The following is a 144179-nucleotide window of genomic DNA, read 5'->3' as shown; positions in this document are numbered from 1 at the left end:
AATAACCCCTCGGCACTCAGCCGCGCCGCAACACACAGCCCATCCACCGACAAAAAGCATACAAGCAAAGAGGGAGGGAAGGAAGGAAGGAGCTCACACAACGCAAGGGCACGCTTCCTTCCCTCCCAACCGCACCGCACCGCACACCACGTCAAAAAACTCCAAACAAAACTAAAAGGCCAAGTAGACTAAAAAAGAAAAAAAAACCAGCAACACAGACTCTTTCGCACTTTTCAACTTCCGAACACTGTGGTGGCCCTGAAAACGGCCGTTTTTCAATCTCTCTTTCTTTCGTTTCCTTCCTTCGGTCTCACACCGCCTAACCGCCGAAACCGTACAGGGTGCGCCCCTGCCTCTTCAGGGCGTACACCACGTCCATGGCCGTCACAGTCTTGCGCTTGGCGTGCTCAGTGTACGTCACCGCGTCGCGGATCACGTTCTTCAGGAACACCTTCAGCACTCCGCGCGTCTCCTCGTAGATCAGACCAGAGATGCGCTTCACGCCGCCCCTGCGCGCCAGGCGGCGGATCGCGGGCTTCGTGATGCCCTGGATGTTGTCGCGCAACACCTTGCGGTGCCGCTTGGCGCCACCCTTGCCGAGCCCCTTTCCTCCCTTGCCGCGGCCTGTCATTCTTCTTCTTCAAGCGTCTCAACCACAATAATATACAAAAAAAGCAAGGCAAGCTCCTCACCCGGCGCTAGCGAGTCGGCTACGGTTGTGGCGCCCAGCGCGCGCGCCGCCCCCTCTATAGACTCTGGGGCCCCGCGGCCCGCCCTCCCCTCCCCCCACCACGCGCACCGCGGGCATATAAGCGCAGCACCGGGGCGCGCGGGCCCGTTGTCAAGGCAGCACCGGACGCCGTCGCGCACGCATATCCACGCCGCATCCGCATCCGCAGTAGCCATGGCCCGGACAAAGCAAACGGCCCGCAAGTCCACCAGCGGAAAGGCGCCACGCAAACAGCTCGCCACCAAGGCGGCGAGGAAGAGCGCGCCCGCCACCGGCGGCGTCAAGAAGCCCCACCGCTACAGGCCGGGCACCGTCGCCCTGCGAGAAATCAGGCGCTACCAGAAGAGCACAGAGCTGCTCATCCGCAAGCTGCCATTCCAGCGCCTAGTGCGCGAGATCGCCCAGGACTTCAAGACCGACCTGCGCTTCCAGAGCTCCGCAGTCATGGCCCTGCAGGAGGCCAGCGAGGCCTACCTCGTCGGCCTCTTCGAAGACACCAACCTGTGCGCAATCCACGCCAAGCGAGTCACCATCATGCCCAAGGACATCCAGCTCGCGCGCCGCATCCGCGGCGAGCGCGCCTAAACCGCACACCGCCAAAAAAACAAACAAAACGGCCCTTTTCAGGGCCACTAACGTCTCTCCGTCGCGAGCAAAACTTTGTCGGTCGCAACGACTAGTTCCCCACTCACTCCAGTCCAGTCGTCCCACCCCTGGCCCGGCCCGGCCCGGCGCCGCCGTTTCCAAAAAAAAAAAAAAGCACCACACCGCACCGCACCGGCCGAGGCAAGTCGCAAGCGTCAATAGCGCCACCCACACAGACCACGAGACAAAACGTGACGCCCGGAAAGCAAAGCAAAAAAGAGTATTCCAAAACCACCACCAAGACAAACAAACAAACGCGGCGCAAAATAAATAGGTAAAAATAAAAAATAAAATACACTTTAACACCAACCACAGCCGCGCGCCGCCGCCCACGCCCACGCCCGCCAACGACCCCACAATCCAACCACCGCGGCACGCAAACACCATCCACACATGAAACAAACAAACGCCAGCTAGCAAGACAGACAGACAGACAACAACAACAACAACAACAACAAGGCAACCGACCGACCACGACAATCAACACCTTCCCGACGTGCTTTGATGGCCCTGAGAAGGGCCGTTTTTGTTTTTGTCCGGGACCGCGCGACAGCCTCTGGTTGCGCGCCGGCCACCAGGCGACGGTGTCAAGCGCCAAGCGCCAACCGCCAAACCCTTCCCTGCCCTTTTTACTTCTTCTTCTTGGGCGAAGCCTTCGCCTGAGACGGCGTCGCCGTCGCCTTCTTCGGGCGCGGCGCCTTCGGCTTCTTCGTCGGAACCTTGGCGGCCTTCTTCGCCTTCGACGGCGACTTGGCCTTGGCCGGCTTGGCCGCAGCCGCCTTCTTCGCACCCGCTGGAGCGGCCGACGCCGCAGACGCCTTCTTGGCGGCGCCCGCCTTCCGACCGGTCGCCGCCTTCACGCCGCCAGCCTTCTTTGCGCCGGCCGCACGGGCCCCCTTCTTCTCCTTGCTGGCCGGAGCGGCGCGCTTCTTCTTCGCACCACCGCCACCACGAGCCTTGCCGCCCTCGGCCGCCCCGCCGCCGGCGCCGGCAAGCTTGAAAGAGCCCGACGCGCCCTTCCCCTTTGTCTGCACCAGCTCGCCAGCCACGACGGCCGACTTGAGGTACTTCTTGATAATGGGCGCCAGCTTCTCCGCGTCCAGCTTGTAGTGCGCGGCAATGTACTTCTTGATCGCCTGCAGCGACGACCCGCCGCGCTCCTTCAGACTCTTGATGGCGGCCGTCACCATCTCAGAGGTGCGCGGGTGCGCAGGCTTGGCGCGCGGCTTCTTCGCAGACGACGCAGACTTGGCCTTCTTCGTAGTGCCGGTGGCGGCGGGTGCCGCGGCAGTCTCGTTCGTAGCCGCCTGGTCTGCCATCTTTTGCTTGTTCTCTTTTTTTTTTGTTTCGCTTCCTTCTCTCCTTCGACGACGCACAACAGCTCCAGTCCACGATCATCGAACTTCGTCAAGTGTTGGCATGTAGTATTTACCCGAAGGCATTGACTACACCGGCTGAGGGTCGGAAAAGAGGAACATCAGGAGTTTCTGTATTGGCTTCTAATTACGTGGTATTCGGAATATACAATCTGTGGGAACTGATGTGTCTGTTAGTTGCAACTGCCGGCATTATCGCAGCAGCAGTGCAACGGTCCTCTGATAGAGGTCACGTTCATCTATAGGCGCCCCAAGGTTCCTGATTAGGGGATTATCTGATGCAGCAGCTTTGTTGTACATCTTCCGTGCGATGGCCTGAAAGCGATAAGGCACTTCCTGTTCGTGGGCGGCTTCATGTAGATATCGCGCTAGAAACTGCGAATGCACGTGAAAGATCCGGCGAAGCGCCTTATTCTGCTGCGCCTGTAATCGGTGAAGGTGGCGATGCGCCGCATTGCCCCAGGCAGCGCAGGCATAATCCATAACAGGACGCACGAACATCCTATAGATGAGGAGCCCATTGGTGACAGAGAGCGCCGAATGCTCGTTCAGCAGGGGATAAAGCGCCCCCAGCCGCTGCTCAACCTTCCGTCGAACTGCGAGCACCTGCTGCTGCCAGATGAGTTTGCGATCCAAGACGACCCCGAGATAAGTGGCCGTCGGCGTCCAGGGGATGACCTCGCCGAATAACTGTAGGTGCTGATCATGTGGCGGCGTCCTCTTGCGCGTGAAGATCACAGCTTGGCTCTTCTGGGCGTTGAACCTTACACGCCAAAGAGTCGACTACTCTTCGAGGGCGGCGCACGCATCCTGGACACGGCGATACATGGCTTGGGGCCACCGGCTGCGTGTGAAGATCGCCGTGTCATCGGCGTACATCGCGCGCTCCACCCGGGGAGAGGTTGGAATATCAGCGGTATATAGTGAATACAGTGTCGGACCGAGGACCGAACCCTGCGGGACGCCGGCGGCAATAGGACGGATCGTCGAGGTAGAGTCGTCAACGCGGACGACAAAGGTGCGCCCCCGCAGATAGCTTGCCATCAGGTGGACGAGGGACCGAGGAAATCCATGCATACGGAGCTTCCACAGCAGCCCGGAGTGCCACACACTGTCGAAGGCCCTGGTGGCATCAAGAAATATGGCGCCACAGTACTCCTGGTAGTTGAAGGCCGTTGTAATAGCCTCAACAACGCGGACGATTTGCTGCGTAGAGGAGTGGCCACCCCGGAATCCGAACTGCTCCGGAGGCAACAGGCGACGACGGTCCATAAGAATCTTGAGCCGGTGAAGGAGGAGCCGCTCGAAGATTTTGCTGAGCTGCGGAAGCAAGCTGATGGGCCGGTAGTTGTTAGGGTTCTTCCTGTCCTTACCCGGCTTGGGTATGGCGACTACGACAGAGTGCTTCCAGGCAGCCGGATATTTATGCATCACCAGAATTGCACTGAAAAGGCGGGCAAGGTACGCATGTGCTGCAGGAGGCAATTCCCGGAGCGCCCTCCCAGGGACGTCGTCGGCGCCAGGAGCCTTGTTAGCGGCCATCGCCCGGATGCAGGTGGTCACTTCATCGGTGGTGAAGATGGGAAGATGATCGTCGTCAGGGCGGTCGACAGAGAGGTAGGCCTCGAGGCCATGGTCCACATCATGAACGAACTGTTGGTCCACAGGACCGTCGAGTGGGACGAAGTTCGCCTGAAATACATCGGCAAGGGCGTTAGCCTTATCCACGGGTGTATAGGCAACACCAGTCGGCGAGTCCAGAGGGGGCAGAGGGTGTTTCCACTTGGTAAAGAAGCGCACCGCGTCCCACGCCTTGGGATCCGGGGTGAACGATGCCAGCTTCTGAGCCCACTGGTCGTTCTTGTGGGAGTTGATGGCGGCCTTGATGTTACGGCGGAGAAGATTGACGCGCCGCTTCAGAAGGGGGTCGCGGGTAAGGCGCCATTCCTTACTGAGACGGTTCCTGATCCGGATTTGATCTAAGATGTCAGCCGGCAGTCCCGGGCGCCGGGACAGCGAACCTCGGGACACAGGCGTGGATCTGAGCAGCGCTGAGTGCACGACAGCGTCGAAGGCAGTGACGTCAGCGTCGACGTCGTCGATGTCGGCGTCAAGACGTGGCTGCATGCGGGCGGAGACGACGGCACGATAGGCAATCCAGTCGGTACGCCGAAGATTAAGCCGAGGCGAGCTGACGGCGGGATCAACAGCAAGATTGAAGAGCACCGGCAGATGGTTGGAATTCAACTCATGGACGACATCAGCCGTCATGAATTGATGCAGGCCTTTTGTGATGGCGAAATCAAGGACGTCCGGCGTGCCACGGGACGGGTAGCAGGTCGGCTCGTCAGGCCCGCAAGCGTAGGCACCAACCCTGTCGATGACTCGATGGAACTGGCGGCCGCTGTGGGTGGTATGCAGAGAATTCCACGCCGCATGTTTGGCGTTGAAGTCGCCGGCCAAAAAGAGCTTCCCCGGGAGACGGAGCAGCGCATAGGCATCGTCGACGTCCAGCAGGTAGCGAGGAGGACGGTAAACGGAGACGAAGGTGACGACCCCCGCTGACGTCACCACAGCCACAGCCGTCGCCTCCATCTGTCGTAAGGGTGGAGTGGGCACGACATAGTGGCGGATATTCCGCTTGAAGTAGATCGCGGTGCCACCGCCGCGGGTGGGGCGATCGTAGCGATAGCACTTGTAGTTGGAGATGTTGGCCCGTAGACCCGCCTTCAGGTGCGTCTCCGTCACGAGAAAGATGTCGATGTTGTGGACTTCAAGGAAGTGCTTAACTTCCAGAAGATCGCGGAAAAGTCCGTCGGCATTGTATGTTGAAATACGAAGTTCCTCGAAACGTCGCACCCTATCCATGACGTTGGGGAGCGTCGTTGGTGGTGGGAAGAACGCTTCGGATCGTCGATTCGACGGTGGCAGCGAGTGTGGCGGGTAACGCCTGGATGGCGCGGCTCATCTCGGTGACCGCCGTCATCATGGTCTGGAGTAAGGTGAAGAGGTCGTGGGAGTCGACACTCGGTTGCTGGCCGGGCTGCGGAGTGTGGTCGACGGGATGGCGGCGGCGCAACGGCGGAAAGGCGGCGGGGCCGTCTGGAACGTCCGTCGGAGCGGCATATGACGCAGGGGCGTCTCTGCGGATGACAGATGGTGCAGCAAGTGGACGCTGCCAGGCGTTAGGAGGACGGGACTGCAAGCGTGAGCCCTGTCCCTGCTGCGGGGCCCCCACGTGGCGGAAGCTGGCAGGAGTGCTGCTGACGACGGTGGTCCTTCGGCGGCGATCCCTGGCGGTGAGCGGGGGAAGCCCTCGTTGCCGTCGGCTGGCCTCCTTATGTTTGGGACACGACCTGAAGTTGGCGGGGTGTCGTATACCACACAGGCCACACTTCGCTGGTTCTTCCCTCGGTACTGGACATTGCCGGCTGTCATGGGCGCCGCCGCACTTGACGCAAACAAAGGGCATCGTACAACCACGAGCCACATGGTTGAAGCCCTGGCACTGGTAACATTGCGTCACCCCACGTGACTTGCGGAGTGTTTCTGCAGACATAACAAGTCCGCAAAGGCGGGTGACGTTGAAAATCTTGCGATGGTCCGGCGTGTCAGGAAGGATTACAATTCTGAGGCCTGACCGACGGTTAGTGCCCGGAATTTTGTGGTAGTCCACGATCGTGGCGGCGAAGCCGAGGTCTTCTAGTTCTTCTTTGACCCAGTCGTTAGGGAGTGAATCCAGAATCCCACGAAGAACCACCTTCAGCGTCGGCGGCCGAACGACCGGGTAAGTGTAATTTGGAATCCCTTGCGCACCCAGGAAGTCCATAACGGTGGTGTAATCGTCGAGGGTGGAGACCGAAAGCTTCAGTTTGTCACCGCCCGTCTGCCGAGCGGTCAAAGGCTGCTTTAAGTGCTGCTTTAACCACTCGTAAAATTCCTTATACGACGAGGGAAGCTGCAGCACGATAGGCGGAATGCGCTTCTGCTGTTGCGGTTGCTGCTGCTGCGCCTGGTGCTGGAGACTAGGCTGAGCTGCATCGTCGGTGTCTTCAGGGATGTCATCAAACCGGTTGTGTACCGGAATATCCGCCGCCTGCAGCTGTACTTGCGCCGTCCGAGCTTGGCGCTTCTTCGGCGGCTTGCGGAATCCATCGTCGGGAACGTCGGCCGCGTGTGAACCACCGTCAGTGCCCCTCTTCTTCCGAGAAGCCGCCGTCGATGGTGTCTGCCTTAGGACGACGTCATCGTCGATGGAAGTGAAGGAGAAATCGGCCAAATCGAGGTCCATGGTCGAAGCCGGGTCTGTCATACTCTTGTTCCTCTCCTCCATAGCCCTGGTCGTCATAGATGGGGGGCCGGATGAGGCCGCCGACGGGGCAAGCCCCACCGGACGGCGATCCGCCACACCCTTCGCTCCGCGCACGTCTGTCTTCTGCGACATCTGGCACTCGAATGACGCACAACAGCGAGGGGCGCGCAGCAGAGAATAGCCGCGCACGCGCCTGGCCCAGCCAGTGTCGCGGGCGAGCGCGGACGGCCGAGAGAGCGGCCGCCACTCGGCGCGCCGCCGCGCCGCCGCGCCGCGCCTCCCGCGCTTGCTACCAGTCGCTACGGGGATGTCGACGCGTACAGACCACGTTAGCTGCGCTCAGGAGGGGACTGACCGCCGTACGGTGGGGCTTGCCCCGCCGCCGGCCCCGTCAGTCACTCCACCGGTGACGACCAGGCAAAGGAGGACGGGAAACGATCTATTGACGACCACGGCACGTGAACTGGACTTCGCAGCGGAATATTCCACGGACGCGTCGGTCGAGGACGACGCTGAACAGCAGTTTATTTCCAACCTCCGTCGGAGTGACAGACGCTTGAGAGGAAAATTGCGCCAACGTCCTTCAACATCGCAAATCGACGAGAAAGGGTTTGTCCGCCCTCCCAAGAAGAAAGTGGCACGAAATCGGCAGGAAGTTTCTGATGACGCGATCGCCCTGCAAAATCGTTTTGAGGCTATGGAAGAAGGCGACGAGGGAACGAGTGCGGCAGCGCCGCCGGAGCCACCGCCACAGCAGCAATGTCCTGCACCGCCGCCACAGCAGAGGATACCGCCCATCGTCTTACAGTATCCTGCAGATTATCGCACGTTGTACGAGTGGCTTAAGCAGCACTGCAAACAGCCGTTCACCGCTAGGCAGGCCGGCGGGGACAAGCTGAAGCTGACGCTGACTCACACGGACGACTACATGACAGTCATGGATATGGTTGGCGCCCAGGGCATCGCCTGTTATACTTTCCCGATGGTGCGCCCACCGGTTCTGACAGTTGTCATTCGAGGGATTCTCAACTCCCTTCAAAATGACTATGTGAAGGAGTCGCTTGAAGAGCTCGGTTTCGTGGCCACCGTCGTGGACTACCACAAGATTCCTGGCACGAATAAGAAGTCGGGCTTGCGGGTCGTCGTGCTGCCTGACACGGACCGCCATCGTGAAATTTTTCAACTGACCAGGCTCTGTGCCCTGGCTGTGACGGTGGAGAAACTTCGGAAATCACGTGGAGTCCTGCAGTGTTATCGCTGCCAGGGCTTCAACCACGTCGCTCGCCATTGCACCATGCCGGCTATGTGTGTCCGTTGCGGCGGGGGTCACGAGAGTAAGATCTGCACTCACCCTCGGCAGGAGCCTGCGAAGTGTGGCCTTTGTGGTGGGAACCACCCGGCCAACTATCGTGCTTGTCCGAAGCACAAGGAGGCCAGTCGGCGCCAGCGCGGGTTACCACCGTTGCACGCCAAGCGCCGCTCACCGCGAGGCGCCACTAGGAACACCGTAACGTCTACACGGGCGGCAGCAGACTCTCGCGCGCATCCGCCTACCTTGATGGAGCGGCGCCGAGCCTACGTCCTGCAGCGCCCTACGGCTGCCGATGTCGCCAGGGGTGGGGTTCAGAACCCCGCTCTTGCTCCTGGTTTGGACCTGTCGCAGACTTCTTTTCCGGCGTTACCACCGCGTCGCCTTCCGGATGCTGGCCGTCAGCACCCCTCCGGGAGTCAACCCCTCGATGCCGACTGTGACGTGAAGACTCTTCTTCACACGATGCTTGCTGCTCTTGCGGAGATGACCAAGGCCATTCACGCACTCCCAGCTACTATTGCAGCCGCGGTCGAGGCGACCGTTCGAGGAGCACTACGTGCAACCAGCGAAGCACCCTCTACCCAGCATGGCCAGAATTAGACGCCTGGAGGATCTCTGCATTGTTACTTACAATGCCAACGGACTCTATCACGACCTCCTGGACCTGCGGCAGTTCCTTCTTGACCATGACGTGGATCTCTGCCTTGTCACGGAGACCCATCTAAAGCCTGCACTCCGGGCCAACATTGCTAACTACCGGTGCTACCGTACTGACCGCCTGACGGCTGGGGGCGGCACTGCTATCTGTGTCAAAGCCAGTATTCGTCACTATGCTGCACCCACGCCCCCACTCCAGTACTTTGAGACGACGGCGGTCGCGGTTGAGACCTCTGCCGGCCTCGTGACTTTCATCGCGGCCTATCGTCCGCCACGTGGACCTCTCAACATGGATGAAGCCCGAGCGCTGCTCCAAGTTCGTGGCCGGCTCTTCGTCGCAGGCGATCTCAATGCAAAGCACGCCGCGTGGAACTCTATCACCACGACGCATAATGGCCGGCGACTTCTTCGCGTCCTGGACCAGGTGGACGCCTATGCCTGTGGGCCAGACACTCCCACCTGTTTTCCATCCAGGGGCGCTCTGGATGTCCTGGACTTTGCGATCACCAAAGGGCTGCGGCAGTTTCTCACAGCGGAGTCAATCCATGCGCTGAATTCGGATCACGTCCCTGTCCTCTTCAGGCTTGCTGTTACCCCATCGTCACAGCCTGCTCGTCGGGACCTCAAGAGGACGGACTGGGACCGTTTCCGTGCCCGCCTCACGAATTCTGTTCATCTTCACCCTGAGGACGACGCTCGCGACGTGGACTGGGCGGTTGATGAATTCACCGCCGCTGTGGGGAATGCTTTGGATTCTTCCACGCCGCGCCCTCGACGATCTCCACCGCCGCGGCCTGGTCTTCCGCCGGACATCCTCGATCTCATCCGTGAGCGAAATCGGCTGTTCAAGGACTGGCGGCTTATACGGGACCCTCACCTGAAGCGGCATGTCAACTTTCTCCGCCGGACCATCAAGTCCGCCATCATTGAACATAAGAATCGTCAATGGGCGTCGCAGCTATCCTCCTTCACACCGGATGCCCACTCCTGGGACGCTGTGAGGTTTTTCACCAAACGGAAGGCCTGCGTTCCTCCTCTGGACGTTCCTACCGGCGTCGCTTATGCACCTTTAGACAAGGCCAACGCGTTGGCCGACGTCTTTGAGGCGAACTTTCGCCCCATCGATGACCCCATCGATCTGCAGCATGTTCACCACGTGGAGGGGGCTATGGCCACGTACTTGGCGGAAGACACTGGCGAGGAGGACGATCTGCTCGTTCCCATCACTCCGGCGGAAATCAAGTCCACCGTTGCTGCCTTATCGTCGACCAAGGCGCCGGGTGCTGACGACGTTCCTGTGAGGGTCCTGAAGGAATTGCCGCACATCGCTTTCGTGATACTGGCCACTATCTTCACCAGCATCATCCGGACGTCCACTTACCCAACAGCTTGGCGGCGTGCGATTGTTGTGGCTGTTCCTAAACCGGGTAAACCCCGTCAGGATCCTCGCAACTACAGGCCTATCAGCCTGCTGCCTCACCTCAGCAAAGTCTTCGAGAGGCTTCTGCTGCGCCGCTTACGGGACTTCCTGGACCACCGACGCATTCTTCCGTCTGAACAGTTTGGCTTTCGGAAGGGGCATTCCACCTGCCACCAGTTGATCCGTGTGGTGGAGGAAATTACCCTCGGCTTCAACAATAGGGAGTTCTGTGGCGCCATCTTCTTGGATGTCTCGAAGGCGTTTGATAGTGTGTGGCATTGCGGGCTGCTGTATAAACTCAAGGACTTGGGCTTCCCGAAGAAGATCGTCCATCTCCTCGCCTCGTACTTGCAGGGACGCCGCTTTCAGGTGCGGATAGGCGACGCCCTGTCCTCGACTCGGCTGATAACGGCTGGCGTTCTGCAGGGCTCTGTCCTGGGCCCCACGTTGTATTCCACCTACACGTCGGACCTCCCTCGGTCTCCCCACGTCGAGAGCGCCCTGTACGCTGATGACACCCTTCTCTACACACGTAGCCGCTGGCCAGCAGCTCTCCGCCGTCGGTTGCAGGACGCATGCTCTGACCTCGAGACGTGGGCGACGAGATGGCGAGTCTCCTTTAATGCCCTCAAGAGCCAGGCCGTCATTTTCACCAGACGACGCTCGCCGCAAGTCCAGCCGATCCGCCTGTTTGGTGTGGACATTGAGTGGACCGACGCCGCCACCTACCTGGGGGTCATTATGGACCGTCAACTGACGTGGCAACGGCAGGCAGCGGCTGTCCGCCTTAAAGTGCACCAACGTCTGGGGGCCTTGTACCCCCTCCTCAATGAACGTTCTGCTCTCTCCGTGAGGAACGGGCTTCTCGTCTACCGCCTCTTTATCCGCCCTGTGATGGATTACGCCAGCGCTGTCTGGGGCAACGCCGCGACTAAGCATATTCATCGCCTTCAACAGCTACAAAACAAGGCCCTCCGCCGTATCTTTCACGTTCCTGCCACGTTCCCATCTCGCTTTCTCCACGAGGCAGCTCAAGAGGAATATGTTCTGGCTCGTTTTCAACGCCAGGCCAGACTTCTTTATCGTTCTGCTGGGGACTCTGCAAATCCACTCATCCGGAGCCTCGGTGCCCAGTCTGATGACAGAGACCGCTATAAGCGGCACAGTGCTATACTTACTCGCTAAGGTGCAGAGTATAGCCCTCTTCTTGTAATTCCGATTTCTCCACCGCCTGCATGCTGACATATGAATGAAAGTGATGTCCCTTCTTTCCTTATATAAATCTGCTGTTAGTAGTAAATGCCTAATTGGTAAACACTACATTTCCTAAGTTGAAGACACTCTGATGATGCGGACCGGCGCTTGCTACCGCCCAACGTCCGACAGCCTGCGCGGAGCAGCCCCCAACCTGCGCCGTAACCACCCGCGCCATTCAAACCACCGAAGATGGGGCTACACACACCGACACCACGGTCGCCAACCAGTCGCCGCGGCGGCGCCGCAAACCACGGCCAAACTGCAGCTACCGCGCGCCACAGCCTGGGTCGGATCGCCGAGAATCGCCGCCCCCGCCCAAAAGCCGCCCCCACAGCCCCAGCCGACGACCCTGCCACAATGGCCAAACCTTCGTCAAAACACCCACACCGTCGCCGCGGCAGCCCGGCCACCGCGGCCGGCGCCACAGCCACACGAGCCGAGTCGTGCGGCGATGACGGCCGTGCACAAACGCACCTCCGCCGCCCCATCGCCTTCCGCCGTTTTCCCGATCGGCCCGCAGCCGTCGGGCCACGTCCGCCGGCCGTCCTCCTCCTCTCGCCTCGCCCGCCAACACCCACAGCCCTTCCAACACTTTTTTTCTTTTTTCTTTTTTTTTACGATCGCCGCCACAGGCTAAAACAAAACAAAACAACGATAAACAAACAAACAAACAAACAAAATAAATTACCAGCCAGCCCCAACTACAGACACACCGAATCTGCCCTCACAGCCGACCTTACATGCCTCAACGTCAAACAAAGGTGGTTTCTTTCTTTCACGGTTACCTTACCTTAGGTTATGTTAGGTTAGGCTAAGAAGGCGTCAGGGTTAGGTTAAGCTTTGACGTGACGTCACGTCACGTGTTAACGTAGGCGTTAAGCTAAGGTTGCGGTCACGTACGTTAGGTTAAGGCGACTTGGGGGTTGGCTTAAGAGCTTAGGTTAGGTTACGTGAGGTTACGTTAGGTTAGGTTAGGTGGCTGCGTTAAGGGCTTAAAGAAGTTTGGTTAAGGCGTCGGAGGCGGCCGCACCCCCTTAGCTGCTGCGGCTCGGCCACGCCACGCTTTGGGGTTTCATAAGGTCGCGCGGCGGGTCGTCGGCACGCCGCAAAGGACAAAACTACAAGACGACGTCGAAAAACAAACAACAAGTAAAAAATAAATGAGTAAAATAAACGACGCCGACAGGCGGGGATCAGCAGAACGAGCAGATTCCGGAGAGCGAACGAGACACGCACGCACGCACGCACGCACACGCACACACACACACACACACACACACACACACACACACACACAAACAAACCCCCCCCCCGAGCTGAGAGAGCACAGCACCAGGTGTCGGCCGCCGCTCACCCGACTCGGCTGGGCTGGGCTGGGCTGGGCTGGGCTGGCGGCCGGGCCGGATTGCACGTACGGCTACAGCCACTACCCGTACACAGCCGCTCTTCACGCAACACCAACCAAATGGCGCGCCCGCTGCTCGTCGCGGTCGCAGCCGCAACGCCACGCCGGCACACTTTCGGCACCACCGTTTTCGCGCGCACCGCAAACAAAACGCAGCCGACACACACAGGAAAAAAAAACAGAGCGCGACACGGGCTGCTGCGCACCTTTCGCCAGCCGGCAGGCAATCGACTCGCCCAGTACGACAAACGCGCACGCCACCCCACCCACCAACCAACCAACCAGTCGTCGTCGTCGTCCCGAAAATCAAACAAACTCTCAAAAGCACAGCCCCTGCTGCCAACGACGCAGGCGCCACGCAGCTCCCTTCCCGCCACACTCGATTCGCAGCGCAACTCACCCGGCACACCGTCAAACGACGGGCTCGCCGCATCGCCGCAACCTACACACCTTTCCCGCCACGACGCACAGCCCCACCAGACGCCCGTGCCGCAACGACACTACCGCACTACTCCTCTCGCGCCCTTGCCATACACAACACAACACGCCAAAAAATGAAAATCAAAATACAAACAAAAACACCGCCCCCACGACCCAAACACATGCACGGCACGCCAACACACGTGCACACCCCACACGCGAGGCAAGGCACGCACCAAACGGCGTCCCCTCCGCGTCGCGCCATCAACCTACACACACAAGGCAACCAACAACAGCCAGCCAGCCCCACTCTCACGCCGCAAAAACAGAAAACACACCGAAACCGCCAAACGCCGCACATTCGCGCTTCGCACTTACCACACACCTCTCGGCAGCCGTTTCGCACACAACGACGCGACGCACATACACATCATCACGGGCTACGCACGCACACCGCGACCCACTTTTCTACGACGCCCTCGGCAGAGCACACGTGCCCACAACAACGCCGCCCACACACAGTCGACACAACGACGCAGCGCGCAGCAGACGCGGCCGCAACACATACCTCCCCGACGACGCGCCAACATCGCCAGCCACTGCTCACTCGCCCAAGCAACCCGTGCACACAACTGCCACACGCGTCCACCACGCCGCCGCCAACCACCCGCCCGCCAGGGGACGGTCACGTCCGCGACAACAGCGCGGCACCGCCGGACCGGGCCGGGCTGAGCAGAGCCGAGCCGCCGCCTCTCCACTCGGCACGCCACGTCCTGCTTGCAAAACACATGGCTCGTCCCTCTGTACACACAACGCGCCTGCCTGCGGTCGCCGCCGGCATCTATCTACCTGCGCATCGAGCCAGGCCGGCAAGCCCAGACTTAAATAATGCACTTCACCAGCCAAACAAACCCACTCTTCCTTTCTTGCACAGCGCATGCAACAGCCCCAGGAGCCGGGCCCGCCGCCAGCGTCTCCTCCTCCTCCTCTGGGCACAGATGCGGTGCGGTGGCCGCCCGTCCAGCCAGCCAGCCAGCCAGCCAGCCAGCCAGCCAGCCAGCCGTTCCCACTGCCGCGCCCCTGCTCTGCAGAACAAGAAAAAACGAAAAAGTACCAACACACGCACCCAAAGCGTAGCCATACAGACCAGCCTCTCCAAGGCCACACACACGCAAAAAAAAACCACCACCAACAACAACAACAACAAAATAAAATAAAATAAAAAAGAAAAAGCAAGCTGTCGCCTCGCCCCCGCACGTCCCCCCACCACATGCCCACAAACACAACCGCCACCACGTTTGCCCCCTCCGCTTGTTTTCCTTTCTACAATTTCCCTCTTTTCCACCCAATATCCCGCCGCGGTTTACGGGCACCGGCCGATTTTGCGCCCGCCCACATGTGCCTACTCCCCACCACCATTCCCTCCGCAGCCCGCAGCCCACTTTTCCCCCCTCCCTGCCCACACCACACCACACCGACGTGCTGACGTCGACACGCACCCAAGACAGGGGCCACGACCGTCTTTTTTCCTGGGCCCATCCCCGCACCGCACCGCACCGCACCTCCTTCCAATCAACGCTGTGGCGCCTGTGTCCGCGCGAGACGCGTGCGCGCCGCCTCTCTCAACATCCGTCCGCCGTCCGCCGGCCGGCCGGCCCGTTTTTCGGCCCCCAGGCCATCCGTCAACCACCACTGCCCCTGCCCCTGCCCGCCCCGCACCACACCACACACCGCTGCTTGCCCTGGCCGTTGCCACCAAAGGCGCCAACCGCAGCCCGCGCGCGCCAGAAAGAGATGGCAAAACTACAGGGACCCAGCCGACCGACGAAAATCAGAGCAATTGGCCGGGAGGATCAAAAAGAGAGCTCCAAAAACCACCGTAGCGAGGCGTGGGAGGAAACGTTACGAGAAGCAGAAAGGAACCAGGAAAAATTCTGGAAAATTCTTAACACTCGTAAACTAAACACGAAACATCTATACAGCCGCTCCATGGGGAAGGAACGTGGAATAGTCAACGACCCCACAGACCGAGCTGAAGCACTGGCGGATTCACTAGAAAGGCAATTCCAAGCACCAGAAGCGGTAGATGACGAAACTGATGACCACCAGGAAATGGTACTCAGAAGGGTAAAACCGCATCCTAAGTGCCCCGATCAGAACATCTTTCAATCCAATAAACGCAGAAACCCCATATCTTATCACATCACAAACATACATCCTAAGAAGGCATCAGGCCCAGATTCCATCAAACCGCAACTACTACATCATCTACCTCCAGCAACTATCAATTATCTATCTAACATCAATATATAATGCTTTCTTCAGACTAAACTACTTGGAAACAGGCCCGAATCATCACATTACCAAAGCCAAACAAGGACTTATTATTTCCGCAAAACTATAGGCCAATTTCCTTGTTAGACTTCCTTGGAAAGGTTCTCGGAAAGCTCATTCAAACTGAACTGAAGAAATTCATTCTTAAAGGATAACAACATAATCATCCCAGAACAATTCCGATTCCGCGAAGAACACAGCACCACCCACCAGGTGACCAGACTAGTCGAGCACATATGTCAGGCCAGAAACATTAGACACAGTACTGGAGCAGTCCTGCTTGACATTGGAAAAGCATTCGGATAACGCCTTATCTACAAGCTCCACCAGTACAACTGCCCCATCCACATTATTGCTTCTTTTCTCCGCAACAGAGCATTCTATGTCCATGTACCAGGAGCGGCAAGTAACACTAGATCCATAGAGGCTGGAGTCCCGCAAGGCTCAGTGCTGGGGCCCATTCTCTACTCAATATACACAAACACCTGGGAGGACACTTGTCACTATTTGCAGACGACACTGCAGTCTACCGCAGCAGTTCTAACCTGCAATATAGAGTCACAAAAATAGAGCAACACCTACAATCCATCCAGAAATGGGCTAACCAAAGGAAAAAAAAAAATAACAATAAACGCGGAGAAAACCGGAGCAATACAATACGATTCATATTCAAAAGAATACCTCCTAACCTGCATATACGCTTCAGAAATAACAATCTTCCATGGTCAGGCACAATAAAGTATCTAGGCATCAAGCTAGACAAGAGGTTGACATTTAGAGACCATGTTACACACATTTGTAACAAGGCTGCAGGAGCAATATTCAGACTGTACCCAATCATCAAAGGAAACAGAATAAATATGCGCGCCAAAAAGAAAATCTTCAAAACCGTCATAGGAACCAGCCATCACTTACGGCTCTGAAATCTGGTCAATGGCCGCAGACACCAACATAACAAAAGTAAAAAAGGGTGCAGAACAAATACTTCAGAATTGCTGCTGATGCCGGCCGGTACCAGACAAACCGAGACATATACACAAACCATAACATACTCAAAATCCCGGAAATCATCCAAAGAAAATCCATAAAGTTTTTTCCACCAAACCACGGATTCGAACCACCCACTCATCAGAAATCTGGGACAAAATCCACCCGACCCAAGAACGACATTTCCCATCACGACAAAACACCACAAACTACAACATGATAAACAAAAATAAAATAAAAACACCATAACACTCACTTAAACAACAAACATCTACACACACCCAAGAGACCCTATCATCCCATCATTTTGTTACCCAACATAATCAGACAGAAGGAAGGGATCAAGGACAGATCCGGTCCTTCGAGTACAGGGGTTAAAAAATACCCATCAGACCAGCTCTCTCTCTCTCTCTCTCCCTCTCTCTCTCTCTCCTCCTCGCTTCTCCGTGCCGACGCTGCCCCGCACACGCGTTCGAGTTCGGCCGACACCACACGACAGGTCTTTGGGGCCCCGCCACTGCGCACACGCACGCCTCCTCCTCTTCCTTAGTTCTTTTTCGCTTTTCTTTTCTCCCCCGCCCCCCGCTCTTACCGCCACATCCCGCAACCCTTGGGGGATGTTTCCCAACATCAACGCGCCCCAATTCCACTCTCTGCCCGTGCCGCACTCTCCACTTTGCTTCTCCCCGTCCCCTACACACACGACTACCGAAACCCCGGTTGACACACTTTCTCGTAGGACAGGGGTGCGTGCGTGCGTTGTCTTGACGGTGACAGCAACAGCAACAGCAACGGCAACGGATCCGTCGATCCCATTCCCCCCCCACTCGGTAAAGAACCATGTTCAACCCACACTACACAACAAGGGGGGCACACACGAACGCGAAAGAAAGGGCAGGGCAGGGCAGGGCAACTATCTCGTACACATTCTTCCTCAGAACCCACATATCACATCAACGAACGGGAGGCCAATTGCGGACTCAGCCGTGTCAGGCAAATCCAACCAACACCTCCCACGGAAACCCTGACACTGATCCAGCAGTACGTCCACATACATCGCCACACCAAATACGGGTGACGAGTGAGCAACAAATGGAACAATACACAACAAGGCTGACCTAATAAAAACTGCACGTCACGTCATACCTTCCAGACAGACGCAGTTCCGACGGGACGGCGGAACCGTATACGTACCTTTCAGCCACAACAACCGACCGACTGGACACGCCCGCGTCTCCAGCCAGCCAACCACCAGGGCCACACAGCCCGCAAGTTTCAGCGTCAACACTTCTTAACGTACGTTGCAAACTTTTCAAAACATAGCCACACACACACACACCGGCCACACAGTTTCCCTTTGAAAATTGCAGTGAGGGAGACGCGGCATTACGAGAGGGTTGTTTCCGAGAGCGCGAGCTGGACGGAGCTGCGGCGCCGCCGCCGCCGAGGGGTAATGAACGCACGCGATGCCGCATGACAGCCCATCACCAAAGTTTCACCCACAACTGCACAGGTCGCACCCCCTTTTCGCGCCATACTAGTGTCGATCGTCAATTACAGCTCACGGTGTTCGCATTTGCCACTTGACGGGGGGGAAAAGAAAACAAACATCTGACACGCCATGTGTTTCTCTCTCTGTTATATCTAGGTCATTGGGCAGCCACTGTAAAAAAAAAAAAAATAAAAAAAAAATAAAAAAAAATTTTTACGACATGGTTGGGTAAGTGATTTAAAGACAACAATTGTGGGTCACACACCATAGACCATTTCGATAGTGTTCTTGTTTTTCTCTTTTTTCTTTTTTTATCGCTCAATTGAAATAAAACCTGGGGATGATGCAATGCTGCGATATGGCACAACGTCGTCCATTGTACAACTCGGGAACAAAAAGAAACCAATTCAGGGAACGTTCGTTCCTTCACAACGTTTCTTTCAACGCACTTGGTCTTTACCATCCTGTATTCAAACACATTTCCTTTCATCAACTAGGGCATTTCCATAACAGTTTGTTTCCGTTTCTGTGAGCACAATACTGCTTCTTCGACGTCATTTCACCATCTTAACTAGACAAACAACAAATAGGAAAACAGCCTTGAGGACCCCGTCCACCAAATTTCAGTTAGCATGGCATCAAGATTCTTTTCCGGGGAGTGCAGTGCAGCTGACGCTGCTCAGACCATATACCGTCGCCAGTCTCACTGAACTCTTGCGCATTCCATTCTACGCTACGTGACAATGCGTGGTCCCACGTCCAAAAATGAATGAATCAAACCCGCCCAGAGAGCGTCTTGTGCGAGGGGACACACGATATAGAGAACAACAAAACACACAGGGGACACCACCAAAGTTAGAGAGAACGTTTCCACCACGGCAGACACTTACAGCAGCCGCGCCGTTACGCGCTTTCCCCCCCCCCCCCCCCCCCCCCCACTGCACACTTCCGACACCACGGGAACGTTCACCGTCCTGTTGCCCTACACCGGCGTTTCTCTTTTCAACCCCCCACCCTATTCCTCGCTCCCCGGACATTCGACCGATCACAAAGTGCAACCTCTCGTTACCGTCGGGTGCCCCTCTTCATCCCCGGGGCGCCAACAACAAACAAAAACAAAACAAAAAAAACACCACCACCACCACCGACGCCGTCGTCTCGCGTCACCTCACTCAACTGAACGGAAAGTACACGTACATCCAGAATGACGACACCGCCTCCACAAACAAAAACAAAAACAAAAACAAAAACCAGACGTCAGACGTCAGACGTCAGGTCGAAAGAGGGTACCGTACGTCGTGGCGCGTGTCTCCTAACTCACCTCGCGCGTACAAATACAATACAATGCGTGTCTCCTCACGTTCACACACACCTCCACGCTCCACTTTTACGTCGCCCAACCAACCAACTAACTTAACCCACCCGCTCGGCGTAGAGCAGTAGTAGGCGGCAACGTGTTTCTCACCCTCGCCACCAACGGTGTGACATCCGACAATCGCGGTTTGCTTTCCTTCCTTTCTTTCTTTCCGTTCCACACCTCCGGCCATACCATACAAAGGGGACAAAAAATATATCAAACAAGCCAACTCCAGCGATCCGCCCCCCTAACACCAACACGTCTCGAAACACCCACGACCCGGCTGTGGCTAAAGTGCGTATCCCAATGTCACACCAAAACCAAAGGCGCCGGCGCCGCACCACAGCTACAGCTGTGCCGCCGTCCACCCGCTCACAACAACAACAATTCCGCCCTTCCCGCAAAGGCATTTTGGTGGCCCTGAAAAGGGCCGTTTTTTTTTTCTTCCTTTTGCCGCTCTCGCCGCGCCGCGGACGAGCCTCCTATTTTCAAGAGCCACCTCCTTACTTGGAGCTCGTGTACTTGGTCACCGCCTTCGTGCCCTCGCTCACCGCGTGCTTGGCCAGCTCGCCAGGCAGCAAGAGCCGCACAGCGGTCTGGATCTCGCGGGACGTGATGGTCGAGCGCTTGTTGTAGTGCGCCAGGCGAGAAGCCTCGGCCGCAATGCGCTCGAAAATGTCGTTCACGAAGCTGTTCATGATGCTCATCGCCTTCGACGAGATGCCCGTGTCAGGGTGCACCTGCTTCAGCACCTTGTAGATGTAGATGGCATAGCTCTCCTTCCTCTTGCGCTTCTTCTTCTTGTCGCCCTTCGAAATGTTCTTCTGCGCCTTGCCAGCCTTCTTGGCGGCTTTCCCGCTAGTCTTGGGCGGCATCACGAACAAACAGGCAGGCAGGCACGCGCAGTCAGTCAGTCAAGCGCTCCGCTCTAGTCAGCGTCTCCCCACACAGTGGCACCCGCCGCACGCCGCCGCCGCACCTTTACCAGCTCGCCCTGCTGCGGCCGCCGACCAATGGGGCGCGCGCGCAACCGGCCGCCGCACCCGAGCCCATAAAGGACTCCCACCCCGCCGAGCGGCAGTCGGGCGTTGAGCAAGTCTCCGTCAGTCTGTGACATGAAGCCATAGGCCCCCGCTTGTACGGGTGACTAACCAGGGGTGTTTTCGGATGCGTCTTTATTAAGACGTAGACGAGCACTCGCAGCATATTGCCGAATACGAGCGAATCTTCTGTTGCTATGTCGAGTTACGGCGACGCCTTGGGGCCCCAGCAGCCTGCTGCTGGCGGCAAGGACGCCGTCTCTTTGTTTCCGCCGGCCGCTTTTCCGGCTGGCTCGAGCGCCTCAGCTGCCGCAGAGAATAGCTCTGCTCCCCCGAGTGCTAGGGCATTTACAGGTCAGGGCCTGGTCTCTGGCCAGTGTCCCGCGCCTGGTAGAGTACTAGGACCAAGTTCTGCCGCCGGAAACCTAACGGTGACGGCAACTAAGGCGGCGACTGGTAGTCCCACGGCAGCCATTGACTTTGCCTCCCTTACCTGCGTGCGCCATGCAAACGGGGAGTATACAACACATAGGAGCTCGTCTCTCCCACCTACCAGCGGTAGGATGTCCATGGCCACGCTGATGATCACCACAGGGCAGGCGCAAGCGCTGGCGCAGCACCTTACCCCTGCCCAGAGAAAACACCTTCCAGTCAGCATCCTGCCCAAGCCCAACCCAATAGCCCAACCCAAAAAGACCACTCCTGCTCCTAAACCCTCCCCTCCAGAACAAACGAAGACGCTACCTCCATCCCTCCCATCCAAGCGTATTAAAGACGTAGTTAAAAGTGCAAGGAAGCACAAAACTACCTTTAAGCGCAAACAACCCAAGAAAGCGGCTTCAATCCAACCGCCCACCGCCCAGTCAAGTACTCCCTCCCCCTCAGGGAGTGGAGACGAGGCAGACTGCCCCCTCGTCATCGACGAACTCAGGGACACCACTGAGCGCCATACACCCAGCACCGACGGTGATGGCTTTCAAAAAGCGCGGAAAACCGCTCGCCTACCCGCCTCTCAGCCGGCTAGAGGTATTGCTTCCACAAGCAATAAGTTCTTGCCGCTATCAGACGAGGACGAAGCGGCACCCGCGAATTGTGATGCGCCACAGCACACACCAAAACACAGACTCCCCCCGATAATCGCCGAATTCAATAACAATTATGAGGAGCTTCACTCCATCATCAGCGACTGCTTAGGCGAGAAGCAGTTCACAGCAAAGTCCGCCGGAGGGGACAAAATCAAACTTATGTTCAGGGAGCTGGACGATTACACCGCTGTGAAGGCCCTGCTCTCTGAACACAAAGTCCCCCATTACACCTTCCCCACTGCCAAACAACGTATAGAAAAGTTGGTAATCAGGGACCTGCCTCGTAAAGTTGGCACTGACGCTATCAAGAAGGACCTGCAGAGACAGGGCTTCGAAGTCAACAGTGTCACCCACATGAGGGAAGTGTACAGTGGTAACAAATGGCCACTGTACCAGGTCAACTTACCTGATACCTCACGAAACAGAGAGAAACGAATATCTCACGTCCTGTCAGTGCCTGTCACACTCGAACCACTTCGCAGGAAAAGTGGCAACGTGCAGTGCTACAACTGCCAAGGACTAGGGCACGTTGCCAAGCACTGCGACATGCCTACTCGGTGCATGAAATGCGCTGAAGGGCACCCCACCTCCGAGTGCTCACTACAGAGGGGCGACCCAAAGAGCAAGTGTGCCCTATGCGGCGAATCCGGACACGGCGCCTTCTACCAAGGTTGCCGAGTTCAAAAAGAGTATCGCCTACGCGCACAAGGCACGAAGACCCCCGCCACACAACGCACCAACCGCAGCGCCCACCCTACGAACACTAGGGCGCCGAGCAACACGCAACCGCGTCAAACTCGACCGACCATCCGATCGAGAACTCGAGGTGGCGCAAGCTACACGAGTGTAACAGGCACTGACAGGAGTCAACAAACGACTCCCACTTTACACTTAGCCCAGCGGCCGTCCCCCGCTAACGGAGAAACGTCCAGGGAAGCCCTCTCCCCCTCCCCTCAAACTCCCAAGTCCAGTCTGCAGCCAGTAGCGGCAGCTGAGTGCACGTCACAAGGCCCTCAGCCCAGCACTTCTGAAGAGAGTGCAAATGCCCTACGACCCCCAGGAGTCGTGGAGCAAACGTTAGGTCTCCTAACACAACTGCTCCACGAAATCAGGCAACAGAATGCCCAGATTCTAACAGCCATAAATTTGGTACTCCAAGGGTCGCATAATAATGCGTCTACCGCACAGAAATCCTTCCTCCAGTGATGGACAGACGACCCCACATTCAAGGACTTAGAATGTGCGTCTTCAACGCAAACGGCATCGTCGGACAAAACAACGAGTTCCGCGAGTTCCTACGCGACGAAAACATAGACGTATGTATGGTGGCCGAGACACACCTAAAACCAGGTGTAAGGGCGTCGGTACCCAATTACAACTGCTACAGGACCGACCGGCCCACCGCAGGAGGCGGGGTAGCAACATACGTCAAACGCGGAATCCCCCATCATCAGGTACACCCACCAGCAACTAGGCAAATAGAAACAGTGGCATTAGAGATTGCCACTGTCACAGGGCCCCTCACCATCGTTGCAGCATATCGCCCTCCCTCCTACACTTTAGAAGAGGACGACATAGCAGCCCTAGGCCAAATCAGAGGAAAACTCTTCATCGGCGGTGACCTGAACGCCAAACATGCAGACTGGCACTCGCGAAACTCAAACAGAGCTGGTCGTCAACTGCAACGACTCGCGCGCACCCACCACTTTCACATATGGGGTCCAGAGGAGCCTACCCACTTCCCCAGAAACGGGGGGAGGGCGGACGTCCTCGATATTGCGCTCACCAAAAGAATAACAGGATTTGTGACCGCGCAATCGGTCAACCGAATGTCTTCCGATCACAATCCTGTGATTCTCGAGGTCGACGTAGGAGATTGGGTACCTCTCCAACAACAACGCTTCTCATACAAGCGCACCAACTGGGAGCAATTCAAAGCTGACGTAACTGCAGCAATTGCCCAGGCCCCGCCTCCTACTGCAGACTCTGCAGAACAGGCGCTCAAAGACCTCACCAGCACGATCCTGCAAGCAGCTAAGGAGGCCACACCACAGCCACCGGACGGCACTCCCCCAGTTAAGCAACTCCCGCCGCACCTGCTTGCCCAAATCAGAAACAAAAACAGGATCGCTAAAGAGTGGAAGCTCACTAGAAACCCCGCAACTAGGAGGCTACTGAACCGCCTACAAAGAGAGCTCAAGGTCGCGCTCACTGAGCACCGCAACCAGCAATGGTCGGCGCGACTTTCCGCCCTCCGAGTGGACGACAATAGCCTCTGGCAGGCGACCAAACAGATCACCAAAAGACGCGCCAGACTGCCACCTCTGCACGGCGAGCGCGGACTTGTCTTTAGCACCACAGACAAGGCAAATGCACTAGCAGATGCCTTTGAAAAACAATTCCGCCCTGCAGAGGCGCAGGACAGGGACCACGAAGCCGTCGTTCGACGTCAGCTCGCCACATTCCTTGCGGCGGACGACGCCGACGACGACGAAGAAAACACACCGCTCTTCACACCCGACGACGTGAATCGAGTAATCAGATCGCTACCCAACAAAAGAGCCCCAGGCCACGACCAGCTCAACAACGTAGTAGTGAAACACCTCCCTCCCCCAGCCATAGCCCGCATCGTAAATATCTTCAATGAGATCACGCGTTCCCGCAAGTTTCCAAGGTGCTGGAAACACGCAGAAGTCGTCGCAATCGCGAAACCCGGTAAAGACCCGGTTATCCCGCAGAACCACCGACCGATCAGCCTTTTGCCAACCCTTAGCAAAATTTACGAACGCCTGCTACTCATTCCCATTCTTGACCACGTCAAAACCCAACAAATCCTGCCCGACTTTCAGTTCGGTTTTCGGCAGGAACACTCCGCGCCCCAGCAAATAATGAGGGTCGTTGAAGCAGCTACCGAAAGCTTCAATCGCAAAAGTTACTGCGGGGTAGTGCTACTCGACGTAGCCGCTGCCTTTGACTCTGTCTGGCACACCGGGCTCCTCTATAAACTATTCTCCCAAGGCTTCCCAGGTCCGATAGTGAAGCTACTTGCGAGCTATCTCTCCCAAAGGACTTTCTCCGTTAGGATCGAGTCGTCGCTTTCCACTAAGAGGCGTATCAGGGCAGGCGTGCCCCAGGGGTCGGTACTGGGCCCGGTACTGTATAACCTGTACACTGCCGATCTCCCGACCGTACCGCTGGTGCGCACTGCCCAGTACGCCGACGACACAGCGTTCTTCACACGTAACCCCAACAGAGACAGGGTTACGCGAAGATTGCAAACAGCGCTGGACGAGACCGGCCGCTGGGCTAAAAAATGGCGCATCACAATCAACGAGACCAAAACCCAAGCTATAATGGTCACCCGGAAACTGGGCAAGCGGGCTCCCGCCCGTCAGCCGCTACGGCTTAAGCTGAACGGCCAAGAACTTCCGTGGCGACGTACCGCCAGGTACCTTGGAGTCACTCTCGACACCAGGCTCACCTGGAGGGCTCACATCGAGGACTTGCGCCGCAAAGCTAGTGGTAGGATGCAAATGTTGTATCCTATCCTTAACACCCACAGCACCCTAGCGGCTGACATAGGAGTCAGGACGTACTGCTCTCTTATACGGCCAATAATGGAGTACGCTTGCCCTGTCTGGGGATATGCAGCTCACTGGCATCTCCGCAAACTCCAGTCGGTACAAAACCGGGCGCTCAAAAGGGCATTACACCTTCCCTTCCGTTTCCCCACTGCTGACCTACACGAAGCAGCTGGCATACTTCCGCTCGACGAGCGGTTCAAAGAACTGGCCGAAAGCTTCTATGATAACTCCGCCAGATCAGACAACCGACTAATCAAAAACTTGGGACTGTACGACACAACACTGGACAGACACAGACGACCAAAACATATGTTAACCGACTAAGACAGCCTACAAGGCAGCACTGAAATACAAACTCACTGCAACAATAAAAAAAAACGACATACCAAACAACACCGACAATAACAACAAAAAGCATAGAGGAGGAAATGTCCCGAAGGACAACACCCTCCATCACATACGCTTTCCTCGAAAGTGAGGAAAGCGCAGATGCAGTAGTCGCCAGCAGACACCGACACCCCCTGGCAGCCATCCCACCGAGTCTGGACATGGACACCCCAGTGAAACTGACGGTCACGGAGAAAGAAAACGCCCCTGGTTGCTACGAGGTCAACAGGACGGACCTAACGGGCAGCCAGGGCGGGATCAGTCCGAGCTCGCGATTGCTGTTGCTTAACGCAATCGCGGGCCTCACCGGCAAGGATAAGGTCAAATATCAAAAGAAGCTCGAAAGAGCTTGGAAAGAGCCGAGGATACTGCCCAAGGGTGACAAAACACCATCGAATGCCCGCCTAATTAAGGCGAAAACAAATAAATCACCCAAAAGAAACAAAAAGGTCAAAACTGGGTCACCGGCAAAGAAGCAAAAGACCACCTCGCGTAAACCCGCCGCCGAGCGGCGGCCGGATGTGGCGGACGCGGTCGGGTCAGCCGCGCCTGGGCCGTCCGTGCCTGCCAACACAAAGGCCGACCTGGCCACGTGTAGCGGCGGCCGGCAGGGGCAGGTAGCAGAACAAAGCGCCGGCGCTGCGGCGGCTAGCGCGCGCCCCGAGGCGGCCACGCGGCTGCGCGCCGAGGTGAATGCGCAAAAGCAGGAATGCGCGGAGGCGGGTGCGCGCGTTCGGCGGAAGCAATCTGATACCGCCGGCGCGGGCTCGCCGCCGCGAGAGAATGCCGTAGCGGGGGAACCTCGGAGCGTTGCCGAGGGGAGCGAGCGATGCGCAAGTGACGTAGGGACCGCCGCGCAAGAAACAGACGACGAGGTATTCCAGCTGGCACGAAAAACCGCCAGTCGATCTCCCACCGTAGTGACACCAGCCCCAATCATCACCGCCAACAGATTCGATGTTATGGGAGAATCTGAACGAGACGAGTCACAACGTACAAACGACACTGAGGAAAATGACCAAAAAAGCCTCAGAATCCCACCGATAGTCGTACAGTTTGAAAACAACTATAAAGCGCTGTACGACGTCATATCGAACTCGATAGGGGAAAGCAGGTTCACCGCCAAAACAACAGGCGCTGACAAAGTTAAAATCACGCTAAAGAACGTTGACGACTATAAGGCAGTGAGGAAGGTGCTCGAGGAGTGGAAGTTTCATTTCTACACCTTCCCACTAGCAGCGAGAAGGTCAATTAGACTGGTCTTCCGCGGAGTGCCACACACCACCGACACAGCTGACATCAAAAAGTTTCTACAGGAGGAAGGTTTTGAGGTCAGCTCGGTGGTGTTGACGCGACCGAATCGACCCTGGCCCCTCCATACGGTCACCCTCCCAGATTCTGCCCAAAATCGAAAGATCTGGGAGGTCAAAAGGATACTGGCCCTAAAGGTCACTCCTGAGAAACTTAAGAAGAAATCGGGCCCAGGGCGATATTACAACTGCCAGGCCCTTGGGCACATCGCGCGAGATTGCACGATGCCAGTGGTGTGCGTCAGATGCACGGAGCAGCACACGTACGACCAGTGTAAATTGCCAAAGGGGGGAGGGAAAAGAAAAGTGCGCTAATTGTAAAGGAGCGCACCCCGCCAGTTACCTAGGATGCCCTGAATACAGAGCTCTGAGGGACAGGCAGAGGGGCAAAAACATCAGTAAAGCCCCGAATCACACCAAAAACATACCAGCGCCCAGGCCACCTCCCCAGAGAAGACAACACGATACCGTAAAAACGCAGGTCTTCGCATCCACCGCATATTCCCGCGCGCTTGCCGGTGACCCACCTGACCCGCCGAACCACCCACTACCACCACAACACAGCAGCAACCAGGTTCCCCAAGCTGACGAAAGTCCTAGGGAAGCCAGTCCTCCATGCCACCCACAAACCAGTCCGCGAGAAGCAGTCGAGTCTGCTACAATCCAGCAACTCGCGTCGTCCATCCAGCTGCTACAGGCACAGATGACCCAGCTAGTAGGTATACTAGCAACATTGACGCAACTCCCCGCCGACCTCAGATCGGCAGCACAGCAGTCGCCTGTAGCAGCGACCGCCCCAGGGAAAACTGTCCCCCACCATGGATAGGAGACCTAATATACAAGGTCTCAAAATATGCGCGTTTAACGCAGACAACCTCACTCGCCAACCCATGGAGTTTAGAGAATTCATACAGGACGAAAACGTTGACATATGCCTAGTGGGAGAAACATTCCTCAAACCAGGACTAAGAGTTTCTGTACCAAACTACATTTGTTACAGAAACGACCGACCCACTCACGGAGGCGGGGTCGCGGTATATGTCAAAAAAGGAATCAGACACCACCAAGTATACCCCCAAATACAACAGAAATAGAAACGGCGGCAATCGAAGTGGCCACAGTAACTGGCCCCCTAACAGTCGTTGCAGTGTATCGCCCCCCTTCCCAAAGACTAGAAGAGGACGACATAGCTGCACTTAGCCGTATTAGAGGCAAACTGCTAATAGCAGGGGACCTAAACGCCAAGCACGCGGACTGGAACTCGAGACACCGAAACCAAGCTGGTCAACAGCTGCAACGACTCGCGCGCACACACCAGTTACAAATATGGGGCCCAGAGGAACCGACACACTTCCCAAAGAACGGAGGAAGACCGGACGTCCTCGACATAGCCATCACAAAGAATCTGGTGGGCTTTGTATCCGCGACATCGGTAAACAGAATGTCGTCGGACCACAATCCCGTGATTTTTGAGGTCGATATGGGAGAATGGCTCTCTATCCCACAACGACATGCGACGTACAAGCGCATCAATAAAGAGCAATTCAGTAACGCAATAGCAACTGAACTTGCCCAGACCCCGCCTCCAACTGCAGAGACAGTAGAACAGGCACTAGACGACCTCACAAGAGCGATCCTGCAAGCTGCTGAGGGAGCCACAACGCCTCAAGTGGGCCCCCCCCCCCCCCCCGCTCCAGGCAACTCCCCCCGCACTTGCTTGCGCAAATACGGCACAAAAACAGGATCGCCAAAGAGTGGAAGCTCACCAGAAACAAGGTCACGCGGAGGCTACTCAATAGGCTACAGAGAGAGCTGAAAGCAGATCTCAATGAATACCGCAACCAACAATGGTCAGCAAGGCTCTCAGCTCTCAAACTAGAAGACAATAGCTTATGGCAAGCCACCAAACAGTACACAAAAAGACGCGCGAAAATGCCACCACTGCATGGCGAACGCGGACTGCAGTTCAGCCCCATTGACAAAGCTAACGCACTAGCCGACGTGTTCGAAAAACAGTTCAGACCAGCAGAAGTACAGGACAGAGAACACGTTGCAACAGTCCGCCGAGAACTGGCCGTGTTCCTGGAAGCAGACGACGAAGATGACTACACGCCACTCTTCAGTACTGAAGACGTGGCGCACTGCATCAAGTCGCTGCCCACCAGGAAGACCCCGGGTCACGACCAGGTCACAAATGAATTGCTGAAACTCCTCCCGCCTCTGGCAATCACCCACCTGACCGACATAGTTAACGAACTGACGCGATCACAAAAATTCCCGGCGCAGTGGAAGCACGCAGAAGTCATTGCGATCGCAAAACCAGGAAAAGACCCGGTGTTCCCGCAACACTATAGACCAATTAGTCTACTGCCTACCATCAGTAAACTTTATGAGCGCCTCCTACTAACCCCCATACAGGACCATATCACAAGAGAGCAGATTCTGCCGAAATTCCAATTCGGATTCAGGCAAAGACACTCCGCCCCCCAGCAAATTATGAGGGTGGTTGAAGCAGCTACGGACAGCTTCAACCGAAAGGGCTACTGCGGGCTTGTCTTGCTAGACGTGGCAAAAGCCTCCGACTCAGTCTGGCACACCGGGATACTACACAAGATGTACACCCTAGGCTTCCCCGGAAAGATCGTCAAAATAGTTAAAAACTATCTCTCCGGTAGGACTTTCTCAGTTAAGATCGATGGATCCCTGTCGACCAGGAGAAGAATCGGTGCAGGTGTGCCCCAGGGCTCGGTCCTGGGACCCATCCTCTACAGTGTCTACACTGCTGACATCCCTATGACTCAGCATGTACACACTGCACAATATGCAGATGACACTGCATTCTTCTCCTGCTCGACAAACAGGAACCTGGCTACAAGGCGTCTGCAAACCGCCCTAAACAGGACGGAAAACTGGGCCAAGCAGTGGCGAATAACAATAAACTCGGAAAAAACACAAGCCATGCTGCTCACCAGACGATACGGGAAACGCCGACCCCCAAGAAGACCATACCAACTGCTGCGATTACAGGGGCAGAACTTGCCATGGAGAAATTCTGCGAAGTACCTCGGTGTCACACTTGACAGACGCCTGACATGGAAGTGTCACATAGAGGAACTTCGCAGAAAGACTCACGCCAGGATGCAGATCCTGTACCCTGTATTAAACAGCACCAGTTCCCTCGACCCCGCAACAGGAGTAGCTATCTATCGAAGTCTAATTCGACCGATACTGGAATATGCGTGCCCTGTATGGCACTGTGCAGCCAGATCGACGATAGATCGCTTACAGAAGGTCCAAAACAGAGCGCTAAGACGGGCCTTACACGTCCCCACGCGCTTCCCCGCGGCGGACCTGCACGAAGCTGCAGGCATAGAGCCGCTAACAACACGGTTTCGTGCCATGGCAGAAGTTTTCTACGCCACGGCACGAAATTCACAAAATGACCTAATAAACACCCTTGGGCAATACGAACAGAATGGGAACAGATACAAAAGACCTAAGTCGCTACTCCTGCAGTAGCAAAATTAGTTAAATGACATCTCTCAAAAAACAGCAAAACACAAAAGACCAGTATTAAAAACAACAAAAAAGAAAGGAGGAGGAAATGTCTAAAATCGACAACAACCTCCACCAACACCCCCCTCTAACAGTAGAGGAAAAAAAGAGAGGAGAGAGAACCGGCGCCGGCACGGGAAAGTCTTCATTGCGGGTGACTTGAATGCCAGGCACACGCAGTGGAACTCCCGCGTTACCAATGCCAGCGGCCGCCGACTCCTCCGCGCCACACAGCGGCATGGCGCAATAGTACTGGGGCCTTATGATCACACTGTCTTCCCCCATCGAGGCCAGTCAGATGTGCTCGACATCGCCGTGCTCAAAGGTGTTGGGCACTTCACTTCGGCCACCGTTCGATGTGCCATGTCGTCCGATCACCTCCCGGTGGTCTTCGACATGGACGTCATCGGTGCATCTCTGCCGTCCGTCCGCCGCAACTTCCGTGGCATCGACGAGACGCGCTTCCGTGACGAGGTCCTTGCCCGACTCGAGGGCGCGCCAGATCCCGCTGTGCATGGGGCTGAAGAAGCGTTAGCCTTCTTCACGCGGCACACACTAGCTGCGGCGGAGGCGGCCACCCCCAGGCGGCCGGACCGGCCGCGAGACATGTCGTGCCAACTCCTGCCGCCTATCCTGGAGGCGATAACAAACAAGAATCGCCTCTTCCGGGAGTGGCAGCTCACACGGCAGCCAGAAACGAAGCGCCGCCTCAACAGGGCGCGACGCGAGATTCGGGCAGCCATCGAAGAACATCGGAATCGGGACTGGGCGGGCTTGGTGGCCACCCTAACTACGACGGATGGTAGTGCTTGGCGGACCGCCAAGCGCTTCCTTCGTCGTCGCCAGCGAGTCCCGCCTCTCCATGCGGGCGCGGACGTTGTCTGCGGGCCGGATGCTAAAGCCAGCATCCTCGCGGACACGTTCGCGGAAAATTTTCGTCCTGTTGATGGTGTGCTCGATCCCGATCATGTTCGTCTGGTGGAGGATCGCCTGCCGGTCTTCCTCGCTGCAAGGGAGGCTGACGATGTGATCGAGGAGATAACACCCGAGGAAGTGGACCTGCAGCTCCGTCGCCTCAATCCGAGGAAGGCAGGTGGCACCGATGGTGTCACCAACCACCTGTTGAGGATGATACCGCCGGAGGTACACCAATCTCTGGCGGACATCTTTAACAGTATCCTCCGCACTGGGACCTTCCCTTCCGCATGGAAACATGCGGAAGTGGTTGCCATCCCCAAGAGCGGCAAGGATCCGCGACAGGCAGCGCACTATAGGCCGATCAGTCTGCTCCCGTCCCTCTCAAAAGTGTTTGAGAGGTTGTATGTGGAGCGGCTGCTGCGCATCGTGACAGAGCAGCAACTCCTTCCCGAGGAGCAGTTTGGTTTCCGGCGGGGCCACTCTACCACACAGCAGCTGTTGCGCCTCGTGGAGCAGGCGATGCGTGCGCTGGAGACGCGAGAGTACCTAGGGGCGGTACTTCTCGACGTCTCCAAAGCCTTCGACTGCGTGTGGCACGACGGCCTCGTGTACAAACTTTTTGTGCACGGGGTACCGACGTCGCACGTGGTCCTGCTGCGCTCGTATCTCTCGGGGCGCACTTTCCACGTCCGAGCTGATGAGGGCACATCCACCGACCGGCAGATTCGGGCGGGAGTGCCGCAGGGGTCGGTCCTCGGTCCCCTGCTGTACTCCCTGTACACCGCCGACGCCCCGCGGGTGGCACGCGTGGAGTTGGCGCTTTATGCTGACGACACGGCGCTGTTCACCCGCAGCATGAACGCGGCCGAGATGCGCCGCCGCCTCCAGCTCGGATGTGACGTCCTGGGTGCCTGGTCCACGAAATGGCGCCTTAAGTTTAACGCTGCGAAGAGCCAGGCTGTCATCTTTAGCAGAAGGATGATGCCACCGGACCTACCGCCGGTCACGATCATGGGGGGCCCCATTCCATGGTTGCGGACCGGCAAATATCTCGGGGTGACATTGGACAGACACCTGACGTGGCTGCCACACATCCGCGACGTCAGAGGGCGGGCAGTGGGGCGCCTTCGTGCGCTTTACCCATTCCTCAATCCCTCATCGACGCTTCCTCCACGCCACGGCCTCACCATGTATCTGTCCCTCGTCTGACCGGTACTGGAATATGCGGCCGTGGTGTGGGGTAACGCGGCAGCGACGCACATTGCGACGCTTCAACGCGTGCAAAATAGGGCGTTGCGACTTGCGCCCCACAAGCCGCCTCGCTACCCAGCAAGGCTGCTCCATGAGGAAGCGGGCATCCCTTTCCTACGGGATCGCTTCCGGCAAATCGCCAGGGTGTTATACAGCGATGCAGAACACTCTGCCAGTCGCCTGATTCGTGGTCTGGGCCGTCAGGTCCACCACAGGCCAACGACTCGATGGCCAGATCTACTGCGAGAGTAATTTCTCTCGCAGCACGATGTTGGTAACAAATATGGCGTCGCAATGACTGACGCCTAGTGAGGACAGCTCACTCTGTTAGGAACAAAAGCACCCTGAAGATGTCACTGCAGGAACAGCAGCACCGCTGCTTAACCTGCCCCTACACCTGGCATATGAAGCCAGCTTTTTACAGCGAGCGAGCGAGCGAGGGCGCCGGCACGCACACACACGACGCACGCACTCCGCTGCTCGACTCGCTGCGGCTCGCACCGTTTGCGTTGTGCTTTTCTCGCTTCTTTCGAATCTAGCCCATCGCCATGTCCGGACGCGGGAAGGGAGGCAAACTTGCTGCTGTGGCAAAGCTTCTGCTCACGCTGGCAGGAGACGGCCGCGGCAGCAACAAGAAGAAGAAGCGCAGCCGACCGCAGCACAAGAGGCAGTGCTACCGCTGCCAGAAGATGGGACACGTCGCCAGGTCGTGCAGGGAAGCAGTTGCGTGTTTGAAATGTGCAAAGGCACACGATACACGTGACTGTGACAAGCCTTCAGACGTCGCGCCAACGTGCGTAAACTGCGGCGGCTCGCACGCCGCAAACGCACGCAGGTGCGCATATCTGAAGCAGCGGAGACCACCAACAACAACCGCCAAGAAAGCGGTACACGAAGAAGAGGCGGCCGTTCCGCCACCCCCGCCCAAGGGGGACAACGGGGCGGCCGCAATCTCGCCCAGCGCCGCTACCGACGACGCCGTGGCAGCCCTCAAAACCGCGATGGCGGCAGAGAGAGCGGCCATGCAGAAGGAGATCGTCGGTCTCCACCGGCAGCTGCAAGAGTTGCGAGAGGAGCTGCGACTTTTCAAGAAGGCGCGGCCTGTCCCTGCGCCCGCCGCCCCCGTGAGGCGGCCAGTGGGGGTAGACGCCGCCACACAGACGTCCACTGACTCGCCTCCTGCAACGATGCAGGCGGCTTCGAGCATGGAAGTCGACGTCTGGACGCCTGCGCTGTCCACTCCCTCGGAGACAGACGTGGAAGAAGCAGCACAATCCGAGGAAGAGATGCCGCCGGCTTCTTCGCAAGTCGAAGAAGAGGAAACCGTCGAAGAACTGCCCCTTCCGCTTCCGGACGAGCGGAGCGTGCAGCCCTTCCTGAAAAAGATCGTGGCGTCGCTGAAGGACGGGTCGTATCCTCATGGGGACAACCCGTACCCCTTCACGCCGGCACATGCAAAACCATCACTGCCTCACCAACCGTGCGATCTTCGCCACACGCGAGGCATGTTGCGTGAGGTGGTAACGAGGAAGGAGCTAATACTGCTCAACAGCCGCCCCATCTTCACCCCCTCCGACTGGGAACACATCTACCAGGTCGCAGAGAAGTGGGTGAAAGAGGAGTGGCGCTCCGGTAGGCGTAAGCCTGCCCCAGAGGACATGCCAGCGACCAACTACTTCGCTGCTTTAAACTCAGCGGGGTAGCCAGAGGCCCATTCAAATCGTGAGGCCATCCACACCACAACACAGAGGAGAAAGGAGGAACAGCAGCACCGCTGCTTAGCCTCCATCATCTCCGGACAGAGGATGTCCGTGAATTAAGCGAGACGAGACGAGACGGCGCCGGCACGCACTCCGCTGCTCGACTCGCTGCGGCTCGCACCGTTTGCGTTGTGCTTTTCTTTCTCGCTTCTTTCGAAACTAGCCCATCGCCATGTCCGGACGCGGAAAGGGAGGCAAAGTCAAGGGCAAGTCAAAGTCCCGCTCAAGCAGGGCTGGGCTCCAGTTCCCGGTCGGCAGAATCCACCGCCTCCTGCGCAAGGGAAACTACGCCGAGCGCGGCGGCGCCGGGGCGCCCGTCTACCTCGCCGCCGTCATGGAGTACCTCGCGGCTGAGGTGCTCGAGCTGGCCGGAAACGCGGCCCGCGACAACAAGAAGACGCGCATCATCCCGCGCCACCTGCAGCTCGCCATACGCAACGACGAGGAGCTCAACAAGCTCTTGTCGGGCGTCACCATCGCACAGGGAGGTGTCCTGTCCAACATCCAGGCCGTCCTGCTGCCAAAGAAGACCGAGAAGAAGGCCTAAAAGAGAGACAGCGCAATCGGCACCGCCGCGTGCTCCCTTGGCACGCAGCGCGCCATTTGCCGCCTCGGCTCGGCTCAAAAACAAAACAATCGGCCCTTTTCAGGGCCACCACACAAACCTACACCGATATTGTCTAGATCCCTTTTCCCATACCGCCAGCGCGCGGACTGGCCGACTTCACATCACAGTTGGGATCCGCCGCGCGCAGGATTAGGGGGAGGAGGGGTTAATCTCACCGACTTAGAGATGCACCAGATTTGACTTAGGATAAGTTAGCTCCGTAGGACTTAGAATAGGATATTATGTTAGGTTATGGAACTGCAGCGAGTTAACATCTTGGCCAGCCCAGTGCCGGGGGCAAGCTCTTTGGGGTTAGCCCGAAGAGCAAGGCTTGCAAAGTAGGTTTATATATTCTACTGGCACATATGTGACGCTGCAGGTGTAGAAATTAGAAATTAGTGATAGTAATAGTTTCTTAAGTAGTAGGGATATATAGTATAATGCCCATTGTTGTAGTAACCTGTAGCACATCATATTTTGTAGCATGCTGCATGAAACAATAATAAATGTATTAATATTACGACCCACTAATGCTATTAAGGAAGTGGGTTAATATTGTATAATTATTATTATTAATGATGAATAAAGGTTTTTTTTTTTTTAAAAACCTACGTCCAAAGCAGAATTCCAGTCGTTCGTCGCACCACTTTTTTTCTCTCTCTCTCTCTCTCTCTCTCTCTCTCTCTCTCTCTCTCTCTCTCTCTGTGTACGGTTTTTCCTTCTTACACACACAGGCGCCGCCATCTTGTACACACGTACTTGGCCACCTCCTCCACTCCACGCACGCACAGTCTCGCGACCATAACCAGCACACATGGCGCACAACAACACACCTCAAAAATAACCCCTCGGCACTCAGCCGCGCCGCAACACACAGCCCATCCACCGACAAAAAGCATACAAGCAAAGAGGGAGGGAGGGAAGGAAGGAAGGAAGGAAGGAGCTCACACAACGCAAGGGCACGCTTCCTTCCCTCCCAACCGCACCGCACCGCACACCACGTCAAAAAACTCCAAACAAAACTAAAAGGCCAAGTAGACTAAAAAAGAAAAAAAAAACAACCAGCAACACAGACTCTTTCGCACTTTTCCACTTCCGAACACTGTGGTGGCCCTGAAAACGGCCGTTTTTCAATCTCTCTTTCTTTCCTTTCCTTCCTTCGGTCTCACACCGCCTAACCGCCGAAACCGTACAGGGTGCGCCCCTGCCTCTTCAGGGCGTACACCACGTCCATAGCCGTCACAGTCTTGCGCTTGGCGTGCTCAGTGTACGTCACCGCATCGCGGATCACGTTCTCCAGGAACACCTTCAGCACTCCGCGCGTCTCCTCGAAGATCAGACCAGAGATGCGCTTCACGCCGCCCCTGCGCGCCAGGCGGCGGATCGCGGGCTTCGTGATGCCCTGGATGTTGTCGCGCAACACCTTGCGGTGCCGCTTGGCGCCACCCTTGCCGAGCCCCTTTCCTCCCTTGCCGCGGCCTGTCATTCTTCTTCTTCAAGCGTCTCAACCACAATAATATAAAAACAGAAAGCAAGGCAAGCTCCTCACCCGGCGCTAGCGAGTCGGCTACGGTTGTGGCGCCCAGCTCTCGCTCGCTCGCTGTAAAACGCTGGCTTCATATGCCAGGTGTAGGGGCAGGTTAAGCAGCGGTGCTGCTGTTCCTGCAGTGACATCTTCAGGGTGCTTTTATTCCTAACAGAGTGAGCTGTCCTCACTAGGCGTCAGTCATTGCGACGCCATATTTGTTACCAACATCGTGCTGCGAGAGAAATTACTCTCGCAGTAGATCTGGCCATCGAGTCGTTGGCCTGTGGTGGACCTGGCGGCCCAGACCACGAATCAGGCGACTGGCAGAGTGTTCTGCATCGCTGTAGAACACCCTGGCGATTTGCCGGAAGCGATCCCGTAGGAAAGGGATGCCCGCTTCCTCATGGAGCAGCCTTGCTGGGTAGCGAGGCGGCTTGTGGAGCGCAAGTCGCAGCGCCCTATTTTGCACGCGTTGAAGCGTCGCAATGTGCGTCACTGCCGCGTTACCCCACACCACGGCCGCATATTCCAGTGCCGGTCGGACGAGGGACAGATACATGGTGAGGCCGTGGCGTGGAGGAAGCGTCGATGAGGGATTGAGGAATGGGTAAAGCGCACGAAGGCGCCCCACTGCCCGCCCTCTGACGTCACGGATGTGTGGCAGCCACGTCAGGTGTCTGTCCAATGTCACCCCGAGATATTTGCCGGTCCGCAACCATGGAATGGGGCCCCCCATGATCGTGACCGGCGGTAGGTCCGGTGGCATCATCCTTCTGCTAAAGATGACAGCCTGGCTCTTCGCAGCGTTAAACTTAAGGCGCCATTTCGTGGACCAGGCACCCAGGACGTCACATCCGAGCTGGAGGCGGCGGCGCATCTCGGCCGCGTTCATGCTGCGGGTGAACAGCGCCGTGTCGTCAGCATAAAGCGCCAACTCCACGCGTGCCACCTGCAGGGCGTCGGCGGTGTACAGGGAGTACAGCAGGGGACCGAGGACCGACCCCTACCGCACTCCCGCCCGAATCTGCCAGTCGGTGGATGTGCCCTCATCAGCTCGGACGTGAAAAGTGCGCCCCGAGAGATACGAGCGCAGCAGGACCACGTGCGACGTCGGTACCCCCGTGCACAAAAAGTTTGTACACGAGGCCGTCGTGCCACACGCAGTCGAAGGCTTTGGAGACGTCGAGAAGTACCGCCCCTAGGTACTCTCGCGTCTCCAGCGCACGCATCGCCTGCTCCACGAGGCGCAACAGCTGCTGTGTGGTAGAGTGGCCCCGCCGAAAACCAAACTGCTCCTCGGGAAGGAGTTGCTGCTCTGTCACGATACGCAGCAGCCGCTCCACGTACAACCTCTCAAACACTTTTGAGAGGGACGGGAGCAGACTGATCGGCCTATAGTGCGCTGCCTGTCGCGGATCCTTGCCGCTCTTGGGGATGGCAACCACTTCCGCATGTTTCCATGCGGAAGGGAAGGTCCCAGTGCGGAGGATACTGTTAAAGATGTCCGCCAGAGATTGGTGTACCTCCGGCGGTATCATCCTCAACAGGTGGTTGGTGACACCATCGGTGCCACCCGCCTTCCTCGGATTGAGGCGACGGAGCTGCAGGTCCACTTCCTCGGGTGTTATCTCCTCGATCACATCGTCAGCCTCCCTTGCAGCGAGGAAGACCGGCAGGCGATCCTCCACCAGACGAACAAGATCGGGATCGAGCACACCATCAACAGGACGAAAATTTTCCGCGAACGTGTCCGCGAGGATGCTGGCTTTAGCATCCGGCTCGCAGACAACGTCCGCGCCCGCATGGAGAGGCGGGACTCGCTGGCGACGACGAAGGAAGCGCTTGGCGGTCCGCCAAGCACTACCATCCGTCGTAGTTAGGGTGGCCACCAAGCCCGCCCAGTCCCGATTCCGATGTTCATCGATGGCTGCCCGAATCTCGCGTCGCGCCCTGTTGAGGCGGCGCTTCGTTTCTGGCTGCCGTGTGAGCTGCCACTCCCGGAAGAGGCGATTCTTGTTTGTTATCGCCTTCAGGATAGGCGGCGGGAGTTGGCGCGACATGTCTCGCGGCCGGTCCGGCCGCCTGGGGGTGGCCGCCTCCGCCGCAGCTAGTGTGTGCCGCGTGAAGAGGGCTAACGCTTCTTCAGCCCCATGCACAGCGGGATCTGGCGCGCCCTCGAGTCGGGCAAGGACCTCGTCACGGAAGCGCGTCTCGTCGATGCCACGGAAGTTGCGGCGGACGGACGGCAGAGATGCACCGATGACGTCCATGTCGAAGACCACCGGGAGGTGATCGGACGACATGGCACATCGAACGGTGGCCGAAGTGAAGTGCCCAACACCTTTGAGCACGGCGATGTCGAGCACATCTGACTGGCCTCGATGGGGGAAGACAGTGTGATCATAAGGCCCCAGTACTATCGCGCCATGCCGCTGTGTGGCGCGGAGGAGTCGGCGGCCGCTGGCATTGGTAACGCGGGAGTTCCACTGCGTGTGCTTGGCATTCAAGTCACCCGCAATGAAGACTTTCCCGCGCAGAGCCAGCAGGGCGTCGATGTCGGCCTCCTGAAGCAGTCCCCTCGGCGGCCTGTAGGCCGCAACGAAGGTGATCACCCCTGCCGTCGTGGTGACAGCCACCCCAGTGGCCTCCACTGCAGAGAGGGGCGGAAGCGGGACGTCATGGTGCTTGAGGGACGCCTTGATATAAATAGCCGTCCCCCCGCCATGCGTCAACCTGTCGGTGCGGTAGCACCGATAGTTGGCCACCTTTACATGTGCCCCGGCTTCAGAAAGTTCTCGCACACGAGGCAGATGTCAATTGCCTCGTCGCGCAAGAACTCCCTGAATTCCCCTTGTTGGGGGACCAAACTGTTTGCGTTGAAAGCGCAAACGGTGAGGCCATGGATGTGGCGATTATCTATGACGCGGCGGGGTTGCAACGCCGGCCTGAAGGGCCGACGTGACCGCGGTGACGAGCACCGGTAGCTGCTCTAGCAGCTGGCTCAACGACCGCAAGAGCGAACGGAGCTCGGCTGCATCGGTGGCCGAGGGGGCGGCGTTGGCCGCTGGGGCGGCCTCCGCCACTGGGGAGGCCGGTTGCGGCAACTCCGTAGTAGACGACTGCCGCGGAGCGTCGGCAGCCGGTTGCGGCGTAGCACGAGGTGCTGTCGTCTGTTGCGGCAGTGTGTCATCGGCAGTCCGGCGTGCAGCGGCATGGGTGGCCCGGCCCGCGCGCCGGCGACGCCTGCGCGGGCCGGCAACCCGCTCGCTCTGCGTGGGTGTTGGGTTGGCCTCCCCCCCGGGCGAAGCCGGGGACGGCGCGGCCGGTTGCCTCGTCTCGCCCGCCGCCAGGTCCGAACGTCGGGCGGTGGCGGCTGATGGTCCGCCCTTGGTGGCGGCAGCAAAGCTGGTGGACGGGTGCACCTTACGAGAGGGAGCAGCCCCTCCGCTCCGGTGGTTTCGGCCCGTTTTAAAGGCCGAACAGCCTCTGTAGCTGGCAACGTGCGCGCCGCCGCAGTTGCAGCACGTCGGCTTCTCTTCCTTGGCAAGCCCGCAAGACTTGCTCTCGTGCTGTCCCGCGCATTTGACGCAGCGGGGCAACATAGAGCAGTAGCGGGAGACATGGTCGAGCCTCTGGCAGGAAAAGCACTGGGCCCTCTTGCCTTTGGCTCGGAGTGGTTCCACCGCGACCCTGACCCGGCCGACTCGCTGCACCTGGAAAATCTTCCGATTTTCCAGGTTGTCGACGAGGACAACCTGGTACAGTGGCATGTCGCGGTGCGTGCGCGGGGACTTCATCAGTCCGGTGGACCGGACGCCGAAGCCCATGTCTTCGAGTTCTTCTCTAAGATAGTCCGCCCCAAACTTGAGTGGAAGGTGGCGGAACACCACCTTCAGAAGTTTGAGCGGCTCAGAGGGGTGCGTGTAGCACGGGAGGCCATCTCTGGAGATGGTGTCCATCACCGCGCGGTACTCCTCGTTGGAGGACACCGTGACCTTGTAGAGGTCACGGCCAGCAGTCTTGACAGTGGCGGACGTGGCCGCCCTGTCTAGTTTTTGCTGGAACTCCTTGTACCCGCCCGCCCATTGGATGACGATGGGCGGGGGCTTCTTTTGGGCCGACACAGGAGGCGCGGCGCCATCTTCAGTCGCGTCCACACTGGCTCCCGCGAACGCGTTGGCGGTCGGCAGCGGTGTCGGTTGCTGCAGCGCAGCAGCCCTGGCAGTGCGCCGCCTGGGAGGGGCGACAAAACCATCCTCATCCGGCTGCCGGGAGGTGGCAGGTGGACGAGTGGGCCGCCGCGTCTTCGTCGGTCTCGGCGAGGCGGCGCTCGCGGAGGAGCCCGCGATAGTCGTCCCAGACTCCGTGGTGGAAGGGCGGGAAGCCCTCGAGGCCTTCTTCCGCGGCCTCGCTGTGTCGGACGTCTGAGAGGGAGTGTCGGAGTCGTCATGCGTCATAGCCCGGCGCTTTCTGGGCGCACGGGCAGCGTCAGAGTCAGTGTCACGGCGCTCTGACTCGGCAATGGCCTCAGCCAAGTTTGCGTCAGGCAGGTCGATATCCTGCTTCTCGGCGGCCGCAGCTAGCGTAGCCACGGGCTCTTCTCGTGTCTTGGGGACCAGGGGTGCAGCCGGGGGCACATCGACCTCTTCAGTGGTCGAGGCCAGCGGCGCAACTCCCGCCGAGGCCGCCACCGCCGGGACCGCAGACTCGCGCGATTCAACCGGCGGGGCTCTCGGTGGCACACCCGACACTTGCTGCCTCGTGTACGGCAGAGTGGCACCCTTCCGAATGTGACAGAAGGCGAGTATAGTCGCCTCGTCGTCCTGTCGACCCGGGTAGGTACCCCCGTGAGCGAGTTTGTTCATAAGAATGAACACTCGATCACGAGAGAGCACATCAGAATCCGAAGAGTCATTCCTGTCGTGGTCAGTTGTCGTAAGCCGGTTCGTCATAAGTGTGGGGGCCGGATGGGGCCGCCACCGGGATCAGCTCAGTCGCCTGAGCTGGCCCCGACGGGTGGCGATCCGCCACACCCTTCGCAGGTAAAGCAACCTCTCTCAACGACATCTCGAACAGCACTCGCGTGCGTGTACGTGTGGCGCCCAGCGCGCGCGCCGCCCCCCTATATAGACTCTGGGGCCCCGCGGCCCGCCCTCCCCTCCCCCCACCACGCGCACCGAGGGCATATAAGCGCAGCACCGGTGCAGAGAAACCGCCTCCAACGCGGGTGTGACGCCTTGGGCTCATGGGCAACAAAGTGGCGGTTGAAATTCAACGCCACAAAGAGCCAGGCAGTCGTCTTCACTCGAAGACTTCTGCCGCCAGGGCTTACGCCGCTCGAAATCCTGGGAGAACCCATCCCATGGAGTGGGACGGCAAAATACCTAGGGGTTACCCTAGACCGCAGGCTCACCTGGAAGCATCACATCCGTGATGTGAAAGGGAGAGCAGTTGGACGCCTCCGCGCCCTGTATCCACTGCTAAACCCGCAGTCAACTTTGCCACCGCAACACGGCATCACGCTTTACCTAACATTGGTTCGCCCACTGTTAGAGTATGCGGCCGTGGTCTGGGGGAAAGCCGCAGATGCTCACATTGTGACTCTGCAACGGATACAGAACCGCGCCCTGAAGACTGCTATGCATCTTCCAAGGCGCTTTTCGACGCGCCAACTCCACGAGGACACCGGAATCCTGCCTCTTCGAGAAAAGTTCCGCGCCATCGCCAGGAAATTCTACGAGAGGACAGAACACTCCCGTAACCGGCTCATCCGTGGACTGGGCCAACAACCACATCACAGGCCAAGCACGCGCTGGCCTGACCTGCTGAGGGATTAAGTTTTACTAATCCCCCCAGCAGAGTGTGTTACTTTTTCTCTTACAGGTCACACCAGCATGGAAAAATCAACAAGTGTGTTAATATATTTTTCTTCTCTCTTCCACAGGAACCGCAGGAATGACAAATCTGTCTAGACTGCACCATTCTCGAGCCAAGGATCGGCTCGTCTTTACAGCGTCAGCGTCAGCGTCAGCGCGCGGGCCCGTTGTCAAGGCAGCACCGGACGCCGTCGCGCACGCATATCCTCCACGCCGCATCCGCATCCGCAGTAGCCATGGCCCGGACAAAGCAAACGGCCCGCAAGTCCACCGGCGGAAAGGCGCCGCGCAAACAGCTCGCCACCAAGGCGGCGAGGAAGAGCGCGCCCGCCACCGGCGGCGTCAAGAAGCCCCACCGCTACAGGCCGGGCACCGTCGCCCTGCGAGAAATCAGGCGCTACCAGAAGAGCACAGAGCTGCTCATCCGCAAGCTGCCATTCCAGCGCCTAGTGCGCGAGATCGCCCAGGACTTCAAGACCGACCTGCGCTTCCAGAGCTCCACAGTCATGGCCCTGCAGGAGGCCAGCGAGGCCTACCTCGTCGGCCTCTTCGAAGACACCAACCTGTGCGCAATCCACGCCAAGCGAGTCACCATCATGCCCAAGGACATCCAGCTCGTGCGCCGCATCCGCGGCGAGCGCGCCTAAACCCGCACACCGCCAAAAAAAACAAACAAAACGGCCCTTTTCAGGGCCACTAACGTCTCTCCGTCGCGAGCAAAACTTTGTCGGTCGCAACGACTAGTTCCCCACTCACTCCAGTCCAGTCGTCCCACCCCCGGCCCGGCCCGGCCCGGCGCCGCCGTTTCCAAAAAAAAGCACCGCACCGGCCGAGGCAAGTCGCAAGCGTCAATAGCGCCACCCACACAGACCACGAGACAAAACGTGACGCCCGGAAAGCAAAGCAAAAAAGACTATTCCAAAACCACCACCAAGACAAACAAACAAACGCGGCGCAAAATAAATAGGTAAAAATAGAAAATAAAATACACTTTAACACCAACCACACAACCGCGCGCCGCCGCCCACGCCCGCCAACGACCCCACAATCCAACCACCGCGGCACGCAAACACCATCCACACATGAAACAAACAAACGCCAGCAAGCAAGACAGACAACAACAAGGCAACCGACCGACCACGACAATCAACACCTTCCCGACGTGCTTTGATGGCCCTGAGAAGGGCCGTTTTTGTTTTTGTCCGGGACCGCGCGACAGCCTCTGGTTGCGCGCCGGCCACCAGGCGACGGTGTCAAGCGCCAACCGCCAACCCTTCCCTGCCCCTTTTACTTCTTCTTCTTGGGCGAAGCCTTCGCCTTAGACGGCGTCGCCGTCGCCTTCTTCGGGCGCGGCGCCTTCGGCTTCTTTGTCGGAACCTTGGCGGCCTTCTTCGCCTTCGACTGCGACTTGGCCTTGGCCGGCTTGGCCGCAGCCGCCTTCTTCGCACCCGCGGGAGCGGCCGACGCCTTCCGACCGGTCGCCGCCTTCACGCCGCCAGCCTTCTTTGCGCCGGCCGCACGGGCCCCCTTCTTCTCCTTGCTGGCCGGAGCGGCGCGCTTCTTCTTCGCACCACCGCCACCACGAGCCTTGCCGCCCTCGGCCGCCCCGCCGCCGGCGCGGGCAAGCTTGAAAGAGCCCGACGCGCCCTTCCCCTTCGTCTGCACCAGCTCGCCAGCCACGACGGCCGACTTGAGGTACTTCTTGATAAAGGGCGCCAGCTTCTCCGCGTCCAGCTTGTAGTGCGCGGCAATGTACTTCTTGATCGCCTGCAGCGACGACCCGCCGCGCTCCTTCAGACTCTTGATGGCGGCCGTCACCATCTCAGAGGTGCGCGGGTGCGCAGGCTTGGCGCGCGGCTTCTTCGCAGACGACGCAGACTTGGCCTTCTTCGTAGTGCCGGTGGCGGCGGGTGCCGCGGCAGTCTCGTTCGTAGCCGCCTGGTCTGCCATCTTTTGCTTGTTCTCTTTTTTTTTTTTTTTGTTTCGCTTCCTTCTCTCCTTCGACGGCGCACAACAGCGAGGGGCGCGCAGCAGAGAATAGCCGCGCACGCGCCTGGCCCAGCCAGTGTCGCGGGCGGGCGCGGACGGCCGAGATAGCGGCCGCCACTCGGCGCGCCGCCGCGCCGCCGCGCCGCGCCTCCCGCGCTTGCTACCCAGTTCGAGTTAGTATTCCGTTGTGAGCAGACGTATGACGCTTGCGCTGCGATGATAACGGGCGATAACTCCGCGAAGGGTGTGGCAGATCGCCGTCCGGCGGAGCATGCTTCATCGGCGGCCTCATCTGACCCCCCACTGATGACGAACCGGCAATGGAGGCAGGGTAATGAGACTATGACGACCCGGCAATCGAGAACGGCCAGAGCTAGGCAAGCATATCCGGAACTGTTTGCACCCGCGCCGACTGCACCTCAACTGCAGAACGCACAGACGGCATATCAGCCACCTGAAGAAAGCATGGAGTTGGAAAATGTACCCAGTACTCCGAACACGGCGCACTCGGACGGCGGTATGATATCACAGTCGGCTTATGAAGCTATGCAATTCGACAATGCAACTGGGAGCAGTACTGATGCAAATGGCGGCAGCTCTTTAAGCCGCAAACGAAGCGAAGACGGCCGCACATCACAACACCAAACTCAGTTGGACGACGGATTTCGAAACCCGCCAAGAAAACGGCAAGCTAAGATACAAGCATCGCAACCACCGCAAGGGCAAGGGCTTGAAACACGAAATAGATACAACGCTATCGAGGAAGAAACTTCGGCTGCGGACGAAAGCGAGGCGTCACAACAGCAAAGGCATTCACAACCGGCGGAGAGAATGCCACCTATAGTAATGCAATATCCAGACACATATAAGGAATTGTACGACTGGCTCAAACAAAACTTGAAGCAACCGTTTTCTGCTAAACAAGCGGGAGGAGACAAACTGAAGCTTACTGTCTCCTCTAATGAAGACTATGTACGCGTGATGGACCTTGTTGGAGCCAGAGGTATACCCATGTATACCTTCCCAACTGTACGGGCACCTATGCTGAAAGTGGTACTGCGAGGAGTAGTCGCTTCCCTCACAAATGAAGATGTAAAGGAAGAACTGCAACGGATGGGCTACACGGTGCACGTTGTAGACTTCCACCGAATGCCTGGCACCAACCAGAAGTCTGGACTGAGAGTTGTCATCCTTCCTGACTCCCTGGACTGTAGGAAGATTCTACAGATCCACAGGCTCTTTGCCCTGGAAGTCACAGCAGAAATATTACGCAAACAACGCGGAATCACGCAGTGCTTCCGCTGTCAAGGATTTAATCATGTTGCCAGACACTGCACGATGGCTTGGGTGTGTGTCAAATGCGGCGGACCCCATGACAGCCGGCAGTGCCCGGTTCCAAAGGAACAACCAGCGAAATGTGGGCTTTGTGGGGGCAATCACCCCGCAAATTACAAGACTTGCCCAAAACATAAAGATGCCAGTCGACGGATGAGAGGACTGCCACCGCTGACATCCAGGGAAAGTAACCGCATTAGAAGAAACACTGTCGTCAGAAGCACCCCGGCCAGCCAGCGCTACGCAGAAGGACAACAAACTGGACAACCACCGCTGATGGAGAGACGCATCGCATATCTGCAGCAACAACAGTCTCGACCTGCAGCATGGGCGCAGCAAGAAAATTCCACAAGGGCGCGACATGAGGACGACTACAACCCCGATCCGTCTACCTTCCCACCACTACGTGGGCGAAGACCTGAGGCAACAACCACACCACAACCATCGCAGCAGCAAACATCACAACCATCACAGCAGCCGACAACACCATCGTATGCTGACATAGTACAGCTCATGACCGGCATGATGACAGCTGTCACAGAGATGAGTCGGGCTATTCAAGCTCTACCAGCGACCCTGGCAGCAACAGTTGAAGCCACGATTAGAAACGTGCTTCGACCCACTGGCAACCCAACACTCAGCGCATAATGGCTCGAGTTCGCAGAATTGAAGATCTTTGCGTGGCTACCTACAATGCCAACAGCATATATCATGACCTACTCGACGTACGACAGTTCCTGATCGACGAAAACATCGACATCTGCCTTATTTCTGAGACACATCTGAAACCGAGACTCCGAGCAAATATTGCGAATTACAGCTGCTACAGAACGGATCGACTTACAGCGGGCGGTGGCACAGCAATTTACATCAAACGATCCATTAAACACTACCCTGTGCCGGTACCAGACATGGGATCAACTGAAGCCACAGCAATAGCAGTGGACACATCAGTGGGAATGGTGACTTTTGTTGCAGTATATCGACCACCGAAACCAGTTTTAAATGTAGAGGATGCGACAGCGCTCCTACAAATGCGAGGAAAGCTCTTCATTGCTGGCGATATGAATGCGAAGCATGCAGCCTGGAATTCGCGGACCACTACCTACAGCGGACGGCGCCTCCTGCAAGTACTGGAACAGGCAAATGCCTTTGCGTGCGGCCCGGATGAACCTACCTGCTACCCGTCTCATGGCAATCCGGACGTAATTGATATAGCCATAACGAAGGGGCTCAATCAATTCCTGACAGCAGAGGTGCGGCACGCACTAAACTCAAATCATCTGCCGGTCATTTTTCGCCTGGCTGCAGAAGCGACTCATCAGCCACCCAAATGGAATTTCAGAAGGACGAACTGGGATCGGTATAAAGAAGTTATCAATCAAGAATTACCACTTCATCCGGACGCTGAAGACATCGAGGCTGAGCTAGCGACACTTGACGACGTCCTGCAAACGGCCATTACCACCTCGACACCGATGACTAGAAGACAGCAGACAACAAGACCAGGACTTCCGCAGGAAATACTTGACCTGATACGTGAGAGGAACAGGCTCTGTAAGGACTGGCGACTGACAAGGGACCAGGCCCTGAAACGACGAATCAACTTACTGAGAAGAAGCATCAAGGCTGCCATCATAAACTTCAGGAACAGGCAATGGGCAGACAAACTGCAGGAGTTTACACCCGATCCGGAAGCCTGGGACACTGTCAGATTCTTCACGAAGCGGAAGGCAACGATACCACCACTTGAAACGCCCAATGGTATCGTCTACACTCCTGCAGACAAAGCGAATGCCATTGCAGACGTTTTTGAAAACAACTTCACACCAGTGGACGACCCGGTGGATGGGAATCATGTACATCGGATTGAACATGAAATTGAAGAATACCTACAAGCACCTGACAGAGTGGAAGAAGAGGACATACCACCAATTACTCCAGAAGAAGTCGACGTCTGCATTCGTGGACTAAACAACCAGAAAGCGCCGGGACTTGATAACATCAACGGGAAGATGCTGAAAGAACTACCACCAAACGCATACATCTACATTGCCGCTCTGTTCAACATCATCCTGCGTCTGAAGAATTATCCAACTGCCTGGAAACAAGCCATAGTTGTGCCGGTTCCCAAACCAGGCAAATCCAGAAAGGACCCTCGAAGTTACCGACCGATCAGCCTACTCTCTCATCTCAGCAAGGTTTTTGAGAGGCTTCTGCTGAAGCGTATCAAGACTCTCATAGATCGCCATCACATGCTGCCTGATGAGCAATTTGGATTCAGATGCCAACATTCAACCACACATCAACTGCTGAGAGTTGTAGAAGAAATCACTCAAGCTTTCAACCAGCGAGAATTCTGTGGGGCCATCTTTTTGGACGTCTCTCGTGCCTTTGACAGTGTTTGGCACACAGGACTACTGTGGAAACTTCAACACCTACAGTTTCCCAAACCTTATGTAGTCCTGCTCGCTTCCTACCTTCAAGGACGATCCTTCCGAGTCAGAATCAGCGACGCCACCTCGACGCTACGACCTGTCGCTGCTGGAGTCCAGCAGGGGTCAGTGCTTGGGCCAACCCTGTACTCTTTGTACACAGCGGACCTACCTCGGACACTGCGTGTAGAAGTGGCTCTATACGCGGACGACACAGCGGTCTACACCCGGAGCAGATGGGCCATAATCATGCATCATCGACTACGCGACGCCTGCCGAAACATCGAGAACTGGTCCCGCAAATGGAGAATGAAATTTAATGCACAGAAGAGTCAAGCAATCATCTTCACACGGAAGAGACCCACACATATACCTGCGCTTCAGCTGTTTGGAGTGGAGATGGACTGGCAACCTATGGCCACATACCTAGGAGTCATAATGGATGCAAAACTTACCTGGCAACAGCACATCACCGCCGTCCGAAGAAAAGTTGACCAGCGCCTGGGGGCTCTCTACCCCCTCCTCAACGAGAACTCAACTCTCTCCAGCGACCATGGGCTGCTCATATACCGTATGTTTATTCGCCCCATCATGGAATATGCCTGCACCGTGTGGGGAAATGCTGCCACCAAACATCTATCTAGACTGCAAGCCTTACAAAACAAGGCCCTCAGAAGAATTCTACACGTAAACTCGCAGTTCCCGACGAGATTCCTGCGAGAACTCACGCCTGAACCAGAAGTCCTACAACGCATTAAAGAAGTTACAAGAAGATTCTACGACAGCAAGGAAGAGGCAGGAAATCCATTGATCAGAAACCTTGGAGCCCCTGATGATGACAGGGCCACATATAAACGCCCTGTAGCTCTGCTGCAAAGATGAAAGCCGCAGCAGAACTACATGATGACAAACAAATCCCACACTAGATGACAGATACACGCCACTAATAAAGATGACACACATCCAAACCCGATGTTCCTCTCCCGTAAGAACTCAAAGATGAAGTAGGAAATGCCTACCAGTAAAACCTACATTACCCTCAACTGAAGATAAGTTAAGAAGAAGTGGGTAGGTGCGCTTGCTACCGCCCAACGTCCGACAGCCTGCGCGGAGCAGCCCCCAACCTGCGCCGCAACCACCCGCGCCATTCAAACCACCGAGGATGGGGCTACACACACCGACACCACGGTCGCCAACCAGTCGCCGCGGCGGCGCCGCAAACCACGGCCAAACTGCAGCCACCGCGCGCCACAGCCTGGGTCGGCCCGCCGAGAATCGCCGCCCCCGCCCAAATGCCGCCCCCACAGCCCCAGCCGACGACCCGCCACAATGGCCAAACCTTCGTCAAAACTCCCACACCGTCGCCGCGGCAGCCCGGCCACCGCGGCCGGCGCCACAGCCACACGAGCCGAGTCGTGCGGCGATGACGGCCGTGCACAAACGCACCTCCGCCGCCCCATCGCCTTCCGCCGTTTTCCCGATCGGCCCGCAGCCGTCGGGCCACGGCCGCGGGCCGTCCTCCTCCTCTCGCCTCGCCCGCCAACACCCACAGCCCTTCCAACACATTTTTTTTCTTTTTTCTTTTTTTTTTACGATCGCCGCCTGCGCAACTTGGCACCGGCCGACGCAGCGCCAACCCCCCCGCCACAGGCGAAAACAAAACAAAACAACGATAAACAAACAAACAAACAAAATAAATTACCAGACACACCGAATCTGCCCTCACAGCCGACCTTACACGCCTCAACGTCAAACAAAGGTGGTTTCTTTCTTTCACGGTTACCTTACCTTAGGTTACGTCAGGTTAGGCTAAGAAGGCGTCAGGGTTAGGTTAAGCGTTGACGTGACGTCACGTCACGTCTTAACGTAGGCGTTAAGCTAAGGTTGCGGTCACGTACGTTAGGTTAAGGCGACTTGGGGGTTGCCTTAAGAGCTTAGGTTAGGTTACGTGAGGTTACGTTAGGTTAGGTTAGGTGGCTGCGTTAAGGGCTTAAAGAAGTTAGGTTAAGGCGTCGGAGGCGGCCGCACCCCCTTAGCTGCTGCGGCTCGGCCACGCCACGCTTTGGGGTTTCATAAGGTCGCGCGGCGGGTCGTCGGCACGCCGCAAAGGACAAAACTACAAGACGACGTCGAAAAACAAACAACAAGTAAAAAATAAATAAGTAAAATAAACGACGCCGACAGGCGGGGATAAGCAAAACGAGCAGATTCCGGAGAGCGAACGAGACACGCACGCACGCACGCACACACACACAAACCCCCCCGAGCCGAGAGAGCACAGCACCACGTGTCGGCCGCCGCTCACCCGACTCGGCTGGGCTGGGCTGGGCTGGGCTGGCGGCCGGGCCGGATGCACGTACACGTACGGCTACAGCCACTACCCGTACACAGCCGCTCTTCACGCAACACCAACCAAATGGCGCGCCCGCGGCTCGTCGCGGTCGCAGCCGCAACGCCACGCCGGCACACTTTCGGCACCACCGTTTTCGCGCGCACCGCAAACAAAACGCAGCCGCCACACACAGAAAAAAAACAGAGCGCGAGACGGGCGGCGGCGCACCTTTCGCCAGCCGGCAGGCAATCGACTCGCCCAGTACGACAAACGCGCACGCCACCCCATCCACCAACCAACCAACCAGTCGTCGTCGTCACGAAATCAAACAAACTCTCAAAAGCACAGCCCCTGCTGCCAACGACGCAGGCGCCACGCAGCTCCCTTCCCGCCACACTCGATTCGCAGCGCAACTCACCCGGCACACCGTCAAACGACGGGCTGGGCTCGCCGCATCGCCGCAACCTACACACCTTTCCCGCCACGACGCACAGCCCCACCAGACGCCCGTGCCGCAACGACACTGCCGCACTACTCCTCTCGCGCCCTTGCCATACACAACACAACACGCCAAAAAATGAAAATCAAAATACAAACAAAAACACCGCCCCCACGACCCAAACACATGCACGGCACGCCAACACACGTGCACACCCCACACGCGAGGCAAGGCACACACCAAACGGCGTCCCCTCCGCGTCGCGCCATCAACCTACACACACAAGGCAACCAACAACAGCCAGCCAGCCCCACTCTCACGCCGCAAAAACAGAAAACACACCGAAACCGCCAAACGCCGCACATTCGCGCTTCGCACTTACCACACACCTCTCGGCAGCCGTTTCGCACACAACGACGCGACGCACATACACATCATCACGGGCTACGCACGCACACCGCGACCCACTTTTCTACGACGCCCTCGGCAGAGCACACGTGCCCACAACAACGCCGCCCACACACAGTCGACACAACGACGCAGCGCGCAGCAGACGCGGCCGCAACACATACCTCCCCGACGACGCGCCAACACCGCCAGCCACTGCTCACTCGGCCAAGCAACCGGTGCACACAACTGCCACACGCGTCCACCACGCCGCCGCCAACCACCCGCCCGCCAGGGGGCGCTCACGTCCGCGACAACAGAGCGGCACCGCCGGACCGGGCCGGGCCGAGCCGAGCCGAGCCGCCGCCTCTCCACTCGGCACGCCACGTCCTGCTTGCAAAACACATGGCTCGTCCCTCTGTACACACAACGCGCCTGCCTGCGGTCGCCGCCGGCATCTATCTACCTGCGCATCGGAGCCAGGCAGGCAAGCCCAGACTTAAATAATGCACTTCACCAGCCAAACAAACCCACTCTTCCTTTCTTGCACAGCGCATGCAACAGCCCCAGGAGCCGGGCCCGCCGCCAGCGTCTCCTCCTCCTCCTCTGGGCACAGGTGCGGTGCGGTGGCCGCCCGTCCAGCCAGCCAGCCAGCCAGCCAGCCAGCCAGCCAGCCAGCCAGCCGTTCCCACTGCCGCGCCCCTGCTCTGCAGAACAAGAAAAAACGAAAAAGTACCAACACACGCACCCAAAGCGTAGCCAGACAGACCAGCCTCTCCAAGGCCACACACACGCAAAAAAAAACCAACAACAACAACAACAACAAAATAAAATAAAATAAAAAAGAAAAAGCAAGCTGTCGCCTCGCCCCCGCCCGTCCCCCTCCACATGCCCACAAACACAACCGCCACCACGTTCGTCCCCTCCGCTTGTTTTCCTTTCTACAATTTCCCTCTTTTCCACCAAATATCCCGCCGCGGTTTACGGGCACCGGCCGATTTTGCGCCCGCCCACATGTGCCTACTCCCCACCACCATTCCCTCCGCAGCCCGCAGCCCACTTTTCCCCCCTCCCTGCCCACACCACACCACACCGACGTGCTGACGTCGACACGCACCCAAGACAGGGGCCACGACCGTCTTTTTTCCTGGGCCCATCCCCGCACCGCACCGCACCTCCTTCCAATCAACGCTGTGGCGCCTGTGTCCGCGCGAGACGCGTGCGCGCCGCCTCTCTTAACATCCGTCCGCCGTCCGCCGTCCGCCGGCCGGCCCGTTTTTCGCCCCCAGGCCATCCGTCAACCACCACTGCCCCTGCCCCTGCCCGCCCCGCACCACACCACACACCGCTGCTTGCCCTGGCCGTTGCCACCAAAGGCGCCAACCGCAGCCCGCGCGCGCCAGAAAGAGATGGCAAAACTACAGGGACCCAGCCGACCGACGAAAATCAGAGCAATTGGCCGGGAGGATCAAAAAGAGAGCTCCAAAAACCACCGTAGCGAGGCGTGGGAGGAAACGTTACGAGAAGCAGAAAGGAACCAGGAAAAATTCTGGAAATTTCTTAAAACTCGTAAACTAAACACGAAACATCTACATCTATACAGCCGCTCCATGGGGAAGGAACGACCCCACAGACCGAGCTGAAGCACTGGCGGATTCACTAGAAAGGCAATTCCAAGCACCAGAAGCGGTAGATGACGAAACTGATGACCACCAGGAAATGGTACTCAGAAGGGTAAAACCGCATCCTAAGTGCCCCGATCAGAACATCTTTCAATCCAATAAACGCAGAAACCCCATATCTTATCACATCACAAACATACACACATCCTAAGAAGGCATCAGGCCCAGATTCCATCAAACCGCAACTACTACATCATCTACCTCCAGCAACTATCAATAATCTATCTAACATCAATATATAATGCTTGCTTCAGACTAAACTACTTGGAAACAGGCCCGAATTATCACATTACCAAAGCCAAACAAGGACTTATTATTTCCGCAAAACTATAGGCCAATTTCCTTGTTAGACTTCCTTGGAAAGGTTCTCGGAAAGCTCATTCAAACTGAACTGAAGAAATTCATTCTTAAAGGATAACAACATAATCATCCCAGAACAATTCCGATTCCGCGAAGAACACAGCACCACCCACCAGGTGACCAGACTAGTCGAGCACATATGTCAGGCCAGAAACATTAGACACAGTACTGGAGCAGTCCTGCTTGACATTGGAAAAGCATTCGGATAACGCCTTATCTACAAGCTCCACCAGTACAACTGCCCCATCCACATTATTGCTTCTTTTCTCCGCAACAGAGCATTCTATGTCCATGTACCAGGAGCGGCAAGTAACACTAGATCCATAGAGGCTGGAGTCCCGCAAGGCTCAGTGCTGGGGCCCATTCTCTACTCAATATACACAAACAGCTGGGAGGACACTTGTCACTATTTGCAGACGACACTGCAGTCTACCGCAGCAGTTCTAACCTGCAATATAGAGTCACAAAAATAGAGCAACACCTACAATCCATCCAGAAATGGGCTAACCAATGGAAAAAAAATAACAATAAACGCGGAGAAAACCCAAGCAATACAATACGATTCACATTCAAAAGAATACCTCCTAACCTGCATATACGCTTCAGAAATAACAATCTTCCATGGTCAGGCACAATAAAGTATCTAGGCATCAAGCTAGACAAGAGGTTGACATTTAGAGACCATGTTACACACGTTTGTAACAAGGCTGCAGGAGCAATATTCAGACTGTACCCAATCATCAAAGGAAACAGAATAAATATGCGCGCCAAAAAGAAAATCTTCAAAACCGTCATAGGAACCAGCCATCACTTACGGCTCTGAAATCTGGTCAATGGCCGCAGACACCAACATAACAAAAGTAAAAAAGGGTGCAGAACAAATACTTCAGAATTGCTGCTGATGCTGGCCGGTACCAGACAAACCGAGACATATACACAAACCATAACATACTCAAAATCCCGGAAATCATCCAAAGAAAATCCATAAAGTTTTTTTTTCCACCAAACCACGGATTCGAACCACCCACTCATCAGAAAACTGGGACAAAATCCACCCGACCCAAGAACGACATTTCCCATCACGACAAAACACCACAAACTACAACATACCATGATAAACAAAAATAAAATAAAAACACCATAACACTCACTTAAACAACAAACATCTCCACACACCCAAGAGACCCTATCATCCCATCATTTTGTTACCCAACATAATCAGACAGAAGGCAGGGATCAAGGACAGATCCGGTCCTTCGAGTACAGGGGGTAAAAAATACCCATCAGACCAGCTCTCTCTCTCTCTCTCTCTCTCTCTCTCTCTCTCTCTCTCTCTCTCTCTCTCCTCCTCCTCCTCGCTTCTCCGTGCCGACGCTGCCCCGCACACGCGTTCGCGTTCGCGTTCGCGTTCGCGTTCGGCCGACACCACACGACAGGTCTTTGGGGCCCCGCCACTGCGCACACGCACGCCTCACCGCCACATCCCGCAACCCTTGGGGGATGTTTCCCAACATCAACGCGCCCCAATTCCACTCTCTGCCCGTGCCGCACTCTCCACTTTGCTTCTCCCCGTCCCCTACACACACGACTACCGAAACCCTGGTTGACACACCTTCTCGTAGGACAGGGGTGCGTGCGTGCGTTGTCTTGACGGTGACAGCAACAGCAACAGCAACGGCAACGGATCCGTCGATCCCATAACCCCCCCCCCCCCCCACTCGGTAAAGAACCATGTTCAACCCACACTACACAACAAGGGGGGCACACACGAACGCGAAAGAAAGGGCAGGGCAGGGCAGGGCAACTATCTCGTACACATTCTTCCTCAGAACCCACATATCACATCAACGAACGGGAGGCCAATTGCGGACTCAGCCGTGTCAGGCAAATCCAACCCAACCAACACCTCCCACGGAAACCCTGACACTGATCCAGCAGTACGTCCACATACATCGCCACACCAAATACGGGTGACGAGTGAGCAACAAATGGAACAATACACAACAAGGCTGACCTAATAAAAACTGCACGTCACGTCATACCTTCCAGACAGACGCAGTTCCGACGGGACGGCGGAACCGTATACGTACCTTTCAGCCACAACAACCGACCGACTGGACACGCCCGCGTCTCCAGCCAGCCAACCACCAGGGCCACACAGCCCGCAAGTTTCAGCGTCAACACTTCTTAACGTACGTTGCAAACTTTTCAAAACATTGCCACACACACACACACACACCACGAAAAGCGTCAACCTCTCTCACACTGGATACACTCAACACTTTTTGTCGGCGGAGCTTGAGGCCAACGGTTGACACACCCCCACCGGCCACACAGTTTCCCTTTGAAAATTGCAGTGAGGGAGACGCGGCATTACGAGAGGGTTGTTTCCGAGAGCGCGAGCTGGACGGAGCTGCGGCGCCGCCGCCACCGAGGTGTAATGAACGCACGCGATGCCGCATGACAGCCCATCACCAAAGTTTCACCCACAACTGCACAGGTCGCACCCCCTTTTCGCGCCATACTAGTGTCGATCGTCAATTACAGCTCACGGTGTTCGCATTTGCCACTTGACGGGGGGGAAAAGAAAACAAACATCTGACACGCCATGTGTTTCTCTCTCTGTTATATCTAGGTCATTGGGCAGCCACTGTAAAAAAAAAAAAAAAAATAAAATAAAAAAAAAAAGATTTTACGACATGGTTGGGTAAGTGATTTAAAGACAACAATTGTGGGTCACACACCATAGACCATTTCGATGGTGTTCTTGTTTTTCTCTTTTTTCTTTTTTTATCGCTCAATTGAAATAAAACCTGGGGATGATGCAATGCTGCGATATGGCACAACGTCGTCCATTGTACAACTCGGGAACAAAAAGAAACCAATTCAGGGAACGTTCGTTCCTTCACAACGTTTCTTTCAACGCACTTGGTCTTTACCATCCTGTATTCAAACACATTTCCTTTCATCAACTAGGGCATTTCCATAACAGTTTGTTTCCGTTTCTGTGAGCACAATACTGCTTCTTCGACGTCATTTCACCATCTTAACTAGACAAACAACAAATAGGAAAACAGCCTTGAGAACCCCGTCCACCAAATTTCAGTTAGCATGGCATCAAGATTCTTTTCCGGGGAGTGCAGTGCAGCTGACGCTGCTCAGACCATATACCGTCGCCAGTCTCACTGAACTCTTGCGCATTCCATTCTACGCTACGTGACAATGCGTGGTCCCACGTCCAAAAATGAATGAATCAAACCCGCCCAGAGAGCGTCTTGTGCGAGGGGACACACGATATAGAGAACAACAAAACACACAGGGGACACCACCAAAGTTAGAGAGAACGTTTCCACCACGGCAGACACTTACAGCAGCCGCGAGGTTACGCGCTTTTTTTTTTGCCCCCCACTGCACACCTCCGACACCACGGGAACGTTCACCGTCCCGTTGCCCTACACCGGCGTTTCTCTTTTCAACCCCCCACCCTATTCCTCGCTCCCCGGACATTCGACCGATCACAAAGTGCTACCTCTCGTTACCGTCGGGTGCCCCTCTTCATCCCCGGGGCGCCAACAACAAACAAAAACAAAACAAAAAAAACACCACCACCACCACCACCACCGACGCCGTCGTCTCGCGTCACCTCACTCAACTGAACGGAAAATACACGTACATCCAGAATGACGACACCGCCTCCACAAACAAAAACAAAAACAAAAACCAGACGTCAGACGTCAGACGTCAGGTCGAAAGAGGGTACCGTACGTCGTGGCGCGTGTCTCCTAACTCACCTCGCGCGTACAAATACAATACAATACAATGCGTGTCTCCTCACGTTCACACACACCTCCACGCTCCACTTTTACGTCGCCCAACCAACCAACTAACTTAACCCACCCGCTCGGCGTAGAGCAACAGTAGGCGGCAACGTGTTTCTCACCCTCGCCACCAACGGTGTGACATCCGACAATCGCGGTTTGCTTTCCTTCCTTTCTTTCTTTCCGTTCCACACCTCCGGCCATACCATACAAAGGGGACAAAAAATATATCAAACAAGCCAACTCCAGCGATCCGCCCCCCTAACACCAACACGTCTCGAAACACCCACGCCCACGACCCGGCTGTGGCTAAAGTGCGTATCCCAACGTCACACCAAAACCAAAGGCGCCGGCGCCGCACCACAGCTACAGCTGTGCCGCCGTCCACCCGCTCACAACAACAACAATTCCGCCCTTCCCGCAAAGGCATTTTGGTGGCCCTGAAAAGGGCCGTTTTTTTTTTCTTCCTTTTGCCGCTCTCGCCGCGCCGCGGACGAGCCTCCTATTTCCAAGAGCCACCTCCTTACTTGGAGCTCGTGTACTTGGTCACCGCCTTCGTGCCCTCGCTCACCGCGTGCTTGGCCAGCTCGCCAGGCAGCAAGAGCCGCACAGCGGTCTGGATCTCGCGGGACGTGATGGTCGAGCGCTTGTTGTAGTGCACCAGGCGAAAAGCCTCGGCCGCAATGCGCTCGAAAATGTCGTTCACGAAGCTGTTCATGATGCTCATCGCCTTCGACGAGATGCCCGTGTCAGGGTGCACCTGCTTCAGCACCTTGTAGATGTAGATGGCATAGCTCTCCTTCCTCTTGCGCTTCTTCTTCTTGTCGCCCTTCGAAATGTTCTTCTGCGCCTTGCCAGCCTTCTTGGCGGCTTTCCCGCTAGTCTTGGGCGGCATCACGAACAAACAGGCAGGCAGGCAGGCACGCGCAGTCAGTCAGTCACGAAGCGCTCCGCTCCAGTCAGCGTCTCCCCACACAGTGGCACCCGCCGACCTGATATGTTTGGGGTTTTCTCCCCCTTTTGTTAATTGAAGTACCGGCAACCTATTGATGCCTTGACTTTCGAGATGGCGCCTTTTGGTTAGGATTGGCTTTGTTTGTCTGTAATGGTTTGGGGATTTCCCCGGGTATATGAACTGTGTTTGATTTGTCTAGTGTAATACTAATGATGGTTATGAAATGAGTGGATGAAATTCAGTGTAGCCCGTCATCTGAACTGACGGTGAATGGTAGTGATGGGAGTTCTGTGAGTAGGGAGAATATCTGGTCCCAGGGATCTAATGAGGGGGAAAGGTGAGGAATGACATGTTTCGTAGAATTTCATTGACTTGATTTTGATGAGATGGTTAAATGTTGGTTGGCCCAGCATACCTCTAATTTCCTCGTTACTGGAGAACCAGGGGGCATCGGTGATTATTCTAAACGTCTTGTTTTGTATCACTTCCAGTGAGGCCAGGTGTGTGTTTGCCGCCATGCTCCACACCTCCGATCCATAAAGAATAACTGGCAAGATTATTGTTTTCCATATTCGGAGCTTCGCCTCTGTTGATAAGCCCCTGCCCTTAAGAAGGGGATACAATTGGTAGAGCCAGGCGGAACCTTTGTTTTTGGCCTCTGTTATATGCTGTTTGAACGTGAGGTTCTTGTCTATGTTGAGTCCCAGGTATTTTATTACTTTTCTCCATGGGAGTTGTTGTCCGTTATGGTTGAGATTTCTGATGGGTCTTGTTATTTTGTGTGTGAAAATTATGGCTTGGCACTTGCCCGGATTTACTTTTACTTTCCATAAGTTACACCAACGTTCGACTTTGTTGAGGTGCCGCTGGAGGCTACACGTTATACGATTTATGTTACGCCCGCTGTGGTATAGCGCTGTGTCATCAGCGTAGAGCGCTATGTTCCCACCCGGCTCTTTTGGGATATCGTTTGTGAACACAAGGTAGAGGAGGGGGCCAAGCACAGATCCCTGTGGGACACCCGCTTCTATATTGGTTATTGGACTTTTCGCTCCATCAACTGAAGCGAAAAACCTCCTGTCTGTCAAAAATGAGTGAATAATTTTTAACAGGTGATTGGGGCAATTTAGCTTCGACAGCTTTTAGAGTAGGCCGTCATGCCAGACACGGTCAAACGCCTTCTCTATGTCGAGGAATATGGCTGCAGTACTGTCTCCATGTTGTTTCTCAGCGCAGATGTGCTCCACCAGGCGGATGGCTTGCTGGGTGGTGCTATGACCAGCACGAAAACCGAATTGTTCAGGGGTAAGGAGAGTGTTATCGTTTAGGAATTTAAGTAGGGCATTTAGGATAAGGATTTCAAGAAGTTTTGATACGTGGTTTAATAGCGAGATAGGACGATAGTTTTGTGGGAATAGATGGTCTTTGTTGGGTTTGGGGATTGAGATGATCTTGGCAACCTTCCAGGCTGAAGGGAAATATTGTAGCTTGAGACAATGGTTGAGGATATTTGATAGATGGGAAATGGCAGGTTGTGGAAGGTGTTTAAGAAGTGGGGGTTTTATAAGGTCAGGACCAGGGGCTTTTGCATTGCCGATCCGCCTGATGTAAGCTGTTATTTCGCGTTCATTTGTGTCTGCGAAGGTGGTGTCAATCCTGTCATTGAGTTTTCGTGCGAGGTGCCTCTCGACTCTCCTCTCTAGCCTCTCTGCTTCTTCTTCGTCGTTCTCTACTATGTTTTCTTGGAACTGGAGTTCGTAGGTGTCTGACATGGCGGCCGCCTTATCTGCAGGGGTGTAAACCAGCCCCTGTTGCCCATGCAGTGGTCTTGTGGCAGTCTGGGGTTGCCGCCTAGCCTTTATGATTCGCCAGAATTGTTCAGGGTTTGATTCGGCTGCCTGCAAGCTCTGTTGGTATCTGCTGCACCGGAGCATATGCAATCTGGTTTTGATTTCACGGGCCATTTGGTCCATTAACCTCCTATCCTGAGGGTAACGGTATGTTTGCCATCGCTTCCTGGTCCGGTTTTTGTCCGTTATTAACCGGGCTAGGTCTGGTGGTAAGTTGCTCCTGCCCCTATTTTGGGTGAGTTTGTTGGTTGTGACTTGGGCACAGCTTTTAATGATGTTAGTTAAGTTTTCTACGGCTTTGTCTATGTCTTCAGTCGATGCGTATTCCGATGCTGGGTCTGGTATGTGATGTGCCACTAGTTCTTTATATCGTACCCAGTTTGTGTGATACGTAGTGTGGATGTTTTCTGTTGGTATGATGTGGTCATTTTCGAATCTTAAGATGACTGGGCTATGGTCGGAGTTCAGGGTGTTTATGCACGCCGCCGCCGCACCTTTACCAGCTCGCCCTGCTGCGGCCGCCGACCAATGGGGCGCGCGCGCAACCGGCCGCCGCACCCGAGCCCATAAAGGACCCCCACCCCGCCGGCCGAACAAACGCTGAGTAGTTTCACCGACACGGTCCTCCAAGCAGCTCAGGGCGCAACACCAGAACTCCCAACCCTTCCACCCCCCACACAGCGACTGCCACCCCAGCTGCTTGCCCAGATCAGGCACAAAAACAGGACCGCGAAGGAATGGAAACTTACGCGAAACCTGGACACCAGGAGGCTGCTCAATAGATTACAGAGAGAACTTAAGGTCGCGCTCACTGAGCACAGAAACCAGCAATGGTCAAACCGCCTTACATCTCTCAAAGTGCAGGACAACAGCCTTTGGCAAGCAACTAAGCAGTTCACTAAAAGACGCGCAAGGATGCCGCCTCTGCACGGCGAGAGAGGACTAGTGTTCAGCGCTCAAGACAAAGCCAACGCACTCGCCGACGTCTTCGAGAAGCAATTCACACCAGCAGAGGCGCAGGACCACGAACATGAAAGAATGGTCCGCAGACAACTAATCGCATTTCTGGCAGCAGACGATGACGTCGATGAAGTTCCACCTACCTTCTCAACGGAGGAGGTAGCGGTAGCCATCAAATCGCTGCCCAACAAGAAAGCCCCAGGTCACGATCTCCTCACCAATGAACTGCTTAAGCACCTGCCCCAGCTAGCGATAGAAAAACTGACAGAAACGTTCAATGAAATCACGCGATCACAAAAATTCCCGAAACAGTGAAAACACGCGGAAGTGGTCGCGATCGCTAAGCCTGGAAAAGACCCCATCTTTCCCCAGCACCATCGCCCCATAAGCTTACTCCCAACGCTGAGTAAGCTGTACGAGCGCCTCCTCTTAGTGCACATTGACAGGCACATAAAAAGAGAGAACGCGCCTAAACCCGCACACCGCCAAACAAACAAAACGGCCCTTTTCAGGGCCACTAACGTCTCTCCGTCGCGAGCAAAACTTTGTCGGTCGCAACGACTAGTTCCCCACTCACTCCAGTCCAGTCGTCCCACCCCCGGCCCGGCCCGGCGCCGCCGTTTCCAAAAAAAAGCACCGCACCGGCTGAGGCAAGTCGCAAGCGTCAATAGCGCCACCCACACAGACCACGAGACAAAACGTGACGCCCGGAAAGCAGAGCAAAAAAGACTATTCCAAAACCACGACCAAGACAAACAAACAAACGCGGCGCAAAATAAATAGGTAAAAATAAAAAATAAAATACACTTTAACACCAACCACACAACCGCGCGCCGCCGCCCACGCCCGCCAACGACCCCACAATCCAACCACCGCGGCACGCAAACACCATCCACACATGAAACAAACAAACGCCAGCAAGCAAGACAGACAACAACAAGGCAACCGACCGACCACGACAATCAACACCTTCCCGACGTGCTTTGATGGCCCTGAGAAGGGCCGTTTTTGTTTTTGTCCGGGACCGCGCGACAGCCTCTGGTTGCGCGCCGGCCACCAGGCGACGGTGTCAAGCGCCAACCGCCAACCCTTCCCTGCCCCTTTTACTTCTTCTTCTTGGGCGAAGCCTTCGCCTTAGACGGCGTCGCCGTCGCCTTCTTCGGGCGCGGCGCCTTCGGCTTCTTCGTCGGAACCTTGGCGGCCTTCTTCGCCTTCGACGGCGACTTGGCCTTGGCCGGCTTGGCCGCAGCCGCCTTCTTCGCACCCGCGGGAGCGGCCGACGCCGCAGACGCCTTCTTGGCGGCGCCCGCCTTCCGACCGGTCGCCGCCTTCACGCCGCCAGCCTTCTTTGCGCCGGCCGCACGGGCCCCCTTCTTCTCCTTGCTGGCCGGAGCGGCGCGCTTCTTCTTCGCACCACCGCCACCACGAGCCTTGCCGCCCTCGGCCGCCCCGCCGCCGGCGCGGGCAAGCTTGAAAGAGCCCGACGCGCCCTTCCCCTTCGTCTGCACCAGCTCGCCAGCCACGACGGCCGACTTGAGGTACTTCTTGATAAAGGGCGCCAGCTTCTCCGCGTCCAGCTTGTAGTGCGCGGCAATGTACTTCTTGATCGCCTGCAGCGACGACCCGCCGCGCTCCTTCAGACTCTTGATGGCGGCCGTCACCATCTCAGAGGTGCGCGGGTGCGCAGGCTTGGCGCGCGGCTTCTTCGCAGACGACGCAGACTTGGCCTTCTTCGTAGTGCCGGTGGCGGCGGGTGCCGCGGCAGTCTCGTTCGTAGCCGCCTGGTCTGCCATCTTTTGCTTGTTCTCTTTTCTTTTTTCCCCTTGGTTTCGCTTCCTTCTCTCTTTCGACGACGCACAACAGCGAGGGGCGCGCAGCAGAGAATAGCCGCGCACGCGAGCGAGCGAGCGACTCTTAACCTAAGGGACATCCTAAGTGCCCTGTGGTTTCACAGGCTAAACCCAATTGTTATTCCTGTTTATCCTAATTGTATTTGTGTCTCTGATGGCCTAACGTGTTGTGTGTGTCCTATGTGTCACATGAGTGTTGTGTGCGTGTGTAGTGTGTCTGATTTTGCTCCAACAGTGGTCGTGAGTGTTTCCACTGGCGATTACTGCCGAAGCATGTCGGGCCATCGTGTGGTCCCCCTCCTGTGCTCCTGGGTACCCAGGTTTGCTATTAACCTGTTGTCTGACTGGGACGACAGTTCATAGAACTGCCGCGCCAGCAGTTTGAAGCGATCCCTAATCATGGGGATCCCTGTGACGTCATGCAGGTCCCTGGTGGGGAAGTCCCGCGGGAGGTGCATGGCAAGGCGCAGGACCTTACCTTGTAGGCCTTGTAACCGCTTGATATGGCAGTCGGCGGCATTTCCCCACACTACGGCCGCGTATTCCAGCACTGGCCTGATCAGTGCTAGATATAGCGTAATGCCGCAGTGTGTGGGAAGCGTGGACTGTGGATTTAGTACAGGGTAGAGTTCGCGTAAGCGTCCTAAGACTCTGCCCCTAACCTCTGTGACATGTGGTCCCCATGTGAGGTGCCGGTCTAAAGTCACGCCCAGATACTTAACAGTGCGAGACCATGGGATGGGGCCTCCCATGATCTGCACTGGTTGAAGATCCCTTGGTATCCGGCGACGTATAATAATAATTGCCTGGCTTTTTGTGGCGTTAAATTTCAGGCGCCATTTTGTTGCCCAAGCTCCCAATACGTCGCACGCCTCTTGTAGGCGACGACGAAGGATATTAACCTTGAGGCATCGTGCGTAGAGGGCGGTGTCGTCCGCATATAGTGCTAGCGACACTCTCTGCGTCCTAGGTACATCTGACGTGTACAGGGTGTACAACAGGGGGCCAAGGACGGATCCCTGTGGTACTCCCGCACGAACAGGCCTATTAGTGGATACTCCGTCACCGGCGCGGACACTAAAAGTGCGATTTTGCAGGTAGGATGCAATGAGTTTCACATGTGGCGTCGGTACCCCCAGTTCAAAAAGTTTGAATAGGAGGCCCTCATGCCACACGCTGTCAAAGGCCCTGGAGACGTCAAGGAGTATCGCCCCTGAATACTCCCGGCGCTCCAGGGCACCCATCGCATCTTCTACTAACCTCAAGAGCTGTTGCTGTGTACTATGCCCCTGCCGAAAACTGAACTGTTCGGGAGGCATGAGCAACTCGCGGTTTACATGAGCTAGAAGTCGTTGGGCATAAATCCGCTCAAAGACCTTTGACATTACTGGGAGGAGGCTAATAGGTCGGTAGTTTTGCGGCAGCCTTGCATCCTTCCCTGACTTTGGGATGGCTACCACCTCTGCATGTTTCCATACAGAGGGGTAGTCCCCAGTTCGCAGCACATGGTTGAATAGCTCGGTGAGCGGCTGGATAGCAGGAGGGGGGAGCTGCCGTAGCATAACTGCCTCCACTCTGTCACTGCCACCGGCTTTCCTGGTGTTTAGGGTTCGCAGTTGGTATTCAACCTCCTCCTCAGTGATAGCAGCTATCTCGTCCTCTGGAGCTGCCTCTGCTGCCAGGAATACAGGCAGACGCTCGTGCACGAGTTGTACATGTGCTGCGTCTATGATGTCCGCTACAGGCGTGAAGTTGGCTGCAAACGTGTCAGCCAGGGCGCTAGCCTTGGCGTCTGGTTCGCAAACCACCTCCCCACCAACTTGTAGCGAAGGTATACGCTGCCCTTTCCTGAGAAGCCTCTTTGTCGTCTGCCAGGCAGAGCCATCATCAAGGCGGAGCATGGCCACCCTCCCTGCCCACTCTCTATTGCGATGGTTTTCAACCGCCACTTTAATCTCGCGCCTGAGTTGGTTGAGGCGACGTTTAGTGGGGGCTTGCCTCGTGATTTGCCATTCTCTGAAAACCCTATTTTTGTGGCGTATGGCTTCCAGAATATCAGGAGGGAGCTGGCGCGAACATTCAGGCGGCCTGCGTGGTCCCCTCGGTGTTGCTGCGTCTACAGCTTGTAGCGCAACCTCAGCGAGCCGTCGTATCATCTCATCAGCTCCTACATCACGTGGGTGAGGAACGGTATCGAGATCGTCAAGTACACTTTCCCGATATCGCTCCCAATCCACCCTGCGAAGCTGTCTACGCCATTGTGGTGGCTCTGTTCCCTGGAGATCAATGTCAAAAACCACGGGGACATGATCCGACGATAGTGCGCACCGCGTAGTGGCAGTAATGAGGTGTCCGATACCCCTCACCACCGCCACATCGAGTACGTCAGCTAGGCCTCTGTTGTGGGGATAGATGGTTGGGTCGTAGGGGCCCACCACGATCCCATTGTGCTGCCGTACTACACGTAGTAGGCGTCGTCCACTGGTATTAGTGACTCTTGAATGCCACTCCGCGTGTTTCGCGTTTAAGTCTCCGGCGACAAAGAGTTTCCCACGAAGGTTCATCAGTGTCGCGAAGTCAGCGGGATTCAGGAGTCCCCTAGGCGGTCGGTAGGCTGCCACAAAAGTGATCTGACCCTCTGAGGTTTGTACTGCTACAGCAGTGGCCTCAATCGTAGCAAGCTGAGGCACTTGTACTAAATGGTGCTTGAGAGAGGTTTTGATATATACTGCAGTACCTCCCCCTGCCGTTAACCTATCTGTTCGGTAGCAAGTGTAGTTTGCTGCACGAACGTTGACTCCTGGCTTTAGGTGTGTTTCGCAGACGAGACAGATGTCTACTGCCTCGTCATACAGAAATTGGCGGAACTCACCAGCCTGTGTTCTTATGCCGTTTGCATTCCATGCGCAAACTGTCAAGCCATGAAGTGGTGTATTATTCATGGTTTTGCATGGAAACCTGTTGGTGGCCGGCTGCTAGAGCCGTCTGCACTGCAGCAATCAAGAGCTGCGGTAATTGCACGAGCATCTCCTTGACAGTTCTGAGAAGCGAGCAAAGCTCAGCTTGCAAATCTGCAGGAGTCTCCTGGCTTGCTGAGGTTGCAGATGCGATCGGCTGCTCTATCTGCCGTCCGCTCCCGTGGGCGGCTACAGCTGCCGGCTCTGTTTCGCTCTGCTGTGCTGCGTTCTGATTGGCTGGCGCGAGCCGCTCTCTCTCTGTTCTCTGCCGTCCGCGCCCGGAAACGACTTCCTTTGCGACGGGGCGAGCGTCACTCACATCAGCCCGCTGGCCGACGTTTTCAACCTCGGCACGCGGGCGTGTTCTGATAGCATCGCTAACCTGACGCGGTCGTGCCGATTTAGCCTGAGTGGCAGGTGCGGCAGCCTTTCCCCTCGCGATTTGGCTAAAACTAAGGCCAGGGGTCACCCGTTTGGCCGGAGCATTGTTGGCACGCTGTTTAGCGTCCGCCTTCTTAAACGTTGCACAGCCACGATAGCTGGCAACATGCTCCTGTTCACAGTTACAGCACTTAGGTTTTACGTCCTGTGTCTGTTTACAGTCACGGCTCTGATGCGGGCCTGCACATTTTACACACTTGGCCGGCATACTGCACCATCTCGCGACATGGTTTAGTCCTTGGCACTGGTAGCACTGTGCCCTTCTACCCCTGCCGCGAAATCGTTCCACAAGCACATTGCGAATATTTGCAACTGTTCTCAGTTGAAATATTTTCCTATTTTCAGCATTATCCACTAGTATTACCTGGAATAGTGGCATCTGCTCATTTGTTCCGGGCGTCTTCATGCGAGAGACAGCCCTGACACCATAACCTAATTCCTCTAACTCCTCTTTTAGGTGGTCCGGGTCCATTTTAAATGGGAGTCTGCGGAAAACCACCTTGAGCAGTTTCAGTGGCTCTGTAGAGTGAGTGTAGTTGGGCACGCCCATTTCCCCAAACACTTTCATGAGAGTCACATAGTCCTCTGTATCTTTGACAGTGACCTTATATGTGTCCCTGCCTGCAGTTTTAAGAATAAAGTTGCCCTGCACCCTACTTTTCAAGAGCTGTTGAAAGCTTTTGAAATCAGCCGTCCATCTGACGACGATGGGAGGAGGAGCACGGGTCTTTGGCCTAGCCGGTTGTTCGATACTCGCGTCTTCCGGCGCATCCGTGACAGTGGCATACCTATTGGTTGTCTCTAGCGGGGGAGCTCGTGTGAGCTCTGCTGCCCTGGCAGTGTGCTTCCTGCTCGGTACCTGGAAGCCGTCGTCGGTGGAGCAGCGGTCGCCAGTGGCGGCCTTGGTGCCCACCTGTGACGCCTTCTTCTTAGTGCGCGTCCTAGGCGCCTTGCCCTTCGAGGCGGCCGGTTTCTTTGCTGATGCCTCAGCTCTATCAGCAGCGGGGCGCTTCCTTGCGGTCGCGTCCGCATCCCAGCGGTGCGTGTGCGTGACCTCCTCCCGACCACTCGAGGTCACGTCCACGTCCACGTCCATGCTCGCTTGCCCACTGTCTGGTATGAGACCTTTCAGTAAGGCCAAGCTCTTCTCAGCCGCAGCCGCAGCCGCAGCCGCAGCAGCCTCGGTAGCACCGGTGCAGCTAGTAACCGCGTCATTTGCGTGCGAGACAGGTGTCTCGTCCGCGACGCAGCGTTCGCTCGCACCGGTGGTGCAGGGGGTGGGTACCACCGGAAAACAGCCAGGGTACGTCAGTGGCCCTCCCCTTACATCAAGAACTCGTGCCACTGTGTGCGGGAGCAAACCCCCGTCCACATCACACGTAGAGCTACGATGATCGCCTTCGGCGTGCGGAGCCGAGGCCCCGTCCGCCGACGATAACCTCCTAACATTCGGCATCGTAGCCACACTGCCGCGCACGCGCCTGGCCCAGCCAGTGTCGCGGGCGGGCGCGGACGGCCGAGAGAGCGGCCGCCACTCGGCGCGCCGCCGCGCCGCCACGCCGCGCCTCCCGCGCTTGCTACCACCATTCGAGTGCGAGATGTCGCAGAAGACAGACGTGCGCGGAGCGAAGGGTGTGGCGGATCGCCGTCCGGCGGGGCTTGCCCCGTCGGCGGCCTCATCCGGCCCCCCATCTATGACGACCAGGGCTATGGAGGAGAGGAACAAGAGTATGACGGACCCGGCTTCGACCATGGACCTCGATTTGGCCGATTTCTCCGACACTTCCATCGACGATGACGTCGTCCTGAGGCAGACACCATCGACGGCGGCTTCTCGGAAGAAGAGGGGCACTGACGGTGGTTCACACGCGGCCGACGTTCCCGACGATGGATTCCGCAAGCCGCCAAAGAAGCGCCAAGCTCGGACGGCGCAAGTACAGCCGCAGGCGGCGGATATTCCGGTACACAACCGGTTTGATGACATCCCTGAAGACACCGACGATGCAGCTCAGCCTAGTCTCCAGCACCAGGCGCAGCAGCAGCAACCGCAACAGCAGAGGCGCATTCCGCCTATCGTGCTGCAGCTTCCCTCGTCGTATAAGGAATTTTACGAGTGGTTAAAGCAGCACTTAAAGCAGCCTTTCACCGCTCGGCAGACGGGCGGTGACAAACTGAAGCTTTCGGTCTCCACCCTCGACGATTACACCACCGTTATGGACTTCCTGGGTGCACAAGGGATTCCAAATTACACTTTCCAGGTCGTTCGGCCGCCGACGCTGAAGGTGGTTCTTCGTGGGATTCTGGATTCACTCCCTAACGACTGGGTCAAAGAAGAACTAGAAGACCTCGGCTTCGCCGCCACGATCGTGGACTACCACAAAATTCCGGGCACTAACCGTCGGTCAGGCCTCAGAATTGTAATCCTTCCTGACACGCCGGACCATCGCAAGATTTTCAACATCACCCGCCTTTGCGGACTTGTTATGTCTGCAGAAACACTCCGCAAGTCACGTGGGGTGACGCAATGTTACCGGTGCCAGGGCTTCAACCATGTGGCTCGTGGTTGTACGATGCCCTTTGTTTGCGTCAAGTGCGGCGGCGCCCATGACAGCCGGCAATGTCCAGTACCGAGGGAAGAACCAGCGAAGTGTGGCCTGTGTGGTGGACGACACCTCGCCAACTTCAGGTCGTGTCCCAAACATAAGGAGGCCAGCCGACGGCAACGAGGGCTTCCCCCGCTCACCGCCAGGGATCGCCGCCGAAGGACCACCGTCGTCAGCAGCACTCCTGCCAGCTTCCGCCACGTGGGGGCCCCGCAGCAGGGACAGGGCTCACTCTCGCAGTCCCGTCCTCCTAACGCCTGGCAGCGTCCACTTGCTGCACCATCTGTCATCCGCAGAGACGCCCCTGCGTCATCTGCCGCTCCGACGGACGTTCCAGAAGGCCCCGCCGCCTTTCCGCCGATGCGCCGCCGCCATCCCGTCCACCACACTCCGCCGCCCGGCCAGCAACCGAGTGTCGACTCCCACGACCTCTTCACCTTACTCCAGACCATGATGACGGCGGTCACCGAGATGAGCCGCGCCATCCAGGCGTTACCCGCCACACTCGCTGCCACCGTCGAATCGACGATCCGAAGCGTTCTTCCCACCACCAACGACGCTCCCCAACGTCATGGATAGGGTGCGACGTTTCGAGGAACTTCGTATTTCAACATACAATGCCGACGGACTTTTCCGCGATCTTCTGGAAGTTAAGCACTTCCTTGAAGTCCACAACATCGACATCTTTCTCGTGACGGAGACGCACCTGAAGGCGGGTCTACGGGCCAACATCTCCAACTACAAGTGCTATCGCTACGATCGACCCACCCGTGGCGGTGGCACCGCGATCTACGTCAAGCGGAATATCCGCCACTATGTCGTGCCCACTCCACCCTTACGACAGATGGAGGCGACGGCTGTGGCTGTGGTGACGTCAGCGGGGGTCGTCACCTTCGTCTCCGTTTACCGTCCTCCTCGCTACCTGCTGGACGTCGACGATGTCTATGCGCTGCTCCGTCTCCCGGGGAAGCTCTTTTTGGCCGGCGACTTCAACGCCAAACATGCGGCGTGGAATTCTCTGCATACCACCCACAGCGGCCGCCAGTTCCATCGAGTCATCGACAGGGTTGGTGCCTACGCTTGCGGGCCTGATGAGCCGACCTGCTACCCGTCCCGTGGCACGCCGGACGTCCTTGATTTCGCCATCACAAAAGGCCTGCATCAATTCATGACGGCAGATGTCGTCCATGAGTTGAATTCCAACCATCTGCCGGTGCTCTTCAATCTTGCTGTTGATCCCGCCGTCAGCTCGCCTCGGCTTAATCTTCGGCGTACCGACTGGATTGCCTATCGTGCCGACGTCTCCGCCCGCATGCAGCCACGTCTTGACGCCGACATCGACGACGTCGACGCTGACGTCACTGCCTTTGACGCTGTCGTGCACTCAGCGCTGCTCAGATCCACGCCTGTGTCCCGAGGTTCGCTGTCCCAGCGCCCGGGACTGCCGGCTGACATCTTAGATCAAATCCGGATCAGGAACCGTCTCAGTAAGGAATGGCGCCTTACCCGCGACCCCCTTCTGAAGCGGCGCATCAACCTTCTCCGCCATAACATCAAGGCAGCCATCAACTCCCACAAGAACGACCAGTGGGCTCAGAAGCTGGCATCGTTCACCCCGGATCCCAAGGCGTGGGACGCGGTGCGCTTCTTTACCAAGCGGAAGCACCCTCTGCCCCCTCTGGACTCGCCGACTGGTGTTGCCTATACACCCGTGGATAAGGCTAACGCCCTTGCTGATGTATTTCAGGCGAACTTCGTCCCACTCGACGATCCTGTGGACCAACAGTTCGTTCATGATGTGGACCGTGGCCTCGAGGCCTACCTCTCTGTCGACCGCCCTGACGACGATCATCTTCCCATCTTCACCACCGATGAAGTGACCACCTGCATCCGGGCGATGGCCGCTAACAAGGCTCCTGGCGCCGACGACGTCCCTGGGAGGGCGCTCCGGGAATTGCCTCCTGCAGCACATGCGTACCTTGCCCGCCTTTTCAGTGCAATTCTGGTGACGCATAAATATCCGGCTGCCTGGAAGCACGCTGTCGTAGTCGCCATACCCAAGCCGGGTAAGGACAGGAAGAACCCTAACAACTACCGGCCCATCAGCTTGCTTCCGCAGTTCAGCAAAATCTTCGAGCGGCTCCTCCTTCACCGGCTCAAGATTCTTATGGACCGTCGTCGCCTGTTGCCTCTGGAGCAGTTCGGATTCCAGGGTGGCCACTCCTCTACGCAGCAAATCGTCCGCGTTGTTGAGGCTATTACAAAGGCCTTCAACTACCAGGAGTACTGTGGCGCCATTTTTCTTGATGCCAGCAGGGCCTTCGACAGTGTGTGGCACTCCGGGCTGCTGTGGAAGCTCCGTATGCATGGATTTCCTCGGCCCCTCGTCCACCTGATGGCAAGCTATCTGCGGGGGCGCACCTTTGTCGTCCGCGTTGACGACTCTACCTCGACGATCCGTCCTATTGCCGCCGGCGTCCCGCAGGGTTCGGTCCTCGGTCCGACACTGTATTCACTATATACCGCTGATATTCCAACCTCTCCCCGGGTGGAGCGCGCGATGTACGCCGATGACACGGCGATCTTCACACGCAGCCCGTGGCCCCAAGCCATGTATCGCCGGCTCCAGGATGCGTGCGCCGCCCTCGAAGAGTGGGCGACTCTTTGGCGTGTAAGGTTCAACGCCCAGAAGAGCCAAGCTGTGATCTTCACGCGCAAGAGGACGCCGCCACATGATGAGCACCTACAGTTATTCGGCGAGGTCATCCCCTGGACGCCGACGGCCACTTATCTCGGGGTCGTCTTGGATCGCAAACTCATCTGGCAGCAGCAGGTGCTCGCAGTTCGACGGAAGGTTGAGCAGCGGCTGGCGCTTTATCCCTTGCTGAACGAGTATTCGGCGCTCTCTGTCACCAATGGGCTCCTCATCTATAGGATGTTCGTGCGTCCTGTTATGGATTATGCCTGCGCTGCCTGGGGCAATGCGGCGCATCGCCACCTTCACCGATTACAGGCGCAGCAGAATAAGGCGCTTCGCCGGATCTTTCACGTGCATCCGCAGTTTCCGGCGCGATATCTACATGAAGCCGCCCACGAAAAGGAAGTGCTCTCTCGCTTTCAGGCCATCGCACGGAAGATGTACAACAAAGCTGCTGCATCAGATAATCCCCTAATCAGGAACCTTGGGGCGCCTATAGATGAACGTGACCTCTATCAGAGGCCCGTTGCACTGCTGCTGCGATAATGCCGGCAGTTGCAACTAACAGACACATCAGTTCCCACAGATTGTATATTCCGAATACCACGTAATTAGAAGCCAATACAGAAACTCCTGATGTTCCTCTTTTCCGACCCTCAGCCGGTGTAGTCAATGCCTTCGGGTAAATACTACATTCCAACACTTGACGAAGTTCGATGATCGTGGACTGGAGCGCTTGCTACCGCCCAACGTCCGACAGCCTGCGCGGAGCAGCCCCCAACCTGCGCCGCAACCACCCGCGCCATTCAAACCACCGAGGATGGGGCTACACACACCGACACCACGGTCGCCAACCAGTCGCCGCGGCGGCGCCGCAAACCACGGCCAAACTGCAGCCACCGCGCGCCACAGCCTGGGTCGGCCCGCCGAGAATCGCCGCCCCCGCCCAAATGCCGCCCCCACAGCCCCAGCCGACGACCCGCCACAATGGCCAAACCTTCGTCAAAACTCCCACACCGTCGCCGCGGCAGCCCGGCCACCGCGGCCGGCGCCACAGCCACACGAGCCGAGTCGTGCGGCGATGACGGCCGTGCACAAACGCACCTCCGCCGCCCCATCGCCTTCCGCCGTTTTCCCGATCGGCCCGCAGCCGTCGGGCCACGGCCGCGGGCCGTCCTCCTCCTCTCGCCTCGCCCGCCAACACCCACAGCCCTTCCAACACATTTTTTTTCTTTTTTCTTTTTTTTTTACGATCGCCGCCTGCGCAACTTGGCACCGGCCGACGGAGCGCCAACCCCCCCGCCACAGGCGAAAACAAAACAAAACAACGATAAACAAACAAACAAACAAAATAAATTACCAGACACACCGAATCTGCCCTCACAGCCGACCTTACACGCCTCAACGTCAAACAAAGGTGGTTTCTTTCTTTCACGGTTACCTTACCTTAGGTTACGTCAGGTTAGGCTAAGAAGGCGTCAGGGTTAGGTTAAGCGTTGACGTGACGTCACGTCACGTCTTAACGTAGGCGTTAAGCTAAGGTTGCGGTCACGTACGTTAGGTTAAGGCGACTTGGGGGTTGCCTTAAGAGCTTAGGTTAGGTTACGTGAGGTTACGTTAGGTTAGGTTAGGTGGCTGCGTTAAGGGCTTAAAGAAGTTAGGTTAAGGCGTCGGAGGCGGCCGCACCCCCTTAGCTGCTGCGGCTCGGCCACGCCACGCTTTGGGGTTTCATAAGGTCGCGCGGCGGGTCGTCGGCACGCCGCAAAGGACAAAACTACAAGACGACGTCGAAAAACAAACAACAAGTAAAAAATAAATAAGTAAAATAAACGACGCCGACAGGCGGGGATCAGCAGAACGAGCAGATTCCGGAGAGCGAACGAGACACGCACGCACGCACGCACACACACACAAACCCCCCCGAGCCGAGAGAGCACAGCACCACGTGTCGGCCGCCGCTCACCAGCCTCGGCTGGGCTGGGCTGGGCTGGGCTGGCGGCCGGGCCGGATGCACGTACACGTACGGCTACAGCCACTACCCGTACACAGCCGCTCTTCACGCAACACCAACCAAATGGCACGCCCGCGGCTCGTCGCGGTCGCAGCCGCAACGCCACGCCGGCACACTTTCGGCACCACCGTTTTCGCGCGCACCGCAAACAAAACGTAGCCGCCACACACAGAAAAAAAACAGAGCGCGAGACGGGCGGCGGCGCACCTTTCGCCAGCCGGCAGGCAATCGACTCGCCCAGTACGACAAACGCGCACGCCACCCCACCCACCAACCAACCAACCAGTCGTCGTCGTCCCGAAATCAAACAAACTCTCAAAAGCACAGCCCCTGCTGCCAACGACGCAGGCGCCACGCAGCTCCCTTCCCGCCACACTCGATTCGCAGCGCAACTCACCCGGCACACCGTCAAACGACGGGCTGGGCTCGCCGCATCGCCGCAACCTACACACCTTTCCCGCCACGACGCACAGCCCCACCAGACGCCCGTGCCGCGACGACACTACCGCACTGCTCCTCTCGCGCCCTTGCCATACACAACACAACACGCCAAAAACTGAAAATCAAAATACAAACAAAAACACCGCCCCCACGACCCAAACACATGCACGGCACGCCAACACACGTGCACACCCCACACGCGAGGCAAGGCACGCAGCAAACGGCGTCCCCTCCGCGTCGCGCCATCAACCTACACACGCAAGGCAACCAACAACAGCCAGCCAGCCCCACTCTCACGCCGCAAAAACAGAAAACACACCGAAACCGCCAAACGCCGCACATTCGCGCTTCGCACTTACCACACACCTCTCGGCAGCGGTTTCGCACACAACGACGCGACGCACATACACATCATCACGGGCTACGCACGCACACCGCGACACACTTTTCTACGACGCCCTCGGCAGAGCACACGTGCCCACAACAACGCCGCCCACACACAGTCGACACAACGACGCAGCGCGCAGCAGACGCGGCCGCAACACATACCTCCCCGACGACGCGCCAACACCGCCAGCCACTGCTCACTCGCCCAAGCAACCCGTGCACACAACTGCCACACGCGTCCACCACGCCGCCGCCAACCACCCGCCCGCCAGGGGGCGCTCACGTCCGCGACAACAGCGCGGCACCGCCGGACCGGGCCGGGCCGAGCCGAGCCGAGCCGCCGCCTCTCCACTCGGTACGCCACGTCCTGCTTGCAAAACACATGGCCCGTCCCTCTGTACACACAACGCGCCTGCCTGCGGTCGCCGCCGGCATCTATCTTCCTGCGCATCGAGCCAGGCCGGCAAGCCCAGACTTAAATAATGCACTTCACCAGCCAAACAAACCCACTCTTCCTTTCTTGCACAGCGCATGCAACAGCCCCAGGAGCCGGGCCCGCCGCCAGCGTCTCCTCCTCCTCCTCCTCCTCCTCCTCTGGGCACAGGTGCGGTGCGGTGGCCGCCCGTCCAGCCAGCCAGCCTGCCAGCCAGCCAGCCAGCCGTTCCCACTGCCGCGCACACGCCCCGCCCCTGCTCTGCAGAACAAGAAAAAACGAAAAAGTACCAACACACGCACCCAAAGCGTAGCCAGACAGACCAGCCTCTCCAAGGCCACACACACGCAAAAAAAAACCAACAACAACAACAACAACAACAACAAAATAAAATAAAATAAAAAAGAAAAAGCAAGCTGTCGCCTCGCCCCCGCCCGTCCCCCCACCACATGCCCACAAACACAACCGCCACCACGTTCGCCCCCTCCGCTTGTTTTCCTTTCTACAATTTCCCTCTTTTCCACCCAATATCCCGCCGCGGTTTACGGCACCGGCCGATTTTGCGCCCGCCCACATGTGCCTACTCCCCACCACCATTCCCTCCGCAGCCCGCAGCCCACTTTTCCCCCCTCCCTGCCCACACCACACTACACCGACGTGCTGACGTCGACACGCACCCAAGACAGGGGTCACGACCGTCTTTTTTCCTGGGCCCATCACCGCACCGCACCGCACCTCCTTCCAATCAACGCTGTGGCGCCTGTGTCCGCGCGAGACGCGTGCGCACCGCCTCTCTCAACATCCGTCCGCCGTCCGCCGGCCGGCCCGTTTTTCGGCCCCCAGGCCATCCGTCAACCACCACTGCCCCTGCCCCTGCCCGCCCCGCACCACACCACACACCGCTGCTTGCCCTGGCCGTTGCCACCAAAGGCGCCAACCGCAGCCCGCGCGCGCCAGAAAGAGATGGCAAAACTACAGGGACCCAGCCGACCGACGAAAATCAGAGCAATTGGCCGGGAGGATCAAAAAGAGAGCTCCGAAAACCACCGTAGCGAGGCGTGGGAGGAAACGTTACGAGAAGCAGAAAGGGACCAGGAAAAATTCTGGAAATTTCTTAAAACTCGTAAACTAAACACGAAACATCTACATCTACATGGGGAAGGAACGACCCCACAGACCGAGCTGAAGCACTGGCGGATTCACTAGAAAGGCAATTCCAAGCACCAGAAGCGGTAGATGACGAAACTGATGACCACCAGGAAATGGTACTCAGAAGGGTAAAACCGCATCCTAAGTGCCCCGATCAGAACATCTTTCACAATCCAATAAACGCAGAAACCCCATATCTTATCACATCACAAACATACACACATCCTAAGAAGGCATCAGGCCCAGATTCCATCAAACCGCAACTACTACATCACCTACCTCCAGCAACTATCAATTATCTATCTAACATCAATATATAATGCTTGCTTCAGACTAAACTACTTGGAAACAGGCCCGAGTCATCACATTACCAAAGCCAAACAAGGACTTATTATTTCCGCAAAACTATAGGCCAACTTCCTTGGAAAGGTTCTCGGAAAGCTCATTCAAACTGAACTGAAGAAATTCAATTCTTAAAGGATAACAACATAATCATCCCACAACAATTCCGATTCCGCGAAGAACACAGCACCACCCACCAGGTGACCAGACTAGTCGAGCACATATGTCAGGCCAGAAACATTAGACACAGTACTGGAGCAGTCCTGCTTGACATTGGAAAAGCATTCGGATAACGCCTTATCTACAAGCTCCACCAGTACAACTGCCCCATCCACATTATTGCTTCTTTTCTCCGCAACAGAGCATTCTATGTCCATGTACCAGGAGCGGCAAGTAACACTAGATCCATAGAGGCTAGAGTCCCGCAAGGCTCAGTGCTGGGGCCCATTCTCTACTCAATATACACAAACAAACAGCTGGGAGGACACTTGTCACTATTTGCAGACGACACTGCAGTCTACCGCAGCAGTTCTAACCTGCAATATAGAGTCACAAAAATAGAGCAACACCTACAATCCATCCAGAAATGGGCTAACCAATGGAAACAAAAAAACAATAAACGCGGAGAAAACCCAAGCAATACAATACGATTCACATTCAAAAAGAATACCTCCTAACCTGCATATACGCCTCAGAAATAACAATCTTCCATGGTCAGGCACAATAAAGTATCTAGGCATCAAGCTGGACAAGAGGTTGACATTTAGAGACCATGTTACACACGTTTGTAACAAGGCTGCAGCAGCAATATTCAGACTGTACCCAATCATCAAAGGAAACAGAATAAATATGCGCGCCAAAAAGAAAATCTTCAAAACCGTCATAGGAACCAGCCATTACTTACGGCTCTGAAAATCTGGTCAATGGCCGCAGACACCAACATAACAAGAGTAAAAAAGGGTGCAGAACAAATACTTCAGAATTGCTGCTGATGCCGGCCGGTACCAGACAAACCGAGACATATACACAAACCATAACATACTCAAAATCCCGGAAATCATCCAAAGAAAAATCCATAAAGTTTTTTTTTCCACCAAACCACGGATTCGAACCACCCACTCATCAGAAATCTGGGACAAAATCCACCCGACCCAAGAACGACATTTCCCATCACGACAAAACACCACAAACTACAACATACCATGATAAACAAAAATAAAATAAAAACACCATAACACTCACTTAAACAACAAACATCTACACACACCCAAGAGACCCTATCATCCCATCATTTTGTTACCCAACATAATCAGACAGAAGGCAGGGATCAAGGACAGATCCGGTCCTTCGAGTACAGGGGGTAAAAAATACCCATCAGACCAGCTCTCTCTCTCTCTCTCTCTCTCTCTCTCTCTCTCTCTCTCTCTCTCTCCTCCTTGCTTCTCCGTGCCGACGCTGCCCCGCACACGCGTTCGCGTTCGCGTTCGGCCGACACCACACGACAGGTCTTTGGGGCCCCGCCACTGCGCACACGCACGCCTCCTCCTCTTCCTTAGTTCTTTTTCGCTTTTCTTTTCTCCCCCGCCCCCCGCTCTCACCGCCACATCATCCCGCAACCCTTGGGGGATGTTTCCCAACATCAACGCGCCCCAATTCCACTCTCTGCCCGTGCCGCACTCTCCACTTTGCTTCTCCCCGTCCCCTACACACACGACTACCGAAACCCCGGTTGACACACCTTCTCGTAGGACAGGGGTGCGTGCGTGCGTGCGTTGTCTTGACGGTGACAGCAACAGCAACGGATCCGTCCATCCCATTCCCCCCCCCCCACTCGGCAAGGGGGGCACACACGAACGCGAAAGAAAGGGCAGGGCAGGGCAGGGCAACTATCTCGTACACATTCTTCCTCAGAACCCACATATCACATCAACGAACGGCAGGCCAATTGCGGACTCAGCCGTGTCAGGCAAATCCAACCCAACCAACACCTCCCACGGAAACCCTGACACTGATCCAGCAGTACGTCCACATACATCGCCACACCAAATACGGGTGACGAGTGAGCAACAAATGGAACAATACACAACGAGGCTGACCTAATAAAAACTGCACGTCACGTCATACCTTCCAGACAGACGCAGTTCCGACGGGACGGCGGAACCGTATACGTACCTTTCAGCCACAACAACCGACCGACTGGACACGCCCGCGTCTCCAGCCAGCCAACCACCAGGGCCACACAGCCCGCAAGTTTCAGCGTCAACACTTCTCAACGTACGTTGCAAACTTTTCAAAACATTGCCACACACACACACACACACCACGAAAAGCGTCAACCTCTCTCACACTGGATACACTCAACACTTTTTGTCGGCGGAGCTTGAGGCCAACGGTTGACACACCCCCACCGGCCACACAGGTTTCCCTTTGAAAATTGCAGTGACGGAGACGCGGCATTACGAGAGGGTTGTTTCCGAGAGCGCGAGCTGGACGGAGCTGCGGCGCCGCCGCCGAGGGGTAATGAACGCACGCGATGCCGCATGACAGCCCATCACCCAAAGTTTCGCCCACAACTGCACAGGTCGCACCCCCTTTTCGCGCCATACTAGTGTCGATCGTCAATTACAGCTCACGGTGTTCGCATTTGCCACTTGACGGGGGGGGAAAACAAAACAAACATCTGACACGCCATGTGTTTCTCTCTCTGTTATATCTAGGTCATTGGCCAGCCACTGTAAAAAAAAAAAAAAATAATAATATTTTTACGACATGGTTGGGTAAGTGATTTAAAGACAACAATTGTGGGTCACACACCATAGACCATTTCGATAGTGTTCTTGTTCTTCTCTTTTTCCTTTTTTTATCGCTCAATTGAAATAAAACCTGGGGATGATGCAATGCTGCGATATGGCACAACCGTCGTCCATTGTACACAACTCGGGAACAAAAAGAAACCAATTCAGGGAACGTTCGTTCCTTCACAACGTTTCTTTCAACGCACTTGGTCTTTACCATCCTGTATTCAAACACATTTTCCTTTCATCAAAACTAGGGCATTTCCATAACAGTTTGTTTCCGTTTCTGTGAGCACAATACTGCTTCTTCGACGTCATTTCACCATCTTAACTAGACAAACAACAAAATAGGAAAACAGCCTTGAGAACCCCGTCCACCAAATTTCAGTTAGCACGGCATCCAAGATTCTTTTCCGGGGAGTGCGGTGCAGCTGACGCTGCTCAGACCATATACCGTCGCCAGTCTCACTCAACTCTTGCGCATTCCATTCTACGCTACGTGACAATGCAAAAATGAATGAATCAAACCCGCCCAGAGAGCGTCTTGTGCGAGGGGACACACGATATAGAGAACAACAAAACACACTGGGGACACCACCAAAGTTGGAGAGAACGTTTCCACCACGGCAGACACTTACAGCAGCCGCGCCGTTACGCGCTTTTTTTTTTTTTTCTCCCCCCCCCACTGCACACCTCCGACACCACGGGAACGTTCACCGTCCCGTTGCCCTACACTGGCGTTTCTTTTCAACCCCCCACCCTATTCCTCGCTCCCCGGACATTCGACCGATCACAAAGTGCAACCTCTCGTTACCGTCGGGTGCCCCTCTTCATCCACGGGGCGCCAACAACAAAACAAAAAAAATAAACCACCACCGACGCCGTCGTCTCGCGTCACCTCACTCAACTGAGCGGAAAATACACGTACATCCAGAATGACGACACCGCCTCCACAAACAAAAACCAGACGTCAGACGTCAGGTCGAAAGAGGGCACCGTACGTCGTGGCGCGTGGTCTCCTAACTCACCTCGCGCGTACAAATACAATACAATACAATGCGTGTCTCCTCACGTTCACACACACCTCCACGCTCCACTTTTACGTCGCCCAACCAACCAACTAACTTAACCCACCCGCTCGGCGTAGAAGCAGCTGTAGGCGGCAACGTGTTTCTCACCCTCGCCACCAACGGTGTGACATCCGACAATCGCGGTTTGCTTTCCGTTCCACACCTCCGGCCATACCATACAAAGGGGACAAAAAAATATATCAAACAAGCCAACTCCAGCGATCCGCCCCCCTAACACCAACACGTCTCGAAACACCCACGCCCACGACCCGGCTGTGGCTAAAGTGCGTATCCCAACGTCACACCAAAACCAAAGGCGCCGGCGCCGGCGCCGCACCACACCACAGCTACAGCTGTGCCGCCGTCCACCCGCTCACAACAACAACAACAACAATTCCGCCCTTCCCGCAAAGGCATTTTGGTGGCCCTGAAAAGGGCCGTTTTTTCTTTTCTCCGCCGCGCCGCGGACGAGCCTCCTATTTCCAAGAGCCACCTCCTTACTTGGAGCTCGTGTACTTGGTCACCGCCTTCGTGCCCTCGCTCACCGCGTGCTTGGCCAGCTCGCCAGGCAGCAAGAGCCGCACAGCGGTCTGGATCTCGCGGGACGTGATGGTCGAGCGTTTGTTGTAGTGCGCCAGGCGAGAAGCCTCGGCCGCAATGCGCTCGAAAATGTCGTTCACGAAGCTGTTCATGATGCTCATCGCCTTCGAAGAGTGCCCGTGTCAGGGTGCACCTGCTTCAGCACCTTGTAGATGTAGATGGCATAGCTCTCCTTCCTCTTGCGCTTCTTCTTCTTGTCGCCCTTCGAAATGTTCTTCTGCGCCTTGCCAGCCTTCTTGGCGGCTTTCCCGCTAGTCTTGGGCGGCATCACGAACAAACAGGCAGGCAGGCAGGCACGCGCAGTCAGTCAGTCAGTCAAGCGCTCCGCTCCAGTCAGCGTCTCCCCACACAGTGGCACCCGCCGCACGCCGCCGCCGCACCTTTACCAGCTCGCCCTGCTGCGGCCGCCGACCAATGGGGCGCGCGCGCAACCGGCCGCCGCACCCGAGCCCATAAAGGACCCCCACCCCGCCGGCGCCGGCATTCGCTGAGTAGCTTCTGGAGAGTGCGGACGCGTGTGCGGGGCTGCGCTAGTACTCTCCCTCTTCGTTGCTACTCAGCCATAGGAACTCGCTTGCGAGTTTAGTCGCTGATTGTCCTAGCGCTCTAGCTGGACGGTTCGGCACTAAGGCTTCCGAGCTCCTGATTTTCTCAAATTAGGAGCGGAGTTGCAAGAAGATTGCGGGGCAAAGGGCTGATTTGTCGGCGGCTTGCGAGCAAATTGTCGTTGCGTGTTGCGGGCTGTGGGTTGGCGCGTTTTGGTGCGCGTCTTCTTGCTGCCGCGGTTCGCTTTTTCGGCCGGTTCGAGCACTTCGGCTGCGACAGGTACTCCTGCTGCCGCGGAGACTAGCTCTGCTCCCCCCCAAGAGTAGGGAAGTTACACGTCAGGGCCTGGTCAACGGCCAGATACCCGCGCGTGTTAGAATTGTTAGGGTCGGACTGTTCTGCCTGATACCTAACGGTGCCAACGGAAAGCAGACACCGACACCCCCTGGCAGCCATCCCTCCGAGTCTGGACATGGACACCCCAGTGAAACTGACGGTCACGGAGAAAGAAAACGCCCCTGGTTGCTACGAGGTCAACAGGACGGACCTAACGGGCAGCCAGGGCGGGATCAGCCCGAGCTCGCGATTGCTGTTGCTTAACGCAATCGCGGGCCTCACCGGCAAGGATAAGGTCAAATATCAAAAGAAGCTCGAAAGAGCTTGGAAAGAGCCGAGGATACTGCCCAAGGGTGATAAAACACCATCGAATGCCCGCCTAATTAAGGCGAAAACAAATAAATCACCCAAAAGAAACAAAAAGGTCAAAACTGGGTCACCGGCAAAGAAGCGAAAGACCACCTCGCGTAAACCCGCCGCAGAGCGGCGGCCGGACGTGGCGGACGCGGTCGGGTCAGCCGCGCCTGGGCCGTCCGTACCTGCCAACACAAAGGCCGACCTGGCCACGTGTAGCGGCGGCCGGCAGGGGCAGGTAGCAGAACAAAGCGCCGGCGCTGCGGCGGCTAGCGCGCGCCCCGAGGCGGCCACGCGGCTGCGCGCCGAGGTGAATGCGCAAAAGCAGGAAGGCGCGGAGGCGGGTGCGCGCGTTCGGCGGAAGCAATCTGATGCCGCCGGCGCGGGCTCGCCGCCGCGAGAGAATGCCGTAGCGGGGGAACCTCGGAGCGTTGCCGAGGGGAGCGAGCGATGCGCAAGTGACGTAGGGACCGCCGCGCAAGAAACAGACGACGAGGGATTCCAGCTGGCACGAAAAACCGCCAGTCGATCTCCCATCGTAGTGACACCAGCCCCAATCATCACCGCCAATAGATTCGATGTAATGGGAGAATCTGAACGAGACGAGTCGCAACGTACAAACGACACTGAGGAAAATGACCAAAAAAGCCTCAGAATCCCACCGATAGTCGTACAGTTTGAAAACAACTATAAAGCACTGTACGACGTCATATCGAACTCGATAGGGGAAAGCAGGTTCACCGCCAAAACAACAGGCGGTGACAAAGTTAAAATCACGCTAAAGAACGTTGACGACTATAAGGCAGTGAGGAAGGTGCTCGAGGAGCGGAAGTTTCACTTCTACACCTTCCCACTAGCAGCGAGAAGGCCAATTAGACTGGTCTTCCGCGGAGTGCCACACACCACCGACACAGCTGACATCAAAAAGTTTCTACAGGAGGAAGGTTTTGAGGTCAGCTCGGTGGTGTTGACGCGACCGAATCGACCCTGGCCCCTCCATACGGTCACCCTCCCAGATTCTGCACAAAATCGAAAGATCTGGGAGGTCAAAAGGATACTGGCCCTAAAGGTCACTCCTGAGAAACTTAAGAAGAAATCGGGCCCAGGGCGATGCTACAACTGCCAGGCCCTTGGGCACATCGCGCGAGATTGCACGATGCCAGTGGTGTGCGTCAGATGCACGGAGCAGCACACGTACGACCAGTGCAAATTGCCAAGGGGGGAGGGAAAAGAAAAGTGCGCTAATTGTAAAGGAGCGCACCCCGCCAGTTACCTAGGATGCCCTGAATACAGAGCTCTGAGGGACAGGCAGAGGGGCAAAAACATCAGTAAAGCCCCGAATCACACCAAAAACATACCAGCGCCCAGGCCACCTCCCCCACCTCCCCAGAGAAGACAACACGATACCGTAAAGACGCAGGTCTTCGCATCCACCGCATATTCCCGCGCGCTTGCCGGTGACCCACCTGACCCGCCGAGCCACCCACTTCCACCACAACACAGCAGCAACCAGGTTCCCCAAGCTGAAGAAAGTCCTAGGGAAGCCAGTCCTCCATGCCACCCACAAATCAGTCCGCGAGAAGCAGTCGAGTCTGCTACAATCCAGCAACTCGCGTCGTCCATCCAGCTGCTACAGGCACAGATGACCCAGCTAGTAGGTATACTAGCAACATTGACGCAACTCCCCGCCGACCTCAGATCGGCAGCACAGCAGTCGCCTGTAGCAGCGACAGCCCCAGGGAAAACTGTCCCCCACCATGGATAGGAGACCTAATATACAAGGTCTCAAAATATGCGCGTTTAACGCAGACAACCTCACTCGCCAACCCATGGAGTTTAGAGAATTCATACAGGACGAAAACGTTGACATATGCCTAGTGGGAGAAACATTCCTCAAACCAGGACTACGAGTTTCTGTACCAAACTACATTTGCTACAGAAACGACCGACCCACTCACGGAGGCGGGGTCGCGGTATATGTCAAAAAAGGAATCAGACACCACCAAGTATACCCCCCAAATACAACAGAAATAGAAACGGCGGCAATCGAAGTGGCCACAGTAACTGGCCCCCTAACAGTCGTTGCAGTGTATCGCCCCCCTTCCCAAAGACTAGAAGAGGACGACATAGCTGCACTTAGCCGTATTAGAGGCAAACTGCTAATAGCAGGGGACCTAAACGCCAAGCACGCGGACTGGAACTCGAGACACCGAAACCAAGCTGGTCAACAGCTGCAACGACTCGCGCGCACACACCAGTTACAAATATGGGGCCCAGAGGAACCGACACACTTCCCAAAGAACGGAGGAAGACCGGACGTCCTCGACATAGCCATCACAAAGAATCTGGTGGGCTTTGTATCCGCGACATCGGTAAACAGAATGTCGTCGGACCACAATCCCGTGATTTTTGAGGTCGATATGGGAGAATGGCTCTCTATCCCACAACGACATGCGACGTACAAGCGCATCAATAAAGAGCAATTCAGCAACGCAATAGCAACTGAACTTGCCCAGACCCCGCCTCCAACTGCAGAGACAGTAGAACAGGCACTAGACGACCTCACAAGAGCGATCCTGCAAGCTGCTGAGGGAGCCACACCGCCTCAAGTGGGGCCCCCCCGCTCCAGGCAACTCCCCCCGCACTTGCTTGCGCAAATACGGCACAAAAACAGGATCGCCAAAGAGTGGAAGCTCACCAGAAACAAGGTCACGCGGAGGCTACTCAATAGGCTACAGAGAGAGCTGAAAGCAGATCTCAATGAATACCGCAACCAACAATGGTCAGCAAGGCTCTCAGCTCTCAAACTAGAAGACAATAGCTTATGGCAAGCCACCAAACAGTACACAAAAAGACGCGCGAAAATGCCACCACTGCATGGCGAACGCGGACTGCAGTTCAGCCCCATTGACAAAGCTAACGCACTAGCCGACGTGTTCGAAAAACAGTTCAGACCAGCAGAAGTACAGGACAGAGAACACGTTGCAACAGTCCGCCGAGAACTGGCCGTGTTCCTGGAAGCAGACGACGAAGATGACTACACGCCACTCTTCAGTACTGAAGACGTGGCGCACTGCATCAAGTCGCTGCCCACCAGGAAGACCCCGGGTCACGACCAGGTCACAAATGAATTGCTGAAACTCCTCCCGCCTCTGGCAATCACCCACCTGACCGATATAGTTAATGAACTGACGCGATCACAAAAATTCCCGGCGCAGTGGAAGCACGCAGAAGTCATTGCGATCGCAAAACCAGGAAAAGACCCGGTGTTCCCGCAACACTATAGACCAATTAGTCTACTGCCTACCCTCAGTAAACTTTATGAGCGCCTCCTACTAACCCCCATACAGGACCATATCACAAGAGAGCAGATTCTGCCGAAATTCCAATTCGGATTCAGGCAAAGACACTCCGCCCCCCAGCAAATTATGAGGGTGGTTGAAGCAGCTACGGACAGCTTCAACCGAAAGGGCTACTGCGGGCTTGTCTTGCTAGACGTGGCAAAAGCCTTTGACTCAGTCTGGCACACCGGGATACTACACAAGATGTACACCCTAGGCTTCCCCGGAAAGATCGTCAAAATAGTTAAAAACTATCTCTCCGGTAGGACTTTTTCAGTTAAGATCGATGGATCCCTGTCGACCAGGAGAAGGATCGGTGCAGGTGTGCCCCAGGGCTCGGTCCTGGGACCCATCCTCTACAGTGTCTACACTGCTGACATCCCTATGACTCAGCATGTACACACTGCACAATATGCAGATGACACTGCATTCTTCTCCTGCTCGACAAACAGGAACCTGGCTACAAGGCGTCTGCAAACCGCCCTAAACAGGACAGAAAACTGGGCCAAGCAGTGGCGAATAACAATAAACTCGGAAAAAACACAAGCCATGCTGCTCACCAGACGTTACGGGAAACGCCGACCCCCAAGAAGACCATACCAACTGCTGCGATTACAGGGGCAGAACTTGCCATGGAGAAATTCTGCGAAGTACCTCGGTGTCACACTTGACAGACGCCTGACATGGAAGTGTCACATAGAGGAACTTCGCAGAAAGACTCACGCCAGGATGCAGATCCTGTACCCTGTATTAAACAGCACCAGTTCCCTCGACCCCGCAACAGGAGTAGCTATCTATCGAAGTCTAATTCGACCGATACTGGAATATGCGTGCCCTGTATGGGGCTATGCAGCCAGATCGACGATAGATCGCTTACAGAAGGTCCAAAATAGAGCGCTAAGACGGGCCTTACACGTCCCCATGCGCTTCCCCGCGGCGGACCTGCACGAAGCTGCAGACATAGAGCCGCTAACAACACGGTTTCGTGCCATGGCAGAAGTTTTCTACGCCACGGCACGAAATTCACAAAATGACCTAATAAACACCCTTGGGCAATACGAACAGAATGGGAACAGATACAAAAGACCTAAGTCGCTACTCCTCCAGTAGCACAATTAGTTAAACGACATCTCTCAAAAAAACAGCAAAACACAAAAGACCAGTTATAAAAACAACAAAAAAAACAAAAGAGGAGGAAATGTCCAAATTCGACAACAACCTCCACCAACACCCCACTCTAACAGTAGAGGAAAAAAGAGAGGAGAGGGACCGGCGCCGGCACGCACTCCGCTGCTCGACTCGCTGCGGCTCGCACCGTTTGCGTTGTGCTTTTCTTTCTCGCTTCTTTCGAAACTAGCCCATCGCCATGTCCGGACGCGGAAAGGGAGGCAAAGTCAAGGGCAAGTCAAAGTCCCGCTCAAGCAGGGCTGGGCTCCAGTTCCCGGTCGGCAGAATCCACCGCCTCCTGCGCAAGGGAAACTACGCCGAGCGCGTCGGCGCCGGGGCGCCCGTCTACCTCGCCGCCGTCATGGAGTACCTCGCGGCTGAGGTGCTCGAGCTGGCCGGAAACGCGGCCCGCGACAACAAGAAGACGCGCATCATCCCGCGCCACCTGCAGCTCGCCATACGCAACGACGAGGAGCTCAACAAGCTCTTGTCGGGCGTCACCATCGCACAGGGAGGTGTCCTGCCCAACATCCAGGCCGTCCTGCTGCCAAAGAAGACCGAGAAGAAGGCCTAAAAGAGAGACAGCGCAATCGGCACCGCCGCGTGCTCCCTTGGCACGCAGCGCGCCATTTGCCGCCTCGGCTCAAAAACAAAACAATCGGCCCTTTTCAGGGCCACCACACAAACCTACGTCCAAAGCAGAATTCCAGTCGTTCGTCGCACCACTTTTCTCTCTCTCTCTCTCTTTCTGTGTACGGTTTTTTCCTTCTTACACACACAGGCGCCGCCATCTTGTACACACGTACTTGGCCACCTCCTCCACTCCACTCCACGCACGCACAGTCTCGCGACCATTAACCAGCACACATGGCGCACAACAACACACCTCAAAAATAACCCCTCGGCACTCAGCCGCGCTGCAACACACAGCCCATCCACCGACAAGAAGCATACAAGCAAAGAGGGAGGGGAAGGAAGGAAGGAAGGAAGGAGCTCACACAACCGCAAGGGCACGCTTCCTTCCCTCCCAACCGCACCGCACACCACGTCAAAAAAACTCCAAACAAAACTAAAAGGCCAAGTAGACTAAAAAGGAAAAGAAAGAAAAAAAAAAACCAGCAACACAGACTCTTTCGCACTTTTCAACTTCCGAACACTGTGGTGGCCCTGAAAAGGGCCGTTTTTCAATCTCTCTTTCCTTCCTTCGGTCTCACACCGCCTAACCGCCGAAACCGTACAGGGTGCGCCCCTGCCTCTTCAGGGCGTACACCACGTCCATGGCCGTCACAGTCTTGCGCTTGGCGTGCTCAGTGTACGTCACCGCGTCGCGGATCACGTTCTCCAGGAACACCTTCAGCACTCCGCGCGTCTCCTCGTAGATCAGACCAGAGATGCGCTTCACGCCGCCCCTGCGCGCCAGGCGGCGGATCGCGGGCTTCGTGATGCCCTGGATGTTGTCGCGCAACACCTTGCGGTGCCGCTTGGCGCCACCCTTGCCGAGCCCCTTTCCTCCCTTGCCGCGGCCTGTCATTCTTCTTCTTCAAGCGTCTCAACCACAACAATATAAAAAACAGAAAGCAAGGCAAGGCTCCTCACCCGGCGCAAGCGAGTCGGCTACGGTTGTGGCGCCCAGCGCGCGCGCCGCCCCCCTATATAGACTCTGGGGCCCCGCGGCCCGCCCTCCCCTCCCCCCACCACCGCGCACCGAGGGCATATAAGCGCAGCACCGGGCCGCGCGGGCCCGTTGTCAAGGCAGCACCGGACGCCGTCGCGCACGCATATCCTCCACGCCGCATCCGCATCCGCAGTAGCCATGGCCCGGACAAAGCAAACGGCCCGCAAGTCCACCGGCGGAAAGGCGCCGCGCAAACAGCTCGCCACCAAGGCGGCGAGGAAGAGCGCGCCCGCCACCGGCGGCGTCAAGAAGCCCCACCGCTACAGGCCGGGCACCGTCGCCCTGCGAGAAATCAGGCGCTACCAGAAGAGCACAGAGCTGCTCATCCGCAAGCTGCCATTCCAGCGCCTAGTGCGCGAGATCGCCCAGGACTTCAAGACCGACCTGCGCTTCCAGAGCTCCGCAGTCATGGCCCTGCAGGAGGCCAGCGAGGCCTACCTCGTCGGCCTCTTCGAAGACACCAACCTGTGCGCAATCCACGCCAAGCGAGTCACCATCATGCCCAAGGACATCCAGCTCGCGCGCCGCATCCGCGGCGAGCGCGCCTAAACCCGCACACCGCCAAACAAGCAAAACGGCCCTTTTCAGGGCCACTAACGTCTCTCCGTCGCGAGCAAAACTTTGTCGGTCGCAACGACTAGTTCCCCACTCACTCTCCAGTCCAGTCGTCCCACCCCCGGCCCGGCGCCGCCGTTTCCAAAAAAAAAAGCACCGCACCGGCCGAGCCAAGTCGCAAGCGTCAATAGCGCCACCCACACAGGCCACGGCACAAAACGTGACGCCCGGAAAGCAAAGCCAAAAAAGACTATTCCAAAACCACCACCAAGACAAACAAACAAACGCGGCGCAAAATAAATAGGTAAAAATAATAAAAATAAAATACACTTTATATAACACCAACCGCGCGCCGCCGCCCACGCCCGCCAACGACCCCACAATCCAACCACCGCGGCACGCAAACACCATCCACACATGAAACAAACAAACGCCAGCAAGCAAGACAGACAGACAACAAGGCAACCGACCGACCACGACACGACAATCAACACTTTCCCGACGTGCTTTGATGGCCCTGAGAAGGGCCGTTTTTTTGTTTTTGTCCGGGACCGCGCGACAGCCTCTGGTTGCGCGCCAGCCACCAGGCGACGGTGTCAACCGCCAACCCTTCCCTGCCCTTTTTACTTCTTCTTCTTGGGCGAAGCCTTCGCCTTAGACGGCGTCGCCGTCGCCTTCTTCGGGCGCGGCGCCTTCGGCTTCTTCGTCGGAACCTTGGCGGCCTTCTTCGCCTTCGACGGCGACTTGGCCTTGGCCGGCTTGGCCGCAGCCGCCTTCTTCGCACCCGCGGGAGCGGCCGACGCCGCAGACGCCTTCTTGGCGGCGCCCGCCTTCCGACCGGTCGCCGCCTTCACGCCGCCAGCCTTCTTTGCGCCGGCCGCACGGGCCCCCTTCTTCTCCTTGCTGGCCGGAGCGGCGCGCTTCTTCTTCGCACCACCGCCACCACGAGCCTTGCCGCCCTCGGCCGCCCCGCCGCCGGCGCCGGCAAGCTTGAAAGAGCCCGACGCGCCCTTCCCCTTCGTCTGCACCAGCTCGCCAGCCACGACGGCCGACTTGAGGTACTTCTTGATAAAGGGCGCCAGCTTCTCCGCGTCCAGCTTGTAGTGCGCGGCAATGTACTTCTTGATCGCCTGCAGCGACGACCCGCCGCGCTCCTTCAGACTCTTGATGGCGGCCGTCACCATCTCAGAGGTGCGCGGGTGCGCAGGCTTGGCGCGCGGCTTCTTCGCAGACGACGCAGACTTGGCCTTCTTCGTAGTGCCGGTGGCGGCGGGTGCCGCGGCAGTCTCGTTCGTAGCCGCCTGGTCTGCAATCTTTTGCTTGTTCTCTTTTCTTTTTTCCCCTTGGTTTCGCTTCCTTCTCTCCTTCGACGACGCACAACAGCGAGGGGCGCGCAGCAGAGAATAGCCGCGCACGCGCCTGGCCCAGCCAGTGTCGCGGGCGGGCGCGGACGGCCGAGAGAGCGGCCGCCACTCGGCGCGCCGCCGCGCCGCGCCTCCCGCGCTTGCTACCGCCCAACGTCCGACAGCCTGCGCGGAGCAGCCCCCAACCTGCGCCGCAACCACCCGCGCCATTCAAACCACCGAGGATGGGGCTACACACACCGACACCACGGTCGCCAACCAGTCGCCGCGGCGGCGCCGCAAACCACGGCCAAACTGCAGCCACCGCGCGCCACAGCCTGGGTCGGCCCGCCGAGAATCGCCGCCCCCGCCCAAATGCCGCCCCCACAGCCCCAGCCGACGACCCGCCACATTGGCCAAACCTTCGTCAAAACTCCCACACCGTCGCCGCGGCAGCCCGGCCACCGCGGCCGGCGCCACAGCCACACGAGACGAGTCGTGCGGCGATGACGGCCGTGCACAAACGCACCTCCGCCGCCCCATCGCCTTCCGCCGTTTTCCCGATCGGCCCGCAGCCGTCGGGCCACGGCCGCGGGCCGTCCTCCTCCTCTCGCCTCGCCCGCCAACACCCACAGCCATTCCAACACATTTTTTTTTTCTTTTTTCTTTTTTTTTACTTTTTTACGATCGCCGCCTGCGCAACATGGCACCGGCCGACGGAGCTCCAACCCCCCCGCCACAGGCGAAAACAAAACAAAACAAAACAACGATAAACAAACAAACAAAATAAATTACCAGCCAGCCCCAACTACAGACACACCGAATCTGCCCTCACAGCCGACCTTACACGCCTCAACGTCAAAACAAAGGTGGTTTCTTTCTTTCAACGGTTACCTTACCTTAGGTTACGTCAGGTTAGGCTAAGAAGGCGTCAGGGTTAGGTTAAGCGTTGACGTGACGTCACGTCTTAACGTAGGCGTTAAGCTAAGGTTGCGGTCACGTACGTTAGGTTAAGGCGACTTGGGGGTTGGCCTAAGAGCTTAGGTTAGGTTACGTTAGTTTAGGTTAGGTTAGGTGGCTGCGTTAAGGGCTTAAAGAAGTTTAGGAGGTTAAGGCGTCGAGGCGGCCGCACCCCCTTAGCTGCTGCGGCTCGGCCACGCCACGCTTTGGGGTTTCATAAGGTCGCGCGGCGGGTCGTCGGCACGCCGCAAAGGACAAAACTGCAAGACGACGTCGAAAAACAAACAACAGGTAAAAAATAAATGAGTAAAATAAACGACGCCGACAGGCGGGGATCAGCAGAACGAGCAGATTCCGGAGAGCGAACGAGACACACACGCACGCACACACACAAACCCCCCCGAGCCGAGAGAGCACAGCACCACCACGTGTCGGCCTCCGCTCACCCGACTCGGCTGGGCTGGGCTGGCGGCCGGGCCCGATGCACGTACACGTACGGCTACAGCCACTACCCGTACACAGCCGCTCTTCACGCAACACCAGCCAAATGGCGCGCCCGCGGCTCGTCGCGGTCGCGGTCGCAACGCCACGCCACGCCGGCACACTTTCGGCACCACCGTTTTCGCGCGCACCGCAAACAAAACGCAGCCGACACACACAGAAAAAAAAACAGAGCGCGAGACGGGCGGCGGCGCACCTTTCGCCAGCCGGCAGGCAATCGACTCGCCCAGTACGACAAACGCGCACGCCACCCCACCCACCAACCAACCAACCAACCAACCAACCAACCAACCAGTCGTCGTCGTCGTCGTCGTCGTCCCGAAATCAAAAAACTCTCAAAAGCACAGACCCTGCTGCCAACGGACGCAGGCGCCACGCAGCTCCCTTCCCGACACACTCGATTCGCAGCGCAACTCACCCGGCACACCGTCAAACGACGGGCTGGGCTCGCCGCATCGCCGCAACCTACACACCTTCCCCGCCACGACGCACAGCCCCACCAGACGCCCGTGCCGCAACGACACTACTGCACTACCACTACCGCACTACTCCTCTCGCCCTTGCCATACACGACACAACACGCCAAAAAATGAAAATCCAAATACAAACAAAAACACCGCCCCCACGACCCAAACACATGCACGGCGCGCCAACACACGCGAGGCAAGGCACGCAGCAAACGGCGTCCCCTCCGCGTCGCGCCATCAACCTACACACACAAGGCAACCAACAACAGCCAGCCAGCCAGCCAGCCCCACTCTCACGCCGCAAAAACAGAAAACACACCGAAACCGCCAAACGCCGCACATTCGCGCTTCGCACTCACCACACACCTCTCGGCATCCGTTTCGCACACAACGACGCGACGCACATACATCATCACGGGCTACGCACGCACACCGCGACCCACTTTTTTACGACGCCCTCGGCAGAGCACACGTGCCCACGCCCACACACAGTCGACACAACGACGCAGCGCGCAGCAGACGCGGCCGCAACACATACCTCCCCGACGACGCGCCAACACTGCCAGCCACTGCTCACTCGCCCAAGCAACCCGTGCACACAACTGCCACACGCGTCCACCACGCCGCCGCCAACCACCCGCCCGCCAGGGGGCGCTCACGTCCGCGACAACAGCGCGGCACCGCCGGACCGGACCGGGCCGGGCCGGGCCGGGCCGGGCCGGGCCGAGCCGAGCCGAGCCGCCGCCTCCTCTCCACTCGGCACGCCACGTCCTGCTTGCAAAACACATGGCTCGTCCCTCTGTACACACAACGCGCCTGCCTGCGGTCGCCGCCGGCATCTATCTACCTGCGCATCGGAGCCAGGCCGGCAAGCCCACACTTAAATAATGCACTTCACCAGCCAAACAAACCCACTCTTCCTTTCTTTGCACAGCGCATGCAACAGCAGCCCCAGGAGCCGGGCCCGCCGCCAGCGGCCAGCGTCTCCTCCTCCTCCTCCTCCTCCTCCTCTGGGCACAGCCAGCCAGCCGTTCCCACCGCCCCGCCCCTGCTCTGCAGAACAAGAAAAAACGAAAAAGTACCAACACACGCACCCAAAGCGTAAGCCAGACAAGACCAGCCTCTCCAAGGCCACACACACGCAAAAAAACAAAAAAACAAAAACACAACAACAAAATAAAATAAAAAAGAAAAAGCAAGCTGTCGCCTCGCCCCCGCCCGTCCCCCCCCCACCACATTCGCCCCCTCCGCTTGTTTTCCTTTCTACAATTTCCCTCTTTTCCACCCAATATCCCGCCGCGGTTTACGGGCACCGGCCGATTTTGCGCCCGCCCACATGTGTGCCTACTCCCCAACACCATTCTCTCCGCAGCCCGCAGCCCGCTTTTCCCCCCTCCCTGCCCACACCACACCACACCACACCACACCGACGGTGCTGACGTCGACACGCACCCAAGACAGGGGCCACGACCGTCTTTTTTCCTGGGCCCATCCCCGCACCGCACCGCACCGCACCGCACCGCACCGCACCGCACCTCCTTCCAATCAACGCTGTGGCGCCTGTGTCCGCGCGAGACGCGTGCGCGCCGCCTCTCTCAACATCCGTCCGCCGTCCGCCGGCCGGCCGGCCCGTTTTTCGGCCCCCAGGCCATCCGTCAACCACCACTGCGCCCCTGCCCCTGCCCGCCCCGCACCACACCACACACCGCTGCTTGCCCTGGCCGTTGCCACCAAAGGCGCCAACCGCAGCCCGCGCGCGCCAGAAAGAGATGGCAAAACTACAGGGACCCAGCCGACCGACGAAAATCAGAGCAATTGGCCGGGAGGATCAAAAAGAGAGCTCCGAAAACCACCGTAGCGAGGCGTGGGAGGAAACGTTACGAGAAGCAGAAAGGGACCAGGAAAAATTCTGGAAATTTCTTAAAACTCGTAAACTAAACACGAAACATCTACATCTACATGGGGAAGGAACGACCCCACAGACCGAGCTGAAGCACTGGCGGATTCACTAGAAAGGCAATTCCAAGCACCAGAAGCGGTAGATGACGAAACTGGTGACCACCAGGAAATGGTACTCAGAAGGGTAAAACCGCATCCTAAGTGCCCCGATCAGAACATCTTTCACAATCCAATAAACGCAGAAACCCCATATCTTATCACATCACAAACATACACACATCCTAAGAAGGCATCAGGCCCAGATTCCATCAAACCGCAACTACTACATCACCTACCTCCAGCAACTATCAATTATCTATCTAACATCAATATATAATGCTTGCTTCAGACTAAACTACTTGGAAACAGGCCCGAGTCATCACATTACCAAAGCCAAACAAGGACTTATTATTTCCGCAAAACTATAGGCCAACTTCCTTGGAAAGGTTCTCGGAAAGCTCATTCAAACTGAACTGAAGAAATTCAATTCTTAAAGGATAACAACATAATCATCCCACAACAATTCCGATTCCGCGAAGAACACAGCACCACCCACCAGGTGACCAGACTAGTCGAGCACATATGTCAGGCCAGAAACATTAGACACAGTACTGGAGCAGTCCTGCTTGACATTGGAAAAGCATTCGGATAACGCCTTATCTACAAGCTCCACCAGTACAACTGCCCCATCCACATTATTGCTTCTTTTCTCCGCAACAGAGCATTCTATGTCCATGTACCAGGAGCGGCAAGTAACACTAGATCCATAGAGGCTGGAGTCCCGCAAGGCTCAGTGCTGGGGCCCATTCTCTACTCAATATACACAAACAAACAGCTGGGAGGACACTTGTCACTATTTGCAGACGACACTGCAGTCTACCGCAGCAGTTCTAACCTGCAATATAGAGTCACAAAAATAGAGCAACACCTACAATCCATCCAGAAATGGGCTAACCAATGGAAACAAAAAAATAATAAACGCGGAGAAAACCCAAGCAATACAATACGATTCACATTCAAAAAGAATACCTCCTAACCTGCATATACGCTTCAGAAATAACAATCTTCCATGGTCAGGCACAATAAAGTATCTAGGCATCAAGCTGGACAAGAGGTTGACATTTAGAGACCATGTGACACACGTTTGTAACAAGGCTGCAGCAGCAATATTCAGACTGTACCCAATCATCAAAGGAAACAGAATAAATATGCGCGCCAAAAAGAAAATCTTCAAAACCGTCATAGGAACCAGCCATCACTTACGGCTCTGAAAATCTGGTCAATGGCCGCAGACACCAACATAACAAGAGTAAAAAAGGGTGCAGAACAAATACTTCAGAATTGCTGCTGATGCCGGCCGGTACCAGACAAACCGAGACATATACACAAACCATAACATACTCAAAATCCCGGAAATCATCCAAAGAAAAATCCATAAAGTTTTTTTTTCCACCAAACCACGGATTCGAACCACCCACTCATCAGAAATCTGGGACAAAATCCACCCGACCCAAGAACGACATTTCCCATCACGACAAAACACCACAAACTACAACATACCATGATAAACAAAAATAAAATAAAAACACCATAACACTCACTTAAACAACAAACATCTACACACACCCAAGAGACCCTATCATCCCATCATTTTGTTACCCAACATAATCAGACAGAAGGCAGGGATCAAGGACAGATCCGGTCCTTCGAGTACAGGGGGTAAAAAATACCCATCAGACCAGCTCTCTCTCTCTCTCTCTCTCTCTCTCTCTCTCTCTCTCTCTCTCTCTCTCCTCCTCGCTTCTCCGTGCCGACGCTGCCCCGCACACACGTTCGCGTTCGCGTTCGGCCGACACCACACGACAGGTCTTTGGGGCCCCGCCACTGCGCACACGCACGCCTCCTCCTCTTCCTTAGTTCTTTTTCGCTTTTCTTTTCTCCCCCGCCCCCCGCTCTCACCGCCACATCATCCCGCAACCCTTGGGGGATGTTTCCCAACATCAACGCGCCCCAATTCCACTCTCTGCCCGTGCCGCACTCTCCACTTTGCTTCTCCCCGTCCCCTACACACACGACTACCGAAACCCCGGTTGACACACCTTCTCGTAGGACAGGGGTGCGTGCATGCGTTGTCTTGACGGTGACAGCAACAGCAACGGATCCGTCCATCCCATTCCCCCCCCCACTCGGTAAAGAACCATGTTCAACCCACACTACACAACAAGGGGGGCACACACGAACGCGAAAGAAAGGGCAGGGCAGGGCAGGGCAACTATCTCGTACACATTCTTCCTCAGAACCCACATATCACATCAACGAACGGGAGGCCAATTGCGGACTCAGCCGTGTCAGGCAAATCCAACCCAACCAACACCTCCCACGGAAACCCTGACACTGATCCAGCAGTACGTCCACATACATCGCCACACCAAATACGGGTGACGAGTGAGCAACAAATGGAACAATACACAACGAGGCTGACCTAATAAAAACTGCACGTCACGTCATACCTTCCAGACAGACGCAGTTCCGACGGGACGGCGGAAACGTATACGTACCTTTCAGCCACAACAACCGACCGACTGGACACGCCCGCGTCTCCAGCCAGCCAACCACCAGGGCCACACAGCCCGCAAGTTTCAGCGTCAACACTTCTCAACGTTGCAAACTTTTCAAAACATTGCCACACACACACACACACACCACGAAAAGCGTCAACCTCTCTCACACTGGATACACTCAACACTTTTTGTCGGCGGAGCTTGAGGCCAACGGTTGACACACCCCCACCGGCCACACAGGTTTCCCTTTGAAAATTGCAGTGACGGAGACGCGGCATTACGAGAGGGTTGTTTCCGAGAGCGCGAGCTGGACGGAGCTGCGGCGCCGCCGCCGAGGGGTAATGAACGCACGCGATGCCGCATGACAGCCCATCACCCAAAGTTTCGCCCACAACTGCACAGGTCGCACCCCCTTTTCGCGCCATACTAGTGTCGATCGTCAATTACAGCTCACGGTGTTCGCATTTGCCACTTGACGGGAGGGGGGAAAACAAAACAAACATCTGACACGCCATGTGTTTCTCTCTCTGTTATATCTAGGTCATTGGGCAGCCACTGTAAAAAAAAAAAAAAAAAAAAAAAATAATATTTTTACGACATGGTTGGGTAAGTGATTTAAAGACAACAATTGTGGGTCACACACCATAGACCATTTCGATAGTGTTCTTGTTCTTCTCTTTTTCCTTTTTTTATCGCTCAATTGAAATAAAACCTGGGGATGATGCAATGCTGCGATATGGCACAACCGTCGTCCATTGTACACAACTCGGGAACAAAAAGAAACCAATTCAGGGAACGTTCGTTCCTTCACAACGTTTCTTTCAACGCACTTGGTCTTTACCATCCTGTATTCAAACACATTTTCCTTTCATCAAAACTAGGGCATTTCCATAACAGTTTGTTTCCGTTTCTGTGAGCACAATACTGCTTCTTCGACGTCATTTCACCATCTTAACTAGACAAACAACAAAATAGGAAAACAGCCTTGAGAACCCCGTCCACCAAATTTCAGTTAGCACGGCATCCAAGATTCTTTTCCGGGGAGTGCGGTGCAGCTGACGCTGCTCAGACCATATACCGTCGCCAGTCTCACTCAACTCTTGCGCATTCCATTCTACGCTACGTGACAATGCAAAAATGAATGAATCAAACCCGCCCAGAGAGCGTCTTGTGCGAGGGGACACACGATATAGAGAACAACAAAACACACAGGGGACACCACCAAAGTTGGAGAGAACGTTTCCACCACGGCAGACACTTACAGCAGCCGCGCCGTTACGCGCTTTTTTTTTTTTTTTCTCCCCCCCCACTGCACACCTCCGACACCACGGGAACGTTCACCGTCCCGTTGCCCTACACTGGCGTTTCTTTTCAACCCCCCACCCTATTCCTCGCTCCCCGGACATTCGACCGATCACAAAGTGCAACCTCTCGTTACCGTCGGGTGCCCCTCTTCATCCCCGGGGCGCCAACAACAAAACAAAAAAAATAAACCACCACCGACGCCGTCGTCTCGCGTCACCTCACTCAACTGAGCGGAAAATACACGTACATCCAGAATGACGACACCACCTCCACAAACAAAAACCAGACGTCAGACGTCAGACGTCAGGTCGAAAGAGGGCACCGTACGTCGTGGCGCGTGGTCTCCTAACTCACCTCGCGCGTACAAATACAATACAATACAATGCGTGTCTCCTCACGTTCACACACACCTCCACGCTCCACTTTTACGTCGCCCAACCAACCAACTAACTTAACCCACCCGCTCGGCGTAGAAGCAGCTGTAGGCGGCAACGTGTTTCTCACCCTCGCCACCAACGGTGTGACATCCGACAATCGCGGTTTGCTTTCCGTTCCACACCTCCGGCCATACCATACAAAGGGGACAAAAAAATATATCAAACAAGCCAACTCCAGCGATCCGCCCCCCTAACACCAACACGTCTCGAAACACCCACGCCCACGACCCGGCTGTGGCTAAAGTGTGTATCCCAACGTCACACCAAAACCAAAGGCGCCGGCGCCGGCGCCGCACCACACCACAGCTACAGCTGTGCCGCCGTCCACCCGCTCACAACAACAACAACAACAATTCCGCCCTTCCCGCAAAGGCATTTTGGTGGCCCTGAAAAGGGCCGTTTTTTCTTTTCTCCGCCGCGCCGCGGACGAGCCTCCTATTTCCAAGAGCCACCTCCTTACTTGGAGCTCGTGTACTTGGTCACCGCCTTCGTGCCCTCGCTCACCGCGTGCTTGGCCAGCTCGCCAGGCAGCAAGAGCCGCACAGCGGTCTGGATCTCGCGGGACGTGATGGTCGAGCGCTTGTTGTAGTGCGCCAGGCGAGAAGCCTCGGCCGCAATGCGCTCGAAAATGTCGTTCACGAAGCTGTTCATGATGCTCATCGCCTTCGAAGAGATGCCCGTGTCAGGGTGCACCTGCTTCAGCACCTTGTAGATGTAGATGGCATAGCTCTCCTTCCTCTTGCGCTTCTTCTTCTTGTCGCCCTTCGAAATGTTCTTCTGCGCCTTGCCAGCCTTCTTGGCGGCTTTCCCGCTAGTCTTGGGCGGCATCACGAACAAACAGGCAGGCAGGCAGGCACGCGCAGTCAGTCAGTCAGTCAAGCGCTCCGCTCCAGTCAGCGTCTCCCCACACAGTGGCACCCGCCGCACGCCGCCGCCGCACCTTTACCAGCTCGCCCTGCTGCGGCCGCCGAACAATGGGGCGCGCGCGCAACCGGCGCACACCCGTTGCTGCAGACCTCTCAAGTGAGAGAGGTGGGGGGGGGGTAGGAGGAGGATATTACCCATGGGCATTGCCTCCATCGGCAGTGGACAAAGCCGAAAGGTGGGTTGGACTTCAGCTGGGGGTTTTGGCTTCAGGGTGGGAAGGTGAGGAGGACGTCAGGTGGCGCTAGGCCAAAGAAGGAAAAAGAGGTAAAGAAGAGAAAGAAGAATGAAAAATTGAGTCAGGCCCTAGCGGCGAAGAAGTGCCACAGGGCGTTGGTACGACTCTCTCTGGTCTTGCGGCGCTCCAAGTCCGCGGACGAGTGGAAACGGCGAGTGATGGGCTCTGTCGTACAGCTTCTGCGCTCTGATGCGGAACCCGGGGAGGACCTCGGGGAGATCCGCCGCTGCGTGAAGTGGAGGTGCCGGAAACATCCAGGGCACGTGGAAGACCCTTCGGAGCGCTTTGTTTTGAGCCGTCTGCAGCCGATGGAGGTGACAATGTGCAGCATTGCCCCATGCAGCGCTGGCGTAGTGGAGAAGCGGCAGGAGGAAGAGCCGGTAGATATGCAGGCCATTTTCCACCGTTAAAGAGGACCTCTCGTTGAGAAGTGGGTAAAGTTGGGCCAGCCTGGCATCAAACTTCTTCCTGACAGCAGTGACCTGGGGTTGCCAGGTGAGGTGGCTGTCGAGGGTGACCCCCAGGTAACGTGCCTGGGTACTCCAAGGCAGGGCCCTCCCGCCAAGCCGGATGTTGAAGGCGTGGTGGGGTGACGGCCGCCGCGTAAACAATACTGCCTGGCTCTTCTCAGCGTTGAAGTGGAGTCGCCATCGGGATGCCCAGGAGAGGAGCGCATCGCAGGCTGTCTGCAGCCGCCAGTGGACGACTTCCGCCCGCCGATGCGAGACGAAGAACGCGAGGTCATCGGCGTAGATGTACCGCTTTACTTGAGGTGGCTGCGGAACGTCAGCAGTGGAGAGCGCGTAGAGAGTCGGCCCGAGGACTGACCCCTGCGGTACCCCCGCGAGGATAGGCCGAGATGACGAAAGGTCGTCGCCAACCCGCACCCGAAAGGTGCGGCCAGTCAGGAAGGACGCGATGAGTCGGAGTACAGCGGGCGGGAAGCCTTGGGAATGCATCTTCCAAAGCAAACCGGCGTGCCAGACGCTATCAAAGGCGCGCGAGGCGTCCAGGAAGATGCCAGCGCAGTAGTGCCGACGATTGAAGGCCTCTGTTATCATCTCGGTAACACGGATGAGCTGCAGTTCCGTGGACAGGCCAGCCCGGAATCCGAATTGTTCCGGTGGCAGCAGCTGGTAGGCGTCAATGTGGTGTTGCAGTATGCGGAGGTACAGGCGTTCGAACACCTTCCCAACCTGCGGAAGCAGGCTGATGGGCCTGTAGCTGGCGGGCAGGCGACGGTCTTTCCCCGGCTTGGGCACAGCAACGATGATCGCGCGAGTCCAGGCGCGCGGAAAGGTACAGCAGCGCACGATCAAGTTGAAGAGTGCTGTGAGAAATATCACAGCCTCTGCAGGCAGTTCCCGTAGGGCACGGCTGGGAATTTCATCTTCGCCCGACGCCTTGCTCGGGTCGAGGGCATGCAGCTGCGCAGCGACCTCCGCTGTGGAGAAGACTTCAGGTTGAGCGTCAGCTTCTTCGTCGTGGCGGGCCAGCAAGGTGGGCACCTCTGCGTCGACCAGGTCGATAAGATGGCGGTCGACATCGTCGTCGAGCGGGCGGAATGTGGCCTGAAAGGTATCCGCAAGGGCGTCTGCCTTCGCCACCGGTGTGTAGGCGGCGCCTGTCTGTGTCTGGAGAGGGGGCACCGTCGACCTTTTCTGACCGGTGAAATGGCGGACGCAGCCGTAGTCCTCCGCGCTTCTGGAGAAGGCAGCAAGGCGCTGGGCCCAGACGGAGTTCCTGTGCTCTTCGACTGCTGTCCGGATGTCGCGGCGAAGTTCGTTTATCCGGCGCTTGAGGCGGCGTTCCCGCGTTACTCGCCATTCCCGAAGTAGCCGGTTTCGGGCGCGGATCATGTCCAGGGCAGCTGGTGGTATCGGCGGGCGGCGGCGTGCAGTGGCGGCGGACAGAGGAGTGGCGGCTGCGAGGGCGGTGCTGACCGCCTCCTGGAAGACTTCGGCAGCTGCATCGACGTCGTCATCCGCTGCAGGCGGCGGGTGCATCAGGCGTCGGCGGACATCGTTCTTGAATGCGCCCCAGTCTGTGCGCCGGTAGTTTGGACGTCGTGGGCTGTTGAACGGCTCGATACCCAGCTCAAACATCACTGGCAGGTGGTCAGAGTGCATGGCGTGTAGCACCTCGGCCGACAGTTGATATCGCAGACGGCGGGTTATGGCGATGTCAAGCACGTCAGGCGCTCCATTTGAGGGATAGCACGTCGGCTCTTCCGGTCCGCACGCGTGCGAGTCCTCTTGTTCCAGAAGAGTGAGCAGGAGCCGGCCGCTTGCAGTACCCCGGATAGAGTTCCAGGCAGCTGACTTGGCGTTAAGATCGCCTCCTAGGAACAGCGGGCCCGGTAGGTGAAGCAGGGCACGGATGTCCTCCCTGTTGAGAGGTCGGCGTGGTGGCCTGTAAACAGCGATGAATGTGATGGCGCCGTCAGTGGTCTCAACTGCCGCGGCCGTGGCTTCGACCTGATGTAGCTGCGGGAGTGGGACGGCATAGTGGCGAAGACCGCGACGTATGTAGATCGCTGTGCCTCCCCCTCGGGTCGGTCGGTCGTGGCGATAGCAGGAATAGTTTGCCAGGTTGGTCCGCAGTCCAGGCTTGAAGTGGGTCTCCCCGACCAGAGCGATGTCCACGTTTTGCGTCCGCAGGAGATGTTCGAACTCGTGAAGGTCGCGGCAGAGGCCATTGGCGTTGAACACCATGACCTGGAGATGCGCGCAACCGGCCGCCGCACCCGAGCCCATAAAGGACCCCCACCCCGCCGGCGCCGGCACTCGCTGAGCGGCAGTCAAGGGTTGAGCTTGCTCCTCTTACTCGCGCGCTGTCAGCCATAGGCCCCCGCTTGTACGGGTGACAAACCAGGAGTATCGCTGGCTTTGCTTTTATAAAAGCATTGGCGGGAACTCATTGTCAGAGGTCTGCAGTAAGCATTTACGGCGGGCAGGTTATTTTATTTAGCGACGTCCGACAGCAGAATTGTCGTGTTCTTTTTCGTTTTGCGGAATGTCGAGCTTCAGAGGTGCCTTGGGGTCAAAGCGGCCAGCCGCTATTGACAAAGGTCGCGTCTTGTCGTTGCCGCGGGCCGCGTCGCCGGCCGGGTCGAGCGCACCAGCTGCCGCAGAGCTAGGCTCTGCTCCCCCCAATGTTAGGGAAATTGTGGGCCAGGACCTGGAAGCCGGCCGCGGGACCAAAGAGATGGTTTCCGCCGCCGCCAGCCAGTTATCCGCGTCCACTAGTACAGTAGGGCCAGCAATGCAGCCTAGAAACCTAACGGTGACAACGAAGGCTGTAACTGGCACCCCCCGGCAGCAACCCCCCCCTCCGTTTCGGACATGGCAAAAAACACAGCGAATGCTATCTTACACAAAACGCCAACATCGTCATACGTCGTCAGTACTTGCAATCCCACCCCTCCCTCCCTTCTCCTAAGTCCGCTCCTGCTTGCTCACGCCACCGCCAACCTCCCAGGCTTCATTTCATCCCTTAGCAAGCAGTCAACCCGTCTACCGACCAAAATCCTCCCCAAACCCACCACCTCGTCCCAGCACTCCACCCGATCCAAATTCCTTAAATCCCCCCCACACAAGCCCTCTACATCCAAACAGCGGCGTGTGAAAAAGGATAGGAAGGAGAATAACACAAAGGGGAAGAATCACCGCACCACCAATGCCCCAACCACTCCTTCACCCTCTGAGGAACTTGCGCCCCCGACAGCACCTGTTGTCGCCCTGGGAGGGAACCAGAAAACAACTGCACTGGACGGGACCCACGTAACCGGGCAGGACTCGGACGGTTTCGTGCTGGCGAAGAAAACGTTTCGCCAGCCGAGGCTTCCGCCGGCTCGGGGAGTGGAACCCACCCCGAATAGGTTCCAGGCGGTGGCTGATGAGCCAGAGACACAAAACAACACAACACAAACACAGAAACAAGTCACGCAACAACTCCCTCCGATTGTCGCGGAGTTTCCTCGTAATTATGAGGAACTCTACGAGTTGTTAAAGACGGAAATCGGAGGAGGCAACTTCCAGGCAAAACCTGCCGGTGGTGACAAAATAAAGATAACATTACGCAGATTGGAAAACTACACGACAGTCAAAACACTCTTTAACGACAAAAACATACCTCACTACACGTTCCCCACAACAAAAACACGCAACAAAAACATTGTAATTAGAGACCTGCCTAGACGAGTATCCCTCCAGGCGATTAAAACAGACCTGACTGCCCAGGGTTACGTCGTCAAGGCGGTCCAGCAGATGGGCTACATCGAAAGCAAGTGGCCACTATATCAGGTGACACTCCCTGATATTCCCCAGAACAAAAGGGAAATTAAAACGGTCCTTGCTGTGCCTGTCACCATCGAACCGCTGCGCCGCAAAAGTAAGACGGTACAGTGCTTCAGGTGTCAGGGCATGAACCATATCGCGGCGTACTGTACAATGCCAATAAGGTGCAGAAAGTGCGCCGAGGCCCACGACACAAGAACATGTACACTAAAACACAAGGACCCACAAATAAGGTGCGCGCTGTGTGGCAAAAACCACACAGCGGGTTACCAAGGTTGTGAGGTCCACAAACGACACACACATCAGGTTAAGGGTGCAAAGGCCGCCCCCCACACACGGAAGCAAAACACCACCAACACAAGTCACACAAAGAAACAAAACATGTCAACACACACAGACAAGGGCTGGGTAAAACCAAGACCGGACACACCGAGGGCAACATACGCTGAAGTGGTTTCTCCTTCGAGAGGTCATGGAAGCGTAGCCCAATCACCACAACATCAGACACAATCACAAGAACAACACCGGGAAACACACAACAACAACGACCAGGTCCACCAAGACAGAGGAAGCGCTAGGGAACCCCACACACAGTCCACACCCACAGATCAGTTGTTAGGTGTTATGGTGCAAACCATGAACCTCGTCATGGAAATGATGAAGGAATTCAGGGAAGCCCAGAAGCAGAACACGCAGGTCCTCGTTGCCCTTCAGGCAGCAGTCCAGCAGTCGCTCCCCTCTGCGACTTCTTCAGCAGTTTCGAAACCCCATCATGGATAGACGACCAAATATCCAAGGCCTGACAATGTGCGTCTTTAACGCAGACGGCATTGTTAATCAAGTGGTCGAGTTCAGAGAACTCATGAGGGAGTTCTCCATCGACATATGCATGATGGGGGAAACCCACCTAAAACCGGGAATAAAAGCGACAGTTCCCAACTATGTTAGCTACCGTAGAGATAGGCCAACGCACGGCGGAGGAGTGGCCATATTCGTAAAAAGAGGGATCCCCCACCACCAGGTATTCCTACCAGCTACCAATAAAATCGAAGCAGTGGCTGTGGAAGTAACCACTGCCACCGGACCCCTAACAGTTGTTGCAATCTACCGACCCCCACAAGACCAAATAGATGAGGGAGACATAGCTGCTCTAGGGCAAATTGAAGGCAAACTCATAATAGGGGGCGACTTCAATGCCAAACACCCTGATTGGAATTCTAGAGTAACCTCCAGAGCAGGCGCCAAACTGCAACAACTCGCGCGCACCCACCACTTCGAAACATGGGGTCCAGTCGAGCCCACACATTTTCCAAAAAATGGAGGCAGGCCCGACGTGTTAGACATAGCTCTCACTAGGAGGATTGCCGGGTCTGTTGCCGCGAGGACAATCAACAGAATGTCCTCCGACCACAACCCGGTGATTCTGGAGGTCGACGTGGGAGAATGGGTAGCACTCCCGCGGTACCCGACGTCTTACAAGCGTACAGACTGGGAGCGATACCGAGAAACTGTCGCCTCTGATATCGCTCGCGCTCCGCCACCTACTACCGAAACAGTAGAACAAGCGCTACAAGACCTAACAGGTACCATCTTACAGGCAGCAGAAGCGGCCACTCCTGCACAAAGGGATGGCCCGCCGCTGCAGATACAGCTCCCGGAACATTTGATAGCCCAAATTCGTCATAAGAACAGAGAGGCAAAAGAGTGGAAGATCACCAGAAATCAGGCCACTAGGAGGCTGCTCAATCGTCTGCAGAGAGAGCTGAAAGCAGCGCTCAATGAGCACAGAAACCAGCAATGGCAAAACCGCCTCACAGCCCTCAAAGTAGACGATCATACACTATGGCAAGCAACCAAACAATTCACCAAAAGACGCGCTAGGATGCCGCCACTGCATGGAGAAAGGGGTCTGGCCTACAGCAACGCTGAAAAGGCCAACGCCCTCGCCGACTCCTTCGAGAAGCAGTTTCAGGCGGCAGAACCCGAGGATGATGAACACGAAGAGGTGGTCCGTCGCCAACTGGCTGTCATCCTCAATGCTGAGGAGGACCCAGAGGACGAACCCACAATATTTGCCCCCGAAGAAGTGGCAAAAGTAATCAGGTCCCTCCCCTTGAAAAAGGCGCCAGGACACGACAGTGTCACCAACCAGTTAGTTAAAAACCTCCCACCCACGGCAATCACACACCTCGCGAACGTCTTCAACGAGATTACTCGTTCCCGCGAGTTCCCAGCTTGCTGGAAACACGCGGAAGTGGTCGCGATACACAAACCAGGGAAAGACCCTCTATTCCCGCAGCACTACAGGCCGATTAGCCTCTTGCCGACACTCAGCAAGATCTATGAGCGCCTCCTGCTAAGACCTATACAGGAACACATTACCAGAGAGCAACTTCTGCCGGATTTCCAATTTGGTTTCCGGCAGAACCACTCTGCCCCACAACAGATCATGAGAGTGGTTGAAGCAGCCACAGAGGGTTTCAACCACAGAGGCTACTGCGGGATAGTGCTACTAGATGTAGCCAAAGCCTTCGACTCAGTATGGCATAGAGGGCTTCTCTACAAGTTATACACACAAGGGTTCCCCGGGAGCATAGTCAAGCAGATCAAAAGCTACCTCACGGATAGAACTTTCTCTGTCAAAGTAGAAACTGCCACCTCCACCAAAAGGCATATTCGTGCTGGGGTGCCACAGGGATCGGTCCTGGGGCCCGTTTTGTACAGTCTGTACACTGCGGACACGCCGACCGCCCCCCTGGTGCACACCGCACAGTATGCAGACGACACAGCCTTCTACACTAGAAATGCGAACAAGGACCTGGTCATTCGTAGGCTACAAAGGGTTCTAGATGACACAGAAACCTGGGCCCGACGCTGGCGCATTACCATCAACTCGGAAAAGACGCAGGCTATGCTGATTACCCGTAGGCTCGGAAGGCGCGAACCTCCTCAACATCCCCCCCTCCACCTTCACCTAAATGGATCCCAACTCCCCTGGCGCAAAACCGCCAAGTACCTTGGCGTAACCTTGGACTCTCGTCTTACGTGGAAACCCCACATAGACGAGATCCACAGGAAGGTCTGCGCCAGAATGTCCATCCTGTACCCAATCCTTAACACAACCAGCTCCCTCCCCTGCACAATAGGAGTAAACGTTTACCAGGCCCTGATCCGGCCAGTAATGGAATATGCGTGCCCTGTCTGGGGATACGCGGCGAAGGAGCACCTGGACAAACTCCAGAGGCTGCAGAACCGCGCCCTCAGGAGGGCACTGCACCTACCCATGGGATTCCCCACCGACGATCTGCACGCCGCTGCTGAAATACCACTCCTGAAAGAAAGATTCCAGGATCTGGCAAGGGCTTTCTACGAGAGCTCTTCCAGGTCTGAGAATAACCTTATCCACTCCTTAGGTCGGTATGACATGTCCCGCGATAAACACAAACGCCCCATGACGATCTTTGACGATTAAGTCAAAGATTAAATCCCAATATCCAATCCTCAATCCTGCTCCTTCCCAAGAAACACCAATATTCTCGCCAACCTCAGGCAAGTACCAGACACACACAGAACATTCATCACATATCACAGACAACCAAAAAAACTACAGCTAAAAATCACACACACAAGTACACAGGGGAGTAAAAACCAAAAGGCTACAAACTCCCACACACACTTCCCCAAAGAGGGGAAAGTATAAGATGAAGCGAGAAGAAGCCGGCGCCGGCACGCACTCCGCTGCTCGACTCGCTGCGGCTCGCACCGTTTGCGTTGTGCTTTTCTTTCTCGCTTCTTTCGAAACTAGCCCATCGCCATGTCCGGACGCGGAAAGGGAGGCAAAGTCAAGGGCAAGTCAAAGTCCCGCTCAAGCAGGGCTGGGCTCCAGTTCCCGGTCGGCAGAATCCACCGCCTCCTGCGCAAGGGAAACTACGCCGAGCGCGTCGGCGCCGGGGCGCCCGTCTACCTCGCCGCCGTCATGGAGTACCTCGCGGCTGAGGTGCTCGAGCTGGCCGGAAACGCGGCCCGCGACAACAAGAAGACGCGCATCATCCCGCGCCACCTGCAGCTCGCCATACGGAACGACGAGGAGCTCAGCAAGCTCTTGTCGGGCGTCACCATCGCACAGGGAGGTGTCCTGCCCAACATCCAGGCCGTCCTGCTGCCAAAGAAGACCGAGAAGAAGGCCTAAAAGAGAGACAGCGCAATCGGCACCGCCGCGTGCTCCCTTGGCACGCAGCGCGCCATTTGCCGCCTCGGCTCAAAAACAAAACAATCGGCCCTTTTCAGGGCCACCACACAAACCTACGTCCAAAGCAGAATTCCAGTCGTTCGTCGCACCACTTTTCTCTCTCTCTCTCTCTCTCTCTTTCTGTGTACGGTTTTTTCCTTCTTACACACACAGGCGCCGCCATCTTGTACACACGTACTTGGCCACCTCCTCCACTCCACTCCACGCACGCACAGTCTCGCGACCATTAACCAGCACACATGGCGCACAACAACACACCTCAAAAATAACCCCTCGGCACTCAGCCGCGCCGCAACACACAGCCCATCCACCGACAAGAAGCATACAAGCAAAGAGGGAGGGGAAGGAAGGAAGGAAGGAAGGAGCTCACACAACCGCAAGGGCACGCTTCCTTCCCTCCCAACCGCACCGCACACCACGTCAAAAAAACTCCAAACAAAACTAAAAGGCCAAGTAGACTAAAAAGGAAAAGAAAGAAAAAAAAAAAACCAGCAACACAGACTCTTTCGCACTTTTCAACTTCCAAACACTGTGGTGGCCCTGAAAAGGGCCATTTTTCAATCTCTCTTTCCTTCCTTCGGTCTCACACCGCCTAACCGCCGAAACCGTACAGGGTGCGCCCCTGCCTCTTCAGGGCGTACACCACGTCCATGGCCGTCACAGTCTTGCGCTTGGCGTGCTCAGTGTACGTCACCGCGTCGCGGATCACGTTCTCCAGGAACACCTTCAGCACTCCGCGCGTCTCCTCGTAGATCAGACCAGAGATGCGCTTCACGCCGCCCCTGCGCGCCAGGCGGCGGATCGCGGGCTTCGTGATGCCCTGGATGTTGTCGCACAACACCTAGCGGTGCCGCTTGGCGCCACCCTTGCCGAGCCCCTTTCCTCCCTTGCCGCGGCCTGTCATTCTTCTTCTTCAAGCGTCTCAACCACAACAATATAAAAAACAGAAAGCAAGGCAAGGCTCCTCACCCGGCGCTAGCGAGTCGGCTACGGTTGTGGCGCCCAGCGCGCGCGCCGCCCCCCTATATAGACTCTGGGGCCCCGCGGCCCGCCCTCCCCTCCCCCCACCACCGTGCACCGAGGGCATATAAGCGCAGCACCGGGGCGCGCGGGCCCGTTGTCAAGGCAGCACCGGACGCCGTCGCGCACGCATATCCTCCACGCCGCATCCGCATCCGCATCCGCAGTAGCCATGGCCCGGACAAAGCAAACGGCCCGCAAGTCCACCGGCGGAAAGGCGCCGCGCAAACAGCTCGCCACCAAGGCGGCGAGGAAGAGCGCGCCCGCCACCGGCGGCGTCAAGAAGCCCCATCGCTACAGGCCGGGCACCGTCGCCCTGCGAGAAATCAGGCGCTACCAGAAGAGCACAGAGCTGCTCATCCGCAAGCTGCCATTCCAGCGCCTAGTGCGCGAGATCGCCCAGGACTTCAAGACCGACCTGCGCTTCCAGAGCTCCGCAGTCATGGCCCTGCAGGAGGCCAGCGAGGCCTACCTCGTCGGCCTCTTCGAAGACACCAACCTGTGCGCAATCCACGCCAAGCGAGTCACCATCATGCCCAAGGACATCCAGCTCGCGCGCCGCATCCGCGGCGAGCGCGCCTAAACCCGCACACCGCCAAACAAGCAAAACGGCCCTTTTCAGGGCCACTAACGTCTCTCCGTCGCGAGCAAAACTTTGTCGGTCGCAACGACTAGTTCCCCACTCACTCTCCAGTCCAGTCGTCCCACCCCCGGCCCGGCGCCGCCGTTTCCAAAAAAAAAAGCACCGCACCGGCCGAGCCAAGTCGCAAGCGTCAATAGCGCCACCCACACAGGCCACGGCACAAAACGTGACGCCCGGAAAGCAAAGCCAAAAAAGACTATTCCAAAACCACCACCAAGACAAACAAACGCGGCGCAAAATAAATAGGTAAAAATAATAAAAATAAAATACACTTTATATAACACCAACCGCGCGCCGCCGCCCACGCCCGCCAACGACCCCACAATCCAACCACCGCGGCACGCAAACACCATCCACACATGAAACAAACAAACGCCAGCAAGCAAGACAGACAACAACAAGGCAACCGACCGACCACGACAATCAACACCTTCCCGACGTGCTTTGATGGCCCTGAGAAGGGCCGTTTTTGTTTTTGTCCGGGACCGCGCGACAGCCTCTGGTTGCGCGCCGGCCACCAGGCGACGGTGTCAAGCGCCAACCGCCAACCCTTCCCTGCCCCTTTTACTTCTTCTTCTTGGGCGAAGCCTTCGCCTTAGACGGCGTCGCCGTCGCCTTCTTCGGGCGCGGCGCCTTCGGCTTCTTCGTCGGAACCTTGGCGGCCTTCTTCGCCTTCGACGGCGACTTGGCCTTGGCCGGCTTGGCCGCAGCCGCCTTCTTCGCACCCGCGGGAGCGGCCGACGCCGCAGACGCCTTCTTGGCGGCGCCCGCCTTCCGACCGGTCGCCGCCTTCACGCCGCCAGCCTTCTTTGCGCCGGCCGCACGGGCCCCCTTCTTCTCCTTGCTGGCCGGAGCGGCGCGCTTCTTCTTCGCACCACCGCCACCACGAGCCTTGCCGCCCTCGGCCGCCCCGCCGCCGGCGCCGGCAAGCTTGAAAGAGCCCGACGCGCCCTTCCCCTTCGTCTGCACCAGCTCGCCAGCCACGACGGCCGACTTGAGGTACTTCTTGATAAAGGGCGCCAGCTTCTCCGCGTCCAGCTTGTAGTGCGCGGCAATGTACTTCTTGATCGCCTGCAGCGACGACCCGCCGCGCTCCTTCAGACTCTTGATGGCGGCCGTCACCATCTCAGAGGTGCGCGGGTGCGCAGGCTTGGCGCGCGGCTTCTTCGCAGACGACGCAGACTTGGCCTTCTTCGTAGTGCCGGTGGCGGCGGGTGCCGCGGCAGTCTCGTTCGTAGCCGCCTGGTCTGCCATCTTTTGCTTGTTCTCTTTTCTTTTTTCCCCTTGGTTTCGCTTCCTTCTCTCCTTCGACGACGCACAACAGCGAGGGGCGCGCAGCAGAGAATAGCCGCGCACGCGCCTGGCCCAGCCAGTGTCGCGGGCGGGCGCGGACGGCCGAGAGAGCGGCCGCCACTCGGCGCGCCGCCGCGCCGCCGCGCCGCGCCTCCCGCGCTTGCTACCGCCCAACGTCCGACAGCCTGCGCGGAGCAGCCCCCAACCTGCGCCGCAACCACCCGCGCCATTCAAACCACCGAGGATGGGGCTACACACACCGACACCACGGTCGCCAACCAGTCGCCGCGGCGGCGCCGCAAACCACGGCCAAACTGCAGCCACCGCGCGCCACAGCCTGGGTCGGCCCGCCGAGAATCGCCGCCCCCGCCCAAATGCCGCCCCCACAGCCCCAGCCGACGACCCGCCACAATGGCCAAACCTTCGTCAAAACTCCCACACCGTCGCCGCGGCAGCCCGGCCACCGCGGCCGGCGCCACAGCCACACGAGCCGAGTCGTGCGGCGATGACGGCCGTGCACAAACGCACCTCCGCCGCCCCATCGCCTTCCGCCGTTTTCCCGATCGGCCCGCAGCCGTCGGGCCACGGCCGCGGGCCGTCCTCCTCCTCTCGCCTCGCCCGCCAACACCCACAGCCCTTCCAACACATTTTTTTTTTCTTTTTTTTTACTTTTTTACGATCGCCGCCTGCGCAACATGGCACCGGCCGACGGAGCGCCAACCCCCCCACCACAGGCGAAAACAAAACAAAACAAAACAACGATAAACAAACAAACAAAATAAATTACCAGCCAGCCCCAACTACAGACACACCGAATCTGCCCTCACAGCCGACCTTACACGCCTCAACGTCAAAACAAAGGTGGTTTCTTTCTTTCAACGGTTACCTTACCTTAGGTTACGTCAGGTTAGGCTAAGAAGGCGTCAGGGTTAGGTTAAGCGTTGACGTGACGTCACGTCTTAACGTAGGCGTTAAGCTAAGGTTGCGGTCACGTACGTTAGGTTAAGGCGACTTGGGGGTTGGCCTAAGAGCTTAGGTTAGGTTACGTTAGTTTAGGTTAGGTTAGGTGGCTGCGTTAAGGGCTTAAAGAAGTTTAGGAGGTTAAGGCGTCGAGGCGGCCGCACCCCCTTAGCTGCTGCGGCTCGGCCACGCCACGCTTTGGGGTTTCATAAGGTCGCGCGGCGGGTCGTCGGCACGCCGCAAAGGACAAAACTGCAAGACGACGTCGAAAAACAAACAACAGGTAAAAAATAAATGAGTAAAATAAACGACGCCGACAGGCGGGGATCAGCAGAACGATCAGATTCCGGAGAGCGAACGAGACACACACGCACGCACACACACAAGCCCCCCCGAGCCGAGAGAGCACAGCACCACCACGTGTCGGCCTCCGCTCACCCGACTCGGCTGGGCTGGGCTGGCGGCCGGGCCCGATGCACGTACACGTACGGCTACAGCCACTACCCGTACACAGCCGCTCTTCACGCAACACCAGCCAAATGGCGCGCCCGCGGCTCGTCGCGGTCGCGGTCGCAACGCCACGCCGGCACACTTTCGGCACCACCGTTTTCGCGCGCACCGCAAACAAAACGCAGCCGACACACACAGAAAAAAAAAACAGAGCGCGAGACGGGCGGCGGCGCACCTTTCGCCAGCCGGCAGGCAATCGACTCGCCCAGTACGACAAACGCGCACGCCACCCCACCCACCAACCAACCAACCAACCAACCAACCAACCAACCAGTCGTCATCGTCGTCGTCGTCGTCCCGAAATCAAACAAACTCTCAAAAGCACAGCCCCTGCTGCCAACGGACGCAGGCGCCACGCAGCTCCCTTCCCGCCACACTCGATTCGCAGCGCAACTCACCCGGCACACCGTCAAACGACGGGCTGGGCTCGCCGCATCGCCGCAACCTACACACCTTCCCCCCCACGACGCACAGCCCCACCAGACGCCCGTGCCGCAACGACACTACTGCACTACCACTACCGCACTACTCCTCTCGCCCTTGCCATACACGACACAACACGCCAAAAAATGAAAATCCAAATACAAACAAAAACACCGCCCCCACGACCCAAACACATGCACGGCGCGCCAACACACGCGAGGCAAGGCACGCAGCAAACGGCGTCCCCTCCGCGTCGCGCCATCAACCTACACACACAAGGCAACCAACAACAGCCAGCCAGCCAGCCAGCCCCACTCTCACGCCGCAAAAACAGAAAACACACCGAAACCGCCAAACGCCGCACATTCGCGCTTCGCACTCACCACACACCTCTCGGCATCCGTTTCGCACACAACGACGCGACGCACATACATCATCACGGGCTACGCACGCACACCGCGACCCACTTTTTTACGACGCCCTCGGCAGAGCACACGTGCCCACGCCCACACACAGTCGACACAACGACGCAGCGCGCAGCAGACGCGGCCGCAACACATACCTCCCCGACGACGCGCCAACACCGCCAGCCACTGCTCACTCGCCCAAGCAACCCGTGCACACAACTGCCACACGCGTCCACCACGCCGCCGCCAACCACCCGCCCGCCAGGGGGCGCTCACGTCCGCGACAACAGCGCGGCACCGCCGGACCGGACCGGGCCGGGCCGGGCCGGGCCGGGCCGGGCCGAGCCGAGCCGAGCCGCCGCCTCCTCTCCACTCGGCACGCCACGTCCTGCTTGCAAAACACATGGCTCGTCCCTCTGTACACACAACGCGCCTGCCTGCGGTCGCCGCCGGCATCTATCTACCTGCGCATCGGAGCCAGGCCGGCAAGCCCACACTTAAATAATGCACTTCACCAGCCAAACAAACCCACTCTTCCTTTCTTTGCACAGCGCATGCAACAGCAGCCCCAGGAGCCGGGCCCGCCGCCAGCGTCTCCTCCTCCTCCTCCTCCTCCTCCTCCTCCTCCTCTGGGCACAGCCAGCCAGCCGTTCCCACCGCCCCGCCCCTGCTCTGCAGAACAAGAAAAAACGAAAAAGTACCAACACACGCACCCAAAGCGTAAGCCAGACAAGACCAGCCTCTCCAAGGCCACACACACGCAAAAAAACAAAAAAACAAAAACACTACAACAAAATAAAATAAAAAAGAAAAAGCAAGCTGTCGCCTCGCCCCCGCCCGTCCCCCCCACCACATTCGCCCCCTCCGCTTGTTTTCCTTTCTACAATTTCCCTCTTTTCCACCCAATATCCCGCCGCGGTTTACGGGCACCGGCCGATTTTGCGCCCGCCCACATGTGTGCCTACTCCCCACCACCATTCCCTCCGCAGCCCGCAGCCCGCTTTTCCCCCCTCCCTGCCCACACCACACCACACCACACCACACCGACGGTGCTGACGTCGACACGCACCCAAGACAGGGGCCACGACCGTCTTTTTTCCTGGGCCCATCCCCGCACCGCACCGCACCGCACCGCACCGCACCTCCTTCCAATCAACGCTGTGGCGCCTGTGTCCGCGCGAGACGCGTGCGCGCCGCCTCTCTCAACATCCGTCCGCCGTCCACCGGCCGGCCGGCCCGTTTTTCGGCCCCCAGGCCATCCGTCAACCACCACTGCGCCCCTGCCCCTGCCCGCCCCGCACCACACCACACACCGCTGCTTGCCCTGGCCGTTGCCACCAAAGGCGCCAACCGCAGCCCGCGCGCGCCAGAAAGAGATGGCAAAACTACAGGGACCCAGCCGACCGACGAAAATCAGAGCAATTGGCCGGGAGGATCAAAAAGAGAGCTCCGAAAACCACCGTAGCGAGGCGTGGGAGGAAACGTTACGAGAAGCAGAAAGGGACCAGGAAAAATTCTGAAAATTTCTTAAAACTCGTAAACTAAACACGAAACATCTACATCTACATGGGGAAGGAACGACCCCACAGACCGAGCTGAAGCACTGGCGGATTCACTAGAAAGGCAATTCCAAGCACCAGAAGCGGTAGATGACGAAACTGATGACCACCAGGAAATGGTACTCAGAAGGGTAAAACCGCATCCTAAGTGCCCCGATCAGAACATCTTTCACAATCCAATAAACGCAGAAACCCCATATCTTATCACATCACAAACATACACACATCCTAAGAAGGCATCAGGCCCAGATTCCATCAAACCGCAACTACTACATCACCTACCTCCAGCAACTATCAATTATCTATCTAACATCAATATATAATGCTTGCTTCAGACTAAACTACTTGGAAACAGGCCCGAGTCATCACATTACCAAAGCCAAACAAGGACTTATTATTTCCGCAAAACTATAGGCCAACTTCCTTGGAAAGGTTCTCGGAAAGCTCATTCAAACTGAACTGAAGAAATTCAATTCTTAAAGGATAACAACATAATCATCCCACAACAATTCCGATTCCGCGAAGAACACAGCACCACCCACCAGGTGACCAGACTAGTCGAGCACATATGTCAGGCCAGAAACATTAGACACAGTACTGGAGCAGTCCTGCTTGACATTGGAAAAGCATTCGGATAACGCCTTATCTACAAGCTCCACCAGTACAACTGCCCCATCCACATTATTGCTTCTTTTCTCCGCAACAGAGCATTCTATGTCCATGTACCAGGAGCGGCAAGTAACACTAGATCCATAGAGGCTGGAGTCCCGCAAGGCTCAGTGCTGGGGCCCATTCTCTACTCAATATACACAAACAAACAGCTGGGAGGACACTTGTCACTATTTGCAGACGACACTGCAGTCTACCGCAGCAGTTCTAACCTGCAATATAGAGTCACAAAAATAGAGCAACACCTACAATCCATCCAGAAATGGGCTAACCAATGGAAACAAAAAAACAATAAACGCGGAGAAAACCCAAGCAATACAATACGATTCACATTCAAAAAGAATACCTCCTAACCTGCATATACGCCTCAGAAATAACAATCTTCCATGGTCAGGCACAATAAAGTATCTAGGCATCAAACTGGACAAGAGGTTGACATTTAGAGACCATGTTACACACGTTTGTAACAAGGCTGCAGCAGCAATATTCAGACTGTACCCAATCATCAAAGGAAACAGAATAAATATGCGCGCCAAAAAGAAAATCTTCAAAACCGTCATAGGAACCAGCCATCACTTACGGCTCTGAAAATCTGGTCAATGGCCGCAGACACCAACATAACAAGAGTAAAAAAGGGTGCAGAACAAATACTTCAGAATTGCTGCTGATGCCGGCCGGTACCAGACAAACCGAGACATATACACAAACCATAACATACTCAAAATCCCGGAAATCATCCAAAGAAAAATCCATAAAGTTTTTTTTTCCACCAAACCACGGATTCGAACCACCCACTCATCAGAAATCTGGGACAAAATCCACCCCACCCAAGAACGACATTTCCCATCACGACAAAACACCACAAACTACAACATACCATGATAAACAAAAATAAAATAAAAACACTATAACACTCACTTAAACAACAAACATCTACACACACCCAAGAGACCCAATCATCCCATCATTTTGTTACCCAACATAATCAGACATAAGGCAGGGATCAAGGACAGATCCGGTCCTTCGAGTACAGGGGGTAAAAAATACCCATCAGACCAGCTCTCTCTCTCTCTCTCTCTCTCTCTCTCTCTCTCTCTCTCTCTCTCTCTCTCTCCTCCTCGCTTCTCCGTGCCGACGCTGCCCCGCACACGCGTTCGCGTTCGCGTTCGGCCGACACCACACGACAGGTCTTTGGGGCCCCGCCACTGCGCACACGCACGCCTCCTCCTCTTCCTTAGTTCTTTTTCGCTTTTCTTTTCTCCCCCGCCCCCCGCTCTCACCGCCACATCATCCCGCATCCCTTGGGGGATGTTTCCCAACATCAACGCGCCCCAATTCCACTCTCTGCCCGTGCCGCACTCTCCACTTTGCTTCTCCCCGTCCCCTACACACACGACTACCGAAACCCCGGTTGACACACCTTCTCGTAGGACAGGGGTGCGTGCGTGCGTTGTCTTGACGGTGACAGCAACAGCAACGGATCCGTCCATCCCATTCCCCCCCCCCCCCCCACTCGGTAAAGAACCATGTTCAACCCACACTACACAACAAGGGGGGCACACACGAACGCGAAAGAAAGGGCAGGGCAGGGCAGGGCAACTATCTCGTACACATTCTTCCTCAGAACCCACATATCACATCAACGAACGGGAGGCCAATTGCGGACTCAGCCGTGTCAGGCAAATCCAACCCAACCAACACCTCCCACGGAAACCCTGACACTGATCCAGCAGTACGTCCACATACATCGCCACACCAAATACGGGTGACGAGTGAGCAACAAATGGAACAATACACAACGAGGCTGACCTAATAAAAACTGCACGTCACGTCATACCTTCCAGACAGACGCAGTTCCGACGGGACGGCGGAACCGTATACGTACCTTTCAGCCACAACAACCGACCGACTGGACACGCCCGCGTCTCCAGCCAGCCAACCACCAGGGCCACACAGCCCGCAAGTTTCAGCGTCAACACTTCTCAACGTACGTTGCAAACTTTTCAAAACATTGCCACACACACACACACACACACCACGAAAAGCGTCAACCTCTCTCACACTGGATACACTCAACACTTTTTGTCGGCGGAGCTTGAGGCCAACGGTTGACACACCCCCACCGGCCACACAGGTTTCCCTTTGAAAATTGCAGTGACGGAGACGCGGCATTACGAGAGGGTTGTTTCCGAGAGCGCGAGCTGGACGGAGCTGCGGCGCCGCCGCCGAGGGGTAATGAACGCACGCGATGCCGCATGACAGCCCATCACCCAAAGTTTCGCCCACAACTGCACAGGTCGCACCCCCTTTTCGCGCCATACTAGTGTCGATCGTCAATTACAGCTCACGGTGTTCGCAGTTGCCACTTGACGGGGGGGGGAAAACAAAACAAACATCTGACACGCCATGTGTTTCTCTCTCTGTTATATCTAGGTCATTGGGCAGCCACTGTAAAAAAAAAAAAAAAATAATATTTTTACGACATGGTTGGGTAAGTGATTTAAAGACAACAATTGTGGGTCACACACCATAGACCATTTCGATAGTGTTCTTGTTCTTCTCTTTTTCCTTTTTTTATCGCTCAATTGAAATAAAACCTGGGGATGATGCAATGCTGCGATATGGCACAACCGTCGTCCATTGTACACAACTCGGGAACAAAAAGAAACCAATTCAGGGAACGTTCGTTCCTTCACAACGTTTCTTTCAACGCACTTGGTCTTTACCATCCTGTATTCAAACACATTTTCCTTTCATCAAAACTAGGGCATTTCCATAACAGTTTGTTTCCGTTTCTGTGAGCACAATACTGCTTCTTCGACGTCATTTCACCATCTTAACTAGAGACAAACAACAAAATAGGAAAACAGCCTTGAGAACCCCGTCCACCAAATTTCAGTTAGCACGGCATCCAAGATTCTTTTCCGGGGAGTGCGGTGCAGCTGACGCTGCTCAGACCATATACCGTCGCCAGTCTCACTCAACTCTTGCGCATTCCATTCTACGCTACGTGACAATGCAAAAATGAATGAATCAAACCCGCCCAGAGAGCGTCTTGTGCGAGGGGACACACGATATAGAGAACAACAAAACACACAGGGGACACCACCAAAGTTGGAGAGAACGTTTCCACCACGGCAGACACTTACAGCAGCCGCGCCGTTACGCGCTTTTTTTTTTTTCTCCCCCCCCCCCCCCCCCCCCACTGCACACCTCCGACACCACGGGAACGTTCACCGTCCCGTTGCCCTACACTGGCGTTTCTTTTCAACCCCCCACCCTATTCCTCGCTCCCCGGACATTCGACCGATCACAAAGTGCAACCTCTCGTTACCGTCGGGTGCCCCTCTTCATCCCCGGGGCGCCAACAACAAAACAAAAAAAATAAACCACCACCGACGCCGTCGTCTCGCGTCACCTCACTCAACTGAGCGGAAAATACACGTACATCCAGAATGACGACACCGCCTCCACAAACAAAAACCAGACGTCAGACGTCAGACGTCAGACGTCAGGTCGAAAGAGGGCACCGTACGTCGTGGCGCGTGGTCTCCTAACTCACCTCGCGCGTACAAATACAATACAATACAATGCGTGTCTCCTCACGTTCACACACACCTCCACGCTCCACTTTTACGTCGCCCAACCAACCAACTAACTTAACCCACCCGCTCGGCGTAGAAGCAGCTGTAGGCGGCAACGTGTTTCTCACCCTCGCCACCAACGGTGTGACATCCGACAATCGCGGTTTGCTTTCCGTTCCACACCTCCGGCCATACCATACAAAGGGGACAAAAAAATATATCAAACAAGCCAACTCCAGCGATCCGCCCCCCTAACACCAACACGTCTCGAAACACCCACGCCCACGACCCGGCTGTGGCTAAAGTGCGTATCCCAACGTCACACCAAAACGAAAGGCGCCAGCGCCGGCGCCGCACCACACCACAGCTACAGCTGTGCCGCCGTCCACCCGCTCACAACAACAACAACAACAATTCCGCCCTTCCCGCAAAGGCATTTTGGTGGCCCTGAAAAGGGCCGTTTTTTCTTTTCTCCGCCGCGCCGCGGACGAGCCTCCTATTTCCAAGAGCCACCTCCTTACTTGGAGCTCGTGTACTTGGTCACCGCCTTCGTGCCCTCGCTCACCGCGTGCTTGGCCAGCTCGCCAGGCAGCAAGAGCCGCACAGCGGTCTGGATCTCGCGGGACGTGATGGTCGAGCGCTTGTTGTAGTGCGCCAGGCGAGAAGCCTCGGCCGCAATGCGCTCGAAAATGTCGTTCACGAAGCTGTTCATGATGCTCATCGCCTTCGAAGAGATGCCCGTGTCAGGGTGCACCTGCTTCAGCACCTTGTAGATGTAGATGGCATAGCTCTCCTTCCTCTTGCGCTTCTTCTTCTTGTCGCAATTCGAAATGTTCTTCTGCGCCTTGCCAGCCTTCTTGGCGGCTTTCCCGCTAGTTTTGGGCGGCATCACGAACAAACAGGCAGGCAGGCATGCACGCGCAGTCAGTCAGTCAGTCAAGCGCTCCGCTCCAGTCAGCGTCTCCCCACACAGTGGCACCCGCCGAGAGAGAGAGAGAGAGAGAGCTGGTCTGATGGGTATTTAACCCCTGTGTTCGAAGGACCGGATCTGTCTTGATCCCTGCCTTCTGTCTGATGATATGTGGTAACAAAATGATGGGATGATAGGGTCATGAGTGTATGTAGATGTTTGTTGTTTAAGTTTAAGTGAGTGTTATGATGTTTTTATTTTATTTTATTTTTGTTTTGTATACTGTTTATCATGGTATGTTGTAGTTTCTGGTGTTTGTCGTGATGGGAAATCTCGTTCTTGGGTCGGGTGGATTTTGTCCCAGATTTCTGATGAGTGGGTGGTTCGAATCCGTGGTTTGGTGGAAAAACTTTATGGACTTTCGTTGGATGATTTCCGGGATTTTGAGTATGTTATGATTTGTGTATATGTCTCTGTTTGTCTGGCACCGGCTAGCATCAGCAGCAATTCTGAAGAATTTGTTCTGCACCCTTTGTACTTTTGTTATGTTGGTGTCTGCGGCCATTGACCAGATTTCAGAGCCGTAAGTGATGGCTGGTTCTATGATGGTTTTGAAGATCTTTTTGGCGCGCATATTTATTCTGTTACCTTTAATGATGGGGTACAGTCTGAATATTGCTCCTGCAGCCTTGTTACAAATGTGTGTGACATGGTCTCTAAATGTCAACCTCTTGTCCAGCTTGATACCTAGATACTTTATTGTGTCTGACCATGGAAGATTGTTATTTCTGAAGCGTATATGTAGGTTAGGAGGTATTCTTTTGAATGTGAATAGTATTGCTTGGGTTTTCTCCGCATTTATTGTTATTTTCCATTGGTTAGCCCATTTCTGGATGGATTGTAGGTGTTGCTCTATTTTTGTGACTATATATTGCAGGTTTGAACTGCTGCGGTACACTGCAGTGTCGTCTGCAAATAGTGACAAGTGTCCTCCCAGCTGTTTGGGGATATCATTTGTGTATATTGAGTAGAGGATGGGCCCCAGCACTGAGCCTTGCGGGACTCCAGCCTCTATGGATCTAGTGTTACTTGCCGCTCCTGGTACATGGACATAGAATGCTCTGTTTCGGAGAAAAGAAGCAATAATATGGATGATGTGGTTGGGGCAGTTGTAGTGATGAAGCTTGTAAATAAGGCCCTGATGCCATACCTTATCGAATGCTTTTTCAATGTCGAGCAGGACTGCTCCAGTACTGTGTCTAATGTTTCTGGCCTGACATATGTGCTCGACGAGTCTGGTCACCTGGTGGATGGTACTGTGTTCTTCGCGGAATCCGAATTGTTCTGGGATGATTATGTTGTTATCCTTTAGGAATTTCTTCAGTTCCGTTTGAATGAGCTTTTCGAGGACTTTACCTAGGAAGTCTAACAAGGAAATTGGCCTATAGTTTTGCGGAAATAATAAGTCCTTATTTGGCTTTGGTAATGTGATGATTCGGGCCTGTTTCCAAGTTTTGGGAAAGTAATTTAATCTTAAGCAAGCATTATATATTGATGTTAGATAATTGATAGTTGCTGGAGGTAGATGATGTAGTAGTTGCGGTTTGATGGAATCTGGGCCTGATGCCTTCTTAGGATGTATGTTTCTGATGTGGTATGATATGGTTTCTGCGTTTATTGGATTGAAAGATGTTCTGATCGGGGCACTTAGGATGCGGTTTACCCTTCTGAGTACCATTTCCTGGTGGTCATCACTTTCGTCATCTACCGCTTCTGGTGCTTGGAATTGCCTTTCTAGCGAATCCGCCAGTGCTTCAGCTCGGTCTGTGGGGTCGTAGACTATTCCACGTTCCCCATGGAGCGGCTGTATAGATGTTTCGTTTAGTTTACGAGTTTTGAGAATTTTCCAGAATTTTTCCTGGTTCCTTTCTGCTTCTCGTAACGTTTCCTCCCATGCCTCGCTACGGTGGTTTTGGAGCTCTCTTTTGATCCTCCTGGCCAATTGTTCTGACTTTCGTCGGTCGGCTGGGTCCCTGTAGTTTTGCCATCTCTTTCTGGTGTTTCTTTTTTCCTCTATTAGGTTCCGGATGTGTGGGGGTAGTGTGTCTCTACCTGTGGTGTGGGTTATTGTTGTTGTAGATCTTTTGCTGCAATCCTTTATGATTGTGGTGATTTCTTCTATGGCTCTGTTGATTTGGGCTTTTGATTGAAGAGGAGGTAGTTCTGGAGTGTATGCTGTGAGTAGTTGGTTGTATTTTATCCAGTTTGTTGTGGATTCCTTGATGGTTCTGTTGTCATGAAAGTTGACCAGGTTTCCATTGATTTCTAATATTACGGGGTGGTGGTCCGAGTCCAAGTCGTTGACCACCTCGGTTGTCGTATTCCATGTCAGATTTTTTTATAGAAAAATATCCAGTATGTCTGGGCGGCATCTTGTGTCGTAGTGAATGTGTGTTGGCCTGTCTGGAGCTATGATGGAGATGTTCGGCTTGTTGTCCAGAAATCTACGGAGCGTTCTGCCATTGGTGTTTGTGGCATGACAATTCCAGGATCTGTGTTTAGCATTTAGGTCACCACCGATCAGAACATTTTGATGCATTTGGAAAAGGTTCTCAAGGTCTTGCGGACATATGCTCCTTCCTGTAGGTGGATTGTAAGCTGCTGCTATGGTAATGGTTTTGTTGAATAATCTTGTTTCAATTGCTGTTGATTCCATTCTAGTGAGATGAGGTGAGGTGATACGTCTGTGTACAATTTTGTTTTTGACCAGAATGGCTGTTCCTCCACCTGGTCTGTTCGGTCTGTCATTTCTGTGGACCACATAATTCCTGATTTTGAAGGTCTGGTTTGGTTGCAGGTGAGTCTCTGTGATGAGCGCAATGTCGATCTTTTGCTCATCTAGGAATTCCGCTAGAGTGTGTTTTTGAGTTATAATGCCATTGGCATTCCAATTCATGATTTTTACTGCTTTATTTGCCGCCAAGAATGCTAACAGCGGCTTGAAATAAAATTGTGATTTTGGTGAAATTGTCCTGTGCTTGTCTTAGCTGCTCTGCTGCTGTCTTGATTGTGCTTAATATGTTTGGAATGTCAAATTGCGTGATGAATCCTAGGAGTTCTTTGATGTCTGAACCAATACCTGATGCTGGTTGTGATGTGGGTTCGGAGGTGTTGCTGTTTTCTTCTGTTGTGAGGGTATTGTTTGGTTTTGCCCATCCTCTTGTTTTCCGCAGTGCTGGAAAGTTTGTGGGATTGAGTTGTACTGTTTGTTTGGCTCTTTCCTCCTCCAGCCTGTTTTGTGCAGGGGTTTTCGCTTTCTTTCTCTCTTGCTGAGTCTGCAAGAGTTTTAAATATACTGGGCATTTTTTGAAGCTACTCGTGTGTTCTCCTTTGCAGTGGTAGCAAGTTGGTTTTGCTTCTGGTTTCTTTAGGCAGTCTGCTGTTTTGTGTTGTTGCCCGCATTTGACACAATTTGGACGAAGGGTGCAGTTACGCGACCCATGTCCATAACCCTGGCAATTGTGGCATTGGGTCAATCCCTGTGGACTTCGATATGTTTCAACTGTCACCTGCATGTGAAACATTGCTTTGAGGTCGTATATTCTTTTCGCCTCTTCGGTATTTTCAAGTGTAACTTGAAAGTGACGTAAAGTCACTTTTTTCTGAGTGTTTTCATCGAATGATGTCATGTGCGCTACTTTGATGACAGGTAAGTTGTGATCTAAGAGGACCTCATGAATGATCTTGGGGTCTATGGTTGGTAGTAGCTTTTTGATAACTACTTTCAATGGCTTAAAGGCGTGCATATCGTGTGTGTAGTATTGTATGTTGTTTTCGGTCAGATATCCCTTGAATGCTAGGAAATCATCTGGGTGTGAGAATTGATATGTGATTTCGTCACTGTGACTTCTAGTTTTGAGGTCCCCTTTCAGTTTGTTGCGGAGTGCTTTGACTATTTCCAGGTATTGGGATGTTTCCTTGACAACGATCGGCGGAATACGCAGTCTCTTTGTCTGGGTTGTTTGCTGTTTTTCCCCTGTTCTGGAATTTCCCGCATCGTTATCGGGCAGTAGTTCGAACTTGTTAGAGACGGGGATCTCGTACTCCATTTGTTCGTTGTTTTCGTCTTCTGAGTTGGGGGTGGGATCATCTGTTGAGTCCTGGGTTTTCTTTTTGTTGCTGTTGTTCTGCAACTTCGTCTGGCTGTCAATGGTTGCTTTGCGTTTCCCTGCTGTTTGTTTGGTAGCCGGTACAATGTTTGTGTTGTGGCTATCATTTGCTGGTGGTGTTTCTACCTGTGTTGTGGGTGAGGTGACTGGTGGTGATGTGAATGATGATGTGGATAGTTGGGGCGGTGGTTCCCCATCTGTCATGGAAGTCCCGTGGGACTCCATGGCGGAATTTGTGGTGTTACCTTGGCAAGGTGAGAATGGGGTGGCTGTTGAGAGAGAACAATCTGCCTTTGCCTCAGAGTGCGCGGGTTTACCCAACGTGAATGGGGCCCTGGTACTCTATATTCCCTGACTATCTTCCTAGCGTCCGGCTAGCCCGGAGGCATAATCTCGACACGGCGGTAACCAAGTACACAATCTCCAAGCTTCGAAGGCGGCTCGGTCGGTCGGTCGAAACGAGACGCGAGCAGCCGTCTGAGTATTCCCAGCCGTAACAACACAAAGACACGCGAGCGCTGTGATAACAACGTCCGCTCTCTCCGCGCGCACGACTCGGAATGGCTGTGGTGGAGGCACCCGCCGCACGCCGCCGCCGCACCTTTACCAGCTCGCCCTGCTGCGGCCGCCGACCAATGGGGCGCGCGCGCAACCGGCCGCCGCACCCGAGCCCATAAAGGACCCCCACCCCGGATCACAAAAATTCCCGGCGCAGTGGAAGCACGCAGAAGTCATTGCGATCGCAAAACCAGGAAAAGACCCGGTGTTCCCGCAACACTATAGACCAGTTAGTCTACTGCCTACCCTCAGTAAACTTTATGAGCGCCTCCTACTAACCCCCATACAGGACCATATCACAAGAGAGCAGATTCTGCCGAAATTCCAATTCGGATTCAGGCAAAGACACTCCGCCCCCCAGCAAATTATGAGGGTGGTTGAAGCAGCTACGGACAGCTTCAACCGAAAGGGCTACTGCGGGCGTGTCTTGCTAGACGTAGCAAAAGCCTTCGACTCAGTCTGGCACACCGGGATACTACACAAGATGTACACCCTAGGCTTCCCCGGAAAGATCGTCAAAATAGTTAAAAACTATCTCTCCGGTAGGACTTTCTCAGTTAAGATCGATGGATCCCTGTCGACCAGGAGAAGAATCGGTGCAGGTGTGCCCCAGGGCTCGGTCCTGGGACCCATCCTCTACAGTGTCTACACTGCTGACATCCCTATGACTCAGCATGTACACACTGCACAATATGCAGATGACACTGCATTCTTCTCCTGCTCGACAAACAGGAACCTGGCTACAAGGCGTCTGCAAACCGCCCTAAACAGGACGGAAAACTGGGCCAAGCAGTGGCGAATAACAATAAACTCCGAAAAAACACAAGCCATGCTGCTCACCAGACGTTACGGGAAACGCCGACCCCCAAGAAGACCATACCAACTGCTGCGATTACAGGGGCAGAACTTGCCATGGAGAAATTCTGCGAAGTACCTCGGTGTCACACTTGACAGACGCCTGACATGGAAGTGTCACATAGAGGAACTTCGCAGAAAGACTCACGCCAGGATGCAGATCCTGTACCCTGTATTAAACAGCACCAGTTCCCTCGACCCCGCAACAGGAGTAGCTATCTATCGAAGTCTAATTCGACCGATACTGGAATATGCGTGCCCTGTATGGGGCTATGCAGCCAGATCGACGATAGATCGCTTACAGAAGGTCCAAAATAGAGCGCTAAGACGGGCCTTACACGTCCCCATGCGCTTCCCCGCGGCGGACCTGCACGAAGCTGCAGACATAGAGCCGCTAACAACACGGTTTCGTGCCATGGCAGAAGTTTTCTACGCCACGGCACGAAATTCACAAAATGACCTAATAAACACCCTTGGGCAATACGAACAGAATGGGAACAGATACAAAAGACCTAAGTCGCTACTCCTCCAGTAGCACAATTAGTTAAACGACATCTCTCAAAAAAACAGCAAAACACAAAAGACCAGTTATAAAAACAACAAAAAAAACAAAAGAGGAGGAAATGTCCAAATTCGACAACAACCTCCACCAACACCCCACTCTAACAGTAGAGGAAAAAAGAGAGGAGAGGGACCGGCGCCGGCACGCACTCCGCTGCTCGACTCGCTGCGGCTCGCACCGTTTGCGTTGTGCTTTTCTTTCTCGCTTCCTTCGAAACTAGCCCATCGCCATGTCCGGACGCGGAAAGGGAGGCAAAGTCAAGGGCAAGTCAAAGTCCCGCTCAAGCAGGGCTGGGCTCCAGTTCCCGGTCGGCAGAATCCACCGCCTCCTGCGCAAGGGAAACTACGCCGAGCGCGTCGGCGCCGGGGCGCCCGTCTACCTCGCCGCCGTCATGGAGTACCTCGCGGCTGAGGTGCTCGAGCTGGCCGGAAACGCGGCCCGCGACAACAAGAAGACGCGCATCATCCCGCGCCACCTGCAGCTCGCCATACGCAACGACGAGGAGCTCAACAAGCTCTTGTCGGGCGTCACCATCGCACAGGGAGGTGTCCTGCCCAACATCCAGGCCGTCCTGCTGCCAAAGAAGACCGAGAAGAAGGCCTAAAAGAGAGACAGCGCAATCGGCACCGCCGCGTGCTCCCTTGGCACGCAGCGCGCCATTTGCCGCCTCGGCTCAAAAACAAAACAATCGGCCCTTTTCAGGGCCACCACACAAACCTACGTCCAAAGCAGAATTCCAGTCGTTCGTCGCACCACTTTTCTCTCTCTCTCTCTCTCTCTCTTTCTGTGTACGGTTTTTTCCTTCTTACACACACAGGCGCCGCCATCTTGTACACACGTACTTGGCCACCTCCTCCACTCCACTCCACGCACGCACAGTCTCGCGACCATTAACCAGCACACATGGCGCACAACAACACACCTCAAAAATAACCCCTCGGCACTCAGCCGCGCCGCAACACACAGCCCATCCACCGACAAGAAGCATACAAGCAAAGAGGGAGGGGAAGGAAGGAAGGAAGGAAGGAGCTCACACAACCGCAAGGGCACGCTTCCTTCCCTCCCAACCGCACCGCACACCACGTCAAAAAAACTCCAAACAAAACTAAAAGGCCAAGTAGACTAAAAAGGAAAAGAAAGAAAAAAAAAAAACCAGCAACACAGACTCTTTCGCACTTTTCAACTTCCGAACACTGTGGTGGCCCTGAAAAGGGCCGTTTTTCAATCTCTCTTTCCTTCCTTCGGTCTCACACCGCCTAACCGCCGAAACCGTACAGGGTGCGCCCCTGCCTCTTCAGGGCGTACACCACGTCCATGGCCGTCACAGTCTTGCGCTTGGCGTGCTCAGTGTACGTCACCGCGTCGCGGATCACGTTCTCCAGGAACACCTTCAGCACTCCGCGCGTCTCCTCGTAGATCAGACCAGAGATGCGCTTCACGCCGCCCCTGCGCGCCAGGCGGCGGATCGCGGGCTTCGTGATGCCCTGGATGTTGTCGCGCAACACCTTGCGGTGCCGCTTGGCGCCACCCTTGCCGAGCCCCTTTCCTCCCTTGCCGCGGCCTGTCATTCTTCTTCTTCAAGCGTCTCAACCACAACAATATAAAAAACAGAAAGCAAGGCAAGGCTCCTCACCCGGCGCTAGCGAGTCGGCTACGGTTGTGGCGCCCAGCGCGCGCGCCGCCCCCCTATATAGACTCTGGGGCCCCACGGCCCGCCCTCCCCTCCCCCCACCACCGCGCACCGAGGGCATATAAGCGCAGCACCGCGGCGCGCGGGCCCCCTTCCGCATAAAGTGGTCAGGAAGTGACAATTATAGACTGTCAGTCCAGTCCCCCTCCGACCTGGCCAAGACGCTCATCATACTGAGCAAACTAAAAATAGGTTTTTCCACCCCCCCCCACCAGGACACGCCGCCTCCGCGTCGTCGTCAGAGGGCTTCCCATGGAGTACTCTGACGATGACCTGAGGAAGGCACTCACCTCATTAAATATCATCCCCAGCATCATATCACGCATCATCTCCCCTAGAACCCGTCGCCCCACTCCACTCTTCTTCGTCTCCGCCCCTGACACGCCGGAGAACCGCCACCTCCTATCCCTCACGCTCATCGATCACGCCAGCGTGACGATCGAGAAACCGCGCTCCAGGAGGATGACCCTGGTGTGCTATCGCTGCCAGGGACTGGCGCACTTCGCAATTGACTGCACCCGCGAGGTGCGTTGCGTGAAGTGTGCCGGTGGACACGCCTCCTCGGAGTGCTCAAAACCCCGAGACGCCCCCCCCACTTGTGCCCGCTGTGGCGGGAATCACACGGGCAGCTACATGGGCTGCCCAAAAATCAAACAATTTAGGGAAAATCAAGCAAGGGCTGCAAGGCCGTCGGCGGCGACCCACGGGGGCACCAGTTACTCTGGTGCCTTGGTGGGATCGGCGCCGCGGACCTACACCCAACGTGCGTCTCGCTCCCATCCCGCCCCTCTGGGCTCCTACCCAACCCCCCTCCTCTCCATCCCCATCCCGCCCCCCCCAGCAGCCTTCCCACACCTCCCCACCCGGCAGGCGTTAAGCACTGCCCCCCCTCCCCACAGCGGGTGTCACGCTCCGCTGTTCCTTCCCCATCCACACAGCAGGTGTCAAGCACTGCTGCCCCCCTCCCCACCCCGGTACAATCTCAGCAGCACCCTATCCCAACCCCACCCTCTCTTCCCAACCACTTCAGCGACCTCATCAACAATGTTGTTGAGGCGCTGACCTTAGCAATCTCAACCACTTTCCACTCCCTCCTACAAACCATCCCGCACCAACTTGCCACTGCCCTCTCCCAATCCATGCCCCCCACCACCACTCCCGTTCCAACCAGTCATGGCTGTTAGACATCACGGACTGACAGCCATGATCTGGAACGCCAACGGCCTCCACAAACAACAGGGCGAGTTCCGACAATTCCTCCTGGATGAGAGGGTTGATATATGCCTTGTTGCTGAGACGCACCTCAAACCTGGTGTTTTTGTCCGTGTAGCAAACTACTCCTGCTACAGGACAGACAGGCCCACCGCCTATGGCGGCACGGCGGTGTACGTACGTAACTCCCTCCGCCACCACCCCATTCCCCTCCCCCAACTTAACACCATGGAAGCCACTGGCGTTGTTGTCCACACGGTGAGGGGTCCCATCACGTTCGTGGCTCTTTATAGACCACCTCGAGGCCTTCTTGAAACACCAGACTTCAAGGCATTGCTGTCGCTCGTCAACGACGTCTTCGTTGGCGGTGACTTCAATGCCAAACATGCTGCCTGGAATAGTAGAATAACAAACACATCTGGTCGTCGCCTTCTCCGGGTCGCTGAGCGGCACCACGCCCGCACCATCGGCCCGCACGACCCCACCATATACCCCACTGGAGGACGTCTCCCAGATGTCTTGGACATCGCAGTGGTGAAAGGTCTACCCCACCCCATCACTGCAGCCACCCGCATCGCTCTAGCCTCTGACCACCGGCCGGTCATCTACTCCATCGATCTCGTTGGAGTCCCGACCGCGCCGAGTGAAGGCCTGAACATCCGCGGTATTGACTGGCAGTCCTACCAGCGACGGGTCGAAGCAGCCCTACCCACAATCCCTGCTGCCGATCAAACTGACGCAGATCGCACCCTCATTCACCTCACCACCATAGCCCTAGATGCTGCAGTAGCAGCGACCCCTCACCGTCCACCCCGGCCCCCAGACCATCTGCGTCCGCTCCCCCCCAACATCCTTGCTCTCATCACAGAGAAAAACCGGATCATCCGAGAATGGCAGCTCACTCGGAATCCGGCAACCAAGCGCCTCATCAATAGATTACAGCGCCAAATCAAGGCTGCAGTGCAAGACCACCGCAATCAGGCATGGGAGAACAAAATCTCTGCCATTGACCTGAGTGACCCGTCCGCTTGGCGGCTCACCAAAAGCCTTCTGAGACGAGAGCAAAGGATACCCCCCCTCCAGGTCGGCAATGATTTTGTGTCTGAACCAGACGCCAAGGCAAATGCCTTGGCTGATGTCTTCGCACGCAACTTCACCCCGGTCAACGACCCCATTGACCCCGACCACATCCGCCTGGTAACGGCACGCCTCCCACAATTCCTTGCCGTTCAGGACCCTGAGGATGAAATCACCCCCATCAATGAAGAAGAGGTTGAACTGCAATTGCGGTACCTCAAATCCAAGAAAGCTGGCGGCCCCGATAAGCTGACGAATGCCCTCCTCAAGCAGCTACCCCCAGCTTCTATTCCCATCCTGACGGCCACCTTCAACAACATCCTCACAACCAGGCAATACCCCACTGCCTGGAAACATGCTGAGGTGGTCGCCATCCCCAAGGCTGGGAAGGATCTTCGTTCCCCTGCCAGCTACCGCCCCATCAGCCTCTTGCCCGCCATTTCCAAGGTGTTCGAGAGGCTGTACCTTAAACGACTGCTCATCCATATTGCTCGAGAACGAGTCCTCCCTGATGAGCAGTTTGGCTTCAGGCAGGGACACGCAACTACCCACCAACTCCTGCGTCTTGTAGAAGAGGCACTGGACGCCATAGAACGTAGGGAGTACTTCGGGGCCATACTCCTCGACGTGTCCAGAGCGTTTGACTCGGTCTGGCACGAAGGGCTGCTCTACAAACTATTTTCCCTTGGCTTTCCAGTGTCTCACGTAAGGCTAATAGCCACATACCTGGAAGTTCGCACCTTCCACGTTAGGATCCCTGATGGGAAATCTACACGACGACGCATTAGGGCAGGAGTACCACAAGGCAGCGTACTTGGACCGCTACTCTACTCCCTCTTCACAGCCGATCTGCCCTCTGCGCCGAGGGTACATTTAGCTCTCTACGCAGATGATACTGCACTCTTCTCTCGTTCTCGGAGTGCGGCAGGTCTACAACAGCGGCTCCAGGGGGCTACAGAATCCTTAACCGATTGGGCTAGGACCTGGCGTCTGGCATTTAATCCCTCCAAGACCCAAGCCCTTATCATCTGCCGACGCCATATTCCCATTCGGCTCCCTCAGGTGACGGTCCTTGGTACCCCAGTCCCCTGGACTCGTACTGCGAAGTACTTGGGTGTTACCCTGGACCAGCGCCTTACCTGGCGCCCCCACATCGACGACGTGCGTCGTAAAGCAATGGGGCGGCTCTGCCTGCTCTATCCTCTCATCAATCCAACCTCTACACTCCCCACACACCTTGCTGTTAGATTGTACACCTCCCTTGTTCGTCCCATCCTTGAATATGCGGCGGTGGTGTGGGGCAATGCTGCCCCCACCCACCTCCGCCGACTCCAAACCGTCCAGAATCGGGCTCTCCGGCGTGCCCTCCACCTCCCTTTCGACTTCCCAACCCAAGAACTCCACAACCTGGCCGACGTGCCGCTCCTTCGCACCCGCATCCTATCTGCAGCCAATTCCTTCTACCAACAAACACGTCACTCTCCTAATCCCTTAATCCTCTCCCTGGGTACCCGTGTTCATCGTCTGGCCACCACTCGATGGCCAGACCTTCTTTTCCGCCCCCCATGAATTCACATCATCGATCATCCACCATCATGTCATGTAATTCACAGTCACAAGCACGCCACCCCCCCCCCTTCCAACCACTGCCCCCCCCAATGATGGCCTAATCACGACAGGCCCTTCCTCTTTCCACTTCTCTAGCTGTCACTCTCTGACTACTTTCTCTTCCCCCCCCCCCCAAACCATCACTTCAAAACTGTCTGCCATCATCAAGACGCCGCTACGAGGACGAGGCGGCCAGGATAATGGCCTTTCGATTTCACTCACTCTAACTATTCCTCCTACTATCCTTTATTCTATAACTTAGTATAATAGTATTCCTGGCTAATCAATGGGCCGTTCCTTTTCCGCCATCTTCTACTGTTCCTTTCTCTGTCCTGTCTTCTTTTAAAAAAAAAAAAAAAAAAAAAAAAAAAAAAAAAAAAAAAAAAAAAAAAACAGCACAACAGTCAAGCAACAACAATAAGTAACGACACATATCTCCCAACGTCACGCCAGAAGGAGAAGCACTTTACAGGTGCTAGAACTTCAAAAACAGCCGAGGGTTAAACCTCCACCATGTGCGCGGCGGCGGCGCGCGGGCCCGTTGTCAAGGCAGCACCGGACGCCGTCGCGCACGCATATCCTCCACGCCGCATCCGCATCCGCAGTAGCCATGGCCCGGACAAAGCAAACGGCCCGCAAGTCCACCGGCGGAAAGGCGCCGCGCAAACAGCTCGCCACCAAGGCGGCGAGGAAGAGCGCGCCCGCCACCGGCGGCGTCAAGAAGCCCCACCGCTACAGGCCGGGCACCGTCGCCCTGCGAGAAATCAGGCGCTACCAGAAGAGCACAGAGCTGCTCATCCGCAAGCTGCCATTCCAGCGCCTAGTGCGCGAGATCGCCCAGGACTTCAAGACCGACCTGCGCTTCCAGAGCTCCGCAGTCATGGCCCTGCAGGAGGCCAGCGAGGCCTACCTCGTCGGCCTCTTCGAAGACACCAACCTGTGCGCAATCCACGCCAAGCGAGTCACCATCATGCCCAAGGACATCCAGCTCGCGCGCCGCATCCGCGGCGAGCGCGCCTAAACCCGCACACCGCCAAACAAACAAAACGGCCCTTTTCAGGGCCACTAACGTCTCTCCGTCGCGAGCAAAACTTTGTCGGTCGCAACGACTAGTTCCCCACTCACTCTCCAGTCCAGTCGTCCCACCCCCGGCCCGGCGCCGCCGTTTCCAAAAAAAAAGCACCGCACCGGCCGAGGCAAGTCGCAAGCGTCAATAGCGCCACCCACACAGGCCACGGCACAAAACGTGACGCCCGGAAAGCAAAGCCAAAAAAGACTATTCCAAAACCACCACCAAGACAAACAAACAAACGCGGCGCAAAATAAATAGGTAAAAATAATAAAAATAAAATACACTTTATATAACACCAACCGCGCGCCGCCGCCCACGCCCGCCAACGACCCCACAATCCAACAACCGCGGCACGCAAACACCATCCACACATGAAACAAACAAACGCCAGCAAGCAAGACAGACAGACAACAAGGCAACCGACCGACCACGACACGACAATCAACACCTTCCCGACGTGCTTTGATGGCCCTGAGAAGGGCCGTTCTTTTGTTTTTGTCCGGGACCGCGCGACAGCCTCTGGTTGCGCGCTGGCCACCAGGCGACGGTGTCAACCGCCAACCCTTCCCTGCCCTTTTTACTTCTTCTTCTTGGGCGAAGCCTTCGCCTTAGACGGCGTCGCCGTCGCCTTCTTCGGGCGCGGCGCCTTCGGCTTCTTCGTCGGAACCTTGGCGGCCTTCTTCGCCTTCGACGGCGACTTGGCCTTGGCCGGCTTGGCCGCAGCCGCCTTCTTCGCACCCGCGGGAGCGGCCGACGCCGCAGACGCCTTCTTGGCGGCGCCCGCCTTCCGACCGGTCGCCGCCTTCACGCCGCCAGCCTTCTTTGCGCCGGCCGCACGGGCCCCCTTCTTCTCCTTGCTGGCCGGAGCGGCGCGCTTCTTCTTCGCACCACCGCCACCACGAGCCTTGCCGCCCTCGGCCGCCCCGCCGCCGGCGCCGGCAAGCTTGAAAGAGCCCGACGCGCCCTTCCCCTTCGTCTGCACCAGCTCGCCAGCCACGACGGCCGACTTGAGGTACTTCTTGATAAAGGGCGCCAGCTTCTCCGCGTCCAGCTTGTAGTGCGCGGCAATGTACTTCTTGATCGCCTGCAGCGACGACCCGCCGCTCTCCTTCAGACTCTTGATGGCGGCCGTCACCATCTCAGAGGTGCGCGGGTGCGCAGGCTTGGCGCGCGGCTTCTTCGCAGACGACGCAGACTTGGCCTTCTTCGTAGTGCCGGTGGCGGCGGGTGCCGCGGCAGTCTCGTTCGTACCGCCTGGTCTGCCATCTTTTGCTTGTTCTCTTTTCTTTTTTCCCCTTGGTTTCGCTTCCTTCTCTCCTTCGACGACGCACAACAGCGAGGGGCGCGCAGCAGAGAATAGCCGCGCACGCGCCTGGCCCAGCCAGTGTCGCGGGCGGGCGCGGACGGCCGAGAGAGCGGCCGCCACTCGGCGCGCCGCCGCGCCGCCGCGCCGCGCCTCCCGCGCTTGCTACCGCCCAACGTCCGACAGCCTGCGCGGAGCAGCCCCCAACCTGCGCCGCAACCACCCGCGCCATTCAAACCACCGAGGATGGGGCTACACACACCGACACCACGGTCGCCAACCAGTCGCCGCGGCGGCGCCGCAAACCACGGCCAAACTGCAGCCACCGCGCGCCACAGCCTGGGTCGGCCCGCCGAGAATCGCCGCCCCCGCCCAAATGCCGCCCCCACAGCCCCAGCCGACGACCCGCCACAATGGCCAAACCTTCGTCAAAACTCCCACACCGTCGCCGCGGCAGCCCGGCCACCGCGGCCGGCGCCACAGCCACACGAGCCGAGTCGTGCGGCGATGACGGCCGTGCACAAACGCACCTCCGCCGCCCCATCGCCTTCCGCCGTTTTCCCGATCGGCCCGCAGCCGTCGGGCCACGGCCGCGGGCCGTCCTCCTCCTCTCGCCTCGCCCGCCAACACCCACAGCCCTTCCTACACATTTTTTTTTCTTTTTTCTTTTTTTTTTACTTTTTTACGATCGCCGCCTGCGCAACATGGCACCGGCCGACGGAGCGCCAACCCCCCCACCACAGGCGAAAACAAAACAAAACAAAACAACGATAAACAAACAAACAAAATAAATTACCAGCCAGCCCCAACTACAGACACACCGAATCTGCCCTCACAGCCGACCTTACACGCCTCAACGTCAAAACAAAGGTGGTTTCTTTCTTTCAACGGTTACCTTACCTTAGGTTACGTCAGGTTAGGCTAAGAAGGCGTCAGGGTTAGGTTAAGCGTTGACGTGACGTCACGTCTTAACGTAGGCGTTAAGCTAAGGTTGCGGTCACGTACGTTAGGTTAAGGCGACTTGGGGGTTGGCCTAAGAGCTTAGGTTAGGTTACGTTAGTTTAGGTTAGGTTAGGTGGCTGCGTTAAGGGCTTAAAGAAGTTTAGGAGGTTAAGGCGTCGAGGCGGCCGCACCCCCTTAGCTGCTGCGGCTCGGCCACGCCACGCTTTGGGGTTTCATAAGGTCGCGCGGCGGGTCGTCGGCACGCCGCAAAGGACAAAACTGCAAGACGACGTCGAAAAACAAACAACAGGTAAAAAATAAATGAGTAAAATAAACGACGCCGACAGGCGGGGATCAGCAGAACGAGCAGATTCCGGAGAGCGAACGAGACACACACGCACGCACACACACAAACCCCCCCGAGCCGAGAGAGCACAGCACCACCACGTGTCGGCCTCCGCTCACCAGACTCGGCTGGGCTGGGCTGGCGGCCGGGCCCGATGCACGTACACGTACGGCTACAGCCACTACCCGTACACAGCCGCTCTTCACGCAACACCAGCCAAATGGCGCGCCCGCGGCTCGTCGCGGTCGCGGTCGCAACGCCACGCCACGCCGGCACACTTTCGGCACCACCGTTTTCGCGCGCACCGCAAACAAAACGCAGCCGACACACACAGAAAAAAAAAACAGAGCGCGAGACGGGCGGCGGCGCACCTTTCGCCAGCCGGCAGGCAATCGACTCGCCCAGTACGACAAACGCACACGCCACCCCACCCACCAACCAACCAACCAACCAACCAACCAGTCGTCGTCGTCGTCGTCGTCGTCCCGAAATCAAACAAACTCTCAAAAGCACAGCCCCTGCTGCCAACGGACGCAGGCGCCACGCAGCTCCCTTCCCGCCACACTCGATTCGCAGCGCAACTCACCCGGCACACCGTCAAACGACGGGCTGGGCTCGCCGCATCGCCGCAACCTACACACCTTCCCCGCCACGACGCACAGCCCCACCAGACGCCCGTGCCGCAACGACACTACTGCACTACCACTACCGCACTACTCCTCTCGCCCTTGCCATACACGACACAACACGCCAAAAAATGAAAATCCAAATACAAACAAAAACACCGCCCCCACGACCCAAACACATGCACGGCGCGCCAACACACGCGAGGCAAGGCACGCAGCAAACGGCGTCCCCTCCGCGTCGCGCCATCAACCTACACACACAAGGCAACCAACAACAGCCAGCCAGCCAGCCAGCCCCACTCTCACGCCGCAAAAACAGAAAACACACCGAAACCGCCAAACGCCGCACATTCGCGCTTCGCACTCACCACACACCTCTCGGCATCCGTTTCGCACACAACGACGCGACGCACATACATCATCACGGGCTACGCACGCACACCGCGACCCACTTTTTTACGACGCCCTCGGCAGAGCACACGTGCCCACGCCCACACACAGTCGACACAACGACGCAGCGCGCAGCAGACGCGGCCGCAACACATACCTCCCCGACGACGCGCCAACACCGCCAGCCACTGCTCACTCGCCCAAGCAACCCGTGCACACAACTGCCACACGCGTCCACCACGCCGCCGCCAACCACCCGCCCGCCAGGGGGCGCTCACGTCCGCGACAACAGCGCGGCACCGCCGGACCGGACCGGGCCGGGCCGGGCCGGGCCGGGCCGGGCCGAGCCGAGCCGAGCCGCCGCCTCCTCTCCACTCGGCACGCCACGTCCTGCTTGCAAAACACATGGCTCGTCCCTCTGTACACACAACGCGCCTGCCTGCGGTCGCCGCCGGCATCTATCTACCTGCGCATCGGAGCCAGGCCGGCAAGCCCACACTTAAATAATGCACTTCACCAGCCAAACAAACCCACTCTTCCTTTCTTTGCACAGCGCATGCAACAGCAGCCCCAGGAGCCGGGCCCGCCGCCAGCGGCCTGCGTCTCCTCCTCCTCCTCCTCCTCCTCCTCCTCTGGGCACAGCCAGCCAGCCGTTCCCACCGCCCCGCCCCTGCTCTGCAGAACAAGAAAAAACGAAAAAGTACCAACACACGCACCCAAAGCGTAAGCCAGACAAGACCAGCCTCTCCAAGGCCACACACACGCAAAAAAACAAAAAAACAAAAACACTACAACAAAATAAAATAAAAAAGAAAAAGCAAGCTGTCGCCTCGCCCCCGCCCGTCCCCCCCACCACATTCGCCCCCTCCGCTTGTTTTCCTTTCTACAATTTCCCTCTTTTCCACCCAATATCCCGCCGCGGTTTACGGGCACCGGCCGATTTTGCGCCCGCCCACATGTGTGCCTACTCCCCACCACCATTCCCTCCGCAGCCCGCAGCCCGCTTTTCCCCCCTCCCTGCCCACACCACACCACACCACACCACACCGACGGTGCTGACGTCGACACGCACCCAAGACAGGGGCCACGACCGTCTTTTTTCCTGGGCCCATCCCCGCACCGCACCGCACCGCACCGCACCTCCTTCCAATCAACGCTGTGGCGCCTGTGTCCGCGCGAGACGCGTGCGCGCCGCCTCTCTCAACATCCGTCCGCCGTCCGCCGGCCGGCCGGCCCGTTTTTCGGCCCCCAGGCCATCCGTCAACCACCACTGCGCCCCTGCCCCTGCCCGCCCCGCACCACACCACACACCGCTGCTTGCCCTGGCCGTTGCCACCAAAGGCGCCAACCGCAGCCCGCGCGCGCCAGAAAGAGATGGCAAAACTACAGGGACCCAGCCGACCGACGAAAATCAGAGCAATTGGCCGGGAGGATCAAAAAGAGAGCTCCGAAAACCACCGTAGCGAGGCGTGGGAGGAAACGTTACGAGAAGCAGAAAGGGACCAGGAAAAATTCTGGAAATTTCTTAAAACTCGTAAACTAAACACGAAACATCTACATCTACATGGGGAAGGAACGACCCCACAGACCGAGCTGAAGCACTGGCGGATTCACTAGAAAGGCAATTCCAAGCACCAGAAGCGGTAGATGACGAAACTGATGACCACCAGGAAATGGTACTCAGAAGGGTAAAACCGCATCCTAAGTGCCCCGATCAGAACATCTTTCACAATCCAATAAACGCAGAAACCCCATATCTTATCACATCACAAACATACACACATCCTAAGAAGGCATCAGGCCCAGATTCCATCAAACCGCAACTACTACATCACCTACCTCCAGCAACTATCAATTATCTATCTAACATCAATATATAATGCTTGCTTCAGACTAAACTACTTGGAAACAGGCCCGAGTCATCACATTACCAAAGCCAAACAAGGACTTATTATTTCCGCAAAACTATAGGCCAACTTCCTTGGAAAGGTCCTCGGAAAGCTCATTCAAACTGAACTGAAGAAATTCAATTCTTAAAGGATAACAACATAATCATCCCACAACAATTCCGATTCCGCGAAGAACACAGCACCACCCACCAGGTGACCAGACTAGTCGAGCACATATGTCAGGCCAGAAACATTAGACACAGTACTGGAGCAGTCCTGCTTGACATTGGAAAAGCATTCGGATAACGCCTTATCTACAAGCTCCACCAGTACAACTGCCCCATCCACATTATTGCTTCTTTTCTCCGCAACAGAGCATTCTATGTCCATGTACCAGGAGCGGCAAGTAACACTAGATCCATAGAGGCTGGAGTCCCGCAAGGCTCAGTGCTGGGGCCCATTCTCTACTCAATATACACAAACAAACAGCTGGGAGGACACTTGTCACTATTTGCAGACGACACTGCAGTCTACCGCAGCAGTTCTAACCTGCAATATAGAGTCACAAAAATAGAGCAACACCTACAATCCATCCAGAAATGGGCTAACCAATGGAAACAAAAAAACAATAAACGCGGAGAAAACCCAAGCAATACAATACGATTCACATTCAAAAACAATACCTCCTAACCTGCATATACGCCTCAGAAATAACAATCTTCCATGGTCAGGCACAATAAAGTATCTAGGCATCAAGCTGGACAAGAGGTTGACATTTAGAGACCATGTTACACACGTTTGTAACAAGGCTGCAGCAGCAATATTCAGACTGTACCCAATCATCAAAGGAAACAGAATAAATATGCGCGCCAAAAAGAAAATCTTCAAAACCGTCATAGGAACCAGCCATCACATACGGCTCTGAAAATCTGGTCAATGGCCGCAGACACCAACATAACAAGAGTAAAAAAGGGTGCAGAACAAATACTTCAGAATTGCTGCTGATGCCGGCCGGTACCAGACAAACCGAGACATATACACAAACCATAACATACTCAAAATCCCGGAAATCATCCAAAGAAAAATCCATAAAGTTTTTTTTTCCACCAAACCACGGATTCGAACCACCCACTCATCAGAAATCTGGGACAAAATCCACCCGACCCAAGAACGACATTTCCCATCACGACAAAACACCACAAACTACAACATACCATGATAAACAAAAATAAAATAAAAACACCATAACACTCACTTAAACAACAAACATCTACACACACCCAAGAGACCCTATCATCCCATCATTTTGTTACCCAACATAATCAGACAGAAGGCAGGGATCAAGGACAGATCCGGTCCTTCGAGTACAGGGGGTAAAAAATACCCATCAGACCAGCTCTCTCTCTCTCTCTCTCTCTCTCTCTCTCTCTCTCTCTCCTCCTCGCTTCTCCGTGCCGATGCTGCCCCGCACACGCGTTCGCGTTCGCGTTCGCGTTCGGCCGACACCACACGACAGGTCTTTGGGGCCCCGCCACTGCGCACACGCACGCCTCCTCCTCTTCCTTAGTTCTTTTTCGCTTTTCTTTTCTCCCCCGCCCCCCGCTCTCACCGCCACATCATCCCGCAACCCTTGGGGGATGTTTCCCAACATCAACGCGCCCCAATTCCACTCTCTGCCCGTGCCGCACTCTCCACTTTGCTTCTCCCCGTCCCCTACACACACGACTACCGAAACCCCGGTTGACACACCTTCTCGTAGGACAGGGGTGCGTGCGTGCGTGCGTGCGTGCGTGCGTGCGTTGTCTTGACGGTGACAGCAACAGCAACGGATCCGTCCATCCCATTCCCCCCCCCCCCCCACTCGGTAAAGAACCATGTTCAACCCACACTACACAACAAGGGGGGCACACACGAACGCGAAAGAAAGGGCAGGGCAGGGCAGGGCAACTATCTCGTACACATTCTTCCTCAGAACCCACATATCACATCAACGAACGGGAGGCCAATTGCGGACTCAGCCGTGTCAGGCAAATCCAACCCAACCAACACCTCCCACGGAAACCCTGACACTGATCCAGCAGTACGTCCACATACATCGCCACACCAAATACGGGTGACGAGTGAGCAACAAATGGAACAATACACAACGAGGCTGACCTAATAAAAACTGCACGTCACGTCATACCTTCCAGACAGACGCAGTTCCGACGGGACGGCGGAACCGTATACGTACCTTTCAGCCACAACAACCGACCGACTGGACACGCCCGCGTCTCCAGCCAGCCAACCACCAGGGCCACACAGCCCGCAAGTTTCAGCGTCAACACTTCTCAACGTACGTTGCAAACTTTTCAAAACATTGCCACACACACACACACACACCACGAAAAGCGTCAACCTCTCTCACACTGGATACACTCAACACTTTTTGTCGGCGGAGCTTGAGGCCAACGGTTGACACACCCCCACCGGCCACACAGGTTTCCCTTTGAAAATTGCAGTGACGGAGACGCGGCATTACGAGAGGGTTGTTTCCGAGAGCGCGAGCTGGACGGAGCTGCGGCGCCGCCGCCGAGGGGTAATGAACGCACGCGATGCCGCATGACAGCCCATCACCCAAAGTTTCGCCCACAATTGCACAGGTCGCACCCCCTTTTCGCGCCATACTAGTGTCGATCGTCAATTACAGCTCACGGTGTTCGCATTTGCCACTTGACGTGGGGGGAAAACAAAACAAACATCTGACACGCCATGTGTTTCTCTCTCTGTTATATCTAGGTCATTGGGCAGCCACTGTAAAAAAAAAAAAAAATAATATTTTTACGACATGGTTGGGTAAGTGATTTAAAGACAACAATTGTGGGTCACACACCATAGACCATTTCGATAGTGTTCTTGTTCTTCTCTTTTTCCTTTTTTTATCGCTCAATTGAAATAAAACCTGGGGATGATGCAATGCTGCGATATGGCACAACCGTCGTCCATTGTACACAACTCGGGAACAAAAAGAAACCAATTCAGGGAACGTTCGTTCCTTCACAACGTTTCTTTCAACGCACTTGGTCTTTACCATCCTGTATTCAAACACATTTTCCTTTCATCAAAACTAGGGCATTTCCATAACAGTTTGTTTCCGTTTCTGTGAGCACAATACTGCTTCTTCGACGTCATTTCACCATCTTAACTAGACAAACAACAAAATAGGAAAACAGCCTTGAGAACCCCGTCCACCAAATTTCAGTTAGCACGGCATCCAAGATTCTTTTCCGGGGAGTGCGGTGCAGCTGACGCTGCTCAGACCATATACCGTCGCCAGTCTCACTCAACTCTTGCGCATTCCATTCTACGCTACGTGACAATGCAAAAATGAATGAATCAAACCCGCCCAGAGAGCGTCTTGTGCGAGGGGACACACGATATAGAGAACAACAAAACACACAGGGGACACCACCAAAGTTGGAGAGAACGTTTCCACCACGGCAGACACTTACAGCAGCCGCGCCGTTACGCGCTTTTTTTTTTTTTTCTCCCCCCCCCACTGCACACCTCCGACACCACGGGAACGTTCACCGTCCCGTTGCCCTACACTGGCGTTTCTTTTCAACCCCCCACCCTATTCCTCGCTCCCCGGACATTCGACCGATCACAAAGTGCAACCTCTCGTTACCGTCGGGTGCCCCTCTTCATCCCCGGGGCGCCAACAACAAAACAAAAAAAATAAACCACCACCGACGCCGTCGTCTCGCGTCACCTCACTCAACTGAGCGGAAAATACACGTACATCCAGAATGACGACACCGCCTCGACAAACAAAAACCAGATGTCAGACGTCAGGTCGAAAGAGGGCACCGTACGTCGTGGCGCGTGGTCTCCTAACTCACCTCGCGCGTACAAATACAATACAATACAATGCGTGTCTCCTCACGTTCACACACACCTCCACGCTCCACTTTTACGTCGCCCAACCAACCAACTAACTTAACCCACCCGCTCGGCGTAGAAGCAGCTGTAGGCGGCAACGTGTTTCTCACCCTCGCCACCAACGGTGTGACATCCGACAATCGCGGTTTGCTTTCCGTTCCACACCTCCGGCCATACCATACAAAGGGGACAAAAAAATATATCAAACAAGCCAACTCCAGCGATCCGCCCCCCTAACACCTACACGTCTCGAAACACCCACGCCCACGACCCGGCTGTGGCTAAAGTGCGTATCCCAACGTCACACCAAAACCAAAGGCGCCGGCGCCGGCGCCGCACCACACCACAGCTACAGCTGTGCCGCCGTCCACCCGCTCACAACAACAACAACAACAATTCCGCCCTTCCCGCAAAGGCATTTTGGTGGCCCTGAAAAGGGCCGTTTTTTCTTTTCTCCGCCGCGCCGCGGACGAGCCTCCTATTTCCAAGAGCCACCTCCTTACTTGGAGCTCGTGTACTTGGTCACCGCCTTCGTGCCCTCGCTCACCGCGTTCTTGGCCAGCTCGCCAGGCAGCAAGAGCCGCACAGCGGTCTGGATCTCGCGGGACGTGATGGTCGAGCGCTTGTTGTAGTGCGCCAGGCGAGAAGCCTCGGCCGCAATGCGCTCGAAAATGTCGTTTACGAAGCTGTTCATGATGCTCATCGCCTTCGAAGAGATGCCCGTGTCAGGGTGCACCTGCTTCAGCACCTTGTAGATGTAGATGGCATAGCTCTCCTTCCTCTTGCGCTTCTTCTTCTTCTTGTCGCCCTTCGAAATGTTCTTCTGCGCCTTGCCAGCCTTCTTGGCGGCTTTCCCGCTAGTCTTGGGCTGCATCACGAACAAACAGGCAGGCAGGCAGGCACGCGCAGTCAGTCAGTCAGTCAAGCGCTCCGCTCCAGTCAGCGTCTCCCCACACAGTGGCACCCGCCGGACACATGAGATGGCTGGGTTTGCACCCATGCTAGTTCTGGAGAGCCAGCGCTCTTTCAACGCTCTGTCTCACGAAATGATCCTGTGGGTTCGTATGTGGCTTGTGTGCAGTAATGGCTTGGGGATTTTCCCCCCGGGTGGATGGCGTTAGTGATGATGATGTTGATAGAAGTGGAGATGAGTATCCTGTTTCATGAGGATGAGAAGATGGTTACCGCCTGTAGTGGCGATGGAGTGTGTTGATAGGAGCTCTGAGTTGAGGGTGAGGGTTCCGTCCCAGTGTATTGATGAGCTGGTACGGTGATGAATGAGATGATTCGTAGAATGTTTGTGATTTTTGTTTGATTATGTGATAGAAAGAGGGTTGCCCTAGCATTGCCCTGATTTCCTCATTGCTAGTCAGTCTTGGTACGTCTGCAATAATTCTTAGGGTTTTATTTTGGACGACCTCCAATTGGGCTAGATTAGTGTCTGCTGCCATGCTCCACACTTCAGAGCCGTAGAGGATGACAGGCAGGACTATTGTTTTCCAGATTCTGAGCTTTGCTGATATGGACAATCCCATTCCCTTTAATAATGGGTATAGTTGGTAGAGCCGGGCGGAGCCTTTGTTCCTAGCCTCTCTTATGTGATGCTTGAATGTTAGGTTTTTGTCCAATTTTAGTCCTAAGTATGTGATTTCATTTTTCCATGGGAGTATTTGTTCATTGTAAGTGATGTTTATTATGGGTTTCTTGATTTTATGAGAAAATAGGATTGTTTGACATTTGTCAGCATTTATTTTTATTTTCCAGATGTTGCACCAGTTTGCAACTTTGTTGAGATGTCGTTGTAGGCTGTAGGCTAGGTAATTAATGTTTCTGCCACTGAGATAGAGTGCTGTGTCATCAGC

General features: G+C 56.1%; 7 protein-coding genes and 1 pseudogene across 7 annotated transcripts; 4 read left to right on the top strand and 4 right to left on the bottom strand.

Moving 5' to 3' along the window:
* Positions 1 to 34612: 34612 nt before the first annotated feature.
* LOC126285053 (uncharacterized) lies at positions 34613 to 41681 on the bottom strand. Its single transcript, XM_049984376.1, has 3 exons — positions 40660 to 41681; positions 39752 to 40176; positions 34613 to 34626 (listed from the first exon to the last, which is right to left on the bottom strand). Exons 1-3 carry the CDS (start codon positions 41679 to 41681, stop codon positions 34613 to 34615), a joined length of 1461 nt encoding a protein of 486 aa, XP_049840333.1.
* Positions 41682 to 86857: 45176 nt separating this feature from the next.
* LOC126284190 (histone H2A) lies at positions 86858 to 87242 on the top strand. Its single transcript, XM_049982946.1, has one exon. It carries the CDS (start codon positions 86868 to 86870, stop codon positions 87240 to 87242), a length of 375 nt encoding a protein of 124 aa, XP_049838903.1. The 5' UTR covers positions 86858 to 86867.
* A 620-nt stretch (positions 87243 to 87862) lies between these two features.
* Positions 87863 to 88202, bottom strand: LOC126284194 (histone H4). Its single transcript, XM_049982949.1, has one exon. The coding sequence runs from the start codon at positions 88197 to 88199 to the stop codon at positions 87888 to 87890; it is 312 nt and encodes a 103-aa protein (XP_049838906.1). The 5' UTR covers positions 88200 to 88202; the 3' UTR covers positions 87863 to 87887.
* Positions 88203 to 107674: 19472 nt separating this feature from the next.
* LOC126284193 (histone H2A-like) lies at positions 107675 to 108059 on the top strand. Its single transcript, XM_049982948.1, has one exon. It carries the CDS (start codon positions 107685 to 107687, stop codon positions 108057 to 108059), a length of 375 nt encoding a protein of 124 aa, XP_049838905.1. The 5' UTR covers positions 107675 to 107684.
* A 627-nt stretch (positions 108060 to 108686) lies between these two features.
* On the bottom strand, positions 108687 to 109023 carry LOC126284196 (histone H4-like; annotated as a pseudogene).
* A 234-nt stretch (positions 109024 to 109257) lies between these two features.
* Positions 109258 to 132899, top strand: LOC126285052 (uncharacterized). The gene is made up of 2 exons (XM_049984375.1): positions 109258 to 109710; positions 132385 to 132899. Exons 1-2 carry the CDS (start codon positions 109312 to 109314, stop codon positions 132847 to 132849), a joined length of 864 nt encoding a protein of 287 aa, XP_049840332.1. The 5' UTR covers positions 109258 to 109311; the 3' UTR covers positions 132850 to 132899.
* On the top strand, positions 126468 to 126845 carry LOC126284191 (histone H2A). The gene has a single exon (XM_049982947.1). It carries the CDS (start codon positions 126471 to 126473, stop codon positions 126843 to 126845), a length of 375 nt encoding a protein of 124 aa, XP_049838904.1. The 5' UTR covers positions 126468 to 126470.
* LOC126284195 (histone H4) lies at positions 127473 to 127812 on the bottom strand. The gene has a single exon (XM_049982950.1). The coding sequence runs from the start codon at positions 127807 to 127809 to the stop codon at positions 127498 to 127500; it is 312 nt and encodes a 103-aa protein (XP_049838907.1). The 5' UTR covers positions 127810 to 127812; the 3' UTR covers positions 127473 to 127497.
* Positions 132900 to 144179: the final 11280 nt, after the last annotated feature.

The sequence above is a fragment of the Schistocerca gregaria genome, chromosome 8 (genome assembly GCF_023897955.1).
Source record: "Schistocerca gregaria isolate iqSchGreg1 chromosome 8, iqSchGreg1.2, whole genome shotgun sequence".
Taxonomy (NCBI): Eukaryota; Metazoa; Arthropoda; class Insecta; order Orthoptera; family Acrididae; genus Schistocerca; species Schistocerca gregaria.
The sequence above is the reverse complement of the archived record's forward strand: the minus strand, read 5'-3'. Positions and strand labels throughout refer to the sequence as shown.

Coding starts and splice junctions, on each gene's coding strand:
- LOC126284191 (XM_049982947.1), top strand. CDS start 126,471: ATGTCCGGACGCGGAAAGGGAGGCAAAGTCAAGGGCAAGTCAAAGTCC.
- LOC126285053 (XM_049984376.1), bottom strand. CDS start 41,681: ATGACGAACCGGCTTACGACAACTGACCACGACAGGAATGACTCTTCG. Junction 40,177..40,659: donor ATCTCCAGAGATGGCCTCCC/GTGCTACACGCA, acceptor AAACCACCGGAG/CGGAGGGGCTGCTCCCTCTC.
- LOC126284195 (XM_049982950.1), bottom strand. CDS start 127,809: ATGACAGGCCGCGGCAAGGGAGGAAAGGGGCTCGGCAAGGGTGGCGCC.
- LOC126284193 (XM_049982948.1), top strand. CDS start 107,685: ATGTCCGGACGCGGAAAGGGAGGCAAAGTCAAGGGCAAGTCAAAGTCC.
- LOC126284190 (XM_049982946.1), top strand. CDS start 86,868: ATGTCCGGACGCGGAAAGGGAGGCAAAGTCAAGGGCAAGTCAAAGTCC.
- LOC126285052 (XM_049984375.1), top strand. CDS start 109,312: ATGGCCCGGACAAAGCAAACGGCCCGCAAGTCCACCGGCGGAAAGGCG. Junction 109,711..132,384: donor TCGCGCGCCGCATCCGCGGC/GAGCGCGCCTAA, acceptor TCAAGGCAGCAC/CGGACGCCGTCGCGCACGCA.
- LOC126284194 (XM_049982949.1), bottom strand. CDS start 88,199: ATGACAGGCCGCGGCAAGGGAGGAAAGGGGCTCGGCAAGGGTGGCGCC.